Here is a 144,179-nt window from a genome sequence, read left to right as displayed (position 1 = left end):
TGTAACAATTTTGGTTTTGATAAGTTAGCATATTAGAAAAAAGTTGGAAAACCAAAATATATTAAAATGTTAAGTTAGGATATGGACAAAAAGAAAATAGAAAATAAAATGTTAGGAATATTTTATATAGTGTCCATATCAAATAAAATGATATGTTAGATTGCCGTAAAAAAGGAAGGCAAAATAAGTAAAATGCTAGGTAAGAAAACAAAAGAAAAAATATTGCTTTAGTTGAAAATTAAATAAATTTGAGTTAGCTAGTTTAAATGTGCCATTAAAGTTTGTTTACTTTGATAATAAAGGTTAAGTTCTTAATAAATTTTAATTTATTTTTATCGAAAGGTTTGTAATAGGAAAAAAACACTTAATTTGTCTAAGGTTGGAAAACGACAAAACATCAAATCAACGCATGATAAGCGTCGGGCATCTTTTGATGGACATGATGAACGTCACCCAAATCAATGGCAGAGGTAGCATTTCGGACCCCCTCCATCCATTTCTCATTAACGTGAGGGGGGGATCCGAAAAGCTATTTTAATGGCAGCCCATTTTTCCTATGTGTCAGTCCCATAGCATTTCGGACTCCCAAAGCCCAAATCCACAAACCTCCTTAGCGCCCCCCCCCCCCCCCCCCCTCCCGCGAAATCCCACCAGCAGTTTCCAACCTTCTAATGGTTGATCATACCCACGCGCCATATCACCCATCTGTCACCCCCTCATCATCATCCACTTAGAAGCCGCCACATCAGCCATCTGCACCCCCATGTCCACTCAGAAATCGCCACGTCATAAATTTGTTGCGCTATACGCTCTCGTCCCGTTGCAAATGTCATTTAACCATTTTTTGCTCCCATTGGACAATTAATCCCTGCTCCTCTGTCATAAATCCCCTATGGTTAAGTTTTAAAACTGTAAATTAACCATTCCACTTATAGATAACCTATGGCCTTACTGTTTATTACTTTTTCGCCTGAACCAATTCCTCAGAGAGCTCTGATTTCTTCTGTTCTTATTTATCCTATCATTCTTCCCTCAATTAAGTCACTTTTCCTATTCCCCCTGCAACAAAATGGCCCCGAAAGGTAAATCACAAAAAACGGTTGAAGAGGAAAACCCATCCGCAACCCCGATGATCTGGATCACCTTCCCCTTGTAGACTCCCTATTCGAACTCATTGACTGTGAATGCGAATTTGACTTTCACAAATTGCATCTCTGGCTAAAACAAAAGTACACAGATAAAGAAGACCCAATTTGTTTCTAAGAGACACTCTTGCCCCTCTTCTCCTTTCCAAAAACTCGCCATTTTCCTGATTTGATCAACTGGTTTCAAGCCAAATATGATCCTATGCATAGAACAGTAATGACTCAGGATGGAAATGTTCTGATTACCATTACTACTCAAAATATAAATCAAATTTTGTCGATACCTTCATCTGACTCCCTTAGCTATTTCTCACCAATAACTCTCATGGACCTATATAATAAACTCACCTTTCCACAGAGAGCTCTCATTTTTGAACTTTTTCTACCAGAAGATGCTGAATTACCCAAGAGAAATCCACCTTATTCATCTTCTTTGTTCCCTAAAGCCACTAGACATATCATCTCCCTATTTTCATACCTCTTAGGCTATGAAAATGACCAACTTGTTGATGAATCCATCCTTGGATTCTTTTCTATTTTCAGTAAGGAATATCAGCATGCCTTCATATACAATTATGTCTAGTTCTTGGCTGATAGTATACATGAGCAATTTATGAAACTTACCACACAAGGATTTTTTAGGTATAGCTCAGTCATCATTCATTTTCTTTTGTTTCAGCAAGGAGATTCATTACACATTCAGCTCAACAAACAAGATGAACAAGCAATGAATCAATCAATGATTCACTGGACAAAATTCGTTAGAGCAACTTCATCAAAGTTTACATTTTCTCAATTTATTGATTCTTTTGTTCATCTAGTTCTTCAGTGACTTAACAGCCTGGCAGAGCCCAGAATTGGAGAAAAATCAAGAAAACCTTACATCTATTTGAACAAACCAAGACTGGTGACTGGTATATGTACCAAAACTACACCAAGATTAGGATATGTGGTAGTGAATTGGCTCCATACAAACTGCCTAAATATGTGCCAACAAAGATATTCTCACTGGAATACATTAGGCAGATGATAAATATGGATGAAGTCCACTTCGTCTTAGGTAAGAAAAAGTTACAGTTTAAGCTCAAAGCCAAGGTAGGGTCATTCATCTGTAATACTAGGTCTGCAGCCATAGAGGCAGACAAATTATTGAAGAACATGAAACTTCAGCCAAGTTTCACCTGGTCCTATGATCCTTTTGGGATCATTTCAACATTAAGAGTTCGATTGAAGGAAACACCTTACAATCACACTCCTAGGACAAAATTAAAGAAGTTTATGAACTAGGAGCAGTGGTCTGAAGGGACACTCTTGGAAGCAGATGAACAGGTTATGACTACTCCACAAGTGGACACTCTAGTCACTCAGAATACTCAACACAAAAGAGCCAGAGAAGAAACTCTATCATCTACAAAATCGGTTAAAGAGTATTCTATACTGCAGAAGAAATTTAACATTGGATTATCAATGTCATTAGGGAGCAGGCAACCAGAATTAATTGATCTTGGGGATCTAGAGGATATTTCATCAATAGGGACCATTGATCCCAAAACTCCTTCTACTTCTTCAACTCATTTTTCAGCAGAACCTATGGAGATTATTCAGTCAACTGAGATCAGCTTTGCAGAAGATAGTAATATATTCTCTAGATTTCTAGAAATTAAACAAAAAAATGGAACTCTTAAGTAACAAGTGTACAGTCAATTTTGGAAACAAACATCTCACAAGAGACACTGACCCCCTTTGGTTAGCAAGCACCAACTTTCCAAGAGGCACCAACCTCTTCTGAATGTAGGCACCAACCTCCTCTTGCCATTGTTCTACTATTTCATACAGTTTTCAGACTGAAAACATAGGCATATACATTACAAGTAAAATACCAAAATGGTTGGCTGTAGAATCAACTTCTGCTCTCATTCCTCTATTGTTCCACTAACTCCCTTTGGTCTCATGCAGTTTTTCTTTACTCGCTTCTCATAGCAACTTATCCTTAGCACTTTGCCTTATCTCACACAGGCTCTGTGTTGCACACACTTCAGCTCTACCCTTGTTATTCTTCTCATAGCACACCCACTGCTCTCGTTGTTCCAGCTCTCTTCCTACTCTTGGTGCTTCAACCTCATTGTCTACACACACAACTCTCACTACTCATCTCTTAAATGATATGCTCAAATCCCCCAATTTTTTAATGGCAATCGATAGTTTTGATCCACAAATGCACACAGCACAAATTTGTCTCTCTTACCTATACCCATACTACCCAAGTGTACTTCGGCATGGTTCCTCCTACTACTATGGCATCTTCTGGTTGAACCCTGTCATATCATTAGAAACATAGATGGACCTTGAAGCTCTTGACTGAGTTATTCCGTAAATTTCCATGTTCAGAATTTAATTCTCAGGTGGCCAGCACACTCCTCTGAGACTCCCATTATTATTAATTGCTCCATAGAGCTTGACATTCCTCATGGAAGGCCACTCTAATCCTCATTTGACACAACTAGACATGTATGCAAAGCAGTCGATTGCTTCCTTCATTCCCTCAAATTCGTCTCTGTTAAATTTTTTCCTCGTTGCCTTATCTCAAAGCCTTCTGCAGATCTATCTAACTTCAACAACTAACTATGTTATTCCGGCATTTAATTCTTTAGTTGCTTACTCCTACATCAATTAAGTTCACTGTACTACTTCATCAGAACTCAACATATCATAACTTACACAGGTGGAGTTTTACAAGATTGCATTGCTCTGATATCCTTGGCCCCCTTTTCCTTTAGCTCCTTTGGCATTTTCTTTCTCATAGGACCGAGATCAAGATTAGATTCCTCGAGACAAAGTTATGTGCAATCTTCCATGATGACTTGGTTATGGAATTTTTCAGTAGAGCGAACTTGTATGGAATTTCACGTGACATCGTTTCAACCTTCGGCACTTAAATGATACACAACAAACTGTAGTCTATTCACTTTCAATCACTTTTTTAAAAACTCAAATATGATTCTCATAGGGAAAGTTATGATGATTTTCCCTAGGTCACCTATTTGAGACTGAATTTTGGAGCATGCAAATTATTCGGACCATAAATCAGAAAATATAACGAACCAAGATCTGAAATTTTTACACGAAGTTCACCAAGATTTCGGTTCCACGCTGTCAAAATTTCAGCTTTTATATCCTCGTAGAAAAGAGTTATATCAAAAATTCCAAGATGACATGTTTGAAGTAGCAAAACCCTAAAATCTAATCTTTTATACCAAATGTTAGCAACCATATCACAAAAACAGAAGAAAAGATAGATCAACAACTTGAAAATAATCCTTTTTCCAAGGGGAAACCTCCTTTTACCTCACTTTTGTAGCGGCTACAACCACCCTCCAAAATTTTTCCTTAACTTCATTTTGGAGTCTCCCTTCCAACCTTCACAGCAACTTGCCTTGCTTCGTCAAGTTCACAACCTTCAGTGTTTTTCTTTCACAAAGGAAGCATGTCGACCACAGCTTGATGCATTCCCCTCACAAGTTTTTCACCCAGAGTTGGTCCATCTGCAGGCTGAGCAGCTTCCCCAAGAAAATTGCGCATTTATGGAGGGAAACCAACCTTCCCTCCAAAAATTGCGCAATCCTGTATGGCAGCCTATTGAGCTCCAATATTGTCCAATTCTGTCAGTCAACACTCCCAGCAGGAATTGTACAATTTTCCCCAGCAGCGTTGTTCAGCCTAGAATTTGCGGAAATCTGGGTAGCAGTCAGGTTCTCTACCCAAAAATTGAGCAAATCTCCTGGGCATCCATCCCATATCCTAGCTAGAAATGCACATTTTCTCCCAGCAGTCAAGAAGTCTCTTGCATGTGCAGTTGAGTTTACCGGTTCTCTCCGGGAATGAGAAAAACTAACTTGCATGCATGGGCTGCTTCTCCCACGGCAGCATGCAAAGGCATCCCTTGTTTCGAGGATCTATTTCTAGCAGTTGGAGGTTACATGCAAGGATCATTTCAGAAGCCTCCCACCAAGTTTCGCTTTTCCTAGATTTGTGGCATGTGCGTCACAACCTCGATATTATCATAAATTATCAACCGGATGTTGCAAAGCTCATTCCTCACATCAACCTTGCAGCTCTGAAATCCCACACCACATCTAGGAGCAGTGGGCACATTCAACTCAACTATTTTTGGGTAAGCCCGCTTTCCATGCCTTGTGTTTCATTTTTGTTTCTTTTTTTGTTTTCGCTTGTTTGAGTATGGTTTGCTTGATTCCTTTGAACGCTTTCTGTCGTTTACATGTTTACTAGCTTGTCCTATCATTGTTTCAGTTTTCATTGTTATCTCATTATTGTCGCATGCATGAAACTGTTTTTCACGAATGGTCATTGATTCAGCGAATCGCCTCACCCACATGCACGTTGTTCCATTTTCTGAATCTGTCATTCACCGTTTGCATGCATGATCATTCATTTATGCTTGCACTTAGTATCACCATGAATTCGCACTCACATTCACTTTCAGTTTCACGTCGGCAAGTCTGGGTAGCCTTGGCCCAGACTCTACCTCACCAAGACAGCATTGCGCAATCCTAAGAGGTAAGGCTCTGTCTTCCTCTTTGGAAATGTGCATTTCTACCCAGTGACTATCCTCCAGGATTTTTTTGCGCATTTCTGAGGGACAGTGACTGTTGGCCCAGAAAATTGCGCAATACAATCACTGAGCCTGCAACCATTTCCAACTGAGATTGCGCATTACACAATTCCAGCAGTCAGAAGCCAGATAGGACTGTGCATTACGTGGTTCTAGCAGTCAGTGAGTCTCCCAGCAGCCTTGGCAGACTGTGTCCCAGCAGCCTTGGCAGACTGTCTCCAGAAAATTGCGCAATACAATCACTGAGCCTACAACCATTGCCAACTGAGATTGCACATTACACAATTCCAGCAGTCAGAAGCCAGATAGGACTGTGCATTTCGCAGTTCTAGCAGTCAGTGAGTCTCCCAGCAGCCTTGGCAGACTGTCTCCTGACCTCCCGGCCGAAATTGTGCAACCTTCATGATCAGTCACACAGGTATGTTGCGAGTCAGTTCTCAAGTTCATTTTGGTTTTTGACTGACAGATTTCTTGCCATGAGTGTTTCCATGTCTCCAGGTATTGTAGGTGTTCATCTGCCTCTTAGTAGTGCAGGTACAATGGTTTCCAAGAGGGCAGAGTCGAAGACATCATTCAAAGCACACCTGGAGATGCATTCGATCAAATGTCTATGAGCTTGCCTACTCACGAAGACATCAAGTTGTTCGTAGACAAGAACATCAAGATATCACAGCGAGCAGCATCATGAACAGCAGTTGAAGGCAGCATACCGAATCCATCAAATGCATCGAACATAGCAAATGTAGTGAACGCAATGAATGTAGTGAATGCATTGAACGCAGCGAATGCAATGAATGCAAGAGGAAGGTTGTTGACAACACAGAGGCGAAACAAAGTTGCAAGATCAAGCAGATCCACTGATGATGAAAGCAACTTTGGAGACTCAAGCTATGAGGTGACGGCGCGACATGAATATTGTGTGAAGACAGAGAATGGAACAAAGGAGTTGCATGTTCTGAAGTAGCAACTCAAGGAAGAACATGAAGCTTCATAGACAGACAAATGAGTTGCAGCAGGAACAGGAACAGTAGTGGGTGCAACATGCACTCATGGATGAAACTGTGCCCGTACAAGTTAAAGATCCATCCCAGCAGTTGGCACGGAGCAGACATGGTGAGCAATGTTGTTGATCGCATGTAAGGGATTCAGTAGCATGCGTGTCATTGTGCACACACATGCAATCCAACCCATTTAGCACACTCACTGAGTCCAACTAGAGCTGAACATGTACTTCAGCAAGTTGTTGTGCATGACACTAGAACACACTTGAATATCAACACAGACACTATGCATCAGTGTGTGTCGTTTCATGCGCACCCAAGAAGACCATGCACATGTTAGCAGACGAGTTGGATGAAGGAGCTGAACTAATGCACCAGATGCAACAGAGGCAAGAGTTCGCTTCAACAAATTGTCACCATGGGGTGCATGCACACCATCATGGATGACCAAGCTTGGCATCAACTCACCACCTTCATCAGCACAAGCATGTCAAAGAGTTGGTCTCTTCACAACAGATCAAGTGTCAGTGATGTCTTGCATGGCTTGTTCAAGCCATTTTGTCTCACACGAGTACATGTGCATTGTAATGTTGAGTCATGTCAAGTGTAAGTCAAGTGTCAATAGTTGCATGTAACATTCATAGAGTAGGTGAAGAGTTATGATGGTAGTTGAACTATCACAAAGGGGAATGTCAAGGGTCACCCCACCCTTTGCTATAAATAGTCCCTCATAACTCATTGTATAGGCTTTTGGTTAGCCAAGCTTCTGATAAGACTATCTTGGAAAGAGCTTGGACATTATTCTAACATACCTTGGCTTCTCCACTACACAGAGCTAGTTCATCTCTTTGGAGGAGAAAGAGGATGTGGTTGTAACGTTCCACTTTTGGGGATAGTAGGTTTACATGGATGTATTGTATGGTTGGAACTTACACTTCTTTATATAATAAGAGCCAGCATGTTTTCATGCATATGTTGTTATTGTAGTTGGATTGTTTCGGTTGCTATAGAAATATATGTTGTTTAACTTACGCAGTTGTGTATGAACACTTTTATATGTGATTATATGAATCTTGTTGCAGATGTGATGTTGGTTTAACCATCACTTTGGATTGTCGGACTGACCTGCTTTTCAGTTTGTGATGCATCTTCGCTCGTGAATTCCCTTCCCAATTGAGGACACTTACAGGTTGCTAAGGGGCGCACTCATCTTAACCCCCATGTGTTTCAACCTCTCATACAACTTGGTTGACTCACTGCAGTGGTCACACCCTTGCTACTAATAGAGTTATCTTGCTTGCCTCTATGTGAAATCGTGATCAAGGCATTGCTTTATGATCCACTGTTGGGACTCCTACACCAAACGGTCTGAGGTCTAATTGGGACTTCTTAGCAAGGAGATCCCCTTATATGTTGGTGGGTCCAGCACCGTCAACATTTTGGCGTTAGAATGAGGTCCAGATGACAAGTTGAGCCCTCACATCTGTTTTGAGTCACTACACATCTATTATGACTCACTACCGAGCTGCTCTTCTGGAATGTATGTCTTACGGAAATGATTTCATCATCCTGAAAAGGCTCTCGGATAACTTGTCTCATAAAATGTTTGATGGTGGAGGCTACGTAGCCTTGGTAAGGCACGTGGTTGGCATTGTAGGCTCATGCGAAAGACATGGATTCTTTGAAGAATACATGAGCTGCCCGTTGTTCATCTACACGCTTCGAGGGCACCCAATGCACTGGTGTGCCACCTTGCCCAAAAAATCTATTCATTCTATTGCTCATCTGGTCATAGAGATGGACTATGCTTTCAATCACTTTGACTATAAAGCACTCAACAAAGAAATTTTGGAATTACGAAAATCACCCGATGAATCCGTTGAACAGTTTCACACACGCTTTTGTAATCTTGCATGTTGATTCCCGAAAGATGATATTGATTAGGAATTTCTTGATGGAAGATTTGAGTATCTTCTTCACGTATTTGAGCCCCGCTCAGCACACTTCGGCGATGGAGCTACACCATCACAGGCAGGCATAGTTGTTGTCACAAGTGACTGTCCACCTTCACCTCATCAAACAGCTCCACCACCACGGAGTGATGTGGGAGATCATGCACACACCTTTGTTGAACTGTCACATCCTCCCACCCCACCTGCTCTTGAGATTTGCGCAGATTTGGCTTGCAAGCCTATTGGTTGTCACGTGGACTCGTTCCCTCAACCTCCGTCCTCGCGTTCTGTTGATCCTCCGGATTATACTGTCTTGTGTTCTCCCATTTCAGACTCCTCACCTGTTGTGAATGAGGATCAAGCTGTCGATGGAGTTGGTGTTATGCAGTCGACCTACGCCATCATTCATGATGAGTGTGTGCGAGAATCTAAAGAAGATCCCGCAATGAAGGATGACTCCCTTCCAGCCACGCCTCATCCGCTTCATCCTGACATCCCTTGTGATTCTGCCACTGTTGATTTCTCCTGTGAAAACTCATTTCCGGATGTTTCTACTTCCAAGCATTCACAAGACACCTCAGATGTCAATCTGTCATTAAAGTGCAAAGAGGACACATCTTCCTTAGAAAATCCGTTCAATCTGTCATTTATCTTTCTTGAAAACACAGAGGGTGAACATCCCCCTATGCCCGATTCATAAATCATGAGGATGCCGACAAGCATCTTCAATTTTTGATCTTGGTTGTCGCGACCTATTCACTTCCTCATCTGATCACGATGTTGATTCAATCATTGTTAATTTGTCCAAGACACTGGTCTACAATGATCTATCTGTCAACGAAGTCAAAACCCCCCAGACTGTCGAGGCACTTCAGCCCGAGCTGATGGTTATGTCAAGCCCTTGTTGTCCTAAGGTTGGTTTCACTTCCGGTCAGGAAATTGTTGAAACACTCAAGGCTCCACATCACTCTCTACTTTGCATAGAAGATCAGCCAAACACCCAGATTTCACTTCCTCCACTCAAACTAAACGATCCCATCTCTCATGTGTTGGAGGAATCTTACACAACAAGCACACATGCACAACACAAGTTGTCTACCTTTCTCATGTTTGCTTACATGTCACCATCAAGAGAATGCATGCACTCAACATATGCACACAGTCACTTGTAAGCCCAGAGTATGTTTGTCTTCACTATTACATCTTTCTTGTTTGTTGGTTCGCGCAACTGTCTTGTTCGTGAACCATGCCTTCACCAACATGGGTCAACCAATGCGCCAGTGGCTACATTGGAAGTATCACTTCACGTGAGATGGCCCATGCACCGTTAGCTTAGGAGTAGGAGTAGTGTTTGCTTTCAGTCAGTTTGCTTGCATGCTTGTTTGCTTACTTGTTTCATTTGTTTGTTTGTTTGTCTGCTTGCTTGTTTCGTTTGTTTGTTTGTTTGTCTGCTTGCTTGTTTTCTTACTTGCTTTGCTTTTTCTTTTGCTTCTGATTTTGTTTGGCTTTGTTGTTTGTCAGTTTGCTTGTTCCGTTCGTAGTTTAGTTTCACTTGAAACCATGTATAACTCTTTAAAGGAGCTGGGTGAAGTACAAGAGGGCTTGTACAACTATCACTACTTTGTTATCTATCATCTTGCCTCTGTATGAAGAACTTGTTACTTTTGGTCCATGATACGTCAAAGGAAAATATGTACTGTTCAAAGTGAACCTTGGTGAAAACACAGTGCTTGCGCGCTAACTAGTGTCACCTTCTCTATTCGATTGTTTTTGGGTTAACCCTTGTCAGATCAGTCAAGTAGAGTAAGGTGAGGGGGAAAACCTAAACGGGCATGTCAGAGATATAATAAACAACTTCTCTGCTGGAAAAACCTCTTATGCTCTCAATAAGTCAGGATCCCTCTTTCGCCTCCAAAATGAATAAGTGTTATGTACAGTTAAAAAAAATGAAAAAAAAAAGTGAAAAAGGTTTGAAAAAAAATGAAAAATGAATAAGGCGAAAGAATAGAAAGACTTCCTACGTAGAGAGGTGATGCAAGTAATTCTGCCGGGGTACTGACCAAGCTCACTGGCAGCGGAGCCATTCTTGTGTTCCTATGTGACTCCGTCGGGGTACTATCAAGGCCTGTTGGCAATAGAGCAACACCAGAGATGAAACTAAGGCTCTAACGACTATACTTCTTGTGCACCAATATACCCCTTAACCCCAAATGAAACAACTGTGTTGCCTTAGCTTGGAATGTGTGTCAATCGACCAAGGGCTTAGCAGATGCTACATCTTACAATCAAGCTAGCGCAAAGCCAGGATGAACTAAGAACTGAACAATTCTTCTAGAGGTGTCAGACTTGCTTTTCATGAACAAGGTCCATTCAGAGAGCTAGAGTTCTACCAGTGTGTCACAAAGTGTTGTAGCGACTACAACCACCCTCCAAAATTTTTCCTTAGCTTTGTTTTGGAGCCTCCCTTCCAACCTTCACAGCAGCTTGCCTTGCTTCGTCAAGTTCACAAGATTCAGTGTTTCTTCCACAAAGGCAGCCTGTTGATCACAACTTGATGCATTCCCCTCACAAGCTGTTCACCCGGACTTGGTCTAGCTATAGGCTGAGAAGCTTCCCCAAGAAAATTGCGCATTTTTGGAGGGAAACCAGCCTTCCCTCCAGAAATTGCGCAATCCTATCTAGCAGCCTGCAGGGCTCCAAGATTGCGCAATTCTGCAAGTCAACACTCCCAGCAGGAATTGTGCAATTTTCCCCAGCGGGGCTGCTCAACCCAGAATTTGCGCAAATTTGGGCAGCAATCAGTTGCTCTTCCCAGAAATTGCGCAAATCTCTTGGGCAGCCAGCCCAACGCCCGACTAGAAATGTGCATTTTCTCCCAGCAGTAGAGTAGTCTTTTGCATGTGTAGCTGAGTTGACCGGTTCCCTCCAGGATCGAGAACAATTGACTTACATGCATGGGATACTTCTCCCAAGGCAGCATGCAAAGGCATCTCTTGTTTCAGGGATCTATTTCTAAAAGTTGGAGGTTACATGCAAGGATCACTTCAAAAGCCTCCCACCAAGTGTCGCTTTCCCTAGATTTGTGACATGCGCGTCACAACCTCGATATTATCAAAACTTATCAACCAAACGTTGTAGAGCTCATTCCTCACATCAACCTTATAGCTCTGACATCATGCATCACATCTAGGAGCAGTTGATACATCCAACTCAGTTGTTTTTCGGTAAGCCCGCTTTCCATGCCTTGTGTTGCATTTTTGTCGCTTTTTTTTGTTTTCGTTTGTGTGACTATTGTATGCTTGATTTCTTTGAACCCTTGTTTTTGTGTACATGTTTACTAGCTTTTCCTAGCATGGTTTCAGTTTTCGTTGATATCTCACTTTTGTCGCATGCATGAAACTATTTTTCACGAACGATCGCTGATTCGGTGACTCGCCTCACCCACATGCATGTTGTTTCGTTTTCTAAATATGTCATTCATTGTTTGCATGAATGGTCATTCACTTATGCTTGCACTCAGTATCACCATGCATTCGCACTCACATTCACTTTCAGTTTCCCGTCGGCGAGTCTAGGCAGTCTTGTCCCAGACTCTACCTCACCAAGAGCCTCACCAAGACATCGTTGTGCAATCCTGAGAGGGAAGGCTCTGTCTTCCTCTCCGGAAATGCGCATTTTTGCCCAGTGACTGTCCTCCAAGACTATTTTGTGCATGTCTGAGGGACAGTGACTTCTGGCCCAAAAAATTGTGCAATACAGTCACTGACCCTACAGCCATTGCCAACTGAGATTGTGCATTGCACAATTCCAGCAGTCAGCAGCAAGACTGGATTGTGCATAGCATAGTTCTAGTAGTCAGTCAGTCTCCCAGCAACCCAAACTGTGCCTTGCGCAATCTTAGCAGTCAGTCTCCCTACCTCCCGGCCGAAATTACACAACCTTCATGATCAGTCACACAGGTATGTTGCAAGTCAGTTATCAAGTTCATTTTGGTTTTTTACTGACAGATTGCTTACCATTAGTGTTTCCATGTCTCCAGGTATTGCAGCTATTCATCTGCCTCTCAGCATTGCAAGTACAATGGTTTCCAAGAGGGCAAATTCAAAGACACCGTTCAGAGCACACCTGGAGATGCAGTCGATCAAATGTCTATGAGATTGCCTACTCACGAAGACATCAAGTTGTTCGTAGACAACAACATCAAGATATCACAGTGAGAAGCATTATGAACAGTAACTGAAGGTAGCATATTGAATGTGGCAAACGCAACGAATGAAGCGAATGCATCGAATGCAGTGAAGGCAATGAATGCAAGAGGAAGGTTGTTGACAACACAGAGGCGGAACAAAGTTGCAAGATCAAGTAGATCCACTGATGATGAAAGAAACTTTGGAGACTCAGGCTATGATGTGACGGTGCGACATGAAGATCGCATGAAGATAGAGAATGGAATAAAGAAGGAGTTGCATGTGTTGAAGCAGCAACTCAAGGAAGAACATGAAGCTGCACAGATAGATGAATGAGTTGCAACATGAAGAGGAACAGCAGTGGGTGCAACATGCACTCATGGATGAAACTGCGCCCGTACAAGTTAAAGATCCATCCCAACAGCTAGCATGGAGCAAACATGGTGAGCAGTGTTGTTTATCGCATGCAAGGGATTCAGCAACATGCATGTCATTGTGCGCACACATGAAATCCAACCCATTCGGCACACTCACCGAGTCCAACTGGAGTTGAACATGTAATTCGGAAAGTCGATGTGCATGACCACCAGCACACACTTGAAGATTAACACGGACACTATGCATCATTGTGTGTCGTTTCAACCGCACCCAAGAAGACCATGCACACGTTAGCAGATGAGTTGGATGAAAAAGCCGAACCAATGCACCAGATGCAACGGAGGCAAGATTTTGTTTCAGCAAGATGTCACCATGGGGTGCATGCACACCGTCACAGACAACCAAGCTTGGCATCAACTCACCACCTTCACCATCAGAAGCATGTCAAATAGTTGGTCTCATCACAACGGACCGAGTGTCATGATTTCTTGTATGGCTTGCTCAATCCATTTTGTCTCACATGAGTACATGTGCATTGTAATGTTGAGTCATGTCAAGTGTAAGTCAAGTGTCAACAATTGGATGCAACAGTCATAGAGTAGGTGAAGAGTCATGAGGGTAGTTGAACTGTCACAAAGGGGAATGTCAAGGGTCACCCCACCTTTTGTTATAAATAGTCCTTCATAACTCATTGTATAGGATTTTGGTCAGCCAAGCTTCTGATAAGACTATCTTGAAAGAGCTTGGACAGTGTAGTAATGCACCTTGGCTTCTCCACTGCACAGAGCTAGTTCATCTCTTTGCAGGAGCAGGTGGATGTGGCTGTAACGTTCCACTGTTGGGGCTAGCAGGTTTACATGGATGTATTGTATGATTGGAACTTACACCTCTTTATATAATAAGTGCTAGCACGTTTTCATGCATATGTTTTTATTGTATTTGGACTGTTCTGGTTGCTGTAGCAATGTATGTTGTTTAACTTACGTAGTTGTGTATGAACACTTTTGTATGCAATTATATGAATCTTTTTGTAGATGTGTTGTTGGTTTAACCATCACTTTCGATTTCCAGATTGACCTACTTTCCAGCTTGTGATGCATCTTCACTTGCGTGTTCCCTTCCTAGCTGAGTACATTTGCAGGTTGCCAAGGGGCGCACTCATCTCAACCCCCGTGTGTTCCAACCTCTCATACACCTTCCTTGACTCACTGCAGCGGTCACGCCCTTGCTACTGACAGAGTTATCTTTCTTGCCTCTATGCGACATCGCGGTCAAGGCATTGCTTGACGACCCACTGTTGGGAATCCTACACCAAACTGTCTGAGATCTAATTGGGAATTCTTACCGAAGAGATCCCCTTACATGTTGGCAGGTCCAGCACCATCAACACTCACATAAATGAAAAAATCTTGGGTGATACAAATGACAAGGCCTCCTTGGTGTATATAGGAGTCTAAAGGGTCACAATATATTCAGGGCCTACATAACAATAATAATATAAGGGGTCAACAATAACAATAGTGGGCTTCTATGGGGCACAACAATAAAAATATTTGGGCTACCTAGGGCACAACAATAGCAATATGGGGGCTACACTAGTATTATAAGGACCTAACAATGGAAGTGACAACGATACATGTGACAATGACCTTGTTATTATGATACTTGATTACCTATGACCTTGATGCTAGCAACCTTGATGAGAATGACCTTAATGAACAGAGTTGAAGACTATGATTCTCTTGTACTCCTTGATATTGCTGTAACCTAGTATGGCAATGACCCATGTATGGAGATAAATTAATGATAATGATAGTGACCTTGCTTATGATAAATGATGACAGTGACATGATGGATGATGCATAACAAAAATCTTGATATGACAGTGTTCATGACAGTGACTTTGATGATAACTTAATGGATGACAGAAGTGAAGATATCTCTACGACAAATTTGATTTTGTATAAGACGGTGATATGATAGCATCTCTCTTGGATTTGTTTCGTTCAATTCACAAACGAAGTTGTGAACTGACTTGGGTTGGCCATGATTGTTAATCTCATTCTTATTGTACTTTGTATCTTAACTGAACAATTGATGAATATCTAATAGAAGAATAATATGGTTAGGTTTTACCCCTTGTGGTATTTTTCCCTAATCTCTAACCTAAATTATGGTGTCTCCATTGTATATGTTTTTTTTATGTTGTTCCTTATCGTTTCGTTTCATTGTTGATGTTATTGTTCTCTCTACATAATCAATGATAATTTTAAGATGTCATGGGGTGATTGTCATATGTAAATTTTGAAAAAATTTGAATGTAATTATCTACAGCAAAGAACAATCTAGCCCTTAAAATTAACATAATGTTGTATACTTAGATGTTTGAACAAATAATTCATAATGATGTGTCTAATTTTATTTATGTATGTGATTATTAATATGGCATAATAAATATCTTTTCATTATGTTTGTTAGCAATTAGTTTCGCAACAATTAACATCTCATAATTATTTTATAAGGTTCCTTTATTGAGGGTGTTCATGAGTGTCACAAGTATTTTTCATGAAATTAAAGCTAATGAACATTATAGCAAGGACGAGACTAAAAGTGAGAAAGATGAAAATTAAAGTGATTCTAGTGAATATGGCTTTTTCTCTAACTTTTATGTTATTGATTATACTTAATCAATTTATCATGACATATTATTTATATATTTATTGATTATTTTCCATGTCAATACTAAGCTATTGATTATTTTTCATGCCAATTCTAAGTTATTTTTGTCCTCTAAAGCAACAAGATTCCAAGTGTAGAGATGCACAAAAAATTTCATGCACCAATGTTATCGCCCTTCTTTTAGTCGTTCTCCAACCTTCCATGGGGTCTTGCCAAGTTGCAACTTTGTTATCACTCCTTTCCTTTCTTTCATCAAATCAAAGAGGATAGTTAATCTTAGAAATTTCTAAGCAAAGCTAATTAGCTTCTATTTTATAAGCTACTAAATGGTGATGAGTTCTAATTACTCATTAGATTCTTGGGTACTTAACAGTTGGGGTGGGAAATGACCAATTCAATATTCAACTACAAAAATACCTTTCCAATCCAATTTATGACTATGCAAGGTACTCAAATCAGATATAATCATTAGATTATTCTTAGTCAATAAACCAATGAACCAAGCTAAATAGCCACTTTCTATTCCTAAGTGACTTCTCATTAACCAAACATGACAATGAACTTCTCTAAATCCACAATGAAATTTTGTTTACAATAGTGCTACTAAATATCATGGTCTTCCCTGAACATTCCACAAAAATCACATGTCACATGAATAGAACTCATAGCAATAGGCTTATTTATGAATGGTTGTAAAGGCACAACATGAAAAACACTCTTTCAATAAATTGAATAATCGATAGCAGTAGGGTGAATCACCACTAACCAATGGATGGGGTGGTGGTGTGAGTCAAGGATGCCAAATGGGCACAACCAACAAAATACCAATATTCCACATGCAAAACAAAAAACAAATGTGTCAACATTATTAGTCTAGCACTATTTTCACTTTAAGCTCAACATTCTCACAGAATTATATATTTTCACTTGAGGCTCAACCTTCTCACACAATGATAAAACACATATAGCTTATGGTCCTTGTAGTTTTGATCATTCAAATAGCCAACATCATGTGCTACCACAACTATCCTTAACCAAGTGCAACCTAATAAAGTGGTCATTCAACTCTTAGGGTTCATCTCACACAATGATTTACCTCAACCTCCAATATGTTGACAACTCAACATCCCATGAGCTAACATTTCTTTGGGACATAATAACAATTGATGAGCTCTTTATCACACTAGTATTTATAGAAATTTCTAGGGATTCAACAATGATAGGTCAACTCTTTTTTCATATATTACTATCTATACAAGATTATAGTACTTTACAAGTGATAAGTGGTCATTCAATCCCTAGGTCAAGTGTGGCTTATTGGGAAAATGTTTCCTTAACAAAATAAAACTTTATGGGATTGTTATGAATATAAATAATTAGTTAATAATTAATAATGATTAGTATACTAAAGAGGCATGCCTCTAAGGACATGATCGTTCATGAAGGAGCACTTGCCTAGCTATATAAATAGGCCTTCATTTGTAATCAATATATATATATATATATATATATATATATTTATAATCTTATGATGAATGCTTTTATATTTCAAATATTCTAAATATTTCGCTGCATATATGAAACTGGTTTGTTACACTAGTATCAGAGCCTCGTTCTCCAATCCCGAACTTTGGCAATTAATTCTTCATCAAGTTTATTGTCATCCAATTGAGACTTTCAGACAAACAGTGTTGTGGAGGTTCTCCATTCTGCTATCAAGTCTTTGGCCATTAAAATAAAAGAAAAAAATTAAAATATATTATAAATAATAATAATAACAATAATAAATAACCAAAAAAAAGGTTACATATGGGGAAAAAATTTAAAAAAAAAAAGATAGATAAACAAAGCAACTTGTGGTTGTTAGTTTCCATACCAACAACAGTGCATGGTGTTACTGACAAACGATTACCGCCACTGACAGACCAATTTCCACAACCACAACTGGACTGCACCACCGTTGTAGCAGGTCGTCACCTCCCTCGTTTCAAATTCCTTCCATCGTCTCCACCACTAAATTGCTCGACTACCAGTAATATGCCCATCAGTCGCATTGCGTTGTCGTCATCCAAGGAGAACGATCCACTAATTAGCCAATTATTTTCTCCATTATCGCATGCCGCCACAACCACTCTGCTACCGCCACTAACGTTGATCTATAACTAGGTCAACTTTGTCAGGTGTTATTCTGACTCTAAGTTGCCCTTGTTGCCTTTCGACTTCCTCACATCGCTGATGTCATTTGCATACAGATTCCATTTTCCCCCCGCCCGATTTGATACTTACCCATTGTTTCAATCACCCTACTAGAGTGACAAATATTAAGCAGCTTTCATAAAAACAATTACAAATATTATATCGGTACACTTAACCATCACCACGTTGTCTAATTAGTTTTTCTTTATGTGGTTCATTCCATCTCAAGTAGTGGCTATTAAACGTGAATACGTTGCCATTCTTTAAGGGTGTAACCTTTTGTAACTAATCCTAAAAGAAGGATTAGAATCCTTACATTGATTAATAGAAGAGTTATAAGGTTAGAAAATTTATTTAGGAAAAACAATAAGTGGAATACATTATTAATTGAAAAGCTACAAGATTATTATAGTTATTTAGAAAAACAATAAGCTAAATTATATGTGTGTGTGTGTGTGTGTGTGTGTGTGTGTGTGTGTCCTCTTTGTTCATATGGATATCCTAATTGTTGAGAATCATTTAGAAATCAAAATGTCGTATGCACAAAATACTACAAAACTATTTATTTGAATATCAAAATGACACATCAAAACAATCGTTAGAAGGTAATATGAAGTTTCGTGAAGAGATAAAAATTAATAGTGACAAATGCAAATTTCAATAAAGAACATGTGGCTCAAGAATTGAAGAAAATAGAATCCAACTTGCAAGTTGAACACCCAACATCACTCCTACAAGACAATGTAATCCAGTGTGCCAAGAAATTGTAGTTGAAAGATCAAGTGAATCCACACATTAAAAATTTTGAAAACAAAATAATGAAACTTCAACAAAACAAGAAGGCATCACAGCATAAATATGAAGATCTTGAAGATATGCATTATAAGGAAGTAATAAATAAAGACGAAGAAATTTCTCGCCTCAGGGACCACAGTGAAAAATTACTTGCACAAATCAAATACACTAAGGTCACAAAGAATGAACTCAAGAAGCAACTATCAGATCAATAAGAGGAAATTTTAAACTTAAAGAACCTTAATCAAATTTTATTAGAGCAATTCAAAATTTTAAAAGATGAGGAGAATGACACTAAGAATAAAGTCAACGATCCAAAAATGATGAAATTTCCCACATCAAGTATCACAATCAAAAGCTACTCATTCAAATCAAGAAACTTAAAATTGATAAGAAACCATTGGAGAACAAATTAAAAGAGCTTATGACAAAATCTAAGTCTTCAGACAAGACAACCCAAGTTGAAGAAAGGGAAACAAACACTACTCCAAATAAAATCACGATTTAGAATGATCCCAAAACAGTTAATGTAAAAACATATTCAAATATTACAGTTCAAACGATAGATTTCAAGTGAAAATCCAACAATTAACCAAGTGACTCTTGTACCAGAAGAAAATCAGATACCTCAAGTAAATCAAGAAATCGCACAAACGAGATAAGGAGAAATCAAATCACAAGAACTCCTTATTGGCATCAAAATCATAAAAGTAGATTTCTCAACTAGTGTGCAAATCCATATCACTCATCCCAGAGAAAAGTGACTTATGTTCCAAAGATAACGATGTCAGCACAATTCAGTCTTATGAACTCGAGAAGCATCTATCAAAGCAAGTATCGAGTAACTGCAATATTCCACGGAAGATTGATTTAGAATGTTCAAATCTCTTTTCAATTCGACAATTTTGTTTCTCACTCAGGTGATCCTATCATCTTGTACCATCGAAGAATTATGAAAGGTGTGAATAGATTACAAGACAAATAAGCAAATAACATGTATTTTCCACAATAAGCTTTGAGGACAAAGCTTTTCTAAAAGGAAAGGAAATGTTATGAATGTAAATAATTAATTAATATTTAATAATGATTAGTATATTGAAGAAGCATGTCTCTAAAAACATGACCATTCATGAAGGGGCACTTGCCTAGGTATATAAACAGTCCCTCATTTGTAATCAATATCATCTCATATATCTTGTATTCACACACACATATATACATCCATTCATGAAAGGGAACTTGCCTAGGTAGTTAAGTATTCCTTCATTTGTAATCAAACCTTGTTCATTACAAGCATTTGCCTTGACTCGTCACAACGCATACTCTTCTTTAATTTTTGCACCAAAAGTATAGAGGTGCTCTTCAACATAGCGTGGCATATATGTGGTCAAATACATACATGACATCTAAAAAAATTGATCCAACTTAGACCATGTCTTGTATTAATTCCTTCATCTTGAACTATTTAAAAAATCAACTCCAATGAATATCACATATTCTAGTTCAGTTTCAACTAATGACTATCTTGAATACTAAGAATTCAAATAAGTTATGATCATAAAACTACAAAAAGGGACTCGTGGGATGCTTTGCTAGCAGCTGACAGCGCAGCCTCCTGACGGATCGGATCCCCTAACGGGTCGGATCTGCTCTCTGAACCAGTTGTTGGCCACTGGTTCAACCAGATCGTATTGGTAGCTAAGAGGTGCGATCATGAATGGCCTCCCGCCTCAGGGTGAGAGGCCGCAGTCCTTCAAGGACACGGTGAATCATACCCTACTCGTGCAAGGACAGACGAACTCGACAAAGGCTACCACTTCAAAAAATGTTGAAGAAACCCCTGCCATGGGAGCACGGTGACAAGCAAAAGAAGGGAAAAACTGATGTTTGCCACGAGTAGTGACCAACCCTAAGTTTGTAATCCCCAACAACCGCATGGAGCAAGGCCGCCAATATATGAAAGATCATGCTATGATCTGCAAATTTCTAGGCATCTGGCCCAAGGAGCAAGACATCTTAATGTGGATCCAGCACAAATGGGCACTGCGAGGGAAAATTGAGCTCTGACTCCAAGCAAAAGGGTTCTTTACAATCATCTTTGCATATCTGGAAGATAGACAACGCATCTTCAAAAATGGGCCATATTTTATGGGTAGTGTGGGGTTGTTCATCAGGTACTAGGAGGAATGTTATAACCCTAACAAGGAAGAATTCAGAGCAACTCCAATTTGGGTGTGTTTTTACTCACTACTAGATGACTTTTGGGAGCAGGACATCCTTGAAGGCATCGCTAATTCCATTGGACAATTTGTCAAAATATCCAAGGTTACTAAAAGGTGTTGCCATGCAGCCTTTGCCCGGATCTGTGTGCATATGAACATCTCACAACCTCTACCAGAGTCAATAGAATTAATCTATCATGATACCACCTGGATCCAGCCTCTCAATTATGAACATGTCCCATTCAAGTGCCGAAGGAGCCATAACCATGGCCATTTATTCAGAGACTGCCCCCTGACTAAGGCGAAGGAAGCTAGATTTTCCACTCAACATCGAGATGCAGAAGGGTTCCAACAAGTCGAACGACGTCGTCCTTGCCTGAACCGTCCCCCCCAAGATCCATTGCAACTGCACCCCGTGTCCGATGAGACCCAACATGCTCAAACAACTTCGTCCACCATGGTCCTGAAACCCCTGAGAGCTCCCAATCCCAACAACCCTTTTTCCACACTAGAAAAATTGGATCCTGAGCAGACAGGGGAGGAGGTCCCCTCCTCCTCTAAGGAGATCTCCTAGTCCATGGAAGTCGACAAGCAACCCCTCTCCCTAGGGGAAAATATCACAGCCAAGTGAAAGATGCCAGAACATTCAGAGGATGCTCGAAGGGTTAAAGATGTCCTTACCCACACAAGCAAGATCCTGGAAGTAGAAGAGAAGAATAACAGATTAGGCGCAGAAGAGAAAAAAATGTTGGAGATATTCAAAGCCTGGATTAAAGCAGATGCCAAAGACATACCAGGAAGCCAGATGTTTCACTTTGGCCATCTCTACTCCCAATGGGCGGTTAGATCGGGTAAACCAGATCCAAATCTACGAGGTACAGGGAAACACATCAACCCTCTAGCCCTCACCATTGTTGAGTCAGGAGGCTCGAAGAAAGGCAAGAAAGGAAGGAAATTGACCAAAGATCTGATCCGTGAAGCTAGGGAATTGTTGTTGAATTCAGGGCAGATGGGACAATTGACGAATTACTTTCCCAAATCCGCCCCACCTTTTTCATGAAGATCATCTCTTGGAACATTAGGGGCCTCAACAGCCCAGGTAAGATCAAATCCCTAAAGGAAAAGATAGTTAAGCATAAGCCCATTATAGTCTTGTTACAAGAAACCAAAATGAATGATAAGAAACTCACAGAGAACAACTAGAGATGTTGGAAGAATAGTCAAGTCATGTCTATAGATGTGATCGGGACCATTGGTGGTCTCGCTATTCTTTGCTACCTTAACAAGGTAGTGTTCATTGATTGGGTTGGATCTTGATTCTCCCTTTCGGCAGCCTTCAGATTGGTAGGAACAAAAAATTATATTAGTCTTACAGCGGTTTATGACCCTTCCAACCCTCGAGAGAAAGGCCTATTTTTCTCTCAGTTGCACGGATTAAGAAGCTCCCAAGAAAAGGAAGATTGGATCTTAGGAGGGGACTTCAACCTGATCCACAATCTGGATGAAAGAGAGGAGGTGTTCGGAGGTTGGACCCTTCTTCCACGGAGTTTAATGATGCTATTAAAGAGCTACATTTATGCACATTCTCCCAAAGCATGGACTCCACACATGGAACAATCAGAGAGGAGGGCAGGATCAGGTGGATAGTCGTCTGGATCGCTTCCTCCTTTCTGAGCACTTCATCCTTCAAGATCCAAATGTAGAAACAGAGATTCTTCCGTCCCTCGGCTCGGATGACTGGCCAGTCAGTATGGATATTGCTTCTGCGGTTGCTCCTCAGCGGAAGCCATTCTGCTTTGAAATCCTCTGGCTACGGCATCCCAGCTTCCTGGAGAAACTAGAAACCTAGTGGACCTCTATGGACAATCCACCAGGCAACAAGATGCAATCCTTCCAAATAAACTCCAGGCGCTGAAGCTCAAAATTAAAACCTAGAAACGGGAAGAGTTTTTGAACATTTTTAGGAGAAGAACAAATTGGAAGCTCGCCTAGAAGACGTGGACAGGACAATCATAAGGGATGGCCTCTCCCCAGAATTGGTCGATGCAGAGGGGCTTCTAATCCGAGAAATAGAGGAAAGGAAAGCCCAAGAAGAGATCCTATGGCGCCAGAAATCACGAGTCTAATGGCTTCGCGAGGGAGAGCACAATACCAAGTTCTTCCACAGGTCCATGATCAACCATCACCAGCAAAATCGCATCACTTAGCCTCAAGGGTCCACGGGAAGATGCTATGAGCGGCAAGAAGACATAGAAAGGGAACTCAGAGCCTATTTTTCAGCCTTATTGCAAGATGAAGGCTATGACAGGTCTGAACCAATTCAGACGGTCATGCATCATATCCCAACCCTGGTCACCCCTACTCAAAATGAAGCCCTACTCAACCCCATCATGCTCGCCAAGGTGGAAGAAGTAGTTAAAGCCTTGCCGACCAATAAATCCCCAGGCCCGGACGGATTCACTACTGAATTTTTCAAAGCGGGCTAGCCTTTTTTGAGTCAAGAGATATGGGATCTGGTGGAGGAATCTCGTCACCTTCATTGTATTTGGTCAGGCCTGAACGCCACCTTCCTCACCCTCATCCCCAAAGCCCAAGACGCCCTAGCCCCCAGTGACTTCAGACCCATCGCCCTCTGCAATGTCATCTATAAAATCCTCTCTACGATCCTGGTCAGACGTTTGAAGCCCATTCTACACCACATAATCAGCCAGGAACAATCAGGTTTTGTAGAAGGTCGCCAAATCCTTGATGGCATTGTCTCAGCACATGAGACCATACACTCTATGAAATCCCACAAAATGAAAGGCATGTTGCTTAAACTGGATCTGTCAAAAGCCTATGATCGGCTGAATTGGGACTATCTATTGGCAATTCTCAAGGCCTTTGGATTTGCAGATGATTGGGTCCACTGGATTAGATCCCTGATTTCCACCCCATTCTTCTCCATCTTGATTAACGGCTCCCCTCGGAAACCTTCAGACCTTCTCGTGGTATTCATCAAGGGGACCCTATATCCCCCTTCCTCTTCATCATTGCAGTAGAAGGTCTGGGAAGGATGATCAAGGCAACAAAACAACGGAACCTATTGAGCGGCATCCACATTCATGGCACCAATGTCTATATGACTCACCAGTAGTTTGTGGATGAAAACCTCTTATTTGGGAAAGCGACTATCAGGGAAGCGGCCCAGCTGAACAATATTTTGGTGGACTTCTAAGATGCTTAAGGTATGCTTCTAAACAAGGATAAATCATGTATTTATTTCTTTCACACTCCATGGCCAGTCCAAGCTTGTCTAGCCCGTGCCCTGGGTTTTACAATCGGATCTCTCCCTTCAAAATATTTGGGAGCCCCCATATTCAACCCCCTTCACATTTCCCCTTAGAAATACATCTGCACTAAGCTCTCTAAGAAGCTATCGACCTGGACCTTTTGTGTGCTCAACCTGGCAGGAAGGGCCACCCTTGTGAAATCAGTATTGCAAGATATGTCATTATATCAACTATCCGCCCTCCCTACTCCTAAAAGCATCTATGCAGAGTTATCAGCCACGTTCAGGAGATTCCTTTGGAGTGGTGCATCCATGGACCAGAAATGGTCGTTAGTTGTCTGGCATAAACTTTGTCTCCCCAAGGCCATGGGAGGGCTCAGTTTGCAAGATCTAGTCATCTTAAGCGACACCCTCAGTGCAAAGCTCTGGTGGAGGTGGCTTCAAGGGGGGGACGAACTCTGGAAGGAAATCTAGTCTCATAAATATGGACAAGGAAAATTGCAGGAAGCCCTCCTTCGTGAACCTCTTCCGAGCACTGGATCTGCAATATGGAACTGAGCTAATAATAATAGCGATCTGATTCGAGACCACTTCTTTTGGGAAGTAAGAAATGGGCAATCCTCCCTCTTCTGGCAGGACTCCTGGTAGAAACTCCCTCAACTTGATCAAGAACAATCTCTCTCTGACCTGATGCCCCTCTTCCACTCAATCCTTTCCCTCTGTGTGGCAGATTACTAGCTTGAAGGAGTTGACGATCACGGATGGCGGAGATGGATGTCTGGTATGGACTGGTCGGGAGTGATCTCACAGGAGGACAATGCACGTCTTGGGATCCATCTCTCACAATGTCAGGTCCACATAACCCAGGAGGTGGACAAACTCAGATGGGGTCACTCTACATTGGGCACCTTTTCAATAAAAGAAGCCTTTCTCATTTGCGCTAATGGTCGGGCACAATCGGATCACCTCTTCTGGCGGCATATTTGATGAAGTAATTTGTGGCCCAAGGTCGCTCACTTCCTTTGTCTAGACTCTAGAATCGGGGATTTGTTGGCCCGTCGATGTGCCCATTATGCAGGCAAGCAGAAGAATCCCTTCCCCATATCTTTGGAGGTTGCCCCATAACATGCAAAGTATGGAAACAAGCTTCCGATCTCTTTGGCCCAATAGCTAGTCAACCTGAAGACATTTGAGAACTCCTTGAGAATTGGAAAATTAATCGGTTCTTCAACCTGAAGACATTCGAGAACTCCTTGAGAATTCCCAAATTAACCGTTCTCCAATCTGGTGGTGAACCGTGCATGGTGGCTCACACTAGGACTACTTTTGTGGAACACCTGGAAAGAGAGGAATCGAGCCCTATTCAATGGACAAACGCCTTCTAATGCACACATATGGAGCCTGACGACATCAAACATCTGAGAATCCATCATTTCTGACAAATGGTCACCTAATGACTAGGACCTAGACCCACCTGAAGCTCGGATCTTAGCCCATTTAAACCTCTCGTTTGCCATGATTTATCCCAGCACGCCTACCCTGCGATCTCCCCCTACCTATTCTCCCTCTTCATTTCTCCCTCCCCCTGATGGTTGCCTTCAGATTAACTTCGATGGGGCTTCCAAGGGTAATCCTAGCCTAGCAAGCTTCGGTGGCATCATTCAAGACTCTGTTGGCTCCCAAAGGCAGTGTATTCTAGCTTTTGTGGTCTCTCAACAAACAATGTGGTTGAACTGACACGATTGGAGGTGGGCATGAGCTTGGCCTCCCACATATGATACAAAAGAATCAATGGCACAAAGGATCATCAATGGCTCTCCCCCTTAGAAGGTGGTCAAGAGTTGGAGATTGGAATCTCAACTTTCTCGCATCCAGCACGCCTTGACACAATTCGAGTACATCAGCAGTAGCCATGTACTTCAGGAAGGTAATAAAGTAGCAGACTGGTTGGCCAACTGTGGTGCAAACCCTCCCCATAAAATTTCGAGGGTGGCCTTGTCATAACTTCGAACCAAAGCTGACCCAGACCCCGGGAAAATGCAAGCTCTCCAAGAATTGATACACAAAGACTTAGAAGTCCCTAATGGGGGTGTCCAATTTACGGGACAAGTGGTGGCACGTTAGAGCATGGAGCCAGTTGGGCCTCCACGTGCAGCACAAATGCCTTAAAGGCTCATTGGGACCTGGGTTGGACTCCCGCGAGCGTTACTTAATGTGCAGCATAGGTAGGAGGGTGGAAATTTGCAGTTGTTGGGTGATAAGGAGGGACTGTTGGGTGCGACAGAGTAGTGAGGTATTGGCATCCTGGCTCAAGATGTGGCTTGGGGTGATAGTGCAGGACAAGCTTGTTGTAGGTGGATGTGCAGGGTGCTGGAACTTGCAATCAATTTGGCCATGGGATCCGGAGGAGAATTGGAGTAGCTGGCACGACAAGGGATACAGTTCCGGGGTTAGAGAGTGTGGGTGGTGTGCATTCGTTTCCCCTTCCTCACTCTGGTTCTATCTCTAGAAAGGGGTTGCTCCTTTGGAGAGGCAGTGCGGCAGAGAATTTGGGTCTTGGTTCTTTCCCTAGAGCAGCTCATCCACTTCAGAGACTGGTAACTCGCCCCCCAGTTTGCCTGTAGACAGTGGAGAGGGATACGAGAATTGCACCAATTTTTCAGAGCTCCCTGACGTCGGGGTGGTAAGCAATGCATTTTTGTGTTTGGTTCATATCAGGCTTGTGAAGAAACTTCAACCCCCACTCTAGTTATCAGTTTTCCTTATCACTCCATGCATTTAATTTTAAATCCAAGCATAATAAAAATTCTAAAATTTCGAAATGACAATATTTTCTGAAAACACAAATTTCGAGATTTCACAATTGTGGAAATTGCATAAATAAAACACAGTAAAATTATGATAGCCACACACAAAAAACAACACAATGATTTTTGGTCAATGTGACCCTAGAAAAACCCCCTACAACACTTGGGAAAAACCAATTTGAGAGCTCTCCTTTATTTCTGAAAAATGCTTTTATAGAGAAACTGAAATACATAGTAAAAATTCAAGCAACCACAGATTACAACTTATCTCGATTTCCATGCTTAAACTCCACATCGAAAATTGTGCCAATCAACAAACAACCAAAACAGAAATTTTCCAGGAATAAAACAGCATCAAATGTTGTAAAACCTGCCTCGAAAAAGTTCCCAGAACTTGTTGTACAAACCATATGGATTTTAGCAGTGCGTCTGCCTCAAAATTCATGCCCTTGTTGTTTTCCCTCTTCCTCGATTTTTGTGCCTTTCTCTTGTTGTATGGTTTTGCCTTAGGATGCGTGCCAATAAATGTTGCTACCTAGATTTTCTGAAATGTCTTCCTGCTGCTCTCCTTCACTTCCTCAATACTCAGAAATTTTCTCCTTTGTTGTGCATGGGATCCCCCCCAAGGCAAGTTTTGGGGCTTAAAGCCCAAGTTTTGACTAAGTCTATTGTAAAGACTCCACGATTTATGAGGATGGAGCGCGAAGATGGTCAATGAGTCAGAGGGTTGTCCGCCCTCATTTTTGTAATGTAATGTCGGTTTGATAGATCTACCCATGGTCCGCGAACCATGGGATTGTATAAATAGAGCGAGACCTAAGTGTAAAGAAGAATGAAAAAAACATGATCTAGGAAATCAATGAAGCAGTGATTCAAAGTGTAGAGTTGTGTCTTTGGGTCGTAGAGTAAGAGAAGGCTCTGCCGCTGAGTGCGCAGAGGCCTAGTAGTCCACAGTTGAGTGCGCGGACCCCTGCAGCTGAGTGCGCAGGTCAGGTCGAGTCTATAACCATGGGAAGCATTAATAAAAAGAAGTTTTAACACATTGTTGTGTATCTTTTCCTGTTTTATGCATTGAATTATACTGGGTATAAATTACAATTTCACTGTTTATTTACTGCGTGAACTTACATAAATGTGTTGAATAAATATAATATAAGGTATCTGTTTATGCGAAGATAACTAATTGTTATAAGAAGATAAGTAATATTTGCGGTGTGATTTAGGCAAATAGTGCAGATCGCTGCTCCAGCAGCGCGAAAGCCCCACAAACCCGGGTTAGGGCTGCTCGAAGGCAAATATAACAGGGCGCGAAGGCCTCGTAGGACAAGGAAGGGCGCGAAGGCCTCGCAGGACAAGGAAGGGCACGAAGTAACCTGCACGACGGTATTCACAATTGGACCACATCAACCCCTCAGACATCTCAAGGATGTGGAAACCTGGTTCCAGCATCACCCCATACTGCTTCAGGTGAGACGCGGATTGTTGCCAAAAGGGCCAGTAGTACAGGGAATTGTTTGGCTAATTAACTCTGAACCTAGGTCAAGCCCCAACAAGCCAACAAATGGTTCTGTTGCCAGGACCGGAATCTGCATAGAGATGTTTGATGTCGTATCATTGGAATCCAACTAAGAAAGAAATTGAAGGTTGGTTGGATAGGAGAATTCACGAGTTCACGGCGTAGGAGAACAGGAATCCGCGACTATCAAAAGAGGAGTGGTTAGACTGCTACCTGTACACAGAAATCCATGAAATTTTCTTCGCATCTTTCCCTACTGAGCTGTACGAGTGGATCGCGAAGTTACCATATATCCAAGGAAGGTGCAAGCTCGACAGTCCTATTGTGTCGACCCCAAAGTTGGTGCGCAGATTGGAAGCATCGAAGGATAAAATCACGCGCGTTGTTGATCACTGGCTCGATCGAATTATAGGAGGATTCATTACTGAGTTCGTGGTAGATACTAGCAATGAGGCAAAGCGACACTTCCTCAAAGGACCCCAAGGTATGTATGTTAAGTCTCTGAACACTTGGATTAAAATGATACTGTGTGAAAAGCGGATTATGCGAATACATTGATGTTCGAGGCTACGCAAAGTGGGAAATTTTATACAAACGAAGGTAGCGCAGAACTAGAAACTAGCCCCTTGATTTCACCTTCGTGAGGGAACGAGGAAGAGCTCGCGAAGGTCTCACCAAGAAGTGCGATCAATTTGATAAGGCAGAGGATCCTGCGCATACCACCCCCACCCACACCACCTCCAGTTTCATTGCCTTCACCCCCATCTTTGCCCGTACCACCTTCGCCACCACCACGAGTCAACATGGCAAGCGCAATAAAGTTGTCGGTGTTCAAGGGAGTAGGAAATGAAGAGATGGACCAATTTTGGTTCGTGATAAAAGCTGTATGGGAAGCGCAAGGAGTTATGGATGACAATATAAAGAAAGTGATGTTGTTCAGTGCTCTGCAAGATCGTACGTTGCCTGGTATATTAAGCATTCTAATGACAATCCGAATGTGGGGATCACAGACATCCAAACTGCACTGAACAGAGAATTTAGTAGGCCAAAGTTAGAGGCGCAGTCGATCATTGGGTTCAAGGATATCATGATGCTACTAGGCGAGACCCCCTGGGAATTAGATCAGAGACTGAAGTGCACGATTCGCGAATCTAACATGACTTTGACAGATGGACAACACCGCGAATGGTTTGTAGCATCGCTAACGCCGCATTTGAGGAACGCGTTGTCACAACAAAGGTTAACAACTCAGGCAGAGGCCTTGGAAAATGCGATGAGGTTGCATGAGGCCCCGATACAAAATCCTAACTTAGGAGTTCAGCAGATCCATGCACAGTTGAAAAACTTGTGCCTTGAGATGCAGAGTTTGAAACAAGACAGGACAGCTCGCCCGGAAGTGTGTGACGAGGTATGGTGTGTTAAATGTAAAGGTCAGGGTCATGACAAGGACCATTACCCAGTGTTCGTGAATTACCTCGCGGGAGGAGGACCGATGCCGTTAAGACCAGAGGCCCAAGTACGACCTAGCGTGGTGCCTGCGTTATGGTGCGCAATTTGTCAAATAGGAGGAAAGCATGCTACGGACAACTGCAATTTGTTGCAGAAGTACACACAGAATTCATAGCAGTTGTTATGTAATTTATGTAGGTCAGTAGGACACGATGAGCGCACATGCAGAAGCTATGAGCTTATGATGGATAGGACTCCCACCTACAGAGTTTACGCCGAAACGCGGCCCCTTGACCAGAACACAGGGGTGGCGCGAACCAGATTTCAATGGCACGGACGAGGCCGAGGTGGAGGAGGACTTGGAAGAGGTCACGGACTGCTGATATGTTACAATTGCGGGGAGCCAGGACATTATGCCCATGATTGTATAAATCCAACGCGTCCATCATGCTTGTATTGCACATTTTTTAATCATGAGACGGAGGATTGTCCCACACTGATAGCAAGAATGCGCGACAAAGGAGCGCTCCAACCTCCCCCGACTCAGAACCTGCAAATGATGAGGTCTGAGCCGCGTGAGGAAGACCCTAACATAAACATTGTGCTCCGAAGTGGGATGACGACAGTCGATGATAAAGGCAAGCAGCCTGAAGATAGTACTTGGGTTCAAAAGGCTCCAACGAAAGAACCAGAGTTTGATTTGGAGCGCGCTAAGGAAACCTTCATGGAAGCTAGGAAGAGCTTCATTGATGCCTCCACTTCAGGAAGCAAAGACAGACTGGAGCTAGAAATGGACCCATCAATGCTCATGACGTTCCTAGAAACATGCATGAAGCTACTACGCGACAGCAAGGCTGTAAAGGGATTGCAGGAACTCATAAATAGATGTGTTGGGACTGCGCCAGGAGAACCCCGCATAGTCTGGAAGATTGGAAAGCATGCGACAAGGACGGGAAGAGAAATGAGATTGACCGTGCAGATTGGAGAATACGAGATGGACCAAGTGATTATGGATTTAGGATCGGATGCGAACGTTCAGCCAAAGCAGACATGGGAGCGCATGGGAAGCCCTACGCTACAATGGTGTCCTATCCAACTGCAAATGGTGAACCAACAAAAGATCCTACCTATGAGAAGATTGCAGGGAATCACGTGGATATTGAAGGAGCAAGCGCGCTGGCAGATTTTTAAGTGATAGAGATTGTTGATGACAGCGATCCCTACCCTGCGCTATTAGGAATAGATTGGGCCACTGATATGAACAAGGTGATAAATCTGAAGAAGCGCAAGATGATTTTTGAGAAAAAGTCACTGTGCATAGTCATACCTTTGGATCCTGCGGAAGGATCATGCTACACAGAGCTAGTGTGCGACTATGAAAGCAGCGACAATTTAGACTGCATCTACAAGATAACCGCGCGAGAGAAAGACTAGGTAAATCCCACTGCGGATGGACGAATCTCATGGGAGCGTGAAAGCTCTTGTACATCAGATTCGGATGAAGAGATAGAGTGATGGAAGAACCGATAACATGAGGTAACCACGCTGAACTGCAACATGATGACAAGATCGTTACGGTGCATATCAACGGAAGTAAGGGATCTGCATACGTATGATGGGTTAAGCGAGGTAGATGCCTTCCTGAACATATTTGAAAGAGAGGTGTCGGAATAGCAATGGTTTGAGGCTTTGAAATGGGTGCTACGCGCTACGCCCGTGAAGTTGTGGGGCACGCACCAAGGAAGCTTTGGACACTGACGCAAATGCAAGAGAATGATGTGCATGCGTTTTGGGAAGCCTCAGATGCGACTAACGAACAAGTATGACGGACGAGATGATCCGCGCGTGCACCTTGCCAAGTGGACAAAGGTCTATGGGGAAGAGCCACAACCTGAGTGGGTGCACATGTTCTGTCATACCCAAGATGTTATACCCATGAACTAATATATAGAGATGAAGCTCCACCATGGGACGAGTGAATGGGATATCTTGCGCGAAGGGTTCCTATTAACCTTCACGTTTGAGGATCATTGGTGGGACATTATTTATGACACGCTACAAACAATAAAAGCAGCTATCTTTAAGATACCCCGGGAGCCAATAGAATTGATTCAACCTAAATGGGCTACTCAGCTGAGCTGCGCGCTAGAGTGTTATAATGTAAATATTGAAGAAGACGACGAGGATCCGCGAAAAGTTAACATTCCAGAAACTGAAGGCCATCGCGAGGTTCAAGGACCACTGATTGAAGACCCTGACATAACCACGCCGGTAAAGACAAAGCAGGTAAACATTGGTACGGAAGCCGAACCTAAGTATGCAACGCTCAGCGACTACTGGGATGACGCGACGGTGGATAAGGTCGCTGAGTTACTCCGCAAGTACCAGGACCTATTCCCGACCAAGATCACGGACTTAAAAGGAATTATCGGAGATTTAGGAATGATGCGGATCACATTAAAGCCCGACATGAAGCCAGTTAAGCAGAGGCCTTACCGCTTGAATCTGAAGTACAAAGAGAAGGTTCGCGTAGAACTAGACAAGATGCTCGCAGCTGGAATCATTGAGCCAGTGGAAGAATCCGATTGGGTAAGCCCTATGGTAGTGCAGGAAAAGAAGCAGAAGGGCGAGATAAAAATATGTGTGGACCTCAAAAAATTGAATGACGCGTGTGTGCATGATCCATTCCCAACTCCGTTCACAGATGAGGTATTGGAAAATGTCGGTGGGCAGGAAGCATATTCTTTCGCTAACGGATTTTTAGGGTACCACCAAATCAAAATCCCGCCAGAAGATAGGAGTAAAACAACCTTCGCAACTAAGTGGGCCTACTTTCAATACATTGTTATGTTGTTTGGATTGAAGAACGCGTCGGCCATCTTTTCGCGCATAGTTGTTGTAGTGTTCAAGGAATATATCCACAAATTCTTGGAAGTTTATCTAGATGATTGCAATGTACTTGGAATGGTTAAGCACCATGTAGCGAGCTTACGCTTGATGCTAGATACCTGTCGAAGACACCAAATCGCGTTGAACCTCAAGAAGTGTACGTTCCTCGTTCTTTTTGGGAACCTGTTGGGACATGTGGTTTTCAAACAAGGACTGATTGTAGACCCTGCAAAAATTGCGGTGATTCTGAATTTGGAAGCACCGTGAAATGTCAAATAGCTGCACGCAACCCTGGAACATACAGGGTACTACAGGAAGTTCGTCAAAAGCTATTGCCCAGATCACCGCGCTGATGGAGAAGTTGTTGAAGAAAGATGTCACATTCTGCCGAAATGATGATTGCAAGAAAAGCATGGATGTACTAAAAGAAAAAATGGCCTCTGCGTCGATCCTGGTCTTCCTGAAATGGGACGAGGAGTTTCATGTCCATGTGGACGCGTCGTGTATAGCACTGGTGTTATAGACATATTTGGGAACTGCAACCCCAATCACATATGTCCATAAACCAAGGGATTCTAAACCCCTAAAAGTGTTGTTTCATACCCTAAAAGAACAAGGTCAGCTGATTACATCATCCCCCAGAAGTCCTCCATGAAATACTACTCAGAACTGGTCAAAACAAGACCATACAGACTGCTCCATGCATAGGATGCGATGCATCTCACTTATTACACACGGGGGGTGGGATGCATACTAGAAAGCCCTTCTGTAGGGTGCGATGAGCGAGAGCAGACAAATGGTAGAAGCAATGTGCTAAGTGGAAACCCAGAGAATCTTCTAGAAACTGCTCATATGACACTTGCCTCTCTGAATTCACCCAGGGATGAGTAAGAGATCTGAAATCTCCAAGTGGAACCAAGTACTATCAGTGAAATGACACTAATCAAAATTCCAGAAGCTGACTCACTCTCCTGTAAACATCTATATATGGATCCCTCATCCAAGAGTTCCAGAGGCTGGAATTTTGTAATTTGCAAGCAAGTGTTGTTAGTTTCTCTTTGCAAACATTGTCAGGGGATCTTGCTTTGTATGAAGTGAAGAGGGCTTTCACGCTGGGAGGATGATGTTGGATCAGACAGCCTGGTTGTAATCCTCTCTTCTACTACTTCTATCAATAAAGCTATTTGAGTTTTCCTCCATATGCTTGTATATCTTTGAATCTTGTTTGTGTATGCATTTATATGGTTAATGTACATCTGATCCTACATTATTTATGGTTATAGATCTCTATGCTTTGATGGTATTTTGCTGCCTTGGCTCTACAGGTGTTCTTTGAAGCGGGACAAGTGAGGAAGGAGTGGCGAAAGCTCTATCAAAGGAGAGAGGAAACAAGCAAGGAGACTAGCGAAAGACCGAGGTTGGTGCTCTCTGCTTCTCTCTCATCTATCTCTCATAAAGGAAAACACAAGTAACTTTAATCTGTTTGTTTCTAAGATAGCTACCCGTCTTAGTGGGACTAGCAGCTCTGAATAGACACTAGTTTTTCCAATAACAAAATGGCGACTCCGCTGGGGAGCGAATAGTTTGTTTGTTTCGTTACTGTTGTTTTCTTTATAAACCACAGACGGAGCCTGAAATTAAGCCAGCTAGCCTTCGAACTACTTTTGCTATGCAACTGCAAAGTAGATCAACGTTGCTTTAGTCAATCTCTGGGTTGGTTTATGGACTGAACATCTAACTTGCAAACATCCTAAGTGCCCTGGTGGTAGCTCAAATAACCTCATTAGATCAACCCCTATACTTTGTGTTTACTGACAATCATTAGCTCAGCCTAAATCCCTAAACTTAGCTGCAAACTGTGAGCAAAAACCAAGCTCAGTCTCGTCCCTGGACCATCACATTGTCTCTTCTTGGCAGTCTAGATGCATCGCACCTCTCGTGTGTTGTAAGTGAGATGCGTCCCTATTTCCCTGTGTTACAGGTGCAATGATCAGATGAGACTATTTCTGCCTCTAGATTTTGGTTTTTTTTTCTTCATTGTCTTAAGCTTTATTCAATAGTTTCGCTGTCTGTGATCAGTATATCTCTGTTTGAAACCATCTTCCTTTGCATTACTCAGCCTCCATCGATAAAGAATTGTGAATGTTTTTTATGTATTTTTCTTCATTTACAGTTCTTTTGTGCAAATAGTAGCTTAAACGAACTGTCGTCTTTTGATTTGAAAGTGTCGCAAGTGTCGTTTTCAGTCAAGAAAAAAAGTATTACAAAGCATTCCTATTTTAGACATTCGATTACACTTTGCCATTGTAGTTGATTTGAATCATTAGTATTTCAAGTGTCAAAAGCAATTTTGAATTCGAAATCGCAAACTGTCGTCTTGGCTTTACTTTTGTTTTTTGAAAAGAAAATTGTTAGTATTGTCGCTTTGAAAGAAGATAGTTCAGATCTATACTTTGTTTTCTTTTTGCCATTTTCACATTAAGGAAACTGAAAAACAATACATGCATGTGCATTTGCATTAAGACTGCACGCTAAAGTTGATTTAGGAAAAGTGCATCTAGTGTGTGCTCTCTGCTCTATGTTAAAAGAATTTCATTTCTATTTTCTTAGTAGCTAGGATTTTCATTGAAAAAAGAAAGTAAACTATTGTTTATCATCTTAGATTGCATATTTAGGAATTGTATATCTACATCACGCGGTGAACCTTAAAGACAAACTTCTTAAGAAAGATCAACTGTAAAATAAACCTCAATGAACATAAAAACTCTTTGGAACCTAATGGACAACATTTAAAAGTCTAGGCTAGAGATGTATTCCGGCGTTGTAAAGCCTGGTAGCTATCGCTTTCATCGTAGGTTGGGTGATTCCTCTTCTTTGAGACGAAAAGTGCCAGTATGGACTTGTGCTCCCACGTACTGTCGAGTATATATTGGGAGACCACAATAGGCTACATCCTTTATCCTTCGGAAGTCGTGTCTGCCGCCCTATCGATCGCAATGCACTGAACACAGCATTCAGGAAGATTCACTATCGTACCGTAAAAAGTATTCTGCAGTTTTGCGAATGGTTTCGTAATCCCTCTCTCTAGATTTCTAGAGTAGTCACTTTCGTTCATTTTCAGACTCCTCAAAAGAAAAGGTCCATCTGAGCACTTGTCACTTCAAGCTCATTAAAAATCGAAGGCGACTAGAGTCATATTTAGATTTTTCTCAACTCTTAGAAATTGAAAAAGAAAGTTGTGTTAAAGCATCATAAAATTTATTTTAATCGGAATAACACCATTATTCCCTTGTTGGTCTTTAGGTTGAGAAATGGAGTCTACCAATCAAGGATTTCCCCTTGGGGGAAATCCTAGTCCCTTCTCCTCTTGGGGGGATTTTGGTGCTCCACACATGGCCACATTGTCCCTTCCAAGACTCACAATTGGCCTGCCCATATGGCTTTTCTCAACCTCTGTGATTCAAAACACCGCAATTCCTCAGCAATTAAATCAGCAACCAGATGATACTGAAGTTGCTCCCCACCTTCTACTTCGTTTGTTTCTCCCTCTCCTTCTTCCTCTTCGCTTGGTGAAGCTAGTAACACTAAAAACCAAGTAACTGAGAAGAAGAAGAAAGGGAAGGAGAAGAAGAAGAAGAAGCCAATGGCAAAAGGGGGCAACCATGCATTGTCTGGCGAAAATCCACACACTGCACAATCCAAACCTAAATCTCCATGTGTCATTTTCAAGGGAGACCACTATCATCGAGATTTTCCCTGCTTCCCACGGATCTTGAGGGACTGGTCTCCCCGCTTGCACAATCCGGTGTCTTCAACCGCTGACGATCATGTTGAAAGCACACCGTCAACTAGTGAAAATGAGGTCAATGGACAAAAAAGAAGATCCAAATTTCCTTGTAGATTGTGTGAAGGCGATCATGCCCTCCACCGTTGTCCCTTCTTAGACAAAGCTAAAAGAGTCTTGGATAATCGTCTTGCATCACCGCAGCGACTTCCTCTTGGATACAAGAAACTCTTGCGGAGTCCATCGCTAGTAGAAGATCCAACTGACACACCATTGTTGTCGGTCAAAGCACCTATCAATGAAGATAGACCCTCTGAGTCCACACCGGACCAAAGTCAACAGGTCGAGACGGCAATCCACCCAATCTTGTCTTCAAAGGACCCACCTTCAGATGATACTGTCACTAAAGAGAATGAGAACGACACCGTTCAAATTCTTTTCGTAAACACGGACTCCGATGAACATGGGGGAAATCTACCCATTCCTTTACCGCAGGAAGGGAGTTCGTCAGAGATGTATCCACTCGTTTATTCGGTCCCACCTCCAAGAAATCTAGTCGTTTCCTTCGGTTGGAATCTTCTAGGCAGACCCCGCCTACCATATAATGTACCATTCTGAATCATAGTACAAGTTTACAGAATGATCATGGTCAATACTATTATAGATGAAGGGGCTTCTGTGAGTATCCTTTCCTCAACTGCTTGGAAAGCGTTTGGTTCGCCATCGCTTCTGCTTGAGATTCAAAATATGACAGGCTTCAATAAAGGAACCAGTCGACCGTTAGGGATCCTTCCAAATTTGCCTATAACTTTGAGAAGGAAAATTGTTTATCTGAACGTGATGGTAGTCCAAGGACCTCTAAATTACAATCTACTCCTTGGGCATGACTACATTTATAGTATGGGAGCTATCATTTCCTCACTCTTCCGAGTGATGTGTTTTCCACATGAAGGCAGAGTGGTCCACTTAGTTGACCAGCTTTCATTCCCTGGTTCAAACACAGCTATTAGTCAAATGCCATCCCTAACTGGTCTTTTTGAACAAAGAATTTCTAATCAATCTTCAGTCCGTCCACCTGATGATCGCGAGTGATTCGGTGATCATGATTGAAAACTAGGAGGCATGCGCCCTGGTCTACTTCAGCAGGAAAACCCCAGATATAAGATAGGTTTCCGCATAGGAATATGACTAGTCTGATACCCCTATCTGTTTAGGAAAATGGATTTGGACTGGAAAAAGATTCCCCCGTCAAAGGTTATGTGATTGGGACTGGCAACAGTCACCTTTGTCCATTTCGATGGACATCGCCAAGGAAGGTTTTGTTTGCAACGCGGATGGAACAATCTCGCTAATGCGAGAACTTCCATATGGTGACCTGGAAACTCTACTTTATACCTGGGGGCATGCAAACCTTTTTGTACGCAAGTGAAAAGCAGCCAACGTAACTCTAACCCCGTAGTTTTTACTAACTTCAACTGCTTAAGTTAGGTGATTGGTCTGATCCACCATTCACCTTTGCCAGGACCAACGGAAACGGCAAAGCAAAGGAGATTGTTTCTCGCCGAGAGACTATCCTACCTAACCTTAGTAGTTCTTTAACCCTTAGGACAGTAGTTGGTCGTTCCTAGCTTGCGTGCAAAAAGGCTCGGAGCAAAGTTGCGCATGGGGCAAGCTCCCTAAAAAATGAACCTACTGATGAGACATCCTTATTATACGACTGGCACGAGCAGTTTTATGCAAAGTTCAAGCTCATAAAAAATAAACCTTTCCATGAGCAGTTTTACGCAAAGTTCAAGCTCGTTAAAAAATAAACCTCGCCATGAGCAGTTTTACGCGAAGTTCAAGCTCATTAAAAAATAAACCTAGCAATGAGCAAATGCTTCCATAGAGTTCAAGCTCATTAAAAAATCAAACCCACCTCCAGTAAATAACCATTTTGATCACATAACTATCAGCTTTTGAACCTTGGTCGTGTTCTTACCATCACCTCCACTATTTTTTAGTTGATCATATGCCTCCATTTGATTGTTTACCCTTTTGAGGAATCGCTGCGACGAGTGATTCTATTAGCCACCCTCTTTCCACTTCCGTGATTGGAATGTTCCAAGATTTACCTGGAACCAGTTGTTATCCAAAAAATCACTCGTTCCTAAAAAAAAACGAGTCTCCTTTAAGCTCTTTTCATCTGACTTGTAAAATATGAAAAGATTGCCGAGAAATTGGCCTCTCCAGCGCGTTAAAGCGACCGAAAGTGCCATCCCTCCTCTAGATTTTAATATCTTTTTGGACCTGAGAGATTATTACACAAAAAGATCGAGCGCTTGTCTTGTTCGGCTTGTTAAAACTATCGAAAAGTCATCCCTTTCGTATTATTTTACACTTTTTTGGACTTAAGGGATTATATTACGAAAAAGGACCACTGGAGTTGCCTTTCCGTCCCTTTTTAGACTCTCTAAAATTGAAAAGGACTGAGTTATCTTTGTCGTTAAACTCGTTAAAACAATAGCGACAAACTTGTCCATGCAGACAAGAGCGAGTTTCACTGTCACTAGGCTCGTTAAAACATAGCGATGGATTTGCCCGAAGGGAAAATTATAGAACAAGCATATGTTATCCTCCTCAAGCTTAACAAAAATAAAGAGGTACTGGTCAACAATGATTGGGGAAAAAGGGAAGAAAACTTGAATAGCTTCATTGGTAGTAGGTCGCTCTTGAACATGTCACTTTCACTCCGTCACCATGATTGAGTCGGGTTGGATTATTCCGTTCACCGGTCATATCACCATTGGTCCACCGTACCATCCACCTTGGGCTTAACACTACCAATCCATTTCAGTGTCACTGGTATGTTCAAGAGAAGTCGCTCAGAGAATTCACCAACCTAGCCAACGTCTCATCCGTTGTAATACCTTCACTCTCCATTTTTCATGACCGTCACCCTGAACCTTGTATCATCAGATCGTTTTCACCTCCACAAAATCATTTGCTCCGTTCCATGTCATAGATGTGGGATTCATTAAGGCCCTCCTACGACGGGTCGCTTCTTGTCGACATCAACTCATTATCCAAGAAGTTGACTTAGGAACAACCCTTTCAGTACTTTGAAGCTTGCATGCCTCAATGGCAAATTTCTCACTTCTGGCGACAAGTTTACATCAATAGCCTTCAACCGAAAAATTTTACGTGGTGTTCGACATCAACTCATATATTCACACCACGTGAATTGTACTGCAGTGCCTTGAGGGTCATCATCATTATCGGTGATTCCTCTCGTGCCTGTTAACAGCTTACATCATTGGTTGGTAATCAGGCGATGTCTTTCCATGTTCGACATCAGAACATCTTCTCACATGGATCGACTTGTACTTCGGGTGAAGATTGAACGAGTTTGAAAACCCTGGATCTAGTTTCCTCCATATGGGCTGCGATATATTCAGGAAAATAAAGACATCAAATGTACATCAGTGCTGCACAGATAATCATCCAAACTAAAGAATGATGGCTCTACCAGAATCATCAGTCTGCCACACAGACGATTGTCTGTCTTATGTACATGAATATGAATTTATAAAGCTGAGCATGGGAATGTCCGCCTCAGCTAGACCATGAGAATATTGTGAAGATAATGTATTGTGTTGTATCTTATTACAAGTCACCTTCCAGTTCGAAAATCATCGGATCCTTATTATAAAGCATTTCACCCGACATCAAAAGATTTACAACCTCATGCTTTAGGTGGAAACTATTATAGACATATTTGGGCACTGCAACCCCAACCACATATGTCCATAAACCAAGGGCTTATAAACCCCTAAAAGTGTTGTTTCGTACCCTAAAGGAACAAGGTCAGCTGATTACATCATCTCCCAGAAGTTCTCCATGAAAAACTACTCAGAACTAGTCAAAACAGGACCATACAGACTGCTCCATGCATAGGGTGCGATGCATCTCACCTATTACACACGAGGGGTGTGATGCATTCTAGAAAGCCCTTCTGTAGGGTGCGATGAGCGAGAGCAGACAAATGGCAAAAGCAGTGGGCTAGGTGGAAACCCAGAGAATCTTCTAGAAATTGTTCATATGACACTTACCTCTCTGAATTCGCCCAGGGATGAGTAAGAGATCTGAAATCTCCAAGAGGAACCAAATACTATCAGTGAAATGACACTAATCAAAATCCCAGAAGCTAACTCACTCTCCTATAAACATCTATATATGGATCCCTCATCCAAGAGATCCAGAGGCTAGAATTTTGTAATTTGCAAGCAAGTGTTGTTGGTTTCTCTTTGAAGACATTGTCAAGTGATCTTGCTTTGTATGAGGTGAAGAGGGCTTTTATGCTGGGAGGATGATGCTAGATCAGACAACCTAGTTGTAATCCTCTCTTCTACTACTTCTATCAATAAAGCTATTTGAGTTTTCCTCTATATGCTTGTATATCTCTGAATCTTGTTTGTGTATGCATTTATATGGTTAATGTACATATGATCCTACATTATTTGTGGTTATAGACCTCTATGCTTTGATGGTATTTTGTTGCCTTGGCTCTACAGGTGTTCTTTGAAGTGGGACAAGTGAGGAAGGAGTGGCGAAAGCTCTATCAAAGGAGAGAGGAAACAAGCAAGGAGACTAGTGAAAGACCGAGGTTGATTCTCTCTGCTTCTCTCTATCTATCTCTCATAAAGGAAAAAACAAGTAACTTTAATCTGTTTGTTTCTAAGATAGCTACCGTCTTAGTGGGACTAGCAGCTCTGAATAGACACTAGTTTTCTCGATAACAGTTGGAAGCAATACTAACACAGGAGGGTGGAGAGGGCTTGGATCACCCTATCACGTTCACGAGTCGCAAGTTGTCTAAAGCAGAAAATAACTATTCCACAACTAAACGCGAGGGATTGGCTATGGTGTACGCGCTCCAAAAATATCGGCACTATTTGCTAGGGGGACACTTCAAGATGTATACAGATCATTCTGCGCTGAAATACTTGGTCAACAAGCCTGTGTTGGGGGGGCGCATATGCAGGTGGCTTTTATTGTTCCAAGAATATGATTTTGAGGTAGTTGTGAAGCCTGGATGCCTGAACGTGGGACCGGATCACCTGTCGCGCATTGAGACAGGAGAGGAACCTACTAGTCTGGAGGAAGGATTACCTGATGCATAGCTCTTTGTTGTGCGCGTAGCGGATGGACATTTTGAAGACATAATCCACTTTCTCACAACTGGAATTGCACCGAAAGAGTACTCCATCCAGCAGAAGAAGGAACTGGTGGTGCGTGCGGCAAATTTTTCTGTCATCGCGGGGCACCTATATAAGATGGGCAATGATGAGATACTGCGAAGGTATGTACCTGAATTTGAACGAAGTCATATCCTCGCGAACGCGCATGGGGGCGCTGCAGGAGGACACTATGCAGGGCGAGCGACCGCGCAAAAGATTCTTCGCGCAGGGTTGTGGTGGCCAACCCTTCATCAAGATTCAAAAGCACATTGCAAGGCATGTGATGTATGTCAAAGAACAGGTAAACCATCGCGGAGGGACGAGATGCCTTTGAATCCGCAAATGACGTTGCAGCCCTTTGAAAAGTGGGTGATCGACTTTGTCGGACCCATCAAACCTCAAGGAAAAACAAGCGTGCGAGATACATCATCACTGCGACAGAGTACCTAACTCGTTGGGTAGAAGCGCCAACGGTAAAAGATTGCACGGCTGCCACGGCTGCGAAGTTTCTGTTTGAACACGTATTGGCACGATTTGGATGTCTGAAGATCTTGATGAGCGATCGCGGTACACATTTCCTGAATGAAACAATCAGCGTGTTAACAGAAGAGTTTCAGGTGTATCATGAGAAGAGCACACCGTATCACCCACAAGCCAATGGGACAGTAGAAGCATTTAACAAAACACTGGAGACTGCGCTGACTAAAGTATGCAACGCATAGTGAAGTGATTGGGACCTACGCGTACATGTCATATTATGGCCTTATAAGACAACCTGCAAGAAACTGACAGGCCAGACACCTTTCTGGTTGGTCTATGGAGTGGAAGCCATAATTCCAATGGAGTATATTGTGCCTACTCTGTGCATAACAGCGCTCACAAGTATGACGGACCGTGGAGCCCTAGAGGAGAGGCTCGCGCAATTGGAGGAACTCGAAGAGGGACAGTTTTTCACTGGATTCCATCAGCAGGGACAAAAGCAGCGAGAAAAGGCATGGCACTATCAACATATTATGTTGTGCGCCTTCAAGGTAAACGATCTAGTGTTATTATATGACAATAAGTTTGATAAATTCCCAGGAAAGTTCAGAATGCATTGGCTAGGACCGTATGTTGTTAAGGAGGTCACCGACGGAGGCGCGGTGGAACTGGTAAAGCTAAATGGAGAACCTTTCCCAGGCAAAGTGAATGGCAGTCAAGTAAAGCCATACATGGGTGGACCAGCTATCTGACTACCTAATAGAAGCACAGTCTTCGCGCTCCAAGCAGCTGAAAGAAAGCGCGGAACTATAAGCCGATGTAGGGGATGCGAGAACAGATGCAGGGGAACAATTCTGACACCGCAGTCTCGAAACAACGCGTACAAGAGATACAACAGGCAGCCATTCAGTGCGCTGCCGACCTTGCAGCAATCCGAGCAGAGTTGGGAGGTCTCCGCGCGAAGATCTCCGCACCAACAGAGTGACTCAAGGGCAAGTCACGATGTTTGTGTTGTGGGCCTGTTGAGCATGGGATCCCCCCAAGGCAAGTTTTGGGGATTAAAGCCCAAGTTTTGACTAAGTCTATTGTAAAGACTCCGCGATTTATGGTCGTGGAGTGCGAAGATGGTCAATCAGTTAGACGGTTGTCTGCCCTCATTTTTGTAATGTAATGTCGGTTTGAGAGATCTACCCATGGTCTGCGGACCATGGGATTGTATAAATAGAGCGAGGCTCTAAGTGTAAAGAAGAATGAAAAAAACATGATCTAGAAAAGCAATGAAGCAATGAGTCGAAGTGTATAGTTGTGTCTTTGGGTCGTAGAATAGAAGAAGGCTCTGTAGTTAAGTGCGAAGAAGCCTAATAGTGTGCAGCTAAATGCGCGGACCCCTGCATCTGAGTGTGTAGGCCAGGTCAAGTCTGTAACCGTGGAAAGCATTAATAAAGAGAAGTTTTATCATATTTCTGTGTCTCTTTTCATGTTTTATGCATTGAAGTATATTGGGTACGAATTACAAGTTCACTATTTATTTACTACACGAACTTACATAAGTGTGTTGAATAAATATAATATAAGGTATATGTTTACGCAAAGATAACTAATTTTTATAAGAAGATAAATAAGATCCATGGTGTGACTTAGGGAAATAGCGCAGATCGCTGCTCCAACAGCGCGAAAGCACCACAGCCCTGAGTTAAGGCTGCGTGAAGGCGAATATAACAAGGCTTGAAGGCCTCGCAGGACAGGAAAGGGCGCGAATTAACTTGCACAAAGGTATTCACAGCTGGACTAAATAAACCCCTCAGACATCTCAAGGGTGCGGAAACCTGGTTCCACCATCCCCACATACTGCTTCGAGTGAGACCCCAGTCCGCACTCCACGGACTGTTGCCGAAAGGGCCAGTAGTACAGGGATTTGTTTGGCTAATTAACTCCAAACCTGGGTTAGGCCCCAACAAGCCAACGTCCTTGCTCTCTCTTCTCTTTCTCTCAAATGTTCACGAAAGAATGAATTGATATTTTTCTCCTCCTTTTACTCTCTAAATGACCTTTTGGGTTACCCTAAAATCTAATGGCTGAGATTCATTTAGATCTAATGATTGAGATAGATTTAGATCTTGTCTCTGAAGTAGACATGCTTTCCCCGTGGTAAGGCTTTGGTGAAAATGTCCGCTACCTGCTCATTTGTGGAAATGTACTCAAGCTTGACAACTCCCTTTTGGACATAGTCTCTAATGAAGTGATACTTGATCTCAATATGCTTTGACCTGTCATGAAAAACTGGATTCTCCATGAGTTTTATGCAACTCTGATTATCACAATTATTTACTGAAAGTCTCAATGCCTGACCAAATAGACCAAACAACATCTTGCGAAGCCATATGGCTTCACAACCAGCCAAACTAGAATCCATATACTCTGCCTCAACTGATTTCAATGCAACTAACTGTTGTTTTCAGCTGAGCCGTGACACAACTGCCGAACCAAACCCAAAATTGCACCCGGATGTACTCTTCCTATCTAAAGCACAACCTACCCAATCTGAATCTGTGTACCCTGCCAGTCTCACTCCATCACCCTGTCTATAATCCAAACCAAAATCCACAGTCCCCTGCAAGTAACGAAGAATGTTTTGCAGCCACCCAGTGCACTCTCGTGGGCTCACACATGAACTAACTCATAGTGTTAACTGCAAAACATATCTCTAGTCGAGTGTTGACCAAATACATCAATTTACCAATCAATTGTTTGTATAGAGTAGGATCCACCAACTCGAAATCAGAGGCGTGAAGCTTCTTCCAGTTAGTGATCATAGGTGTAGACATGGGTTCGCAGTCCTCCATGTGAAATCTGCTAAGAATATCCACAATGTACTTCCCTTGTCCCAAGAAGAAATGCCCCTCCTCTTGCCACATCTCCAATCCCAGAAAATAAAGCATCAAGTCGATATCCTTCATCTCAAACTCTGAAGCAAGATCTCTCTTACAGCCCTCAATGAGTCTCTTTGCACCATTGATGATCAAGTCATCAACATACAACACCAAAATCAGAGGCTCCTCACCCACCACAATGAAGTATAGGTTCGGATCAGCCTCACTCTTTGTCAAACCCAACTGCTGTATGTATCAATCCTAGAGTACCAAGCTCTAGGAGCTTGCTTCAAGCCATAGAGTGCATTTTTCAATCTGCATACATAGGACTCCTTCCCATGCTCCTCAAAGCCCTACGGGTGCTCAATATAAACCTCCTCTTGAATTAAGCCATTGAGAAATGCAATTTTCACATCTATCTGGTGGATCTTCCAACCCATCTATGTTGCAATCGATATAATGGAGCGAATAGATGTATACAAAGCTACGGGAGCAAAGGTCTCCTCATAGTCAACTCGCTCTACCTGTGAGAACCCTCTCGCCACAAATTGATCCTTGAACTTCTCGATGCTACCATCTGCAACATGCTTTATCTTGTAGAGCCATCTGGATGGAAGTAACAATTGATTTACCTTTAGGCCTCGACACTACCTCGCAAACATTGTTCTTCATAATAGAAGAATACTCCTCCATCATGGCCTCTCTCCAAACCTGCTAGTTCGCTGCCTCATAACTAGGAAGGCTCGGAGTCAACAATGCTTGTTAACAATGCCATGTAACTACAGAACTGCTCAGGTGGTTTACTCTCTCTAACCTGTCTCTTTGGCCTAGCAATTGATGTGGCCTCACGCAAGGTATCTTGAAGCCACTTAGGCTTCCTCTTTCCTGCGCATACTTCTCCCATCAAAGTGAAAGAATCTTCATCATCATCAGAAGCCTGAACTCCTTAAGGCCTGCCAACTGACCTCATGCTTGAATTTGTGCCTGTAGATGTTGAAGTACCATGTGAACTGTCCATTGGTGGACAACCCTGTGAACTGCTCTATGGACTGCCATGCATGCTGCCCGAAGAACCACCCACCTGACTCTAAAAGCCACTACTCACTGATGGACCTGACACTGTAATCGATGTACCTCCTCATCCCTGACCATTGGATCCATGTGACTGACTCAGCTGCTCCTGAGGGTCTGGTGACTTTGGATACTCTAACTCCCATGACCTCCTGAAAGCTCTCTCCTCCTCGAACTTCACATCCCGCCTAGCAACCACTTTTCTTTGCGCAGGAATATAAATCCGATAAGCTTTCGAGGTCTCGCTATAACCCACAAAGATGCCCTTGTGTGCAATGGGCTCTAGCTTGGTCCTATTCTCCTTAGGGACATAGGAATATGTAAGGCACCCAAAGATACGAAAGTGCCCAACATCAAGCTTCTTACCAGAAAAAGCCTCCTCCAGAGACATTCCCCAAGGCACGATGTAGACTCCTATTCTGAAAGTACACAGCAGTGTTGCAGGCCTCTACCCACAAAAATAAAGGTAACCACTGATCATGAAGCATGGCTTTGGCAGCCCCTACAATGGATCTGTTCTTCTTCTCCGCAACCCCATTCTGTTGGGGGTTGTAAGGAACTATGAACTCCCTCATACTCCCTGCCTCAGCATTAAAAATCAACAAACTCACCAAGGGTATACTCCCCTCCATTGTCCGAACTGAAGAACTTGATCTTCCTACCTGTCTGGGTCTCCACAAGAGCTTTGAACTCTTGAAACCACTTGAAGACCTCACTCTTGGTCTTCAAGAAATAAATCCAGGTCTTCCTGGAGTGGTCATCAATGAATAAAACATAGTACTCATAGCCGCTCAAGGATACATGAGACATCCGACCACTCACATCGGTATGAATCAAGTCAAGGATATTGGTCGCTCTGTTGTCACTGCTGGGAAAAGGGGATCTGGTAAACTTTCCCATAGCACATCCTCTGCATAATCAAGGTGGTCAGAACTGAAATCTAGCACACCAATGGTGATCTCCCGCAATGCACTCAAGGCCCCATGATACATGTGCCCCATCCTGCGGTGCCAAATCTCACACAACTCTGAACTGCTAGATCTGATGTTGGTCCTATTTGGGGTGCTGCTACTCAATGCCATCAGGGGCTGGAATGAGAACTTGTACACCTTGGCATGGTGCACACCAATCACTCTAGTTGAAGAAGCTAGAGTTCCCTTAGGATATATAAGCACCTTCCCTTTGTTGAACAACACATCATACCCTTTGTCCTCAAGTGTTGAGACGAATATCAAGTTCTTCTTCATTCCAAGCACATATAGAACATCCGACACTTTCAAGGGAGATTTGGTAAACCTATCAAATGTCAATGTCCCCACATCGACTGCTCTAACCATGCTGTCATCACCAAGTACTACCTCCATATCAATATCATCCTCTGAAAGCTCTGAGAAGTACTCACTGACTCATGTCATGTCGCGAAAAGTGCCACTGTCTACATACCAAATGCTAGAAGATTCTCTGCTAGTAGCGGGGAATGCACACTCCCTATGACCATGTATGGCAGGTGATCCTACACTAGAGGCTTCACAAGCTATGAACCCAAACTCTCGATCAAAGCTCTCTGAGAAGCTCTCTATCTCTGCAGAAGTTTCCATGGGTCTGTCTCTCCTTTTCTTGTTCTTCTTCTTCAGACACACAACAGCATAGTGTCCCAACTTTTGACAATTCCAACATTTGACTTTGGAATAGTCATTCTCCTGGTTTTGTTGCTTGCCTTTACCTTTTCCTTTGCCTCCACTGTTGGAAGCTTGCTTCTTTGTTCTACCCTTCTTGCCTCTTGCTAACAATGCCACATTGTCATCCTCCTCCCCCTATTTCACTGCCTCAAGATGGTTCTTTCTGATCTCATTCTGAATGCAATCATCCCACAACCTCTCCCAATTGGGAAGGTTTTCCCGTGCAACAATGACATCCACAAAATTCTCCCAAGTCTTGGGAAGACCATTCAAAGCATCCTCACCAACTCAGTGGGTGCAATGATCTCACCTACGGTTGCCAGCTCATCTCTCACTGAAGTGATCTTTGTGAGGTATGTTGTAGCATTGTCAGTGTTAGCTATTTTAATGGCCTTCAGTTTCTCCTTTAAAACCATTTTTCTGTTTTCATTTGAGCTCTGGTAAAGATTGGTCAAGGTTGTCCACATCTCATGTGCATAAGTCTTTCCTCTCACATGAGGAATGAAATGATCTTTGATTCCTTCCAGAATCAATCTTTTTGCCTTAGTATTTTTTTTGTTAAACTCTTGCTAACTGTACAGGGTCAGCATGTACTACAACTAGGTTTTGTGTGGTATTTACCATAATGCCACAGATTTCTGCTTCCTCAAAGATGCTATGGATTCTCTCCTTCCATGCAATGTAGTTGTTCTGTCCATCCAACATGTCTAACACATTCAAACCCAAAGACATGTTTCATTGTCCTACCAAACTAAAATTTTCAAATTTGTGGTAAAGGTTTATGTTTTCTATGTAAAAATCAATTTGCTGTAATTTTCAATTTGTTGTCCCAAACTGCACTTTTCAGCCAACCAAGCTCTAATGCCATGAATAAATTTCAACCCCCACTCCGGTTATCAATTTTCCTTATCACTCCATGCATTTAGTTTTAAATCCAAGCATGATAAAAATTCTAAAATCTGGAAATGACAATATTTTCTGAAAACACAAATTCAGAGATTTCACAACTGCTGAAATTGCATAAATAAACACAGCAAAATTATGACAGTCACACAAAAAATAACACTGATTTTTTGTCAATGTGACCCTGGAAAAAACCCCCACAACTCTTGGGGAAAACCAGTTTGAGAGCTCTTCTTTATTTCTGAAAAATGCTTTTACAGACACTAAAATACACAATAAAAATTCCAGCAACCACAAACTACAACTTATCTCGATTTCTGTGCTTGAAATCCACTTCGAAAATCATGCCAATCAACAAACAACCAAAACAAAAATTTTCCTGCAATAAAACAACATTAAATGTTGTACGACCTGCCTCAAAAAACGTGCCCAAAACTTCTTGTACAAACTATACAGATTTCAGCAGTACGATTGCTTCAAAAATCATGCCCAAATCTGCCTCGAAATTCATGCCCTTGTTGCTGTCCATCTTCCTCAATTTTTGTGCCTTTCTCCTGCTGTATGATTTTGCCTTGGGATGCGTGCCAATAAACGCTGCTACCCAGATTTGTTGAAATGTCTTCTTGCAACTTTCTTTCACTACCTCACTACTCGGAAATTTTCTCCTTGCTCTCTCTTCTCTTTTTCTCAAACGTTCATTAAAGAATGAATTGATATTTTTCTCTTCTCCTTTTACTCTCTAAATGACCTTTTGGGTTACCCTACGATCTAATGGCTGAAATTCATTTAGATCTAAGGATGAGAATAAATTTGCATTTAATTTTCACTTTCTATTTTAAGTCACCCACTTAAATAAAGTCCCACTTAACCTTCTATTTCTATAGTCACTTTTTCACTTTCTAATTCTTCATTGACTTTAATAAAGTCTCATTTAAATTAGAATGTAACTTCACTTATAAAGTCACTTTTAAATTAGAATGTAGCTTTACCACTTATAAAGTCACTTTTAAATTAAATTGACTTTACCACTTATAAAGTCAATTTAGTAGAAAAGTACAAATAAATTTGGACACTTTTCCCTAGGCCAAAGATCAAACCCTTAGGGAACCACTTGTCCTCTGGTACCCAAATTTTAACAGCGTGTGTGGTGGGTTGCACAGGGCAGCGAAATTCGTCCCTGCGGTGCTGCAACTGGTGGGGGAGGTGTCGGTTGTATGTCGAGAGAGAGAGGTCGCTCTCGCAAAGGGGGAGTTGGTCACCGCATGGAAAATCATCCTAGGGTGTGCCCAGTTCAGGCTCGAAGTCAACTGAGAGCCGCCATTCTGATGTTGAGGCAACCATGTCCCCAAGTTGCTCCCCGGGCCACGTAGAGGCTTTGGCCACCTTGGACTCCAATGCAGCGCAATTGAATAATCTCCATCTGAGCAAGGAGACTCTAAGGGAACAACGTTATGATGATCAGAATGAACTAGTAGCCTACATCAACGACCTCCAACACACGCAGAACGATCTCTTGGATTCCATAGAGAGCGTTCGACGATAGCTCCAGCGAAAAACGACCAACTCCGGGCTTTGGAGACTCGGGTGGAATATATTGACTACCACACGCATGAGCGGGATGCATTCTTTGTTGCCCTGCCACTGTTTCCCCCCAACCCACCCCCGTAATGTGTATTTCTGGAAAAATCTCTTTTTGTGCTACTTTTGTATCGGAAATAACCAACGACACAAATTGTCTTGGCCTCTTCACACTCTTAATCTTGTTCAGAGCATGACTCATGTTAGCTCTCAAGCTTGATACTTTGCCTGGTGTGGCAACAATGATGTATTCAGATAATCTGGCGATGATGTATTTTGTTTTTGAAGTTATGATAATATAATGCAATTTTTTTTACCGACAAAAAAAATCACCTCAAGAAATTCAATCCCAATCCCTCTCGATACTTGGTAAATCTATAGTGGTAGAGATGTCATTCCAAACATCACAAATAATTAACATATTAAAAAAAATCAAAATAGATCTATATCCTCTCTTAATTCCTTCACGTTAAATGATTTAAGTTTAAATTTCAAATTAAAAAAAAAAAAAAAATGATCCCCTTCGGTGTTCGTTAGACCAAAGCTTAAAATAGATATATAGTGATATAGACATCATTCCAAATCCTCAACTTCACCAAATGTGGAATTTACATTACAATTCCCTATTCTAATTTGCCTCCACATTACAATTCCCTATTCTAATTTGCACTAATTTATGATGAAATTGGCTTTAAACTTTCGTCAAAATGCATTATTACATGATCCATTAATATTTTCTTGATATTTACAGAAAACAAAATTGAGAAATCTAAAAGGCAAAACTCAAGGACTCAAGGATATTTCAAATGTAAATATGATATATTCATAACTGCTAGATGTGAGATCTCATTATTTTTTAGAATGCATTGCAAGTCATATAAGAGAGATTGCCAAAAATGAAACGGTATTTTCCTGAGTTAATAGCAATGCAATTGCCAACAAGGCAATACTTTGTACCCATGTATATTTATTAACATTTTGACCAACTGTATTTCAGAGCGCACAAATTGAATTTTACAAGGACGTTAGTTCTATTACATGTTATCAAATTGTTGACTCATGCTATTTCCAAGGGCCCAGAGTTCCTTGAGCACAATAAACTTTATGGGATATCATATCTGCAAGACCAACAATTAAATGTATGCCATTTGCCTTGACTCGTTACAATACATGCCCTCGTACTCTTCTTTAATTTTTTGCGCCAAAAGTAGAGATGTGCTCTACACCCTTGTACTCTCCTTTAATTTTTGTGCCAAAAGTAGACATGTGCTTACACTTGTCACATTTTAAAAAATCCCAGCTTAGATCCATGTCATATATTAATTCCTTCATTTTAAATGATTAAAAAATCATCCCAAGAAATTTGTTCCTTTATGCTTGTTAGAACCAGGTTTGAAATGGATCTTAAATGGTACACTTCACCAAACTGAGTTCTACATCAAATTCCATATAATATTATATATTTATAACTGTCAAACATAAGATCTCATTATTTTTGTGAGTGCATTGCAAGGAATGAAAATAGATTGCCAAAAAGGCAATAGTATTTTCCCAACGGCAATACTCTATAGCTGTCTATTCATTAACATTTTGACCAGTTGCTACTTGTAAGGGCCAAGAATTCCGTATGAGCACTGTATTGTGCAACACTTTCATCTGTGAAATGAAACCAATGGTTATCCTTTTTGATGAACCAATTAAAAGTTTGTCTCTGGATTCTGGTAAGCTTCAGTGGTAATAATAATAATACTAATCTAATTTGAAGATCACGTCCAAGCCAAAAACCAACTTGGTGTTTGAAGATCACATCCAAGCCAAAAACCAACTTGGTGTATGAGACATTTTTGTTTCTGAGACAGCAGACCCCTCCATGCGTGATTCAATTGCTAAAGTCTATGAAGAAAGATATGTTCTTAACCACAAAGTCAAACTTTATGCACTCCAATTTTGTTGTAAAGAAAAGCAAAGCAAAGCCCAAAAAGCATATTGTAGTAAATTCTCATAATTTTCTCTTTATATGCTTTGTTGTAAAGATGATACAGATGCCTAAAACACCACCAAATGACAAATAAAATTTAACGTTTCTTCCTAAGTTCTGATCAGTGGCTGCCGGCAAAGGAAAATCCCCATCATTTTCCAGATAGCGAATACTACAAGAAACAGAAGTGTATTAAGACGCCCTACCATATATTCCATTACAACATAACATTAAGTTTCAGTGTTTTATTCATTTAAAAACAATTCTACTGGTAGGTTTTCTAACCTTAACCCAATTTGCTTTACAATCGAACACTAAATTCCTGGATCTTTAATTCTACGTCATTTAAACACGTCTAGTAAGATACTTTAAGTTGCATTACAACGTGATATTAGATATCAGGATGTTTCATATGTGCTCTCTGATTTCGACTTACTGTAGAGGATATAAATAAGAGACATGCATGTCAATCCCTCTGCGAAAGAAAGGCCTCAAGGTTACTTAGTTTTGTCGCACAATTAATGCAATAGAAACAAATGTAAAAACTGCAAAGGTGGGGTTTTAACACACATAACAAGGCTTTTGTATGATTGCATGAGGCAAATGTAGATGTTTGTGAATAGGATCAGAAACGGACAGATTTTTGGAGGAAACCACTTGAGCAATATTGCATATGCAAGGGTAATTCGATGAAATTAAGACTAGATCTCAGAAACGGACAGATTTCTGGAGGAAGCCACTAAAGCAATATTGCATATGCAAGGGTAATTCCATGAAATTAAGACTAGATCTAGAGCATGCGCTTAAGCAAAGTATCAAAAGGTCATTTCTGCATTTTCTGTGTGTTCTGACGAAAATACAATCGAATTCTTATTAAGTTGATGTCCATCTCATGATAAAAAAAAAAAAATTCAACAAACGGGGAGTACCTATTCTCTACATACTTTTTCAACTAAATACTATGTTCCTAATTATTTGGCAAGACATTTGACACAGTATTATAGAATACTTTTCTAGGTAACCAACATATATACCCTACTTGATGATTATATACTTTATTTATTATTTTACCAAATTGTCATCACAAATGTGAAGGAACACTACTGTCTATATTGGTAACCCTTCACATGGCAGCTCAACAACAACAATGATGCATCGCAAGCACACCGAACCAGTTCAACCAAGTAGATTATGCAAGTTGCCTGGTCTCGGTGCTCTCCTTAGGGTGGTGGCGGCCCAGCAAGGGCCTGGTAAACGATTGCCCTGTTCACCTCACCATACCTTCAAGAAAGGGATAACCCTACCCATGTGGGTGTTATGATTAATCGCTACTTCTGAGCTTTTCCTTCATCGCTATATGCAATCAAAAAACATCCTCTAGGATGCAAGGTAGTAACAAGTATAGCTTAAGAAAGTTAGTCTGACGGTGATGAAATTACATGAGCAATAATTGTATATCTAAATGTTTAGTTCGTGATAGGAAGGAATATCATGATTGGGTCTTGTGCAGGTGTTTAAGAATAAAAGTTATCCTCTCAATCCATGTTGTGACATGTTCATTCTTGATGAGTCAATTGTTGATTGGGCTCTTTATAAGAAAATTACTGATGGAGGTTGGCAAGGTACCCGTAATCTAAGCCTCAATTATGGACTTGAGGGTGGGATGATTTGTATTCCAGAGGTAAAAGGAATAGGCAGGAATATCTACTGGATTTCCCTAGAACTTTAGTAATGCCGCTAATGGCGTTCAGGGGTTTTACTTGGTGTCATTTGCGTTTACCAAGAAAAATAATTTTGTCTTTATCAGTTGCTATATTTTAAGAAACCAACTGTAAAAAAAAAAAAAAAAAAAAATTTAGGCACAGGGTGAATCGGTAACTGCCAGACCTAATCTAAGGAAGATTGCACAAATACATCAGGTAAATTTGGAGATTGTCTTTTGGGCACTGATGAACCACAACTAATATATAAACCAATACAGTGCTCTCTATTTCAAATTTTTTATTCCTTTTGGCCTGTCATATCGAAATATTGCAAAAGATACACTCGACAAAACCTCATAATGATTGTCCCAATTATGTACCAAACATTATGCCTGTTGTGATTGAACAACCTATCTTATTCAGGTTCCCTGAGACTCACCCAAATCCACCACTAAGATTGATAAATTATAGGTTAGAAGCATCAAAAAACAGAATCCAATCTTTCCTCAAAAGTTGAATAGAAGGAAAGATCATTCAAAAGAAAATCTTCTCAGCCCAATCGCTGTTCTAAGAAATCACATTGGGGTATCCAAAATACACCCTTCAGAACATTTAAAGAAAGTTGCGCATATCCAGAGACTTCACATCAACTTCTATATCCTCAGCTTTATCCCCTTGCCTGCAGAATCCAATGCGATATTTACACATGTTGCTAAGACACAATAGTCAATAAGATTCTACAACATGCTTAAGTACTAACAGTTGAATCATCTTTCTGTAAGTCTTTATACAAAAACAGAAAACAAAAAGGGATAGATATGCAGAGATCATCTGCATCACAATAACAAGAAGTTGGATTGCATAGAGCATATATTAATGAAGAAGTACAAATCCATACCTTCTTGTAATGTGCCAATTTCATTTTTGAAACAGAAAATGTCATTCAGCCATTTGGTTCCGTTGACAAGATAAAATCCCTTAAAAAGGAAACATACATTCATGAAAGCATCTATTACCTTTTCTTGTGTGTTTCAATCGCCTCCTCTGCATCTTGCTTAATCTCCTCCAACTGTACCTTTGCAATATCAAATTCCACCTTTTCCTCGAGTTTAGTTAGGTCCTCTTTACGAACGCCAAGTCTGTGTAGTGCAGATTATTAAAGACATCAGATCTAGTGTATTTTCCAACCAATTAAAATAAATAATGCAGTTCTTATGATATGTCCATCATATTGTGGTTATGAAACATTTTATTTCATGTAATCACTGTACTAATAGTTATACAAAGATTTCACAAAAAATTGAGACTTCACTGTCAAACAGCCATGCCATTCACCTCTCTTAACTGTGTTGATTCAGAAATGGATATTACCCTTCAATACAATAGAGAAGCTAAATGAGCTGCTGCAAGAATACCATACTAGGAAGGCAAGTAAACCTTTACTCTTAAGAAATTATTTTAAGGCAATGGAACTCAGTATAATATGTTGGAGTAATAGCACTAGTATACATAAATGTTAGTAATAACAGCCGCATTTAGAAGTTAGTGATCGAACTTTAGACCAGCGACTGGTGTTAATAGTTGGTCACTTATGTGGAGTCCAAAGGAGTTGAACTACCATATGCACCAATAAAAGTGTATCCAAGACATTATCTAAATTACTCCAGCAATAACCTCATGAAATACATGATAAAATAGACACAGGAGAATGATATCTTAGAATAATAATGATTGTCACATGCCAAAAAATTATATAAAAACATAAAAAACCCCTCAAATGTTGGCACCACGGGAGAAGTCTTCACAAAAGAAAAGGTGGTAAAACGCATCAAAAGGTTAGTGTCTAGTAAAGCGTCGAAATCTTCAAACGTAGAAATTCAAGTTGAAGAGAAAGGAACAAACACCATGTTATGAATAAATATATAGGAAATAATATAAAATAATGTAAATGATAATAATCATAAATAATGATTAGTTAATTAGTAATTAGGTTGAAGAGTCATGTCTAAATGAGACATCACTTTCCATGAAGAGACACTTGCTTAGTACATAACCAAGCCTCTCACTCTTATTGTAACATCATTCTTCACACATTTAACATATAATATTTGTATCCTCATGGATATTTTTATATTCCAAGTCTTCTGGAGTAATTAATTTGAAGAAGCGAAAAAGGAACTTTGCTCACTTCACACCGATCGAGTGATTATCTCAACTCAAGAAGAAGACATGCCAGTTGAAGAAAAAACACACTCAGATGTTGCAGTTCAAATGATGAAAATTCCAAGTAAAAATTATGTAATCAACTCAACAACATTAGAACTTGAAATAAATCAGAAAATTGCCACACACATGATAAGGGAAAAACAAACCAAATGAACTCCTTATCTACATCCGAATCACAAGAACAAACATCTCAATCAATCTACGAATATGTATCACTCATAACATAAACAACAAACTTATGTTCCAAAGAACACTGAAGTTTATATAACCTGTCTTGTTATAACAATTCATCACAAGTCTCCAGCAACCACAAGATTCCACAGAAGATTAATTTAAGATGGTCAGATCCCTTCTCAGTGCGACAATTTTGTTTATCACTCAGAGCATCCTATCATCATGTATCAATGAAGATGGCAATTCAAAGAACTCCAAAAGATACGAAAAGATTAAAAGACAAAGAAACAGATGGCACGCCTTGTCAAGCAATAAGCTTTGAGGACAACGCCTTTTGAAGAAAAAGGCAATGTTATGAATATAATTTATATAAAATTAATAAAAACAAAAATAATCATACTTAATGATTAATTAACAAGTAATTAATTAATGAAGAGAGGTCTTTTAAGAACATGACCATTCAATGAAGCGTGTGGGCCCATAACCCATAGGTCCCAAGATCGAAACCTGGCTTTGATACCAATGCTACGAACGAAGTTCGTATACACATCGAAGAGATTGAAAATATCATAAATATAGAAGTATCCATCAGAGGATAAAAATATTTATATAAAAATTGTATAAAAGATATGAGATATGTTTGTTACAAATGAGGGTTTCGCTTATATACCAAGGCAGGTGCCCTTTCATTGAATGGTCATGTTCTTAAAACATGTCTCTTCATTAATTAATTATTGGTTAATTAGTCATTAATTATGATTATTATTGTTTACATTACTTTTATTATTTTTATATAAATTATATTCATAACATATACTACAGGTGACACATTTCAAATCGGCATTCGAATGCCTTAGTTATCACATAACACCACTGCTGAACCAATTGATATCTGAGGGCTTTCCACAAGAACTTGTTGCACTGGTGGTTTTGTGATTTCAGCAAGGAAACTCAGATGAATCTTGAATTCAGATACAATATTTTTCTTTCACTGATGTACCATCATCTGGTTTCTGTTGTTGGCAATAAGTAATTGTAGAAAATTTGAGTCATGTATCCCCACCCGGTTTCAATTTGTTTTACATGTCATGTTTAATGCCCACATCCCATGGTTAATTGTTGATTTAAACATGAATATTAAATTCAATTCAAACACCAGAGACTACCACTACTCTTTCACGTTCAGCTGATACAAAATTTCACATGAATACACACAATAAATTTGGACATTGATATTTTTGGTCAATCACAGACCCTGGAAAAACCCCGAAGGGAAAACCAGTTTAGAAGAGGATTTACTTGCTTTTTATCTCAGAGAAATTTACAGCATTAAAGACACGGGTACTTATCTCTCCCCTTGAAGTTTGTGCCACTGACAGACTTTGACTGCCTGGAAAATCATGCCACACACAACACTTCAAATATGGAAATTTGTGCCAGTCTGCCCGTTTTTCTTACTTGAAATTTGAGCCACGGATCTAGAATTTCAGCCTGGAAATTAGCTGAGTCTAAACTATTGACAGTTCTATGTAGCAATTTGGGGTTCGTTGCTTATCTTATGCAGTCCTTCGCGTTAAATTCTGAACCAAGACTTTTACATACATCTGAGCTTATATATTTGCACTTTACTGAACAATGAAGATATCTGAAGATAGGGTTTGGGTTTTTAATTTTTATTTACATTCAGAAGTTTGGGATTCATTGGTTACTACAGTTGATTTGGTCCTGTTTCTTGACATCAAAATACAATGAAATTTTGTCATAAATGACATACCTCACAAGACTTTTAATTCTCTGCGGATTGGACAATGGAAAAAAAGGGCATCATTGATTCATTACATTGTGGTCTGGAGTCAGTAGGCCAAGAAAGAAGCTCAGAATCTGTAGCTGTTAGCACTGAGCAGGAATTAAGGCAGTGAATCTGGTTCATTTTACATAATTTTTAACAGCGTTTAACTGTTTAACATTTACAGGAAATCTGAAACATTAATGATTAACATTAACCTTGGTCCTTGACTGAAACATTAACTGTTTAACTGTCATACCTTGCCGGCTCCTCTCCACGCAATGGCAAAGTTGCAAACGGAAGTTGGAACGTAACCCTCGATTCTCCACAGCAGCCAAAACAGTGAAAACGCACAGCGAAAATGAACCAATCACCCTTTGCGGCATTTTATCCATGCATAAAAAATGGAAGCCGATTTTTTCCATTGACTCCCGATTAAATCGGGATTATTTCGATAAAATCACGATTTTTTCGTTTCCAAAAAGTCGCGCGATTTAATCCTTTTGCCCAAAAAATCGTGATTTTAGGAATAAATCGCACTTTTTTCAGGACTTTTTCCACACTGATGTAAAGCTCTCACCATGTAACATGTCTCATAATTACATAAGTATACCACCCCCAATTGGTGTAGTTTAGCCTTGTAACCCTTGACCACATCATCAAACATTACACTGGTGACAAGTCACTAACATATAACATGGCATCAAAATTAATGACTCCAAGTATTATTGGAGTACTTATACTCCAACAAGGGTAGCGGGCCATCAATTACTTTTTTTCCAATACCAAAGTAAAATCACACAAAGTATAGGTTCAATTACTGTATAATCATTTCAAATTTCAATCTGAGAATGATTGGACAAGCATGGTTACTGTTCCTATGCCACTGGACACACTTGTGCAGCAGTTTTGGGCAATGACACCTCACCTCTGTTGGCCTCACACATCTCATCGATCAATTGTGACCATTTGGAAATTGCCAAGCTGCGGCAGAGAGAGTTGATTCAGAGAGAGCTTGGAGCTGATTTGGTGCTGTTTGTGGGTTGTGTTCAGAAGATTTATCATCTCTACATCAGCTGTCTACATATCATCTACAAGCTTGGAGGAAGTTTTGAAATGGATTATTGTGCCCATTAAAAGATATGACAAAAAAAATTCCAATCCTCGTTGTTTTCCTCATAAAAAGTGCTGATTTTTGTTTTAACAAATAAATATAGATAGATTTTGCATTTTCAAACTTGTTTTCACTTTTTGAGACATTATCATGGCCCCTAAGAAAGTAAAAACAAAGTTACAAATCTCATATCAGGGAATATGTTGCTGAGGGTCAAGTGAGAAACTTACCAAAAATAATTGGGAAAATATCTACAAACACAAACTTGGGCCTGAAAATCTTAAAAAATCGGCAAATGAAAAATCTTGTTACGAGTCAGAAATATCAAAAGAAATCAGAAATATTTGCAAGAGTGAATGAAAGATTGTGCATGGAGCGACTGTCAAGAAAGTTATGGACAAAAATATTGATCATATTGTAAGAAAGAATGAGAGAGATTCTTAAGTGAAAAGAACACCAAAGCTCACGTACGAGAACAAGCTACAGGTGATTGACCCAGATATTAAATAGGAAATGCTAGCTTCTGTTGAGGAATATAAAGCAGTAAAAGCCAAGAAAGAAGATATTGGAGCTGAGTTAGGGAGAAGGAAAAGATTGCAACCACAGGCAGCTCCAATCGATGACAACCCTATACCAAAGAGGAAGAAAATTAATGATTCTTTGCACCCAGTATCACCCTTACCACTAGAATTTTGTCCACCATTGATAGCATTTGTATAAGCCATACAAGGAATCCGGTTTGAAAAATACATGGTTAAGTTGCGGTAAATCGTAGGATGCAGATATCCATTCCAATGCTTTTCGCTCACCTTATTACCATCCTAAGTTAGATGCCTCGGCTGGCTGTGCCAAGGGCTTTAAAGGCCTTGGTTTTCATGATGTTGAACCTGTCAAATGGAAGTACAATTGAAGTACAATTGATGGAATGTGTCTCATACCATAATCAATTACATTTCTGAAATCTGCAGATGCATCTCATCAAGTGTAGGATGCACGGTTATTATTTCAGCTTATGGATAACGTGGTTGTGAAGGTGGGGTAGAGAAGTTCATGCAGGTCACCATTGGTAATGCCTCATTAATAAAGTCATCATTCCTAACACCTTTAAGGAGAGGACCGGATCAATAGAGAACAGCAAGGCCAATGAAAAGGACATCTACAAGATTAATCACACCAGAAATTTTCGGGCCGACGTTTTGAAACCAACCAATGTGGTTCATTATCAAGACATAGATGGAGAATCCGATCTAACCAGGGGATTCAATATTGTAGATGTGCACCAAACCAGAATGTTAGAGATGGGCAAAATCTTCTTCAAACCCTAAAATAATTCTAACATATAGATATTTAATAAATATTAATTATTATTGAAGAGTATCGTTATTAATAAATGACCTTTAGGGTAGGTAATAAAATATAATATAAAATAGAATTTGATCAACTTTAGTAAATAAATATATTATATTAATACCTTCTCAATTAAATAATAATAAAATATTAAGCAAGGGATCTGGATTGAAATTGGATTAAAAATTCAAAAACTTCATAATCTTCTTTTAATATATATATATATATAAAGCTTCATATTTTTATTAAAAAGAATGATAAAAAATATATCATAAAATAAAATAAAGGGCCCATTAATAGAAAAAGTTGGAAAAAATAAATGAACGAGGTTAAATAGAAAAACGGTTAAACAGAAAGTAAATAAATATATATACTAATAATAGATTAAGCTAGGAACCTAAAGGGAAATAGGACCAAAATAAATAAATAAGTATATATTAACTTCTATTAAAATATTTTATGTATTTTTTGGTCCCCAGTATTTTTGGTCCAGTTTTTTTACCAGGTCCAGTGCGATCCTGACCAGAAACCGATTTGGTGGTCTACCAGTTTGATCTATGGTTTGGTTCTAATAACATTGATCGCACTTGGTGCAATTTTGTCATATTGACCTATACATGCTATATACATGAGCAAACTTGCATATTTGGTGCCTAATGGTTTGGATTTACATTGATGCACATTGCAATAGATTTTTTAATAAAAATTGCATGTTTTATCTATTATTTAGTCAACCATTTCTTGAACCTTGTTTTCTCCTCAGTTCAGATCTGGTCCCACTCTAACCTCTCAGTTGGTTCCAATGCTGATTACAATAATGAAAACCAATACCAAGATTTTTCTAGAGGCCTCTAAACCACTGACAATTTTCCACAGGCACTGTCTAACTGTTCTACATTTTGGTTTTTTTCGCCAAAATACAGCAAGTAAAACAATTCTTGGCCAAATTATAATTTTTCATTGTTTAAATTGTGTTTCTGGATCCATAAATGGATTCAGTGCCCTGAAAAACCCTGGCACACTCAAATTGTGTAGGTTACACACAGCTCAACCCCGGAAAATCCCTGCCAGATTTCAGGCAAAATTGAAAACTAGAAGAGTTAGACTACACATTTTCCAAAAAGGTTTTTACCTGGTCTAATAACACTGTAACAGGTTGAGCCATTTACAAAAACTACCAAGACACTTCAACAAATTTTCTCGTACTTTCCAGCCCCATTTTTTAGGAATAACACAAGCCTATGTTAAAGTAACGCCTAAACAAGGATTAACCTAAATTAAATTGAATTGCTGTGTGCCTTCAAAATATTTACCCTGGGGTGGCAGGAGGGGGAGGGATTCTCATTAATCCCGAAGGAATCATTGAATATAGATATGCTTGGGGGCTTGGATGGAAGACCAACAACCATCCATCAAGTCACTGTCATCATTTATCAAATTTCTTAGGGTGGCTATTTGGCCCCTCTACCCTCCCCTTAGCCCTCCCACTTTCCTTCCCATCCCCTATTTACCCCCTCCCCCATCCCTTCCCTCCACCATTCTCCTCTCATTTTCACCGTCGCTCCCCTCTCCCATCTTGTCGCCTCCCCACCTTCCTGCCATGTTCTCCAACGCTGCCCACCTCATCCCCCTATCCCTTGGGCCCTGTCGCATCATTACATGTGAACTTTGGCTTGTCATGGAGCCTCGTGGCAGGAGTGTCCTCTGCTTACATCTGTTATGTGTTAGTGTTCGTCACCCTGGTACTACACTTGTTCATGAAATAGACCTCTAAGTGTGTATTCAGTTCCCACTCCCTGGTTCAAGGTGCAAAGGATGGCGCACCTCCTCAAGAGATTGCAGGATTATGGGGATTTTCGAGCAACATTTAATTCTAGTGCACATAACAACCTTGTTCGCTCGTGGGAGGATGGGAAGGATGGACTAGGAGTAGTGTTGGGATTTTATGGCGGATGATTGGGAAATAATGGAAGTTCATCGGGATCTCAGCTGCATCAGCTTCTTCACACGGTACAACATCATCGCATATTCCTGCAGCTGCTATAAAATGAATAACAGTATGTTCAATTTTTAAGGTTTAAGGTCATATTTTGCTCAGGTGGCCTCTGCAAAGGCTTAGCAGCAGAAGCTGAGGTCACTGCGAGTCAGTTATTGGGTTTGGGTTGATTGGCAGAAACTCAAGGAGTCGGATGTTCTTGAGATTTTGAGTGGGAAGCTTCGGGGGGCCGCCGGTCTGAGTGCAATTGAGGGTCTGGGTGGTGTTGTTACTGGGTTGGGTGTCGTTACTTTGCTTATTTGGGAGGAGGTTTGGATCTAGAACCATGGTGAAAAATTGAGCGTCGACCCGTAGAGGGAAGTCTGTTTGAACACGGCTGATTTTAAGAGTGCGGTTGGAGAGAAGGTTTATAAACCTCGGGTCTGTGAGGGTGTCCTGGGTCAGATACCTGGGGCTTGGTTGGAGGCCAGTGAGGTGGACAGGGTGGTGGAAGGTAGGCTCCTGGACCGGCGAGTCAAGCGCATCCTGGAATTGAGCAAATGAGACAAAAGGTTATGGGACATTCTGGGTAGTCTGAAGATGGATTCGAGTGTGCAGAGTGCAGAGGATAGTTCCTGGTCGGGCTCTTGGGGCAGTCGCAGGCCGAGGTCAGGGGGGCCGCGGGTGGGAATTTCTCTGGCAGGTAGGAGAAATCAGCCAACCTGCATCAACTGTGTGCAGGACCACTTGGATTTAAGGGAAGGCCTGGCTGAATTGCAACGCAACATACATCATCAACAGCAAGAGAACATGATGATGCAGGAGAGACAGCTGGAAAAGAGAGAGCGTATTCGACAGCTAGAAGATGAAGTAGATGCACTGTGGCAACAAATTGAGAAGAATCTCAAAGTGGAGGAGAGCAGCAAGAAAAACGAGGACTCTACCGAGTTGGACCTGAACAAAGGCACCAAAGAATCTATACTGGCCTAGACCTTAACAGTCCAGCGCCAATGGATATTTAGTTTTTATATGTTTTTCTCACAGTTTCTAAATGACACAATGTAAATGTAAATATTTAATGCTTCACTTTTGTCGAATTTATAGTTGTAAAAGCTCTGGAATGAGGAATTTTTGTGAGCAGAACAGAGAACACCTATACAGCAGATTTGCAGACCAACTGATATGTCATCGGCCCTTTGATAGCTTGAAAAAACTATGTAAAATCCGAGTTTTGTTTGCAAACAGGCGCACTATATTTCTATAAAAAACCTACTCATTCTGGTTAAATATATATATATATATATATATATATATATATATCCACATCCAGGAAGAAAACAGTCGACAACAAACATTTGTTATCCTCCTCTTGATATGGACCAGTGGTGGAACAACTTCAGTTTAGTGTCTTTTCACTTGCCTAGAAAATATGTTTGGATTTTCCAAAAACATTCTAGCAGCATGAGCCATTTCAAAAAAACTGCCAGGACACTTCAACAGATTTTCTCACAGTTCCAAAACAGAGATTTCTTTTCCATTGCTTTTTTAGAAAAACACAAGGCTACAATAAACTAACCCCTAAACAACAATTAATCATAGTCAATAAAAAAATTCAATGAACAATATTCTTCTGGGGGTGTAGACAACAGTCATCATATGTTAAGAAAGTTTTTACATTTATAATGCCATTCATCATTTGTTGTCATCCCTTGATATGGACCAGTGGTGGAGCAACCGAAGAAGATCTGAACAACAAACCTTCTAGGCAAATTTGGAGAAACCAAACTTGCATGGAGAATTGAAAGAATGTATTGCAGTAAGGGAAAGTTTGCATGAATGCAAACACGGAATGTATTGCAGTAAGGGAAAGTTTGCATGAATGCAAACACAGCCTCTTTTATTATAACATGCAATGAATAGTAGTTTGGAATTTGCAACCTACTTTGCTATGCTAATAATGCAGGTAATGGGTGATTGTGCACATATTTACAAATGATAAGAAATATAAATAAATATACACTAAAATTTTATGCCTAGCATTTATTAGTATGTGCCCATAACTATGTAGATTTTGATGTTTATACAATATCAATATGTGCCATCACCTTATAAATTTGATACTAGTAGAGTTTTGAACTTTACTGTTTAATTTTACAACATTAAATGTAATATTTCAAACTCAAAATGGGATTTTGCAATGAAAAATCAGTCATTTAGAAATCAAGATTCCTCGTGGACTGATTTATGTAGGAATCACTATTTGGTATATTTATTTAACATTTAATGTGTACAACAAGCCAGTTTATTTCCTTGGTTCTCTTTTTTGTTGATTCCTAAAGATTTCTACCTCCCCTTAAGTCAATCTCAACTCATCCCATTCCCAGAAATACATTTCCTAATGTTCCCTATTACTCGTCACCAATATTTAGGGATAGTTTGCAAGAAAGAAATTTACAAAAACAAATAAATAAATAAACATGTTAAAAAATTCTCATTACTTATTGCACCCAAGGCAACATTGTACATTATCAACAGACAATATTTACAGCTGAAAGGAGTTAAGTAGAAATAAGGCAATACTCACTTTTTATTTATCACATCAAATTCAGCTTGGAGAAGTGCCATGCTCTTTTTGTCGGACCTCATCAACGGCTTCTTCAATTGCTTCTCTACCTTTTCTAAAGCCTCCATCATCATCTTTTCAGCACCTATCTCATCCTTGATGCCACTCCTATTAAGACAATTAACAAAGCTTTATCAAAGCAAATATCATAAGCTCTACATAAGCTCTATCAAGATTCAACATCACAAATAAATAATCAAACCAAATTCTAAGAATAAAATATAAGCTCATAAAATAGATGCATTAATAAGGGAGGATATTTGTGATTAACATGTTTGGGGGTTGAGGCATAGAATGTAAAAAACTTACTAGTCATTGCACCCAAAGTCCCTGAATCTCAACACTATAATTATATTTCTTTACACAAATAGATGAAGGGGCTCCCCTCTGGCTCCTACAATCTGTTCACCCAATGCAAACTTCAACAGTGTATACAAGGCATCTCTTACACATACTTGACAGGGGCCACATAATAGTACTAGATTTATGACAACATTCTTCTTTCAGGTCTTATCTTGCTTTGAACTAAACCTTATACAAGATTCAACAGTCTCTTGAAGCTGCCCTAACAGGCCTAAATGTGAGCTCTCGTTTGAGTTTAAACTCGGTCTTGCAACATAATTTTCTAGACTTTTGTTTATGTTATCAGTCAATTAAGGAATGCTTCATCTTGGTTAAGTTACCAGTATCAGTCCAAACAAAAAATGTATCAAGAGTCAAGACCAATATAGCCTTTGTAAGGCTTGCACTTTGCCTCAGAAACTGACCTTGAAGCCTCTTCAGATTCTGCCATAATTATAATATTCATTATCCACCAATAGAACGAGATTATGTCTCGGTTATGCTCTCAAAAATGGCATCAGATACTCGGATTCTGACAAAGTAAATGGTCTGAAGGATGGATCAGGTAGGCCGAATAGGAACCTGAGAATACTTCCAAAACAAAAGGCCTCAGACAAATGCAAAAACTGGCATCGGGAAACCTTGGAACAGAGACTTAAGAAGCGTGTGAATTTTACCCATAGTAAGTGTGAAATTTTTATTGACAAACAGCCTCAGAATATTAAACAAGAATGCCACATATTGTTCTGAATTAACCCACAGACATGGCGTCATAAATCAGAGTACTTAATCATCCATATAAGGCTGAAATCATAAATCATTCATACTTAATCAGAAGAGTACTTCATTATTGAAATCAGAGTACAAGGCTGAGGCTCTCAGCCTCCTCTAGAGCTTCGATCCTCCACAGAAAACAATGTCACATTCTCTACAGAAACAAGGTATGCCCAGAAATCATCCTTAAACTTAAGCCTGTTATTGGATAAAAACAAAACCATCCTGGACTTTGACCTTACTTGTTGATCTGAGGTTTTCTGTGCTACACTTTTAATGGTTGCTCTTTAACCTCGCTCTAAAATCATGTTGATTTTTCGTGATTTTCTAATCTGATAATTACTTCCATTGATTTCTTCATCAATTCATCTTATGTCACATACATCATTAAGCAACTATACATAGAAAATCTCAACAGTAAAACAATAATGACAGTAGGATCATGAAGAGACAGCCAAGCACACACAGACAAATTTTCACCTGGCAAACCCAAACTGGAGAGAAAACCCAGCAATCTTTTCTAGGAGAAATTCTTCAGTTCAGAAGCAAATTTACAATCTGATATTCATAAGTCAAATTAGGTCAAATAGACCACAAGATTCCATAAGTCAAACCTTGGTCAGCAACTTGGTCAAACTGCACACAATAGATTCAGTCAAAGCCTCAGAGAACTCAGTCAACAGCCTCTAAAATTCGGTGGACTGGCCTCAGAATTTCGGTCAACTGTGCATCAGAAATTCAGTCAACTGGCCTCAGGACTCAGGATTTCAATCAATTGTGCCTCTAAAATTCAGTCAGCTCAGGTCCAACCAGACTCCGACAAACTGCCTCAGAATCTCCTCCTTAACTCATACGTGTGAACAGAAAATCAGAAGATGAAATAATGGTTGAATTGTTCTCCAAGTGATGAGATCGAGTGCCTCTCTATAGTGATTGAAGGTGCCCGAATAGGTGTGTCTTTATTGCTGAGCCGACCTAATCTTTTGGGGCTGACTTGAGCATTCTGGAGGTAAATTAAATTCAAATTTAAATCAATTTCTTTCTTCTAATTACTTTCGAGGGCTGACCTGAATATCGACCGTAGCCACCAAAAATCAACACATCCCCCATGCTTCTCACATTTCCAAGACACAAACTCAGTGAAGGACACTTCCTCACATCCCCCTTTTTAAGGAATTCATGGACATGCAAAGGAACACATTTTTGAAGAAATGGGGAATATTTACCTTTCTTGGAGGACTCGTATTCATCTTCCCTCTAAAAGGGAGGCCCGTGATCATTCACCCATGATATTTTCCTGTTAGCCTTGGAAAAAGTAATTTACGGAAAAAAAACAAACAAATGAAAATTAAAACCCTAAAGAAAAAGAGCATTTACTTTCATGTTTTCATGACTTGTCATTGTTTCTCATACATTTAAATATTTTGGATATTATCATATTTCAAATGGAGTCCACTATGACAGGGAGATCAATGTTTCCTAAAATTCAAGGGGTATCTCCACATGTCCCTTGACTGTGTTTCCCCATTCCCACATCACCGCTTGTAAACTCGGTGGAACAATAAAAATTCCCATAGATGGTCCTTCCTTTCAAACCCTAAGTATGTCATTTCTGCTGACAATTCATGCTCATGGTCCAAACAAATTGCCATATTTTGCATTAGGATTGAAACATAAACATATCTCATGTAGAAATTTGTGATTGTGCAACCAAGGTTCATCCATGCACCCCACACCAAGTTTCATGATCAGGAGCTTCTATCCAACACCCAGCTGTGACATGACACACCCCAATCTCTCACCCTACATCCACCACACAAAATTTTGGCATTTGTGCATTTGTCCCCTGTGAGGGGAACATCCTCAATTTGTCACATCCTTAATTTAGGCAAATTTTCCAATTACTTTGTGCAACAACCCCCATAACAGTAGTTATGAGAGTTGAGTCTCGTAGTAATAGACATGCATGCCATAAAATGCAACCACAAGGATAGATGGCCATTTTGAAAGGTCAACTAACATGGCTACAAGTGAAGATGCATGTATCTATAGGGTATGGCCTCTATAACTGTTGTTGCAACCCCGGACTCAAAAATGATTGAACAAACAAAGAAGAGGCCTCCATCAAGTGAGAGAGAGGTTGTGAATGGATTCATGACAACAATAAAGAAGATATATGATCTAGATTTTGAAGGAGCATTCCTCCTCGAAACTAAATTTGCCCAATTATCACATGAGGGTTGAGTTTAACATAATTGAGGTTGTGTGATAATAGCATGACAAAGATTCAATAGACTAGTCACAAATTCAAGGTGTGCGCCCAACAACTACAAGTAGTCAATTACTTGCTCTATGAGAGGAATGAGAGTACTTATGGTTTTATTCATTTAATGAAGTGAAGTAGATTGGGAACTAAAAAGGCACAAATCATGAAATCGAACCAATTCACAAAACATGTTGTATGTCTGGGCAATGAGATCCACCCAAATGTCCTTGTGGAGCTAGATGTAGTTACAAAAGCATCTTGACTACCAATCTAAAGGATGTAGAACATGAGAGAAAATTATTGGCATTACTATTGATTTATGTCTAATGAGTAAATGTTATTGAGCAAGTTTGGAAATTATGATGTCTAATGAGTAAATTGTTTTCAGCAAGTTTGGAAATTATTATGTCTAATGAGTAAATGTTATTCAGCAAGTTTGGAAATTATCTATAAAAATATAATTAGGATTAAAGTATTGAAGTTTGAATCATTGACCCTGAAATTTTAAAATTAAATTATGAAAGTCAAATTGTGATTGTGATAATGACATTGCCGATATCATACAAAATTAGAGAAATGAAGATCCACATTCCATATTCGTAGTGTTCTTCTTTTAAATTGGCAGTAGTTTTTGCTTATTTTTAATGGATGATGTTTCATCACATTCCAATATCTTTATAACTTGGACCTTATCATGCTCATTCTTTTCCCCTTCAATTAACATTATCTAATTTCCCTCTATTCCTTAAATATATATCTCGAAATTCAACCTTCGTGTTGTTTGTGTGAGTCTTTGCCATCTATAGCACTTACTACCATTTAGCCCTTAGGTGTTGAAATATGTAACTAGGTTCAGTCTTCATAATGACATATGTAATCATGTTTTTATGTATTTGATGTAAAGAGAAAAATAAATTTATTATTGTTATTCTTGAGGCATGGGTTTCATGCTCAAGGGAAATTTATTTTTATGTCAAACACCCACTAAGTTCTTATAGGGCTTTTCATTGAGTCTACAAGTCAAATGAGTCATTGTCATGTATGAAAGATCCATTTGGGCATATTACATATTTTAGAGAGAAATTTATTTGAGTCAAAAGACCCTCCAAGACATAGACATGATGCAAAGATCAAGTCCGCCTAAAAGGAGCAATTCGACCTAGTGGGAAACCTATATATAAGGGAGACTTCGACCTCACTTAGGACACTCACTCACTTCTCACAAGTTCGATCAAGAAAGAGAAAGAAGTGTGAAGAAAGGAAGGACAAAGAGAAGGAAAGAAAAGCAAGATTTCTGGAATTGTTTTGGGTTATTACTCTCCACACGTGCGAAAGAATTAGGGCACCTATTGCAGTAGAAAAGGTCGAGTTGCAGAAGTCAAGTTAGGGCATCAAGAAGGACACTTTGCAAATTGAGTTCTCTAGGAGAGAGAATCAACTCAAGTGAAGAGAAAAGGAGTGAGAGTATATCATAATTTTCCATAGGTGCAAAGGCTAGGGTTTCTACAGAAGAAACTATTGGGGGTCAAATTGCAGAAGAATCTGTTAGGAGGTCAAAGTTGCAGAAGAATTTGTTGGAGGTCAAAGTTGCAGAAGTTGTTGAGGAATTGCTGGAAGGAAAGCTCATCAAGAAGGAAAGTTTTGACTTGGTCTTGGAGGGTCTTGGTCAAGGGTCATAGATCTTGGAATTCATCAATTGAAGTTCTATAAGAAGAGAAGAATTCTAGTGGGTTTTTCTCTCAATTGGAGAGTTTTGGCACTGGTTGGTCGCCTACACCCTGTGTCCTCTTGTCTTATTGTTCTTAATGGTTTGGTAGTTGTTTGATCAAAAGAACACTAAATATAATCAAGAAAAAGAAGCTAATAAAGTTAAGTAAAAATACATCACAAGCAGTTATCAAAGAAGAGAAATCATCTAATCTAGTTGCCCTATATTTCTCAACATGGTATCAAAGCTAAGGTGACTACATCAAGGAAAGGCAACTTAAAGGAGGACACTCAAGGACCCAAGCACAAGAAGAACATCAGTCATCAAGAAGGACTAACCCTCTTATCATCTTGAAAAAAGAAATTAAGGGGCATCAAAGAAGACCTCGAAACCCTAGCTCATTCAAAGAAGGGTTTTTCAATTGAAGCATTCTTGGGAAGCTTACACATTGAACAATATTCATCACAAAGAAAAGAAGACCTCAAGGAGCCGACATCCACTCAATCAAAGAACAACCCTACATTTGAAGCACCTTGGGAAAGCCACCACATTCTACATTATCATCCGAGAAAGAAAGAAGCTAATTAAGTTCATTTCTATACACCTCACCCATCCATTTCCTATACACCATTATAAGTCAACAAACAAATGAAATCTAAATTCAAACCTTTTTGCAATCACTTCTCATCGTAATATGACCCACAACCTTTACCATTTTCTGGGTTGATGTAAACAAAGAAGTATATTTTATACAAGTTTTGAAGATCAATTGCCCTCAACCTTCCAAGTAAGTTGTATTCTTCTAGAGAAAGGATATTGACGTCTACCAACCAAAAATCCACAAGAATCATCATTTCTTGCTAATTTCCACCAAATACCTAAAGAACACATTGCTTGCAGCAATATCATATTATCATGTCATTAATACACCCTCAATATTGAAACTAGTGACAATATAGCATCCCCATACAAACCCTACCCTCTAAACAAGGTTTAATCCTTGACTTTTGATTTGAGATTTTTGAAGTTGCTTCAAAAAACACATATTAAAACAACGTGAATTGTGTTGCATAACCCCAACACCATGTCCAACTTTGAGTGCCACTCAGCTAGAGTCTTGAATACCCCCTGTGACCCTGTCATATGTTTCGACACACCACTGTCCACTTACCATGCAGCCTCATCGATTGTACCCTGCGATAAATAAGAGGTCAAGGCAAAGTCCTCGAATCTCCTAGTGGAGCATCTATCTCAGCAGAAGTGGCCCATCTCGCCGCAGTTTAAACACTTGATTTTACTCAAGTCCTTATGCTTGCCTTTCATCCATGCTGCAAGTGACATGTCATCATCTTAATCCTCCTTCTTCAGATGAAGATCCTCATCTTGCAACTCCTCCTAAATGAAGTCGTCCCACAAACTATTCCAGTAAATGAAGTCGTCCCAAAAACTATTCTAGTCTGGCAACAATCCCTTGATAAAGGGCTTCCATTCCTCAATGAACCCTTTTAAAGCAATCCTCACCATATCAGAATCTAAAATAGTCACATTGACAACAATGAGCTCATCGTTGACCTACGACAACCTTGTCAGATACGAAGTCACTCCTTCACCTTGTATCATCTTGGTGGACTTCAACTTATCCACCAATACCAGTACCTGGTTCTCATTCTTATTCTGGAACAAATTCTGAAGAGCCATCCACATCTCATTTGCAGTGTTCTTCCCAGCCAAATGAGGTATTAGGGAGTCCTTCACACCATCTAGGGTGATCAATCTCGCCTTCGTATCCAATTCCTCGTACACTTACAGCTCCTTCAAGTCAGTTGGCTTCTTGATTTCTTTCTTGGCAAACTCCCGTATCTTGTCGACCTGCAAGCCCAACTTGATCCTTTCCTTCCATGGACTATAGTTGGACAACCCTTCCAACCTGTCCTCATACCGAAGACCAACCTACAACTTTCACATTGTAGTGAGCCCTTCACCTACAATGTGACCAACTCCCTCTTAAGTTGTACTTCATTGTGCACCCTTTGACTCACTGTCTCCCAAAGTAGCTCAGACACACTCTAATACCATGTTGTTTTTCCACGATCGTGGGGACTAGGATAGAATCTTAAATCTGTGACGCTACCAAACAAAGAATCACAACAAAGCTACTTTGCACAGCATAACAATATAATGCAGTAAATCAATCGTGTGCACAAAAAGAACAACAACAACAATATATGTAACCCAACTACGTTATATTATCAACAAATAATACAACTATATAGGGCTCTCATACAAGGGATAATGGCCCTCATACATCCGCTAGTACAAGAATACAAGATACAATGACAATCTCGTTGATTTAGTGCACCATCACAAACTCTATGTTGCATCTCGTCTTGTCCGTCTGTCGTTCTCGATCTTCTCACGAGTTGCTCCTTAGTCCATCAAGGAACAACACATAGAGACTCTAGGAGGGTTGCCTGCTATCACTGTTGCAAATCACTTCTGCTACAATGAACGTTAGCTCATCCAATATGCTCCTCTAGGCTGGCCAATCCTTGATCTACAAACTGCCTTTGCTAGTGGTCACTTTAGTCCATCAAAGTGCCACATAGGTCATCAAAGCGCCACATAGGCCATCAAAGCTTCACCCAAGACACAATTGTCCAATGTCCTTCTTGTCCACATGTTCTAGGGCTACTTTGGACACTCTCTTGCTTCCCTCCACCAACCACCAACTGCCCAATGCTTATGTCCAAGCTTGGACCTCTTCCCTAGCAACAATTCAACACAAAAACACCAACATACCTGTACTCATGAGGTGGTGCAACTGTTGTAGGTTGTCAATCTGGTTAAGGCATTAGCACAGTCCACGGCAGCCCTTCTAACCTCTTCAATAGTCATCTCTTCTAACTCAGCTTGCCTCCTTTTCCTTGTTGCCTCCCACGTTGCTCGTTCCTTTGCTTTTGCACTAAGGAATAGACCTTACAGCCCCTCCAACAAGCCCAGAATAGGCCTGTGGTGCCTCTGTAATGACTGCAGGCCCTGCGGCCTACTAAAACAAGGAGGATCCACCCTTAAACTTGAACTAAACATCCCAAACTTACTCGGCTTGCCTCTGCTACACCTCAGCCCTGTCAAACCCACATAATAGACCTCAAATCAACCCTAATGGCATTAGGGAGCTAAGGAATAGTGTGACTCAACAACAATGCATTTACTAGGTATTTACTTTTTTATTGGTTTTATTTTTTCTTGACACATGACACATGAAACTTCTTGTAACAAAATCTCCTTCAAAAGATAATAGCTTAGTGTTTGAACATTTACCAGTGTTTATGCAAAGGCACTTCTTATTATTGTGATTAGCATTATTATGATTCATTTCCACTAAAACACTCCCCTTTTATAATATATTTTTAATACAATATTTGATCATGGATATTAAATGAGGCAATAGATCAAATTTTGGTTTTATCGGTTTGAAATTTTTAAAAATCTCCACAACATGATAACCATAAATCTTGTTAGAAACCTTTTGTGACAAAATCATATGAAATGAATTTGCTCAATTGTAATCATTGTTATAGATCCATTAAAACAATATGGAAGAACTTAAATTTCAGCATGTAACCACAAGCAATACCATTCATAATGAGGAGGCATATAACAATTAGGATAAATAATCACTTCATTTAAGTATCCTTCACAAATGGAATATTGGTTCGAATATAATGACCAATGTTAAATTTATGAAAGGGGTGGCAGGCACGGGGGGGATTCTTCTTGGACTCATAAGACAAGTTGAATTAACCTATGTGTGGAGTCTAGGCCATGCCTCAAATAACCAAGTTGAATCCTATGGGTTATTTCAAGGTCTATCCATGGCAAGGGCTCCTCAATTATTAGGATTAATATAACAGGGGACTCAAAAATTGTAGCGGGATACATTTGGTAAGGAACAAACGAATCTGACATGAAATTGAATGTTATTTTCAACATAATCAAATCTCTTGTTGAGAAGTTCATCGAACAAAACTACCATGTCCTACATCAAACTAACTCCAAGGCAGCTCAATTAGCAAATATGGTTGTTGGTTTCGAGCCTATTTTGTTGTTAATTAATGAAGATTTAGTTTTTAATCTAATATCATGAAGGTCTACATGGTAGACAAGTGATGGAATGTTAACTTTGTATTGTTGAAGCACAAAGGGGACAAGTGGCAAAGGTTTGTAACCTCATGCGGAGGTTTGAGGCTTGAAAGCATTTCATGCTCTATGCATGGGAGATGACTTGCTAGGACATCAAGCGTTGGGAAGTGGTGTCATCTTAGGTGGCTTAAGTCATGTAATTACATAGCAATTTGAACATAGATACCCTTTGGGAGTTGAATTTGTTATGCTTAATGGTATATTTATTACATCTTTCATAATGAATCTATAACATATCATGCAATGTTATTTATTATACCCACTCATTGTTATTGTTGTTATAAATTAGTTACAGCGTCAAGCATTTCTAACAATGGGCACTAAAGACGGGATGTTGTCGCATGTTGGAGACCAAGCACTAAAGACGGGATGTTGTCACATGTTAGAGACCAAAAAGATAGGATAAACTAGTTTGATGAGAAGATAGAAGAGGTGTGCCAAGACAAAGACTGGAAAACAAAGAAGTTTCATAAGAACATGTTGGTATATGTGCAAACATGAAGAAACATTTACACAAAAGAAGATCACATAAGAACAACAATATACTCTCAAGGATCACATTGTATTAATTACAATAATAATACATCACACTCTCACCTGCATCAACACAATACATGAGAGTTGGTAATATAGCATTGAGGTGCCCATAACAAGATTTTCAATATGGCTAATTGGTTCAACTATCTCCATAACTATCTCCACAATATCTCCATAAATCTCTCAAATAATTCTATGTGATTTCCATCCCTAACTTCTCTCATTGTCCTCATCTTTAATCATATGTAGACATATAGAATAAGTCTAATTCCATTAGTTTATTATAATGATTTCATCATATCATAAGTATGAACTATTCCTTCAAAAAGCACAAATTTAAAAGCCATTTTATACAATTGTAAAACATGCATCACCTATCAAGAGGATGACATCATGATAGGATAAAAAGGCATAGCAAATAAATGAATAATATAGAGAAGCTATTGAACAGGAGAAGGTTGTAAGCCTATGAAAGAAGACACTTATCAGGGTCATAAGTCATCCTCACAATTTTGTGAGAAGATGTTCCTCCAATGTTGCAATACATGACAATTTTGGAAGGAATCTCAAACCCACAAGAAGTAATCCATCTAATCTAAAAACGTGAGAGAAAAATCTCATCTAGTCTAAGAATGAGAGCATCACCATGGAGGAAGGGAAACTTCTAGAGCAGGTACTTTTCTATTGGTAACACTTTCATATATAGTCCATCTTGAGCAATGAGAAGCTAGCCCTCAAGAGTGAAAAGTATGCTTTTGTGCCCACTGGAGAATAAGTCACTTGTGTACATTACACAAGGTGCAATGAAAGGAAACAAATCTAAACTATTGAGAAGGATTTAGGAAATGTTTTTGTGAAGAAACAAGAGATGGCTTTGCAAATTCACCCAACTTTGGGTTGTGTTGGAAGAGAGTAGACTTGTTATCAAATGTTTGGACAAGAGTCTAAAATTCGTCCTCATCTGAACAAAATCTATTTGTAGGTGTTGGCAAATATAAGATTCAAACATAGGTAATTTCCCATTATGTTCAAACAACAATCTAGTTCGTGGGCTTTCTTTCATAGTAGTTTGAAGAATAGACATTTACGAGTAAGTGTTCTTTATCAACCCCAGAACATAATAGTCTGGTTCAAGGCTATATGTGTGTGTGCATTTGGAGAATGGCTAAAATATTAAATGTCCATATTGATTTGAATATGATGGAATGCCTTGAAATGTATTTTGACATGAGGTAGTTGACAAGAAATTCATTGGTCCAAAAAAGAAATTATTTTCCAAGGAAAAACGATTTTTTAATGAGATGGTCCAAGTTGGTTAAGTTGAATGAGAACTTTTCGAGGAGAAAATTTGGAAAAAAAAATTGACCAAGATCAAATTTTTGGGTCAATCTATGCTCCATTTTCAAGGGAATCAAATTCTATCCTCAAGATCAAGGTTGTCAATCAAGGGACAAGATTAATTGGACATGGATCAAGCCTTCAACTAGTCGTTTTCTTTTGGGATCAAGTCAAATTTGTGCAATTTGTTGGACCTAGCTGTTTTCGCTTGGAGAGGGATCTAGATCGCTTGTTTTTTTCAATAAATTGAGCTCAAAGCTCCTCATTGTAATCAAGCTCTTGGTTAAGGAATCTCTATATTTTCTTTGAGTAATATAACGAAGTCTTTGAGGTTAATTCATGGTGGTGTTCCTCCTCTATCTTCTATTGTAAACTTCTTATGAATTTTGTTTTTAATGCTCTACTAGTTTTAATTTAAATTATTGTTATTTCACTAGCCAGTTTGTGGATTTACTATTTGCACAGGTATCTTGCATTAGTATTTGAGTTTAGAATAGAATTTTGAATTAATCAATCTAGTAGGATATTCTAGATCATTTGGTTTCATTGTGTTATCTAACTCCTCGTGATCTAACAATTTTATCTTGACTGTATGTGTTCTACTCGTGCTATTAATTGTTATTTCCATTTGCTATTGTAGATTTATTGTTGTATAGTTATCTTGCACTGATATTTGGATATGAGAAGTACTCTAGACTTGGATGTTCTAGTGGGTTTTTGCTGAACCCCTAGAACTTCCTTTCATTGTATTATCCTATTCCATCTGAATCTAACAATCATTTTTTGAAAGTGTATAAAAATTGTCTTGTGATTCAGATCTTGGGCGTTAAGAGACGTTTTTGGTTGAACCAACCAACTCCCAAGACATAGAAGTGGAAGAGCCTACTTTTATTGCTATCAAAGACTTATCTAACAAAATTTTGCAGGGGTTTTCTTGGCTATTGCTCGTAAAATCTTTATTTATTTCATCTATTCTATCTATATTGTGCTTTAATTTAATAATTTGCTATTTCAAAGAGCTTATTGTTTGCTAATCAAGGAGCGGAGGTGCACTCATACTCCTTTGATTTAGCATTTGTAAATTTGTAAATAAATATTTTGTATACATCTCTAGCCTTCGTTGCATATAATTATTTCTCTTGTATATACATTGTTTTCCCTTTTTGGCTTGCGCCAATCCAACTTGAACGAGGGTTTTATCTTGAAAAATAATTTAGGTTTTTCTTGCAGGTGGGATAGTTCAGATATTAAAGGAAATTCAAAAAAAAAACTTCAATCTCCCCTCCTTGTGGCTTGATGCCCATTATTTTCGTCTTCATCTGAGCAGACCCTAAATGGTTAGGGTTTTGAGGCATTTCTTCAAGACATTTGGCAAGAAATCTATCATTTAACCCTTGGAGAATCTCAGATTTATTTTTGAGGAACTCGCTTATATTTTTTGAGCTATTTTTACTTGGCCACAAGCCTTAAGAAGCTCTACTCTTTTTTGTACGAATTTCCCTTAGACGTTTGGTAGCTTGAGCAAATTTTGAAGGGTTATTTGAAGTCAACTTTGAGGGCGCAGTCATTGAAGGCTTGGAAAGCCATAAATCGAAATTTTGAAGGGAAGTCGTCTTCAAATCTGGGCATTTGAGAATTGGGGTTTTAAAATTTAATTTTTAAAGCTCCCATCTCCCAGCCATTGATCTCATCAAACACAATTAGATGGACATTCTAATCTATGTACTAAACTATTGTAGTTAACAAAGTAATTAACAAGAATTGATCTTTGTTAACTTTTAATACTAGGTCTAACTTATATTTTGCTCAACAATTATTTTATACTCATCAAAATATTTGCTCAATAAAATTCTGAAAATCGTTGAAAATAAATACACTTGTATTTTTAACTTTCAGAAATTAAGTGCAATAGAAATAAAACAAGAAAATCAACCACAGAAGCAACATCCTTACAAGCTTGGCTTAATAGTCAACATTAATTTACTAAATAATTAATGTACTTTCCTAAGTTTAACTTAGGAATGAATTGGGGTTTTAAAATTTAATTTTTAAAGCTCCCATCTCCCAGCCATTCATCTCATCAAACACAATTAGATGGACACTCTAATCTATGTAGTTAACAAAGCAATTAACAAGAATTGATCTTTGTTAACTTTTAATACCAGGTCTAATTTATATTTTGCCTTGACAATTATTTTATACTCATCAAAATATTTGCTCAATAAAATTCTGAAAATCGTTGAAAACTAAGTTGCACGAAACGAGGAAACGGGTACGAGTTTCCAAAACAGGGACGGATATGAAACACGACCTCCCCAAATTTTGGAAACGGGGAAACGCAAATATATATATATGTGTGTGTGTGTGTGTGTGTGTGCGTGCAATCATAAAGCATACATGATACGTTAGAATTTATTACATTTAAACATTATGAATAAATTTACATCACATTTACTCATGAATGATCACATAATGAAAATAAAAATATCGGAATATCCAAAAGCAACCTTTATTATATATCCAAATCTCAAAATCAGCCTTTATTATATATTAATATACGAGGCTACAAGTACAATAAAGACTATAAGGCTACAAGAACTATAGAGACAACAGACTAATCCTCATCAAAAATAGAAGCAGAACAATGCTCAACAGTGGATGGTGGTGCTGAAGAAGATGATGGGCCAATTCCACTTCCAGTCTGGACCTCAATATTCACAGCAGCAAGAGAGAGATCCAAATCAAGACTTTTGCATCCACATCCCATTCTTTAGAAGGACCACTGTTGTATTCCGGACCCCTACGAGATGCAAGGCGAAGGTTGGAGTGCACATAAACATGATCCTCTGCCTTCTGTGAGCCCAACCTATTGCGCTTCACAGAATGAATAAAACCATAAGTGCTCCAATTCCTTTCTGCTGACGAAGAGCTTGCCACTTGTGAAAAAATACGAATGGCAAGGTTTTGCAAATGTACACCATTTTCTCCATGACAAATCCACCACCTAACTCGGTTCATGGTGCTTCTCTCCTCCAAAGCTGATATATCTTCATAATCATCTATTCCTGCAGAAAAACTGGCAAATTCTTCCTTTACCTCCCGGTGTAGATGAGAAGGAAACATTCTCATAAGGGCTTTTTTCACCCTATTAACCACCTCTCTATCCTTATGGGGTGCCTTCCTCTTCCCATTGCTTTGAGCAATAAGCTCCTCATCATAAAATTTGGGGTTCAAGGCATGTGCTAAAGTGTGCAATGGAGTGTTGAAATTGTTCCACCTATCAACAATGATTTTATTGACTAAACCAGCGAAATGATCATCAACAAACAAAAGTTGTGGAGACTCTTGCGAAATGATTTCCATAGTTTTCTCAACCATGGAATCCATGCCATCATATACCTCTCCTAAGAAAGGTTGGTCAGTGTTAGCACTCCGAAGAAGCTCAAATGCAGGGGTTGTGAACTTTAGCAAGAAATCTACCTTGCTCCACCAATCCTCATCAAGGCACAATCTACGCACCATATATCCCCGCTCTGAATCTGCTTGTCTCCACTCAATCCAAAGTTGACTCACCACCATAGAAACTAATGCATGCTTAACCTCAACAAGGCAGCGCAACATCAGGAAGTTTGAGGCATATCTTGTCTCAGCAACTTTTAACAACTCCAATTTGGAGTACTCTCGAAATATGGCCTGAGATTGGTGGTGGTTGGTGATGAATTTGACAATCTCCCTTGCTTCCCCTATGATTTCCTTTATCCAGGAAACTTTGTTGTCGATCTCCTCTAAGATCAGATTCAGAATATGGACAATGCATGGTGTCCAAAAGATGTGGTCATACCTCCCCTCAATAATTAAACCTGCAACTTTGCAAACTGGTGCATTATCCGTGATAACTTGCACCACCTTGTTAGGCCCTATTTGTTCAATAGCTTTTATAATAACATCAACAATGAACTGTGCATCTTTTACCTCTCCTGAGCAGTCTTCCGCCTTGATAAACATTGCTCCTTTGGGGGAAGTGGCAATGATATTTATCAATGGTCTACGCCTTGTATCTGTCCATCCATCTGAGACTATGGTAACCCTAGAGCTACACCAAGAAGAATGAATTGGTGATAAAATATCCTCCACAAATTCCTCATTTTTGAGAAGCTGAGTTCTGACTTTCTCATAGTTGGGCCCCTTGTACCCTTGAGGAGCTTTGTTAATTGCCCTTATCATATCTTGCCAGTAAGGAGAGCGAACAACATTGAATGGGATACCACATGCATAAATGCACCTAGCCACTCTGGAATCAATTTCTTCTCTCGCTTGCACATTCACCAATTTAGCAATTTTGCTATCCTAAACTGAAGGGGATGCCCCTCTGGTATTTTTAGGTGCTGGTTATTCATGTTGTTGAGTGGCACCGGCTCTCCTCTTTCTTGCTTCAACTACAATCCTTGGATGGAGCTTGAGTAGCTTGACTAAGCTCATCATGCCTTCTCTTAATAACAGCTGCCTCATCTTGCTCTCTTTGATATGCCCTCCTTGCCAATGGATCTGTTGTTTTTGTGCATCCCACAACCCCCTGTCCTCCTCCATGCAAAAGTTGTGCCTTCACTCTTGGGTAGGAGCCCTTGTACGAATTATTGCAAAGATTACATCACCATTCCCATGAGCCACCACCTCCACATTTTTGAAGCTTCTGAACATGCCTCCAAAGAGGATAATATTCAGCCCTTGGGTTGGCCCAAGAGAAACGATTTGCTCAACTGTGTTATGAGAGAAAGAGGCGAAGGTCACTTTTATAACTTGAGAGAGGCATCTAGAAGCAACTAGAAGCCACTTTAGTCACCCAATTAAATAATAGGAAACAAAACAAAAACAAAAAAATAAGAAAAAGTCAAACTGTGTGGGGAAACTCCGCAGTACAGCCCGGAAACTCGTTTCTGGCCATACTGGCCACGTTTCTGCCTCAAGAAACAAGCCAATACGGCCGGAAACGAGTTTTCGGGCCGTATCATATGGGTTTCCCCATTTCCATTTCGTTTCCGTACAGAAATGGACCCTCTGCCCACGTTTCCTACAACTTAGGTTGAAAGTAAATACACTTGTATTTTTAACTTTCAGAAATTAAGTGCAATAGAAATAAAATAAGAAAATCAACCACAGAGGCAACAGAAAATTTTGCCCAAACAAATTTTCCTTCACTTCATTAAATCTGGAAAATTAGGGTCTTGATCGACAGAGATATACACAAAAAATATAGCACACTTTGAACATGGCTTTTGGCCCACTGGATTTTTGACTCTAGAGAAATTCGGCCTTTGGAAATTTAACCCTCTTGGAAAATGGTGAGCATTGGCAAATCTTGATTTCCACCTCTTAAACTTGACCTCCCTTCCTCCATGTAGACCTAGCTAGAAACTCAACCTCTCCTCACAATTTTGGCCTAGGTCCTGCACGGAAAACTTGATCTCTCTCTCCAAAGTCTCAACCTCCACAAATTTCTCTTCCAAAAAGCCCCCAGTACACACTTTTCAATCGTTTGCATCTCACTCCTTGAGAAAATCAATCTCTCAATCACAATGTGTCTTTCAATTCTCCCTTAGGCTTACTTCATAATTTCATTAAACCAAATCAATAACCCTGATCTCCTCAGTCCTAAGTGATCAATGGTTATGATTAGATCCTAAGCCTCACTTGAGATCAACGGTATAGATTAAATCTAAGTCACTTAAATAATTGAATCACTTATCCTTACAAGCTTGGCTTAATAGTCAACTTTAATTTACTAAATAATTAATGTACTTTCCTAAGTTAAACTTAGGAATGAAATCATAATAATCACTTACTCCTCTCAAGTAAGCTCCTAAAGAGGCAATCTGACATCTTTTGCATGTTAGACACTAAGCATATGCAAAAGCACCTACCCCAACCATTATTACACAACAAACCAACACACAATGAATACGATATTAAACTTGGAAACCCAAACAAAAAAACAACATTTGGATGGCTTTGATCATTGTTCATTTCTTAGTGCTTTTTTTTCATTGTATTAGCATACAACTTAATATGGCTCTCTTGAGCATTTAAATTCATTTCTCAGGGATTTGTTACAACATTCCCTTCACAAACACAACCAAAGTACCCTTTCTACATTGCTTTGCCTCACTTTATAGGAAAATATGCTATGTTGGGCATTGAAAATAGTAGCAAGTAAGGTCTTCTTTGACTTGTGCCTTAGTCAAAGAGACCACAAGCAATCTTTCTTTAGCATGCACAAGTTCCTAAAAGTTAGGACGAGTTCATGAAGCAATTTAACTCATGCATATAGTTGGAAGCTCAGTTATTTGTCTCCTACTAGGAGTTAGAGTTGGAAAAGGACAAGTGACAGTGTCAAAAGTTATTTCTGTCTAGGACGATTTGCAAGAGTCAGTTAAACTCAATTAAATAGTCAATCACAAGTCCAATTTCTAAAGATAAATTTGCCAAATATAGATAGGTCAAATTGCTTATAAGCAGCACAAAGGCACATCTTTGATCGTTGTTGTTTGCACAAGGTAGTGTGAGTAGAAACTTCTAGCAAGAAGAGCGTGTCAGGTCTCGGGAGAAGCCCATACGCAAAAATTAAGGGAGGAATTCTTGCCAGATTTGTGCTAGGAATTAGGAGGAATTCCCTATAAGATAGGACCCACTATTGCGCTAGGAAATAGGGCTCAAGCTACGCAAGGATTCAGGGAGCAGATCAAGGCTACAAGCAAGGTGTTTCAAGCTTGGGTAAAGCAGGGAGAATAAGTGTGTTGTCTATTGAAACAAGATTGTTTTGTAAGATATCTATTGCTCAAACTCCTTCAATAATATTCTCAAGAAAAGAAGTGGGTTTCCCAGTTGGGTTCCCAGAAAAAAAATTATATTGTGTTCTTGTGTGATTGTGTTCTTTATCTTTGCATATTCTTTTATTTCCGCTGCTTATCTATGGTAGCGAAATTTTGTATCTTAATGAAAAGAAACTAGTGTTCAGATTGTTCATTATAGCAGCTGCAGAATCTCAAGGAATTTCTACATTGGGTTCAACTAGAAGGCCAAGCATCCCCAATTTTGCAACTTCCCCAACTACAAAGTTTCTCTCTTTTTTGTCTCTTCTGGCAACACTTTAATATTTGATTCTCTTATGTTTTATTTATCTTTCCATTTATTTTCTTTTTTCTTATCATGCTTCCATCGACATCATCACAACATTAATTAGCAAAGTGGATGCCAATTTATCTAGCATAGGGCCTTTCACACTACTAACCACCTCTCCTACCTCATCATCTACATTTGTAGCCAGAATCCTCTATCATTTCATCACATAACTTAATTTATTGAGCATCTCCCGAACTCATTGGGCAGATTCAATTCAGATCATATGTACACCTACATATACTAAGCACTGAAATCATTGAGTGGAGTGGGTACTTTGTCACACAAACAAGGGGGGTCTCATACATCAATCTAATGTATGGCTACATCATAACCTTAAAAATTACTCATTATTATTAATATTATCATTAGAGTTGGTAAATATTACATTAAGAGCCTTATCATCTTCCTATAAAACCTTTAAAAACTCATGGAAATTGACCATGAAAGTTTCACAATTTACACTTCAAAGAGTTGTTTGGATTATTAATGCAAGATGAGTTGGACTTGTGAAAAAGGAAAGCACATATGACAGAGCCCTTATGGTAAAACAGAGCAAGGAGGAAACCATCCTCAAAGTTCATATTATATGGGTAAAAAGAAAGGTGGTCCAATAATATACCCCATAAGCTAAACTTTGTGAGTGAGCATTCAAACATTTCAGAAGAAAAAGACTACTTTTTGTTGCTAAATAAGTACATGTCACATCAACAATACTTGGTCACTGCATTCAAGCACAACCAAACATATCAGTGTAAAAAGTTGGTAACCATTGAGGATGATTCCAATGATAGAGATATGGTATCAATTACATCTCAAGCTAGTTACGAAGTAAAAAGCAAGGGTAGAATTCTGTTGAGAATGCTAGATATCCAGATTTGGAGTATTAAAAAAGTCTTATATGTCTATGGAGTTCAAATTAATTTGATTTGAGTTTGGGAAATTACTAAACAATTTGACTTATGTTTGGGAAATTACTCAACAATTTTGATATAAGTTCGGGAAATTTATAAACAAATTTTTAGTTACCTTTGATGATAAAAGGTATGAAATTTGAAACAAGACTAACAATGAAATTGTGACAAAAGGAGTGGCAATAGGTGGTTTGCATAGGTTGGATGTCATTCCCATCATTATAGCAGCTGCAGAATCTCAAGGAATTTCTACATTGGGTTCAACTAGAACGCCAAGCATCCCCAATTTTTCAACTTCCCCAACTACAAAGTTTCTCTTCCTCTTTTTTGTCTCTTCTGGCAATACTTTAATATTTGATTCTCTTATGTTTTATTTATCTTTCCTTTCATTTTCTCTTTTTCTTATCATGCTTCCATCAACATCACCGCAACATTAATTAGCAAAGTGGATGCCAATTTATCTATCATATGGCCTTTCACACTACCAACCACCTCTCCTACTTCATCATCTACATTTGTAGCCAGAATCCTCTATCATTTCATCACATAACTTAATTTATTGAGCATCCCCGAACTCATTGAGCAGATTCAATCCAGATCATATGTACACCTCCATAGACTAAGCACTGAAATCATTGAGTGGAGTGGGTACTTTGTCACACAAACAAGGAGAGTCTCATACAAGGAGAGTCTCATACATCAATCTAATGTATGGCTACATCATAAACCTAAAAATTAGACTCATTATTATTAATATTATCATTAGAGTTGGTAAATATTACATTAGGAGCCTTTTCATCTTCCTATAAAACCTTTAAAAACCCATGGAAAATGACCATGAAAGTTTCACAATTTACACTTAAAAGAGTTGTTTGGATTATTAATGCAAGATGAGTCGGACTTGTGAAAAAGGAAAGCACATATGACAGAGCCTTTATGGTAAAACAGAGCAAGGAGAAAACCATCCTCAAAGTTCATACTATATGGGTAAAAAGAAAGGTGGTCCAAGAATACACCCCATAAGCTAAACTTTGTGAGTACATTTCAGAAGAAAAAGACTACTTTTTGTTGCTAAATAAGTACATGTCACATCAACAATACTTGGGTCATTGGATTCAAGCACAACCAGACATATCAGAGGGTGTAAAAAGTTGGTAACCATTGAAGATGATTCCAATGATAGAGATATGGTATCAATTACATCTCAAGCTACTTACGAAGTAAAAAGCGAGGGTAGCATTCTGTTGAGAATGCCAGATATCCAGATTTGGAGTATTAAAAAAGTGTGGTGTCTCTGGAGTTCAAAATAATTTGATTTGAGTTTGGGAAATTACTAAACAATTTGACTTATGTTTGGGAAATTACTAAACAATTTGACTTATGTTTGGAAAATTACTCAACAATTTTGATTTAAGTTTGGGAAATTTATAAATAAATTTTTAGTTACCTTTAATGACAAAAGATATGAAATTTGAAACAAGACTAACAATGAAATTGTGACAAAAGGAGTGGCAATAGGTGGTTTGTATAGGTTGGATGTCATTCCCATCATCCAAGAAGCACTGGCAGCAATAGACCAAAACTTATCTAGCATGCTTTGGCATGAAAGGTATGAGCATCTTAATTTGCATGTCTTCTGCCATTACATCAAGAGAAAATTGTTAAAGCACACCCACAAAGTCAATCAAACAGATTTGTGAAGGTTGCATTACAAACAAGCAGCACCAAGATCAGTTTTGAAGCGAAACATAGTGGGGAACACAGTGTATTAGAAATAGAAAGAAGAGAAAAATTACACACAACACAAATCACTCTCATATTTCTATTGATCACAAAAGTTACATATATATAGGATACAAATTACTGACCTCAACAAATCTAGATCCTAAGAAAGTGGATCTATGACTGAGACATGACACAGCAACAACACATACACACCACATCTAGAATAACACCTTGGAATACTCATTGACAACTTGTAATACACATGGAACACATGACGTGGAAGCATTACTTCCAACACCCTCCCTTAATGCTTACATGGAAAACATTGAAAACACATATTACAACAAGAAGGATAGTCTATGTTTGGTCTTCATCAGCACTCACATCCACTATGGAATCTTGCAAACACCACTCTTTCACTACCACATCTTCGAGTTGTCACTTGAGATCCATTTAAAACGTAATTGCCTCTAACCATCGTTGATGAACTTTGCAAGATCAACAATATCGACACCTCGGCTCGTCGAGGCTTCCACGATAAGAGTCGTCGAGTAATGAACCATCCTATGGACCAACCATCATCTGTTGGATATTTTGCTCTCAGCTATCTGTCAGTTGCTAGGATGGGGGTCTGGATACTAAATGTGTTCAAAATTTGTTCAAACAACTTGACCTTACTACACACAAGAATTGATGTTTCGGACAAAGGGCTTCCAGTTTAAGAACCACCAACCCTTTTTATAACCAAAATTGAAGCATTTCAACTACAGACTCAATAACCATCAAACTATCAGTTGTCATTCAGGCATAGACAAGTCACCACGTCCCTCCTTAGCATAAGTCAAAAGTTGTTCATCTAGTTCAATCTTTGTCTTGGAGCTTTCTCGTCTTCACAAAGCAACATTTGTTAGAGTGGTCAATTCCAACAAACTTACACTCACATATTGAGTTGACCAAACTCAATATGTTTAAAATGAAAACTCCAAAATTTGAGATCAAAACAAGATTGCAACATAAACATCTGATGCAGAGATCTCTTCCCCGCAGAAGTGAAAAATTGAGATTTGCCTCCAATTTTAACACTTTTGACATATATCATTTGCCACTTGAAACTCCTACACCCCAGATCTCAGATCCAATCCAGATCTGTGCAGCGGCATGTACCTTTCGTGGGCATGATTTTGCAAATTTATAACATGATAGTGCACATAAATTTGACAAAATCATCGAAGCATAAATTTAACTCCTTTGCAGGTTCTGAGCAAATAAGCACAAATAAAACTTTACAAATAGCAAGATGACGGAAGGATCCAACAATGGTTAAAGAAGCTGAAAACAAACAAACAGATTTATACACAAGATCACAAAAAAAAATCACACTAAAAATAAACTCTCACACATCTATGCTAATATGTACAAAAACAATAACACTCAGGATCCCTCACATATTCTGAGCAAATAAGCACAAATAAAACTTTACAAATAGCAAGATGACGGAAGGATCCAACAATGGTTAAAGAAGCTGAAAACAAACAAACAGATTTATACACAAGATCACAAAAAAAATTCACACTAAAAATAAACTCTCACACATCTATACTAATATGTACAAAAACAATAACACTCAGGATCCCTCACATATTCTTAGCCCTCCCTTGAGGGAGTCAAGCCAGTACTAGCTCTGATACCATATTAGAAATAGAAAGAAGAGAAAAATTACACACAACACAAATCACTCTCATATTTTTATTGATCACAAAGGTTACATATATATAGGATACAAATTACTGACTTCGACAAATCTAGATCCTAAGAAAGTGGATCTATGATTGGGACATGACACAACAACAACTCATACACATGGGAAACAACCACATCTAGAATAACACCTCGGAATACTCACTGACAACTTGTAATACACATGGAACACATGACATGGAAGCATTACTTCCAACACAGTGATTGTTGGATCTCATTTAAAATGATCAGTATGAACCGATGCCAACTCAAGAACTTAGTGGCACAAATGCGGAAAAAGAAAAAGATGGCATTAAAGATGAAGACAACATTGGAAATTCCACTTGCAACTTCGATATGTTGCAATGAGGAAGCCAATTATACACTACATGAGAAGGGAATGACTAGATTTGCAGCTAAAAGAACAGAAGAACCAAAAGGACCAAAGATCAAAACTGTAGCTAGAAGAGCAGCAAGAACTTGTAAAATAGATGAAATCTTCACATTAACATTGACAAGCAAACACAAAACTATAAATTAGTGTAAAATAAGAGATATACTTTCACAAATGTACAAATCAGTGTTGCACGAAATGCCCCTCGGATCAAAAGCTAGATTCACGGCCCACACGGATCCGTGGGTGATCCGACCCTGGAACCGCAGATCGGGCCAGAAAACAAGGTTCTTAGACTGTCGGAACCATGTTAGCCCGATCTGCGGTTCCAAACGTCCAATTTGCGGCTCTAGCATTGGATCCGCCGCAGATCGACGCCGACTCCCGGCAGATCTCGAGCAGTTCCGATGCCTGCCAGCCAATTCTGCTGGCCCGACCCACCCATTTGTTTTTTTCTTAATTTTTTTTTGCTTAATTATGGTTAGGGTGTGTTTAGCTTGGGTTAGGGAAAAGAACGAGGGGAATAAAACTCATTTTCTCATCTCATTTCTCACTCTTGTATTTTTGGAGAGCTTGGAGAGGAGAAACTTGAGGAGAGCTTGGAGAAGAGAGACTTGAGGAGAGCTTGGAGGAGTGAAGTAGGAGGAGCTAGGAACAGTGAAGGAGCAGCTTGGCGTAAAGAAGGGCTTCCATCTACAAGAGCTAAAGAGGTAAAGTGCAAATCCAAAACTCCCTCATTTTTCTGTCATTGTTGTTCGTACTTTTTCTCCTCCCTCTCCTACTCTTTCCCATTCTTTCTTCTTGCTCATTTAATTGCAGGTTGTCCACCATCTATATTAATATTCCAAGATGGTGTTCTTTTGGCTTCTATCAATCATTCCACTTTTGGTTTTCATGATAGCAAGGGGGAGTAGGAATAGAAAGGAAGAAGAACAAGAGGATAGTGGTCCCCATATGAGTGACCTGATGTATGATGAGGAGGAAGGGCATGAACCTGAAGAGAACTCTGAAACACTAGAGGGGAAAGTTGCATTGACATCCTTGTGGAACTATGTGACCAAACTTGAAGGGGGAAAAGTTGGTGGAAGCTACAAATTTTTGTGCCCTCATGGTTGTCATGGAGGAAAACCATATAGTGGTTCATATACCTGTGTGAGGAGGCATCTTTGTGGGGTGTTGGACAATGATGAGAAAAAGGGCGTCGTGAGGATACCAATTTGCCCAAACATTTCAACTGCACAAAGACGAAAATATATCCAAATAAAAGAGGTTGCACAACAACAACAAAACAAGAAACAAAAAACTCAGTCTGAATCAAGTGCAACCTCTAGATTTGGTAGCTCATCTCCTCATGGTACTTCTGCAACCTCTGGAAATAGAAGAACAATAGGGGATTTTCTTAATGTTGTTAGGAGGGATGATGTGGATGGAAAGATAGTCTACTTTCTTTGTGCTTGTGGTGTACCATTCAATGTGTGTCGCTCTCGCCATTGGCATGATATGGTTAAGGTCACCAATGAAGCCCCAAAAGGATACAAGAGCCCCAACTATGAGAAAGCTAGAACAATGTTATTAGAAAGACAAAAAATAAAGGTTCAAATAGCTTTGACACATTTTACAAATGACTGGGTGGATAGTGGGGTATCCATTGTATCATATGGGTGGAAAAATATTAGAAACCAGCATTTGATAAATGTTCTTCGTGTTTCTGTTAGTGGTGCTGTATTTATTACATGTCATGACTCCTCCATTAGTGCAACTTCCCAAAACATTGCAGATCTCCTATTGCAATCAATCAAAGATGTTGGTCCTAATAATGTGTTTCAAGTGATCACTGATAATGCAGTAAATTGTAAGGCAACAGGAAAAATTATTGAGTGTACTCGTCCACACATCTTTTGGTTTGGGTGCTTGGTTCACATATTGAAGCTGTTGATGCATGATATTGTGAAGCATAAAGAATGTGGATGCATTAATCAACTTTACAAGAGAGGGAAGCAACTCATTATATTTAGCACAGGGCATACAAGGGTAAACTACTTTTATGGCACTTACTCCAAGTTGCAGTTGCTTAAAATTGCAAATAAAAGACTTGCAAGTTATTGCCTCACTTTTAGGCGGCTAGTGAAGGTGAGACAAGCTTTAACAAATATGGTGACGTCTGAATCATGGGAGGAAATTAACACTGATAGAGATGGTGCTAATGTAGCCAAGGACACCATTCTTGACATGTTCATTTGGCCACAGATTAAATATGTTTTGCAATTCACCAAACCAATTTATTACATGATCAAGTTTGCAGATTCAGATTGGCCAATAATTGGGGAGGTGTATGAGCAAATGGATAGCATGTTGGGGCAAATTAAAGACATTGTTGAGCCTAGAGATATCACCTTGTACAATTATATTTGTGCAGAGGTGGAAAAACGATGGGATATGCTAAATGTTCCATTGCATGCCTTAGCATATGTTCTGACACCTAAATACTATCATCCATCATGGCTTTCAACACCAGCACCTAGAGGGAGCAGGAGAAAACCACACCTAGATCTAGAGGTTCTATCTGGTTATATGAAAGCATTGGATAAATTAGTCCCTGATGAAGAGGCTGCCATGGTACGAAAACAATTGAGCGACTATACGCTTAGCACTGGTCCATTTGGAAGCATGCAAGAAATTAGAGATTGGGAGAATTTTTCTTCTCTTGAGTGGTGGAAAATGCATGGAGGTGCTACTCCACTTTTACAGATTTTGACATTGTGGGTGCTATCACAGGTGGTAAACACTTCTTCTGCAGAGAGGTGTTGGAGCTCTTATTCTTTCATCCACAGTGTTCAAAGGAATAGGTTAAATTTAGACCAGGCAGAGAGCTTGGTTTATGCTCACTACAAACTTGCAATTGTTGTCCCATTACTATGATGATGCAAAGACTAATAAAGACCTTAAGGTTTGGGACAGAAATCCAGAGGAGCCCAATTTGGAGGATGGAGTTTGCAATTAGTGTAGGATGCTCTTCTCCAGGATGATGATGATCGAGTTGACATGCCACCCCCATCCAGTCCCTTGGTTTCCAGGTTCCATGCTCCAACACCAACAACAGGGGCTTCATCTTCATCAGTTCCACAACGACTGTCACAACTTCCAAAGCCACCATCTTCTTCATGGCCACCACGTGGAGGCTCACGTCTTGTTCGTGGTGGAAGGAGGAGAGATTAGTAGATATATTCACAGTTTACTACTTTTGTCATAGATTAGACTTGTAGGCTTGTTGTGAATTTGAACTTTTTTGTATTACTCTTCCTAGCTTAGTGTGTACTTGAGTCTTTGTGGTGACCAAGTGGACTATTTTGTAAACATTATTATTTGAATTTTTGACATGACTAATGTTAACAGTGGCTCACTTGCTAGATAAGTTACTTGAATGTTTTATGTTTTAAAATATGCTTAAAAATTTGATGTATGTTTGTAATTGCTAAAATCTAGATGGTTGATGCTCGAATAATTAATCATTGATGTACAATGGAATCATGGATGCCATATCTATCTTGATTTATGTAAAAATATGCATGTTTTCATGTCTTCTACAACTAATTTGGTATTTGGGGTGTTTTTTTAATATAAATGCAAAAAAATATTTTATATATATATATAGTGGATGCTTCACTTCCTATATTTTTGCAAAATGACGCTTTTGCTTCCCCGCTTCGTGCAACGTTGGTGCAAATAGTGCAATATCATAGAAACCAATATCAAGTGTCAACAATTCCTTTACACTTTTTTGCTTTGATCATGTCTTAATTTAAGAGTGTGCAAATGTTCATGCAGATCTTGAATTAAGACATGTTATACTGAATTTAGTGGACCAAGTGCCCTGCTTAAGAAATCAGATCAGGTATCAAAATTTCAAGGGCATAACCCCAAAGTTTAATCTGCATCTTTTCAGCCCAGGAATTCTATTACTGCAGATCTTGAAAACACTGGAACCCAGGTTGATGCCTCGTCATTAAAAAATTTAAGAGGACTCATCCAGTGGAGGTGGTTGCTGAGTTGATTGAAAAAAATTCCAGGGAATTTAAAGGTGAACCAAAGAGGAAGAAAGTAAGGGTGACTGTTATGCCAGCTTTGGATTATGATATCCCTTTTTCAATGGCCAGCCAAGGCCATCCTAGATGTGGAGCTGATGTTGTCATGTATGTTAAGCCACAATCATTGTCACATCAGATATGCTCCAGGCTATGGATCTGACACCAGGGCACAATTCACTGCTCTATATATGATGCTCCACTTAGCAAAATCTTGTGGATTCAACTGCCTTCAGGTATTAGGGGATTCCCAAATCATCATAGACTGTGCTGTCCACTCGCTGTTATCCTAATTCACAATCTCATTCAAGAGCTGGTATGGTCATCCTTCTCTCATATTATCCATGAATTAAACCAGCCAGCAGTCAAACTCTCAAAAGAAACTTTGGAATGTCCCTCAGGTTCTTTTGCTGTTATCAGTTCTATGATGAGCAAGAGACCAAGAGCATGGGTCTCTTTTCTCAGATGGTGGGGTAAAAGTTTTATCTGTGTTCCTCTGTGGATGGTATGTTTTGAATGGGAGGTGTCTCCCGAGTCTGTATAAACTGACTGGCTTAGGATAATATATTTCAGTGGTTTGTAGGTAGGTTCTGTTTGGAGTGGTAAAATGAACCAGTCTGAAGCTGCATGGCACTAGTTTTTGAGGAGTCCTTTCGACAGTCTATATGTATAGTCTTTTTTGGAATATAAAGATTTTTTCGAAGGGAGAAAAAAAAAACATGATTTTATATGGAGAAAGTCTGAAGAAAAATATGAACTGGAAGTAGAAACAGGAAGTCAGGTGAAAGAGCTACTAAACTAGCAAATAACAATGAACAGATTTTCTATGTGGAAATTATGATTGAATTTAAAATATTGTGAAGGGTGAAAGATTTACATACTTTACTCGTATTTCCGACAATTTCTCTAAGTACGACCGAGCATCTGGAATTCCTTCTGTAAAATCACGAATTGTATTGCTGATGCGTTGTGATTCTGAATATAAACCAGCCCTGAAGACAAAAACTGGTCATTTTTATTAAATATTTCTAACAAAATATCGCAATCACATATACCACTAATATAAACAATACAAACTCATAACTTGAAAGAAAAAGAAATCTCAAGCTTTAGGCACACCAAATTTATAATGGTCTAAACATAATGGACTTTTCATGAGTTTCCTGTTCTGTAAAACCAAAACAGTAGCTGAAGTAGAATAATCTTACTGAACAACATGATCTTATAGAATCTAGTAGCACCGACAGTGCAACTGTGCACTGTCAAATACATTTTCAATTCTGTTTAGCTTAGAATCTGTTAACACATTAAGCCCTTCAAAATGTAGCAAAAAGCCTCATCGGAAGAGATTAACTACAGACAATTTACGATTACAAATGAGATTTCTGAAAGCATCGGAATCAAACCATAGCCATTTTTAAAACTAAAAGGTTTAAATTAATCAACTTAGCATATTTTAACAAATTAACTTTGTTAAAGGATGAAATATCTCAAAAAGTTACCCAGTGAATATGACTTTCCTGAATTTTATTCTTCCCAAGGAAGAGACCATCAATGAATCGCTATAATTTTCCACAAAATCATCGTGGTTTTACTCAAATTTGTGAAGATTATGTATTGTTCCAACTACAATCTATATTACAGTATGTGTATGTTATCATAAAATGGCTATACTCTAATTTGAAGGTCATGTCTGATGCCAACTACAATCAATATTACACAAAGTTTGTCTGTTATCAACTAAGCATAGAATGGGCAACTATCAGGAGGAAGGTGCAGTATAAATCCATCATGTTATCTTGGGAAAAGGCTAGCCTTCCCCTTGTGACACCTGTTCTATGTTGCAGGAACTACCTGACCCCCAGGCGTTTCAACTTTGGATACTTTAAAACACTAAAGAAACATGGAAACTCATACCACACATGGTGAAAGGTTTCACCTGCCAGTTCATGATTTGGAAACACTGGGGAAACACTATTTGGTTTTTCAAGTGCGATTTGCCTCCTAAGCCTCCTAAAGCCCATGTTTCAGCTCACAAAAAGCATGTTTCATCTAGGGAAATGAATATATGAACCCACCAAAGCAACTAAACTTCCTATTAAACCTTTGATAATGATGCGATGCTTAGGCACTAATTTGAATTTTAATGAAAACTTCATAATTAAAAGAAACTTCAAGAAATTTTATTCTTTCATTCAAGATAGTGTTCAGTATGTATTTATTTGTGAAACTTGAACCTGTTTCCTCATGACATGCAACTCAACGTTTGTTACACAATGAAAAGCAAAGGTATGATCTACAATGCATTCTCGGATAGCATGAAGGCATGATCTATGGCGTGTTCTGGAATAGCCTGGCCTTCCACAGTCAGCAAAAGAGAGAAACTAAATTGTGGTTGACCCATTTCTATAATAGCACAGAGTTATCCCTCTCTAAAGCAGAGGGTTGTCCCTCCTATATCAAGGAAATATACCCAGTATAACAAAGGGAGGGTATTTTTAACGAGGAAAAGATTAACTATTCCCCTTTTCTCGAAAAACATACCAAGGAGGTGTTTCCTAGTGTTATTTTCCTAAGCCTAGGAACACAAAGTAAACCCACCTTTTTAGTGTCACTTTATGTGGTTAAAAGTCATGTGACTTTTTAGACACTTTATGAGGTACAAAAAGTACATTGCATTTTATAACATTAAAGTGACTTTATGTTTTGAAAGTGACTTTATGAGAAAAAGGTACATGGTACAAAAAGTAATTAAAGTGACTAGGGAGGCACATTATTGAAAGGGGAGACATAAGAAGCGGTGAATGGAAGATTAGATCTCCGCCCTTGATCAAGGAGAGCTGAGATTTAATCTCAGCCCTTGACACAGGGATAGGACTTCTCATCATTATGATGACTAAAAAGGAGAAAAAGCAAAGAGGCAATTCATTCTTCATGTGCAAGTGTTGGAGAAGTGAAGAGGAGAAGAGAAGAAAGCTGAGATAGAGCCATTCAAGGCTGAAAAGTGGCACGCAGACTGAGGAGGCTCAGCTAGTTACACATCCCGCAAAACAAGGAGAAATCAGTCTCTTCAGCATGCAAATCAATGAAGATTCAGAGCAGATTTTGACATGGTGCAGACTGCATTTAATGCTGGTCTGACAGCACAATTTTTAAGGAGAAAATCAGTCAGACAGGCATGAAAATCAAGGTAAAGCAGAGGCAGAATAGCCAGTCTGCAAGCACGAAATTCAAGGTTTGAATTCTAGGCAGTGGCACAAAATTCTAGGTGCTGAAAGTCTGGACAGTGAGACATTCCGAGAGCAGATATTGCTGGACTGTGCACAAATTTCCAGAGAGTGACATGTTTCTATTAGCTGGGCAGAATTCCAAAAAGGGAGATAAATACCCGTGTATTTAATGCTGTAGAATTCTCTCTGAGATAAAAGCAAATAAAAATCCTCTTCAAGCCGGTTTTTCCTTCAGGGTTTTTTCGAAAGTCATGTTGACCAAAAATAAGTGTCCAAATTTATTGTGTGTATGCATGTGAAATTTTCTATCAGCTGAAAGTGAAAATGTGTATTGGTAGCCTTTTAGTGTTTTAATTGCAATTTGTATTCAATTTTAAATACCAGCAATTATCCATGGGATGTGGACACTAAACTTGTTATGCAAAACAAACTGAAACCCGGTTGGGCTACAGGACACAAATATTCTACATGGTATCAGAGCACCAAAGAACCTATAGACGATAAAGTGCAACCAGCAAGTATAAACCAGCCTATATACCCAGAGATTTGTGGTTCGGAGGGACGTTGTTTGCTCAGTTTCAGTGTTGAAAAGTTGTGTTGGTTGAGAGGGTTAGATAGCTGCTAGTTTGCGAGTGGAGGATAAGTTGAGTTGGGCTGAAAATTTTGGTCCCTGGAAGGAGAGGATAATCTTGCTGCTTGAGTTGTTTGAGTTGTGGGATATTGTAGAAAGTGCAGTAGTTCCACCCACTAATCCTATTCAGTTGGCAGAATTCAACAAGTGAAACGGGGAGGCTAAGAGGATACTTCTAGATGCAATTAAAGACCACCTTATACCTCATGTGTCAGGGAAGAAGCTTGCCTATGAGAAGTGGGAGTCCCTGAGACATTCCGAGAGCAGATATTGCTGGACTGTGCACAAATTTCCAGAGAGTGACATGTTTCTATTAGCTGGGCAGAATTCCAAAAAGGGAGATAAATACCCGTGTATTTAATGCTGTAGAATTCTCTCTGAGATAAAAGCAAATAAAAATCCTCTTCAAGCCGGTTTTTCCTTCAGGGTTTTTTCGAAAGTCATGTTGACCAAAAATAAGTGTCCAAATTTATTGTGTGTATGCATGTGAAATTTTCTATCAGCTGAAAGTGAAAATGTGTATTGGTAGCCTTTTAGTGTTTTAATTGCAATTTGTATTCAATTTTAAATACCAGCAATTATCCATGGGATGTGGACACTAAACTTGTTATGCAAAACAAACTGAAACCCGGTTGGGCTACAGGACACAAATATTCTACATGGTATCAGAGCACCAAAGAACCTATAGACGATAAAGTGCAACCAGCAAGTATAAACCAGCCTATATACCCAGAGATTTGTGGGTCGGAGGGACGTTGTTTGCTCAGTTTCAGTGTTGAAAAGTTGTGTTGGTTGAGAGGGTTAGATAGCTGCTAGTTTGCGAGTGGAGGATAAGTTGAGTTGGGCTGAAAATTTTGGTCCCTGGAAGGAGAGGATAATCTTGCTGCTTGAGTTGTTTGAGTTGTGGGATATTGTAGAAAGTGCAGTAGTTCCACCCACTAATCCTATTCAGTTGGCAGAATTCAACAAGTGAAACGGGGAGGCTAAGAGGATACTTCTAGATGCAATTAAAGACCACCTTATACCTCATGTGTCAGGGAAGAAGCTTGCCTATGAGAAGTGGGAGTCCCTGATTACACTTTACCAGTGCACCAATGAGAATAGGAAGATGGTGTTACATGGAGCGAACTCACTTAAATATAGTAGTTGACAGTTATGTATATCTATATATATATATATATATATATATATATTGTTGAAATTATGCAACTGCAGTCAAATTCCACTTTAGACAGCTCATATGATGAAGATAACAATTGTGAATACATATAATCAGTAAATGCAGTAGCTCAAACATAACTTTAGAGAAAACAAATAGATTAAATCATCTTAGTTTACTCCAAACAGTGGAAAAAAGGCACCCACATATTTTATGCAATTGCCTTCGTTCAAATTACTACACCAAACCAAAACAAAGAAATTTATGGAAACTTACTTTTCTCTCACAGTCTTCATGACCTGTGCATAGTGAGACACTGCTTTTGGATCATCAGGATCAATGGTGATCTTTTCCTTCCGTAAAATCCCTAAAGCTGTTTCAAATTTTTTCTTCACCTCGAAAAATGCATTCTTCAAGAACTCTTCATGCAACAAACAGAACAATAAATATACACCATTATATTGAAAACATTTTGGGATCAAATCCTATAAAGAGAGGATATCAATTAACAAAAGGCTGTTGATTATGTATGAAATCAACTGGAAAATTGGACATGAAAAGCATTTAAATGTCAAAAATCTTTCAACATTTCACTTTCAAAACACTAAAACTAGAGATTTTAACTGAAGAATCCAAAGGGGTTGTGAAAGTTAAATATTTATATTGAAGTTATGAACATGTAAATAAGATCACTAAAACAAGCAAATTGGGTTAGTTCAACTGGTTGTCAGTAGTGTTACTGGACATTTAGCTAGTTACATCACCATGTGAGCACATGCCTGGCTCGAATCCACTGGGTGAGGCACAATGGTCTATGCTGACAAGTCACTACTAGGGATGCCATCTACAAATGTGGAGAAGCATCCCTTGGTTTTCCCCAAAAAGGTTTCCTTGAAAAAAAGAAAAAAAAACAGATCACATCAACACTGAAAAGTGGAAATACAGCCATTTGAAACTTTATCTAACAAATTCACAATCATCCCTTGAACTACCATATCAAAACTGGCATTCATGGATTGAATTCAAAATTAATGGCAAGCGCAATTTAGGAATCTTTAGCAACTTTACAACATTCTGTGTTAGAAGACTTTAAAAGAAAAACAAAACCTCAATGGAAGAAGTTTCTACATGACAGAGAATTGGTCATTTGAATTCTGTTTTCCAAAAAAATTGAAACTAATTTCATGTTGATGCACTATATTTCCATCTCCACACAATAGAACTTAGTGAATAAAAATACAAAACTATCACCCTCCTCTCATTCACCGATGCATATCGCATTTTCCCATTTTACTTAATGAGATCAAAAATGCATCAATATAAGGTTCATCATATCTTTATAGCCTTGCCAATGTACAAATATGTAAACATTGAGTTTGAAAAACTAAAATACGTAGGCGTTGAGTTTGAAAAACTATCTTTTGCACTCACCTGAATCCCGAAGCAACTAAATGGTACCTCTGTGGTTATAGTGAAACTCCCTGAAAAAATATTTATACCTACCTAAAATATCTTCCAAAAACAGGCAAGGATAAATGATTTGTTAATTTTTGGTTAATATGTTCTTTGCTTAGATCAATTACTTCAATGATCCACATGAGCCCAAGTTCAATTTCATTTCTTTCATTAGCAATCACATAAACCATTATCACATTGACAGTAATTGAAGAAGAACATAAATAACATATGCAGAAGACAAGCCAAGACAAGAGAACACAGGAATTGGGTCAAGCCAGGGAAAAACCCCAAGATGGGGAAAACCCTTGATCAATTCTTCTTATTATCAAATATCAAATGTTCAGCACAGAGAGAGAGTACAATCAAAGTCAAAATTTACTTGCCAATATGATGATCAATACCATTTGTCCAAATGACAAAGAAACTGCCCAGACAAATCTTCCATTCTGCCTCCAGACAACAGAGAGACAAATTCTGCCCTAACCAGTGATCAATGCTAGTCAAAGCAGCTACAAAATATTCTCCAAAAGGAGCTCACTAGAGGGACAATTAGTGCGGCCTCCTTTGCTGATTGTAATGAACCCAAAACAGTCCAATACTGGGCAGTCAAGCCTGGTCAATGTGATGAGGAACTCTGCGGTCAAAGGTCTGCAATTAGAGCTTCTAGACAAAGTGCCCAGATTGCCCAGATCCTGTGCTAAAAGCTGTGACCTTCCTTCCTAGTCAAGCTGCTCCAACTAGCTGTTGTCCAGGCTACTTCTAGACCTCTAATACTGCCCCAAGTCCTCTGTAAGCACCTCAGACCTGCAGCTCCCTTGCTGCATGATCTTGGCCATCAAATAAGAGAGTAAAACCTGCAGCCTAGCTAAATTAGCCTCCAAGTGCTTCAGCCCACACGAGGAAAAGAGATCCCAAACAAGAGACAAGTAGAATCACCCAAAACTGACCCAAGCTCCGCGTCTTGCCTCCTCTATTTGGATGCCTCAAAGATGCATTTTCTATGGAATAATGCATATTGGATGTGTCTAATGAGGTTGGAGGTCACCTCTATTTATATAAAATGGAGAGAGGTTCAACTTGACTAATCAACCCCAAGCCAACCTTGATAAATTACACGTGTGGACTTGCTTTCAAAAATTTATATTTCCTTATCAAAATTTAGTGATCTTTAGATCGAGTTTGGTCCTCTCGAAAAGAGGAATTCAATGCAACAATTATCTCCTTCAAAAGAGTTGCCCAGAGTGGAATTTGGCCCTAGTTGTCAATTTTAACACTCCCTCTCAACTAAGGAGAATTCCAACTGCCAATCTATCCATTATCATGTCATCCTGTCATCATGAAGCATCTATGCATCCCATCTCAACTCTGTTGAACACTGACATAGATAATGAAAAAGAATTGATTCAAAGTCAGTCACAAGACCTTGCCACTCTCCACTGACAAAAATCAATACATAACCAGGGGTAGAACCCCATTCGGACTTGATCCCAAATCAAGTTGTTGAACACCATGCATCCTAGACATAGGGAGTATGGCAATACACAATGCGTCCATCTGTACTGCTATGGCCCATATCCTCTTTTTCCAACTCATTAGCCAGATGAGATGTACTTCCCATGAGTCCTGAACTACATGGGTAGGATGTATGTTGGGGCATCCGCGGGAGAAGGTGAACCACTCATCTTGCCCATATGCCACAGGAGAAGGTGAACCACTCATCCTATGCATATCTCATCAATCGTAGGGGAAGGTGAACCAGTCACCCTACACACATGTCAACTATGATAGGGGAAGGTGAACCACTCACCCTGTACACAGCGTACCTATAAGAGAAGGTGAACCACTCACCCTATGGTCGCATATAGCTTCAAGAAATACCCCAGGCCCCCAGGAGCTCCAAGAGCTCAATGTTCAATCGAGACCCTCACAGTAGGGACTTTCCACGACTCCCAACCTCTCTCTAAAGGAAGTTAAACTTGACCTTACCAAGAGACTTTGAGAGGAAACCTGCACATCCATCTTGAAATGATGGAGCTTGATTGCTCCCCGTTGTACTGTATCTCAAATAAATTGGTACCTGATTCTAGTATGCTTGGAACAGTCGTGGAACACGGGATTCTCTAAAAAGGTGAATCCTATCATGCAATATACAACAGTGGTTTCTAGCACGTGCACAAATGGCTCACTGAAAAGCATCTTCAACCGAATGGCTTCATAGTAAGCCATACTTGCTACTTTATACATTCAGCATCAATGGTGCTCCCAAAGCAACAGACTTCAGTCTTTGATTCATCCATAAAATAAACGTAGATCCCAGGAGATACATCACCTAGATGTGCTCTTTCTATTCTTCACACTGCTAGCTCAGTCAATCATTGAAAAATCCATGGAATCTTAGATTCCTAGTAGAGTACAACAGATCATATAGATAAATAAGCAGCTATCTAATATTCGAGGTTTAACCATAAATTGAATTAGCAGCTCCTCCATTTTATCAGGCCTGTCTTTCATTTTCACTTTAAAAGGTCAACTCCCTCTCATATTAATAAATGAGAGGATTATCATCTAATGGACAGATATCATCCATGGTTGCATCTTTGACCATGGCTCCCTCTAAATATCGGGAAAGAGACCTGGCCCATCAGATTGTCTGCAACCTGATACGTTTCTTGTCATTATTCCTTTGATCCATGTGCCAAAGTCATCCATTAAATTAATTGAATCTTAATCATATAGTTCCCATGCAGCTTTGGAGATATAACTAATCATTAGAGTTAAACATTGGAGTCATCAAGATATTTTGCTAGGGATTCTATAGCTCCCTCTGAACTTTGAAGTCTTACTTTAGATGGACATCAAGCCTTCATCAATTTGCCCCTCATCTTTAATATGAAGCTTTATCATACTGTAATTGCATAAGTAAACTTCTTTAATCCAAATCAAACAGAAAATTATCATCATGGTCCTTCTTCAACCAGGGTGAAGAAATCCTCCCATGAGATCATCCAATGACAACTACCAATCCATCATACAGAGGTCCTTCTCATCCAGGCATCTGTATCCATGCAACCATTCTTCATAAAATCTAGGCTTTCCAATGATCTGATCACTATCCTTCATGATTATAGGAGTTGTTGCAAAGGTCTGGTCCATGTTCTTTAAAAGAGGAAGCTTCTAAGGTTGCTCATATTGCAACCTTCATCACCATATTCTTTCTTGGCTTCTAAACTTTTGACTGCTTCAAGACTTCCTTTTGATTAGCCTCCAAATTGGGATATCATAGATCTATCCAACTTCTTTATAGGACCTACTGATGTAGTCGGCTTCAAATGATTATGTCGGCAACCCTGATTTAGAGTCCTGGCCCTTATTAGCATTGTTCCTAACATCTTCTACCACACTCTAGAATCTGGATAGTCCAGAGAGAACCCAAGCAATGCATACCATGGATCAAATACTGTAGAAAGATTCAATGTTGATACCATTGTTTTAAAAGCCAGCCGGCTCGGAACCGACTCGGCGGAGTTGGTCCGAGCCAGTAAAAAAATTTGCAACCCGGCCTTTGAACCGATTCGGCCAACCGGGTTAAGACCGAGCCAACCGAGTCATGTAATGACTTGGCCGGCTCGATCTTAAGTCGACCGGCTCGGCCGAGTCTGTATCAACCCGGCCGGGTCACTTCCAACGACCAGTGAACCCCCAAAAATGCAATTTTTTTTATGTTTTTTCTAAGTGTGGGGGACTCCAAATGGTTTTATGAATTGGTTTGTTGGTCTTTGGGGTCCATTCCCCTCTCCCAAACCCTATTTAATACTATTGATATGCTATTCATGGTAATGTTAAATTCTTAAAGTAAAATTGACATTCTCCTTAATCTTCATTTTCATCCTTCTACTTAAATTTTTAACATTACCATGAAATGGCTCGGGATGTTTGAGAGTGGTTCTAGCCTCATTGGATTTCATATGGAGAAAGTAGAATTTTAGATTTCATCCAAAACCCAGCAGACTTATCAATTTTTCAATGTTTCCATTGAATTTTGTCATGTATTAGGGTATGGAACTCGTATTTAATCAAGAGCACCAATCTCTCTATGTACCTTGATGTTAGTGACATTGGTTGTCGAACTCCTCCGGGATTCGCTCCCAAACCGAGAGCTTCTGAAAATGTCGCTCCCGCTCCCCGCTCCCAAGTAACACTGAGCTAGATGATGTTGGCAACTCTAGCAATAGCCAGTAGTATTGGTCACAGACTTTTGTTGTAGAGGCCATTTCTAGCCTCCTTGGTTATGTGTTTTTGTTTTGATCTCTATATCATCATCATGTATGTATTGGACAGTGCACTGGGTGCCATTTTGATATACTGGATATATTCATGAGCCTACTGTGATCATATGATGTCTTCTATCTATATTCTAACGCTGTGTGTTTGGAAACATGAATGAAAATCTTTAAAATTATGTGTTTTTATAAAAAATAAATATTTAATGTATTTTTTACAACGACCGAGTCATTGAAATCGAGCCGACCGAGTCGATACCTAGTCGGAGTAGGAGTCGGAGTCGACCCTCGGCCGAGTCGGAGTCGGAGTCGGAGTTAGAGTTTTAAAACATTGGTTGATACAGAAAGAATATGGCAATGGAACTCTTGTTGAAAAACTAATTTCTGCCCTCAAGGTTCTGATACTTCTAATTGGTTGATGAAGATGAAAAGCCTATGAATACTTGTTGTAAGCCTAGAATCAGTGACATGGTGATCATTACACAACATTGACTTATTTCTCAAGCCAATGGAGGATCCAAATGTTATCTGCTATATAATCAAGAGAAGTGATCTTTGACATGAAGGTCTCATCATAAAACAATCTTTAGATGTCCACAGATTTGAACACTTTCAGGACTGCTTCTTTCAATGATGCTTCATTACAAAATATCAAATGTTTCCACTACTTGATGCCTGTTGTTTTCCTTGTGACCAGATATTCACTGATGTGAATACCCTTGGTTTATAGTATAGATTCTTATTCAAAAACAATATTGCCACAGTAAATAAAAAAAATCTCCACAGGTCGGCTGAATTGATATAAGTAGATTAGACCGTGTATATATATATGGGATGAAGTCATGTTTCATATATCACAAAGACTCATACTATCCCCACAAGTCAGTGAATATTCTTATCACTGTACGATAATCCTTTTATGCTATTGTCCAAGACTGAGAGCAAGGTTATGGGCTTTTATTTATGGGATGATAAGCCTAATGATCCATCATCCTAGGTCTCGTTTATGCATAGGAGTCTCGGCTCCTGTTTCTTTATGATAGAGGCTAAAATTAAATTCTTTTGAAATGTAATTGAGCTGGCCTTTTTCTTTTCTAGCTTTTATTTGAATGTTTAGAATTTTGAACAGTAGCTCGGACCTCATACCCAGGTGTGTAGAAGATCATGAACAGATGAAGGGTATGGGTTTCGCTTGATCTCATGCTCAAAATGGATTTAGGATTAATTATTAACACAAATGTAGATTCAACATTTTGATTCTTTTGGAGACTGTCCTTTACAGGCTATCCATGTGATACTTATTTATAGAACAATGCCACAAAATTTTGGACCATGAACAGAATATTTGCTTCCCTTCTAGATATGGTTGCAATAGGAAGGCCTTGAATTCCTTCCAACACTAGAACAGTCCCTTCAAAACTTTGATAGTCACTGATAAAAAATGTACATAACAGAGTTGAATTCGATGAAATATGCAGATCTGGAGGTTTCTCTTTTAAGCTTCACTTATGCCTTTGATTAGCTACACTTAGACTGTTGCCTTTGATACAGAGATTAGTGCTAAATAATGATGCCCAAAACCTTTGGTCTGCTCGGTGAGAAGAGGATTGTTAAATTTGTCTTTCAATGCTTGCAAATTTACTTAAGTGACCTCCTTTTTCTCTGAAACTTAAAGAAACCACAGGTCTGAATCCCCTACAACGGCTACTGCAATGTGATCAACAAACCTCGTTTCTTGCCAAGCCTTGCTTTGCTCCTTCCATTGCTGAACTTGGCCGTGCTAACCCGCATATTCTCTAAGAGAAGGAGCCCTGAAACAGTCAAGGTTACCTACAGGTCTCGACTTCTGTTACATAGACAGATAGAAATCTCAGCCTTTCTCTACCTTAGATCAGAGGTCTTAAACTCAGCATCCTTATAGCTGAAGACAACACAAAATTTTAGCAACCCTTCATCTAAACCTGTGCCAAATTCAATACTCAAAACAAAGATATAAATCCATCCTTTCTTCTGCTTCTAATCAATTCGGCAATCTGAGGTGTGCGAAGTCTTTCTTGAGGAAGATTTTGCACTTATTGAATATGCCAAATGTGCACTCATAGACCACTTCATGTTGCCTTACTTTCAGACTTTCAGAGAAAGGGGATCATGGAGACTTGTCAACAAAATTTCTTAGTGATTGCTTTTTTTACTCTTGGTTGGGTTTGTCCTCACCTGAGCTCTGATCCCAGGTTAATTTTTGGTTAACATGTTCTTTGCTTAGGTCAATTACTTCAATGATCCACATGAGCCCAAATTCAATTTCATTTCTTTCATTAGCAATCATATAAATCATTATCACATTGACAGTAATTGAAGAAAGAACATAAATAACACATGCAGAAGACAAACCAAGACAAGAGAACACAAGAATTGGCTCAAGCCATGGAAAAACCCTAGATAGGGAAAATCCTTCAAATTATCAAATATCAAATATCAAATGTTAAACAGAGAGAGTACAACACCAGCCTAGATCCATCTTAACTCCGGATCTATTAAGCGCCGAGAGGGATCAAATCTATCGAGGTGTAAACCTCTTTTTTGAGTGCAAAACTTGAGAAAAGGTTTGCACCTCATGCGATTTGATCCATCTCGGCGCTTGATAGATCCAGAGTTAAGACGGATCTAGGCTGGTTTCAGTCGTGTGGGGCCAAAGAAAATCTAACGAACATATGATTAATTTTATCAATAATATGTAAATTCATCTAATATTAATATAATCATTTTAAATATGCTAAATCTGTCTTAGATTACTCTAGTCATTTTAATTTTAAATTTGCTTAGTTACCTTAGTGTGTTGAGATGATAAATATTGTTAATAACTTTAATGATGAAATGAAAATTTTGAATGTAAAGTGACAATGTAATAATGTTGAATGATAGAAAATGTCAATAATAAGAATATAGTCAATTACAAATAATTTTCATTGTGATTAATATCAAACTATTTTCTTCTACTATTCTTATTGTCACACTTGTTACTTTTGTCAACTTTTCATATCGATTATATGAAAAGGACAAGTTAAATTGTAAACCATTTAAATCTTTAGCTCGAGCTATTGTAGTAAACATCATACCTTGTCTCTCTTTCTCTCCAATATTAATAGGTTGAATTACTATAACACAAAAATCAATGTATATTGTCAATATTTTTGTATGCTTACACTGAAATCAATGCACGATGTTACTCCAACCACTTTAAAATTACCGTATTATCATACATCCAAGTACATCAAATCAAAAATCAACATCTACACTAAATCAATGCATCTAATGCAAGTAATCAAATAAGATTAGAAAACATCATTTACACTAAAATAAATGCATCTAATGCAAGCAATCAAATAGGATTAGAAATCACCATTTACAATAAAATCAATGCATCTAGTGCAAGAAATCTTCTTCCCTCTCTCCCCCCTCCATCTATATCTATATCTCCCTCCATCTCTCCTTCTTTGTCTCTCTATCTCACCCCCCCAAACACACACGCTCTCTCACTCCATATCTATCAATCTCTCTGTCCCTCCCTCCCTCTCTCAATCTCTCTCTTCTTCACTCTCTTCACTTTCCATCTATATATCTATCTCCCTTTGTCTCTCTATATCACCCCCAATCTATCTATCTATCCCTCCTTCCTCCTCTCTCTCTCTCTCTCTCTCTCTCTCTCTCTCTCTTTTCCTCTCCCCCTCTTCTATCTCAACATCTACATTGAAATCAATGCAACTAGTGCTAGCAATCAAATAAGATTAGAAGTCACCATATACACTGAAATCAATGCATCTAGTGCAAGCAATCAAATAAAATTAGAAATCACCATCTACACTAAAATCAATGCATCTAGTGCAAGAAATCAAATATCATTATAAATCAACATCTACACTAAAATCAATGCATCTAGTGCAAGCAATCAAATAAGATTAGAAATCACCATCTACACTGAAATCAATGCATCTAGTGCAAGAAATCTTCTTCCCTCTCCCCCCTCCATATATATCTATATCTCCCTCCATCTCTCCTTTGTCTCTCTATATCACCCCCCAAACACACATGCTCTCTCACTCCATATCTATCAATCTCTTTGTCCCTCCCTCCCTCTCTCCATCTCTCTCTTCTTCCCTCTCTTCACTTTCCATCTATATCTCTATCTCCCTTTGTCTCTCTATATCACCCCCAAAACATACACTCTCTTTCTCCAATCTATCTATTTATCCCTCTCTCTCTCTCTCTCTCTCTCTCTCTCTTCTCTGTCTCTCTTCCCTCTAATTGCCCTCTCTCCCTTTCTATCCATCTTCCTTATCACTCCTCTCTCTCCACCTTTCTCTCTCTATTTATTTCTTCTTACCTCCTTGTATTCCCCTTACAACTCCATCTCTCTTTCTCTCCCTCCCTCTCTCTCTCTCCCCCATTCTCTCTATATCACCCCCCAAACATACACTCTTTCTCCAATCTATCTATTTATCCCTCCCCCTCTCTCTCCCCCCTTCTTTGTCTATTTATCTCACCCCCAAACATACACACTCTCTCTCCATCTCTCCCTTGTCACTCCCTCTCTCTCTCCACTTCTCACTCTTTATGTATTTCTTCTTCCCTCCCTCTCTCTCCATCCAACTCCATCTCCCTATCCCTTCCTCTCTCCTCCTCTCTCCCTCACTCTCTCCTCTCTCTCAAGTCTGCTCTCTCGTACTTCCTCTCCCTCCCATTCTCTCCTACCTCCCTCTCTCTTCCCCCATCACACACTCTATCTCTCTCTTTGCCCTCCAATCCTCTCTCTTCCCCCATCACTCTTCTCCTCTCTCAAGTTTTGTCTCTCATTCTTCCTCTCTCTCCCTTTCTCTCCTACCTCCCCCTATCTTCCCCCATTACTATCTCTCTCTATTTTCCCTCAAATCCTCTCTCTCTCTAGGTTACTATATCCCTCCCTCTCTCCTTCTCTCTCCTTCCCTCCCCCTTATCTCTATCTCTCCTTTGTCTCTTTATCTCACCCCTAAACATACACTCTCTCTCTCTCCATCTCTCCCTTGTCACTCCCTCTCTCTCTCCACTTCTCACACTATGTCTTTCTTCTTCCCTCCCTCTATCCCCCTCCAACTCCATCTCTCTATCCCTCCCTCTCTCCTCCTATCTCTCAAGTCCTCTCTCTCATCCTTCCTCTCTCTCCCTTTCTCTCCTACCTCCCTCTCTCTTCCCCCATCTCTATCTCTCTCTCTATATGCTCTCAAACCCTCTCACTATATCCCTCCCTCTCTCCTCCTCTCTCTCCCCCCTCCATCTTTGTGTCTCCTTATCCATCTATTACCCTTCTCTACCTCTCTCACTCCTCTCCCTCTCTCTCTTCATTCCTCCTCTCCCCTCTCCTTCAATTTATCTCCATCTCTCCCTTTTGACTCCCCATATCTCTCCACCTCTATCACTCTGTCTTTGTTCTTCCCTCCCATATATATTTAGAGTTAATATATATCATGATATATTAATATATATTATAATATAACAAATTTAGTATTGTATTAATCCAAAGTTATTAAATTTAATAATATTAATATTATATTATATTAATATGAATATTAGATTTAATAATAATATTAATATTAGTATTAGGGTTAATAATGTTTTTTGCATGGTATTAATAATAATTTGGCCCATGGTATTTGGCGCTTCAACTAAATAAAACCTCTTTTCGAGTGTTGCTAAGTATAAAGAGGTTTATGGAGTAAATATAAAAAAGAGGTTTCATTTGTTTACCATACCTCTCATTTATTTATATTTTTATTTATTTATCATATCTCTTTTATTTACCATGGTATTTGGCCCATAGGCTTGGTAAATAATTATATGTTGATTACTAATCCTATTTGATATATTTTTATTTATTTACCATACCTTTTTATACCTCTTTGATATTTATTTATTTACCATATCTCTTTTATAAATATGGTATTTGGCCCATGGTACTAAAAATTATTTTCCCATGGTTTTTGGCCCGTGGACTTCACCTAAATAAAACATCTGTTTCGAGTTTTCATAAATATAAAAAGGTTTATGGATTAAATATAAGAAAAAAAGATTTATTTATTTAACATACCTATAGTTTATTTATATTTTTATTTATTTACCATACCTCCAGAGTAAATACTAAAAGATTGTTTTATTTATTTACCATACCTCTCATTTATTTATATTTTTATTTATTTACCATGCCTCTTTTTTGAGTGTTCGTAAACATATTTATATTTTAAATTTATAAGTGTTTATACATGATAATAATTAGATTGATTTTTAAATAGAAATGTTAAATGTTAAACATTACATTTACATTTACGTTTTTACGTGAGATCTACCCCACACTGGATTATAGAGCACCTCTTGGCACAATCAAAGTCAAAATTGACTTGCCAATATGATGATCAATACCACTGTCCAAACAACAAAGAAGTTGCCCAGACAAATCTTCCATTCTGCCTCCAAACAACATCAAACAAATTCTAACCTAACCAGTGATCAATGGTAGTCAAAGAAGCTACAAAATAGTCTCCAAAAGGAGCTCAGTCCAGGGACAATTAGTGCAGCCTCCTTTGCTGATTGTAATGAACCCAAAACAGTCCAATACTAGGTAGTCAAGCCTGGTCAATGTGATAAAGAACTCTGCGTTCAAAGGTCTGCAATTAGGGCTTGTGGACAAAGAGCCCAGATTGCCCAGATCATGTGCTAAAAGTTGCCTTCCTTCCTAGACAAGTTGCTCCAACTAGTTTTTGTCTAGCCTTCTTCTAGACCTCTAATACTGCCTCAAGTCCTTCTCTGTAAGCACCTCAGAGTTGCGGCTCCCTGCTGCATGATCTTGGCCATCAAATAGGAGAGTGAAGGTCTGCGGCCTAGATGAATTAGCCTCCAAGTGTTGTGGCCCAACCGAGGAAAAGAGATCCCACACAAAACAGTGCCAACACAACTTGTGAATTGCCCTGAAGCCTGCTGTTGCCTATCTGAAGCTTCTTGGCCCTGCAAGAGACAAGTAGAATCACCCAAAACAGACTCAAGCTCCACATCTTGCCTCCTTCTCTATTTGGCTGCCTCAAAGATGCATTTTCTATGGAATAATGCATATTGGATGTGTTTAATGAGGTTGGTCACCTCTATTTATATAAAATGTAGAGGGGTTCAACTTGACTAATTAACCCCAAGCTGACCTTGATAAACTACACGTGTGGGCTTGCTTTCAAAAATATATTTTTCCTTTTCCAAATTTAGTGATCTTTAGGTCAATTTTGGTCCTCTCAAAAAGAGGAATTCAATGCCACAATTATCTTCTTAAAAAGAGAAGCCCAAAGTGGAATGTGGCCCTAGTTGCCAATTTTAACATGATATAAGAAAATAGAATAAACAATAAGACGACCAAAGAATTCAAAGAAAGTAATTGGACCTCTGTTTACTACAACAGAAAAAACTTGGGGACCCAAAATACAGAAACTTACAACAGTATTTCTCTCCATCTTGTATGGTTATTGCAAACGAAAACTTGGAGTCATTAAGCATGTTTATTGTTCTCTCTAAAAACAAAGTTGGAAGTTTGATGAAAAAATTGGTAGATGGCACAAAACTCATTTTGGATGTCAATAAAAAATTGAGTTTAAAAATAAAAATGGAATTAAATAGTGTTATTTGAGAAACCTAAAAAGTATGGAATGCGTAAAAAGGCATAATCATGGGAGAAAAGGCAGACTTTCAAAGGTTTCCCTACCTTCACTAAATAAATCATGCTTTGGGGAAATAAAATTGAGGAAGAATAGGAATGCAACAAGCCTTTTCATGCATTCTCAACTTGTATCTAAAGAAAATAGCAATACAAAGGGTTGCACCAATTATTCTCAAGTTCAAATTCGTTAATCCTAGTTGCAACAGTTGATCAAAGTCAATTAACTAAATATGATGACCAAATAGAGGCATATAATATGGTTTGATTCATATTTTTCAACACCATCCCAGTCCAAAACCGAAACCAATCAAACCAACCAGTTAAACTGGGCACTGTATTGAACTGGCCAGGTGATTGGACCAATGGGCCCATTTGTATCAATTTGCCACCTTACTAGTACAAACCAACCTTAACTGACCAATTTTGACCCTAACCAATCAGTCAGATCTCACACACCTAGGGGGAGTCCAAGACTCCTGAAGGCAATTTTGGGGTGGTTTTGGAGGAAACCAGGGGCTATTTCCCTCCTAAAATAGCCTCCCTTGGCTATAAAACCAACCCTCCCCCTCATAAACTTAACTCAACCCTAGAAATGTTGGTAATTAACGGTAATGTTAAATTTTAAAAGTAAAAGCATAAAAAGAAAAGATAAAGGAAATGTCAACTTAAATTTTTAACATTACCATTAATTGTTTTAATGTGTTTGAGAATGCTCAAAGGGGTTGGATCCAATGGTGGAAAGCAAAGATTTTTTCACCGTTGGGCAAGGTTCACTTCCCGTGAGGGCCTTCACCTGAAGCCATGGGGTCACACTTGCAGTAGTGGTCGAACGTGTGATAGCTCCGATACCATTGTAATGTCCCAAGCAATATTTTGCATTAATCATACCACTATAATAACCTTTTTGGGAAATTTCCCCTTAGGGCACAAATCTTAGCTAGGGTTTCAATGAATACATGAAAGAACAGTATTCCATTGCAGCATGACAATAATCATTTATTCTATGAAATAGCGGTGTTCTTGAATATACAGTAGTACAGATAAAGGGTTCAGCAGCCAGTTGGTATCCTAAAAACTATTTGTTAATCTCATGCTGATTCAACAGACTTACAATGTTGCAACAAAGTTTACTTACCTATAGAGATCTATCTCAATCTTGTTGCCCTAACCACACTAACCGCTTTTGGTGGATGTTCCCACTGTTGACAACACTGACTTCCTCAGCATCCAATCTGCAGGTATCCCCTCAATTTTACAACTCTCCCATTGTGCCTTTTTATGCCACTGCAGCTTCAAAAATCAGTTGCTGCAAGGCGTGATATTTCCTATCCCAAGCAGACTTGTAGGGTCACCCACGGCCTTATATGCTCCCTCTGCTGACCCAAAATAAACTTGCTACTATACAGGGTGTGGTTCCAACCTCCTAGAGCAAAAGTACTTGCTGTCACAGAAGAATTTTGTAGAGAGCTTGCTGCCCCGCCCTCACAGGTAGTTCGTTGTCACAGGTATGGAGCTAGAGATAGCTGTTGCTTCAGATAACATCCCAGACTTGGTTCTTCCATCAAGATAATGCCTCTACCTCTGATAATGCCCTAGGGCTTGGCCACTACCTCAGATATTGTCTCAGAATAGGATCATTGCCCAGATAATGCTTCTGCCTGCGAGAATTGCCTAGGGGGTTGGCCATTGCCTCAGAAACTGCCTCAGAACTGACTCGCTTCCATAGTGCCACCTTAGAAATGAATCTGTTGTTCAGTGAATGCCTCAAAACCTTGCTGCCACAGAATTAAGCCTTAGAAATGATGTCAACAGATTAAAGAGAGGTGGATTGACTAGAGTGGAATGTTTCAACGCATAAACCAATCAAAGAAAAGGGGTCTTAAGGCTACTTTTTCCTCTTGGGCCATTTAATTAGAAGAGAACAGCACATATATGCAGTAATTTTGATGTTTTCTTTACACTAAAGGCCATGTGGAGCCTCTTTGCTGATGTATTTTTGGTTCAAAGATGGATTGAACTCGGTGCTATTTTGTTTATATGACCCTTGCTATATATATGAGAAACTTTGCACTTTTGTGTACAATGGTTGGGATTCATATGAATATATATGTTTTTATTTCAAAATTTGAATATTTATGTATTTTTTGGTCAACTAAGTTTTTTTATCCAACTTTTTTCCGATTCCAATCCAATTCCCAGCTTTGGGGTCAACCAGTTCGATGAACAGTTAGGTTCTGAGAACACTGTCTGAAACCCGATTTGATAGGTGGCCGGTTCGAAGACCAGTTCCAATATTTAAAACTGTAGTTTGACTTCAGTGTAAAAAGGCCTTTAAGACACTCTAGAGATGCTAACATTCAATTCTTTTATTCACTTTTGCCATTAGTGTTGTGAAGCTCTTCCTTCACTCAAAAAACAATAATTAACAACTACCATGCATAACTTGTATCCATGTCCTTTTGGCATTGCAGACTGAGACAGCTTAAACTTATTGACTAAATTAAATATGCAAGTTACTTCTATCATTCAAAAAGTACAACTTTGTAATAGGATTCTCATTTCACAGACATAATGATAATATAAGATTGTCACTTAACAGCCATACTTCTGAACAATGATAATAAATGCCCATATTAGTTATGTTGTCTGAATGAACAACATTCCAACAGTGACTCTGCAATGATTCTATACAAACTAATTAGTTATGCATGTAACAGAAATATCAGTGCAGTCGATATAGAACAGCACTTTCATCAAAGCAGTTCAAATCTCAAGTATAGTGTACCAAAACTGTAGCTGCTTATGGATTTCAATAATATAGCAAACAATCAAAATGTAGAAGTGTATCTGTAGAGTACAACCATAACATACACAACAAATATTCTTTCTGCAGATCCAACCTTTGCTTCAAATTTCTATTATATTATTATGTCTGCTATTTCACAGTTTTATAATTGATCCCTATAGCTGTTCCAGGTGAGACAACTAGACTGAGGCACATGTCCTATTGAGTAATAGACATATGCATCTGCATTTCCTAACTTACCAGGTGCTTTCTGCATTCGACTCTAGCGAGGATTTGGCATCACTGCCTGTTAATAGCCACCCATGAAGAAGTAAAACAAATAAAAGAACACGACATCCAATATGAAGAAAGACAACATGGATTGAATCCACTATCTAGTGATAATCCCATGTCTACTATCAACCTTGTCAGGCTCAGTAAGGTATAATTCAGAAGGAAGACATTTTAGATGCCTACTGCCATGAATCATGGTTAGATTCCAAAGAAAAATGTGCGGAAGCACATGCACAGCGTCAAGCTCACTAGGCCACATCCTAACTCTACTATGGACAGACTAAACTGTATATATAGCTTGCCTAGTCTAAGGTTACTAGATGCCAATCCAATTTACGTTGTGAATTTCGAAACCCTTCTGTTTGAGCCAAAAAGTCTCACACACCAAAGATACTTTATATTTTACAAGGAAAGGGACTTCAAGCTCCTTTAATTAAATTGTCCTTAGCCCTTTTGTTTGTGCCAAAAGGTCTCACACATCAAAGATATTTTAAATTTTACACGGAAAGGGACTTCAAGCTCCTTCAATTAATTTGCACTTATATCCCCAGCAAAGAAACCCTGACCTGCATATTTTTGTTATTGAGCAAAAAGTAATGAGCATAGTTACATTGTTGTTCTTATTGACTTGTAGATTTTGAGAATTTGCCTCTGGATCACTTATTGTAACAATATAATGCAAAATGTTTCATAATAATCTAGTGCCTTACCATCGCCTTTCAGTGGTGGCAATGGAGCTTTTGATGAAAAATGCACCACTCCCATTGATCTGCCTTCAAACAGTGCCTGCCCACTTATTGCCTGCATAGCTCCAAAGAATAAAAAAATATAAAATGAACAGATTCCCCATAAACATGATTTTTGTAAAATTGTGGATTAAAAATAAATTTCAGGGTTGCAGAAGAGTACAATAAGTGTTGCAATACCAATGCAAGTTTATGAACTAAATAGTAAATACTTTACGTGGGGCATAAGAAAAATAAAATAGCATCATAACTGGACTATAGTTTCCCTCCCGTATTCAACAGGTGACCACTAACATAGACCATGCAGGTCATTAAAACTCAGAAATAGATCCCTTAATCAACATTTTAATTTTACCTTATAAATATGTGTATAAATCTTTACGGCTTGACTCCGTATCCCAACCCTGTAACTATATTTCCATTCAGGGCAAATAAAAGCAACAAATAGCGTGGATGAAAACCCTACCCTCCTTAACATAATTTGTGAATATGGAAGGAATTTTTTCTCTTCTATCAATGTTGAACTTCGCAATTGTCGAGCAGGTTGTAATAACATGTTTAAATCAAAGGACTTTCAGCGCTCAGATCTGGATTGAAACCCCCAAAGGCATGTTGCCACATTCATGCAACCAACAGAGTAATCATCGTATCTAAGACCGGGAGGAGGTGCCAGTGACCTTGACAGCCCAACTGAGAAGGCTGGGTGCTGTTCTGGGTGAATATGACTTAAACAGAAACACCCTTCAGTTAGGGCATCTGAGATCATAATTAAAAGAAAACATGGTATCTGCTTTCACTGACCCGACCCGCCTCTTGTAGCATGGCCTGAAATCTTCATTTGATTAAACACCTATTATTTCCCTTGTCAATCGGATTTCTTTGATCCGTTTTCTTGAAGTATTTTCTGGGTAACTATTCTACAAAAGTCGCAAGCAGCCTCACCCAGTTTTAGGGCATACCGTTCGGCTTGGGTAGATTAATACTCCGTTGACCAAGGCAGTGAGAGAATGCCATGTTTGTAACTTCGATCTGTTTTCTTAATCAAAAATACATTATAAATTGCAATGGCAAGCAACAACCATACCCTGCAGCACTACTCGCAACATGCATTTGACTAGAGAATCCATTAACAGAAACCCCGGATCGTCAAGCACCCCTTTTGTGACAAGCATTTTATGGTCAGATGGATCAATATTGTCTGAAACGACAATAAAACTTTTGGGAAATATTGCAACAACGGTAATGATCATCCTAAAATATTAAATCTTGGAGCCCTTTTTACACAGAGTGTTTCTGACAGTTTCTATCGGCGAAAGATTATTTTTTAGCAACATGGTCCTAATATGTCATATCATGATCTACCGATGACAAATGCCTGCAGGCTTTGATTAACAGAAAACAAAGAAAAACAGAGGAGATTTGAAAAGTAAATTACCGATATCGGCCGACGCATAGCACGAGTAAAAGAGGCCATCTTCTGGTTATTCCTCTGTTTCGTCCTCCTGTCTTCTCCTCTCTTCTTCTCAGAAGTTTGGTGGCTCTTATTAGTTTTGTGATTTTGGCCGCTAGAACGCTATTATGCATTAAAGAATGGACGCGGACTTAAAAGCCTCCTAAAACCTCGTTCATGCTCCTGGGTTGTTAACCCGTGATTTTTATGTAGATATATCTTTTTTTTCGAAGGTGGTAAAACTTATCAAACTCAGGTGTCAAACCAACAATGAGGACAACCATCTCTGGCTTTTTATATAAATATATCTTATATATATAGAGATATATGTTTTGTATATGGAAATATATATTAGATATTTTTTATATATCTAAAATTACCAATAAAAGCAAAAACCTAAACGAATACGAATATGGTGTACTTATTCTCTACTTGGGTTTTTTTTTATGATTTTCTAATTTTAAGTTTATAAAATTTTATTATTTCAATTTTAGATCAAAGTTTTTCTAAAATATTGTTATTTTCAATCAAGTGATTTTGTAGATTTGTAACTGGTTGAAAATAGTGCTATATATATGGATATGTTTTATATATGGAAATATATATCAGATATTTTTTATATATCTAAAAATTCAAATAAAAGCAAAAACATAAACGAATACGAATATGGTGTACTTATTCTCTAGTGGTTTTTTTTTATGATTTTCTAATTTTAAGTTTATAAAATTTTATTATTTTAATTTTAGATCAAAGCTTTTCTAAAATTTTGTTATTTTCAATTCGGTGATTTTGTAGATTTGTAACTAGTTGAAAATAGTGATAAGAAATGTTAAAATAGCATTAAGAAAAATTCATAATTTAATTTATCTTTGAATTAAATTGTAATTCTAATTCTCATAACAATGTGTAGCGGTTAACTAAATTAATTTGACTTAGTGGGCTCAGTTAATTCGAGTTGGGAGTCTATCTAGAGTCATATAGAGTGGTTCTTAAATTTTAAAGGCTAGGTTGAGTTCTTTTGAGTTGTAATTATTTAATTGGAAGTCTATCTAGAGTCATGTAGAGTGGTTCTTAAATTTTAAGGGTCAGGTTGAGTTCTTTTGAGTTGTAATTATTTAATTCAGTTTAATTGAGTTAAATTCAGTTAAACTAATTCCAAGAGGAATTAGTGGAAGATCTAGTAGTGGGGTGTAACCAGCACTGCTCAACCAATAAACTGAAGATTCACTCATAATTAACTCATGCATGTGAGATCAGAGAAAGACCTAGTTGAGATTGGAGTTCAGGGACAGTGTACTATCAGTTGTAAAATCATCTAAATTTAACGAATGGTGCATGCAGTCAGAAAAAAGGCATAAAATAAATCATTTTTTAATTAGAAAACTCATTGATTTTGACCATTCGAATTGTCTTTAAAAAGAGGAATGATGGCACAAGTTTAATATTTATTTTGGTGAGCACAAGTTGGTGAGACCAAGCAATAGGAAGCACAAGTTTGTGTGTGAAGCTTGTGAGAGAAAGGTGTGTCAAGAGAAGCTTGTGCACGGGTTGGTAGTGAGATAGATAGAGATAGTGCAGAGGTTGCTCGGGCTTGAGCAAAGCATTGTAATCTTCTCATATTTTCTTATTAATGCAATATATAGATAGCATGGGTTTTTAGTTGTGGCTTTCCCCATAAAATTATTATGTTATGTGTGATTGAATTCTTCTTTTTTCTGCTTCGTGATTTCATCAATCAATTATTGTTTCAGCTGATGGGTAGAGTAGATTCAAGTTAATTGTTTTAACATATTACAATCTACAGTTTGAGTTTACAAGGAATTTCTACATGGTACCAAACCTAGATTTGTAGAAATCTCTACATGGTATTGGAGCTAGATTTGGAGAAATTTCGACATGATATTAGAGCTAGATTTGTAGAAATTTCTATTGTTATTTCAACTCTAATACCATGTAGAAATTCCTTGTAGATTCAAACTGCAAATTGTAGTATGCTAAAACAATTAACTTGAATCTACTCTACTCGTTAGCGAAAACAATAATTGATCGATGAAATCGCAAAGCATATAAGAGAAAGAATTCGAAGTTGTCCTTCCAGATTGATGGATCTCTAGTTCAGGGCAGATCCAGAAGACCCTATGTGCAGACTTCTTAATGGAGCTAGAAGGTTACTAGTAGGCAGATCAATGAGCCAATGTTTAGTGACACAAAAGGGTATTGTGATCATTGATATTAGTAGATTGAGGACAAGTGAGATTTTCCATAGAGAGATCGAAACTCAGCAGGAGTCTAGTTTCAGAGGGAACAACCCTATGGAAGCTAGTACTTCGAGATCTGGGGAGATCAAACTCATTATTGCAGTAGTTGCAGCAGCAGTGTGGAAGCAGCAACAGAGCAGTAGCAGCAATAGTATGAGTAGATCAAATTTAGCTCATGCATGCAAAGCCTTAAGGAGAAAGGCAGAGACTAGAGATTTGGTGGTTGAGAGGGAGCATGAATTACCTCTCAACATGTAGCCTCAGAAGCAGCCTCAGCAAGTTGTGGAGCAGCCACAATTGGAGAAGCAAAGAGGAGACCGAATGGAGACATCCACTCAAGCAGAGACCTCTAGTAGGGGGAAATTTCGAGCCAAGTGGGCAGAGGGAGCACATGCAGACATACCTCCTGGTGTGAGGTCGGGCGATGTGAAGCAATAGTCCCAATAGTTGCAGAAATTTGGGTAGAGTCCATTGTGTGTTTGTCTCATCGATTATTACCTTACTACAGGGACCCATAGTATTCAGTAGCAGGAGGATCAGTGTCAGTCAGATACTAAGGAAGTGCAAAGCAGAGTTGACAATAGAGCAGGAGGCTCAGTAGTAGAGCCGGCAGCAGCATAGTTTTCCTAGTAGATAGTTGCAGACACAGTTGATTTAGTTTATTTTGTTTGGATGTTTCTTGGTTGCAGTAGCAACAACAATAGTGACAAGAGTTACATGCAGAACATTCCAAAGGTATCGAATCATGATAGAGTTTAATTCCTTTCTTATTGAGAGGTCATGTTGAAAATAGCAACAAGAAATGTTAAAAATAGCATCAAGAAAAAATCATAATTTAATTTGTCCTTGAATTAAATTGGGAATTAAATTGTAATTCTAATTATCATAGCAACTTGTAGTAGTTAACTAAGTTAATTTGACCTAGTTGGCTCAGTTAATTCGAGTTGCGAGTCTATCTAGAGTCATGTAGAGTGGTTCCTAAATTTTAGGAGCCCAGATTGAGTTCTTTTGAGTTGTAATTATTTAATTCAGTTAAACTAGTTTGTTATGAATGAGCTCACAAAAAGATAGAAAATATAGATCAATAACTTCAAAATCAGCCTCTTCGAGGGGGCAACCTCCTTTACATTACACAAATGAACAATTCTTGGATGATACAAATGACTAAACCTCATTTTCTATATATAAGAGTATAAGGGGTCTCAATATAATCAAAGTCGACATAACAATAATAATATAAGGGCACAACAATAACAATAGCGGGCTTCTATGGCGCACACTAATAACAATATGGGGACAATAGGGGCATAATAATAATAATAAGGGCTACGATGACAATAGTAATGGGGGAATCACTAGTATTATAGGGACCTGACATGCCCCTCTCCTTCAAAAAAGTGTTGTCCTCAATGCTTGAGTAGTTCTAGATGCTTTTGTATAAAATTCTCATCCTCCCATGTGGAATCTTCAGCGGTTAAGTTCTTCCACTTGATGAGATACTCCGAAATTGATCGATTTCGTAGCTGTCGAGTTCATGTTTCTATGACTACTTCAGGTTCCAATATGATTTTTTCTTCCTCGTCAACCTCTGGCAATATTGTTTAAACTGGGAGCTTGTCACCTATAACCTTCTTTAAACTAAAACATGGAAAACTGAGTGCACTCGAGAAGCTGTAGGAAGTTCCAATTTGTATGCCATAGTGCCAATCTTTTGCAACACCTTGTATGGACCATAATACTCTGGTGATAACTTATTATCCTTCTTAACTTGCTTGAGGGACATTTGTTTATATGGTTGTAGTTGTAGGAATACCCAGCCACCTACATCAAAACTTCTTTCGCTGCGATGTTGATCTCCCTGTTGTTTCATTATATTTTGTGCCAAAGTGAGATTATCCTTTAAGAGTTGGAGAACTTGTTGTTGATGCTCGATGTGATCTTCCACTGCTTGAACCTTAGAATTTTCTCTTAAATATGATGTGATGGATGATAGATGATATCCATAAAGTGCCATAAATGGGGTCATTTTTGCTGCAGTATGGAAGGAAGTGTTATACCACCATTCAACCAGAGGCAACCATTTGACCCATTATGTTAGTTTATCAAAGACAAATCAACAAAGATATCCTTCCAAACATTTGTTTATTGTCTCAGTTTGCCCATCAAATTGAGGATGACAAGATGAGCTATGAGTTAACTAAGTATCGAAACAAGAAAGTAATTCTGTCCAAAAATTTCCAGTGGAAATGGGATCTCTATCACTTACAATAATCTTTGGGTTTCCATGTAGCTTTTGAATTGTTTCCATAAATGTAGTAGAAACTGTATTGGCTTTAAATGGATGAGATAATGCACAAAAGTGTGCATACTTGGTAAGTCTATCAATTACCACCATGATGACACTCTTTCCTTCGAACTTGGGTAAACCTGTGATAAAATCCATTGAATCCTCCTCCCAACGTTGTTTTGGAATGGATAAAGGTTGTAATAGACCTGGGGTCTTAATTGTTTCAACTTTATTTTGTTGGCAAACCAAACATTCCGCCACAAACTTTTGAATATCCGGTTTAAGGCCATCCCAAAAAAGTCCCTTCTTAACCCTATGGCAAGTTTTTAAAAATCTTGAGTGCCCTCCTAAGGGATAAGTGTGCAATTCCATAAGAATCTTTTGTTTGAGTTGGGAATTCTTACATAGGTATAAGTGATCTTTGTACCATAATGAATCATTTTTCCAGCTAAATGTATTAGATGTATTGGGATCTTGTTGTAACTTTTGAATGAGTGCCCACACTTCTTTGTCATTCTTCCATTCATCCCTTGCTTCGTTTATCCAATCTGGTTGGATAATAGAAATGGCGCAAAGCAATGCTTCCACATCCTCATCCTTTCTTGAGAGTGCATCTGCCATAACATTTTGCTTCCCTTTTTTGTAGATGATTTCAAAGTCATAACCCAACATCTTTGTGACCCATTTTTGCTTCTCTTTTGAAGATAATCTTTGTTCTAAAAAATATTTAAGACTATCATGATCCGTTTTTACCTTGAAGTGTCTTCCCATTAGGTAGGGTCGTCATTTTTTAAGTGCATGTAGTATTGCCAACATTTCCTTCTCATAAATAGCTTTGTGTAAATACTTTCCTTTGATTGGACGACTTTCGAAAGCAATGGGTTTTTCTTCTTGCATTAAAACAACACCAATTCCATTTCCTGAGGCATCACATTCCACAATAAACGTTTTTGTGAAGTCCGGCATAGCTAAGACCGGTGCTTGGCACATTGCCTCTTTAAGATGTTCAAAGGCCTTTGTTGCTTTTGAGTCCATGAAAATGCATCTTTCTTCAATAATGTTGTTAGAGGTGCTATTATTCTCCCATAATTCTTAAAAAACTTGCGATAATACCCTGTCAACCTAATAAATCCTTGCAGATGCTTTATGGATGTGGGGATTTTCCATTCCTTAATGGCTTTAATTTTGCTAGGGTCTACCTTAACACCTTCATGAGATACAATATGACCCAGATATTCCACCTCTTGTACTCCAAAGAAACATTTGGAGCCTTTTGCATATAATTGTTTCTCCTCCAATAGTTTGAGCACCCAGTCAACATGTTGAACATGATCCTTCCAAGACTTGTTGTAGATTAGTATATCATCAAAAAATACTAACACAATTTTTTTAAGGAAGGGATTGAAATTGGAATTCATCAAACCTTGAAATGTAGAAGGTGCATTGGTAAGGTCAAAAGGCATGACCAAAAATTCATAATGACCCTCATGAGTTCTAAATGTTGTTTTCAAAATGTCTTCAGTTTTCATTCTGATTTGATGATATCCTCAACGAAGATCCAACTTGGTGAAGTAAATTGATCCATGCAATTCATCCAATAATTCATCAATGACAAGAATGGGAAATTTATCTTTAATGGTGAGCTTGTTGAGCTTCATCAAACCTTGAAATGTAGAAGGTGCATTGGTAAGGTCAAAAGGCATGACCAAAAACTCATAATGACTCTCATGAGTTCTAAATGTTGTTTTTAGAATGTCTTCAGTATTCATTCTGATTTGATGATATCCTCAACAAAGATCCAACTTGGTGAAGTAAATTGATCCATGCAATTCATCCAATAATTCATCAAAGACATGAATGGGAAATTCATCTTTAATGGTGAGCTTGTTGAGCTCCCTATAATCCGAACACATGCGCCATGATCCATCCTTGTTGTGCACCAATACTACTGGAGTATAGAAAGAACTTTGACTAGATTGAATTATACCAGCCTCTAGCATTTCTGCAACCATATGTTCAATTTCACTCTTTTGGGCATAGGGATATTTGTAAGGCCTAATGTTTGGAGGAATGCTTCCTGGAATCAAATGAATAGCATGATCATGATCATGAATAGGTGGGAGGCCTTTGGGAGTCTCAAATACCTTGGAATGATTGTCCAAGACTTTTTGGAGATCTGGATAAATAGATGATTTCGATGTGGGAACCTCTAGCGAACATAATTGTGCAATTATGCCTCGTTGTTCTTTCTTTAGAAGCTTTATCATTCTGTTAGAGTTGATTATCTTTCCCGGTTTCCCTGCAATACCCCTTAATTCAACTTCCTTTCCTTCCGAACAAAATTTCATGAAAAGTCCTTGAAAATTAAAAACTATTGTACCCAAGGATTGTAGCCATTGGACTCCTAGTACAACATCAGTACCACCCATTAGAATGGAAAGCATTGGGCTATTAAATAAATATTCTCCCATATATAGCTTAATATTATGGCACTTTCCAGAGCAATTCATGGTTCCTCTACTTGCAACCATCACTTGATGCTTTGGTGCTGGATATAGGAAGCAATTCAATTCCTTGGCTATCTTACAATGAATAAAATTATGGGTACTACCCGAATCAATCAACACTATTACTTTTTTCTTCTTGATTTGTCCTTCTATCTTGATAGTTCGAGGAGTGGTAATTCTAGCCAATGCATTACAAGATATGGTCGGATTCATTTCTTCTTTCTCTGGGGTTTGTTCCTGGTTTATGTCCTCTTCTTTTGACGTTTCTTGTGCCTTTTCTTCCTCCTCTTCACAATCTATGTAAAATAATTTCTTCTCAACACACTTATGACCTTTAGTGTATTTGCTATCACAACTGTAACAAAGCCCTTCTGCTCTTTTTTCTTCCAATTGTTGTGGTGTCAACCTTGTAGGTTGTGGAAGGCTAGGGGCAATGAAACTTCCATCTTTATAGTTGTGAGTGGTAGGCTTCCTGTTTGCCATAATTTTTATTTCCATTTTTCTTGCCAACCTGAATGCCTTCTCCAATGAATCAGGGTCCCAAAGGCGAACCTCACGTTGGATGTTATCCTTTAAAGTCTCTATGAACACATTAATCTTATCCTCCTCTGGAATATCTTTTACCCTTATATTCAATTTTTGGAAGTCCTCAATGTGCTCCATCATTGAACCCTTTTGTTTGAGATTTATCAACTGGCTAAAAACGGTGTTGCTTTTTGTATCCTCATAATGTGCTATCATTTCTTCCGTAAAAATTGTCCAAGTGACAATTTGTTTACGAGAGTAAAGCCATTGATACCATACAAACTGATTTGGTTCCAAATATAAAGTTGCAATGCGTACCTTTTGTGTGTTTTCACATTATGGAGATCGAAATATTGCTCCATCTGTAGTATCCATGTTACGGGATCCTTGCCATCAAACTTCCTCATATCGATCTTTGGAACATGGTGGTTCTTCAATCCAACGCTAGAGTCTATGAAATCATTATTAACATTTCTTTTGTTCTCATCATGCGTTTCCTTTACTACCCTTTCACCATTAGTAAACATTTCTTGTAGCAAATTTGTCAAATCTGTCTTCTAATCTTCCATTTTGCCTTCCATCTTAGTTTCCACGTCATTCATCTTAACTTCCACGCCTTTCTTTAAACCATCCATCTTAACTTCCACGTCATTCATCTTAGCTTCCATGCCTTTCTTTAAAGCAACCATCTTATCTTCCATGCCATCCATCTTAATGTCTTTCATTAAACCATCCATCTTAACTTCTATTACTTTTTGTGAGAGTGAATTTTGTTGCATTTGGTCTCGTAATTTTGATATATCATGTTGCATTTCTTCCTCTTCTTCACGAGTCATGTTAGAGATTTCAGGTTGCTTACTAAGTGTTTCCATTTTCTTTCTCCGGGGCATCAATTAATGATAATTATGCTTCACTATGCCCTTTGAATTCCTTCAAACTATTTTTTCAAACCAAACTTATGCAAAAAATTTAAAAAACTACACACCTTTTTTCACTTTGTAGGAGCTCGATATTGAATCTGATGTATCTCTGAAATTTTGGATCTCCAAGGTCTGAAATTGTGAACTGTGGTAGCCCTTTGAGTCCTCTTTCCAACACCACCAGTATGATCGAAATTGGATTCTCCAAGAAAGAGTTATGCCCAATCTCCCAAGATGACCTAATTATACACTTTTTCAGTAGAGCAAACTTGTACGAAGTTCCACGTGTCACTGTTTCAACCTTCAGACCTGAAAATGATGCACAAAAAACTGCAGTTCGTCCTCTTTTTGTAACTTCTTACGAAATTTCAATCTGATACTCAGAGAGAAAGTTATGATGATTTTCCCAAGGTCACCTGTTTGGGATGTAATTCGGGAGCCTGCAAAAACCCTAACTTCCTTAGATCATATCTCCGAAAATATAGCAAGACAAGATCTGAATTTCTGACCCAAGGATCATCAAGATTGTGGCTCAAATGGGTTTGTTTTTTAGCTTCTGAAACATCGAAGAAAAAAGTTATAGCAAAAATTCCACACTGACCTCTTTGGAGCAGCGAAACCCTAGAATCCAAAGCTCTGATACCAAATGTTATGAACCAACACACAAAAAGATAGAAAAGATAGATAAACGACTTCAAAATCAGCCTCTTCGAAGGGGAAACCTCCTTTACATTACACAAACGAACGATTCTTGGATGATACAAATGACTAAACCTCTTTTCTATATATAAGAGTCTAAGGGGTCACAATATAATCAAAGCCGACATAACAATAATACTAGCATTTGCACCAGAGGCTGCAAAGAAACGCCGTAAGTCGGTAGTGCATATGGAAGAAGAGCATAGATGAAAAAATGTGATATGTTATGTGATCTAACTATTGCCAAATTTGAATGAGAAAAGAAATGAAAAAAGAAATCTTAATGTTAAATGTAATACACACCAATTTACCAATTTTTGTTATTGCAAGGAGGTTGATCTCGTTCTTCTTACATAAGAAATCCTCTTCTTACATAAGAAATCTACTACTTTCAGTGCAGTTATGTTCTCTACCAACACCACCACGAAGCTGTAAACATCAATCTTATCAGTGAAGTGGTAATTCTCATGATAAAGGGCATCTAGATAACCGAAAGTGCCCTGAGGTGCACTGGAAATGTGTGAGGCTTCTGTTTGAACAATCCTGCACAACCCAAAATCTGCAACCTTCGCATTGAAGCCATAATCAAGCATAATGTTGCTTGATTTCACGTCCTTGTGATAAATTGGAGGATTTAGGCTTGAATGAAGGTAAGTAAGAGCACGAGCAATTTCTGCGGCCACTCATACTCTTACTCTCCATGAAAGATCTCTTCCTATTACCTTATGTAAACACTGATAGCGTGTGCTATTGGGTATAAATTTATAGACAAGAATGGGTTCATTGTTTTGAAGGCAACAGCTTAAGAGTCTAACCAAATATGGGTGATGTACAGTTGACAGAAGCCTGACTTCGTTGAGAACCTATTCCATTCATTGAGTATCTTTATACCTTATCTTCTTCACTGCAACAGTATGTGTTCCCTCAAGCTTTCTTGCATAGACTGTGCCAAAGCCTCCTGTACCCAATCTCAATTCACCGGAGAAGATTTTTGTGGCTATTTACATTTGTCTGTAGGTGTAGATTAGAATATTTTGTGGACCTCCCTGGATAGACATCAACCGTTTGAGGCTTCTCCTTGTCTTCAATGGACCACGATACCTATGGTAACAACAGTAGAGAAGGATAACACGCTCAGGTGCTACACAACCTCTATCTACATCTGCATCATGATCATATTCTAATATTAAATTTCTCATATCCAAGCAAGTGACCTCTGTATCCACTTTATTTTATGATTTTACCACTTTTGTGGTCAACTATGTAAGATTGGAGAGCTTTGAAAGATCCTACACACTCATTGCACAAATAGACTTCATTAATGGCAAGATGAGAGTGTTTAATGAAGTGACTTGAGAAATGTTTTTTGGAATCTCATTTATACTGTAGCATGCATCCAATTTTAGTTGATTTAGATTCTTGAGCTTTCCCATTTGACTGGGAAATGAACGCTATGCCAAACAAGAACTAAGATTCAAAACTTTAAGGCTAGATAGAGTGCAAAGAATCTCTGGCAAATCAACAAGTTTGGTGCACCTAGCCGACTTAAGAAACTTAAGTTTCTAAAGTTGTTGCACTCTAATTGGCTATGTTCCTATGGATGTGCTAAATCCAAAACCTTCAGAGACTTGATGTTTGAGAAAAATCCTTTCGAAATCTCTTCCAAATTAGTATTAGATACCAATACCAAGCTCTCAAATTTCGAAAATTTAAAATAAGTTATAAGATCCTTAATAGCTTTATGGACAACTAATATCCAAGTGTAATTCGTTGTATCTCTTTCACCGAGAAAGTTTTGCAACTTTTGACCTACTGAAAAAAGCATTTCTCCTAGCTTCCTATGTAAATCGCCATGCCACAGAGAGCTTCATGAATTTTTAAATACTCCACAGTATGATAGTCATCATCAACAATATATTCCACACACTCCAGTAGGCACCTACTTACCAGTTCTTTTATGTGATGTCGCCAGGCATCCACTAAATAAGGCATCCCTGCCCCGTTGAGCAACTCTTTAGTGTCCCACATTTGCACCAACGTCAGCACAAGAACTTATTTATCTCTAAGAAATTCTTCACAATTTAGAAAACATTTCTTTGGGTGGGGATTAGACAAATTATTAAAACTCCATCTTAAAGGCTGATAAAGCTCTGTGTCAATGTTTGTCTCGCTCCTTTGGAAGGAAGTAGCAAATAAGGCAACCCTACCTCGTTGAGAAACACTTAAGTGTCCCACATTTGCACCAACATCTCCATAATAATTTATTTATCTCCAAGAAATTCTGCACAATTTAGAAAACATATTTTTGGGTGGGGATCAGACAGATTATTAAAACTCCATCTTAACACCAACCTGAAGCTCTAAACATCACTCTTATAAGTTAGGTGGTATTTCTCATGATACAAGGGATCTAGATAACCGAAAGTGCCCTGAGGTGCACTAGAAATGTGTGAGGCTTCTGTTTGAACAATCCTGCATAACCCAAAATCTGCAACCTTGGCATTGAAACCATAATCAAGCATAATGTTGCTTGATTTCATGTCCATGTGATAAATTGGAGGATTTAGGCCTTAATGAAGGTAAGAAAGAGCGCGAGTAGTTTATGCGGCCACTGATACTCTTGCCCTCCATGAAAGGCCTTTTCCTATTTCCTTATGTAAATGCTGATAGAGTGTGCCATTGGGCATAAATTTATAGACAAGAATGGGTTCATTGTTTTCAAGGAAACAACCTAATATTCTAACCAGATTTGGGTGATATACAGTTGACAAAAACCTAATTTCATTGAGGACGTATTCCATTCAGCTTTATCTTCTTCACTGTAAAATTACATTTTCCCTAAAGATTTCCTGCATAGACTGTGCCGAAACCTCCTATACCCAATCTCAATTCACTGGAGAAGATTTTTGTGGCTATTTCCATTTATGTGTAGGTGTAGACTGGAATATTTGGTGGAACTCCCTGGATAGACATCAACCATTTGTGGCTTCTCCTTGTCTTCAATGCACCACAATACCTTTCGTAACAACAATAGAGAAGGATAACATGCTCATGTGCTACACAACCTCTATCTGCATCTGCATCGTGATCATATTCTAATATTGAATTTCTCATCTCCAACCTAGTTGACTCTGTATCCTCTTTATTTTCTGATTTTACCACTTTTGTGGTCAACTACGTAAGATTGGAGATCTTTGAAAGATCCTCCACAGTCATTGCACAAATAGACTCCATTAATGGCAAGATGAGAGTGTTTAATGAAGTGACTTGAGAAATATTTTTTGGGTTCTCATTTAGACTACAGCATGCATCCAATTTAAGTTGCTTTAGATTCTTGAGCTTTCCCATTTGACTAGGAAATGAACGATATGCCAAACAAGAACTAACATTCAAAACTTGAAGGCTAGATAGAGCGCAAAGAATCTTTGGCAAATCAACAAGTTTTGTGCACCTGGCCAAGTTAAGAAACTCAAGCTGCTGAAGTTATTGAACTGTGACTGCCTATGTTCCTATGGATGTGCATGATAAATCCAAAACCTTCAGAGACTTGATGTATGAGAAAAATCCTTTTGAAATCTCTTCCAAATTAGCATTAGAGTCCAATACCAAGCTTTCAAACTTTGAACATTTCAAATAAGGTATAAGATCCTTAATAACATTATGGGCAACTCATATCAAGTTGCAATCTCTTGTATCTCTTTCACGGGGAAAGTTATGAAACTTTTGACCTGCTAAAAAAGCATTTCTCCTGGATGCCTATGTAGATCACCATGTCGCAAAGAGCTTCATGAATCTTTAAATACTCCACAGTATGATCGTCATCATCTACAATATATTCCACACACTCCAGTAGGCACCTACTTACCAGTTCTTTTATGCGATGTCGCCCAATATCCACTAAATAAGGCATCCATGCCCCGTTGAGAAACTCTTCACTATCCCACATTTCCATCAATGTCTCCACAAGAATTTATTTATCTCCAAGAAATTCTGCACAATTTAGAAAACATTTCTCTCGGTGGGGATCAGAGAGATTATTAAAACTCCATCTTAAAGGTTGATAAAGTTTTGTGTCAATGTTCATTTGGCTCCTTTGGAAGGAAGTATCAAACAAGGCATCCCTGCCTCGTTGAGTAACTCTTTAGTGTCCCACATTTGCACTAGCGTCTCCATAAGAATTTATTTATCTCCAAGAAATTCTGCACAATTTAGAAAACATTTCTCTCAGTAGGGATCAGACAGATTATTAAAATTCCATCTTAAAGGTTGATAAAGCTCTGTGTCAATGTTCGTCTCACTCCTTTGGAAGGAAGTATCAGTGCTTTCCATAAACTTTAAAGAAATGAAAAAAAGAAATCTTAATGTTGAATGTAATACACACAAATTTACCAATTTTTGTTATTGCAAGGAGGTTGATCTCATTCTTCTTACGAGATAAATCCACTAATTTCAGTGCATTTATGATCTCTACCAACACCACCCCGCAGCTGTAAACATCACTCTTATCAGTGAGGTGGTAATTCTCATGATACAGGGGATCTAGATAACCGAAATTGATGTGACATGCACTAGAAATGTGTGAGGCTTCTGTTTGAACAATCCTGCACAACCCAAAATTTGCAACCTTGGCACTGAAGCCATAATCAAGCATAATATTGCTTGATTTCACGTCCTTGTGATAAATTGGAGGAATTAGGCCTGAATGAATGTAAGCAAGAGCGCAAGCAGTTTCTGTGGCCACCGATACTATTTCCCTCCATGAAAGGCCTTTTCCTATTTCCTTATGTAAACACTGATAGAGTGTGCCATTGGGCATAAATTTATAGACAACAATGGGTTCATTGCTTTGAAGGCAGCAACCTAATAGTCTAACCAGATTTGGGTGATGTACAATTGATAGAAGCCTGATTTTGTTGAGGACCTATTCCATTCACTGAGTATCTTTATGTCTTATCTTCTTCACTGCAACAATATGTTTTCCTGAAGCTTTCCTACATAGAATGTGACGAAACCTCCTGTACCCAATCTCAATTCACTGAAGAAGATTTTTGTGGCTATTTCCATTTGTCTGTAAGTGTACACTGGAATACTTAGTGGACCTCCTTGGACAAACATCAATCGTTTGAGGCTTCTCCTTGTCTTCAATGCACCACGATACCTTTGGTAACAACAATAGATAAGGATAACATGCTCAAGTGCTACACAACCTCTATCTTCATATGCATCATGATCATATTCTAATATTGAATTTCTCGTCTCTAACCAAGTGACCTATGCATCGACTTTATTTTCTGATTTTACCACTTTTGTGGTCAACTATGTAAGATTGGAGAGCTTTGAAAGATACTCCACAGTCATTGCACAAATAGACTCCATTAAGGGCAAGATGAGAGTCTTTAATGAAGTGACTTGAGAAATTTATTTTGAAAGCTCATCTAGACTATGGCATGCATCCAATTTGAGTTGCTTTAGATTCTTGAGCTTTCCCATTTGACTCGGAAATGAACGTGATGCCAAACAAGAACTAAGATTCAAAACTTGTAGGCTAGATAGAGTGCAAAGAAACTACTTACCAGTTCTTTTATACGATGTTGCCGAGCATCCACAATTTTAATTTACAATATTAACTAAATTCTATAACTCATTTTAACATTAAAAAATTAAAACTATAATTGAATTTTATACTTGATTTTAACTCAAAAAAATATGAGAGTTATAATATATTACAATGAATTAAAATTTATATTTATATTTGAATTAATTAATAAATGTTATTTTATTTTATTTAATTAATTAATTTGATTATTTTCTAACTCAAACATAGATTGAATAAAAAATCAAGTAGAAATGGGAAGAGAGTCACAAAAAGCTCCATGGTAGTGTGTTGTAATCTAAGATTCACAAAATGTCCTTTATACATTAATTTTACAAACATATACGTAGTAATTAAACAAATTCACTTAGGATGTTGTGCTTGATATTCTAGAGGTAAGGGGTGGGCTGCCAAATTAGACAAAGGGTGCTTGAGATGTCCTTCATATAGACATTTCCAATTTGCATCATGTGGATTCTCATAGTTGAAAATAAGACAATTGCATTATCTCATTAGTATACTTGAGATAAGTTTTGTAGTTTTTTTAGGTATAAATTTTGGTTGAATTTTTGGAAAATAGGGCAAGCAAATGCCCTCAAATATTTTAGAGTGATAAATCCATATAGGTAGTGAAAAAGGTATTTTAAAGAACAAAAAAAATTGTTTGAATAAAATTTGTTTTTATTGAATTCTTAAAATGGACGTCTCATATCTCTAGAAATTATAGATAAACATCATTATAACTATTTTTAATAAGCAACACTATGACTGTGAAGAGATGCCCAATATGGTAGAGATGTTGTAATGTAATATTTAACATTTTGACTAAATCAAATTACATAAAAATAAAAATTAAATTAAATTAAAAAAACAAAAATAACTAAAAAGATTAATGTAATGTAAGTATTTTAACTTGGTCAAAATAAAGTAAAAATAAAAATAACCCTATAAAAATAAAAATAAAAATAAAAATGGCCCATGGTATTAAAAACCCCTGGTATTGACCCATGGTATTCATGTGGAATTTAGCCTATTTAAACGGAGAAATTTATCCATTTTAAAGGGAGAAATTGATGAGGTGTGTTTTACACTGTTCTCTTTTGAAAATAAGCTATACTAGCAATTGCACCAAATGTTGCAAAGGGAGTAAGGCTTCTAATACTAAAATCCCTTAAAAAGCTTCTCACTAAAATAAAAATACCCTTTAGGCTTCTAATATTAAAACCCCTTAAAAAGCTTCTCACTAAAATATTAAAACCCAAGTGGTCTAACAAGTTGCCCGGAAAATTATGGAAATTCCGGTTATATTTAGAGAAAATCCGGCAAGGATTTTTGTAAATCCAAGTTATAGTTGGTAAACTTCAAAATTTTAGGTGTCCTAGACGTTTTTGATGGTGTTGAATCCATTTCCACTATCAAAAACAGAATTCAAACACTGTCTCTACAAGATCTTTTAAAAAAAATTTGGCCGGATTCCGACCACTTTTGGCCGTCTGGGCAATTCCTCCGCCTCATTAGACAACTCCATTAAAACCCCTTAAAATCCTGTGGGTGTGCCAGAGCAACATGGTTTTGATGTGCGGGAGTTTTGGGTGTGCCAGAGCAACATGGTTTTGATGTGCACACTTAGATGCATTAGATGATAATTATCATTTCATGGAGGACTCTATTATCTAGGAAATATATAATGCATAGGGTGCCTTGGAATTAAGTAGGGCTTTAATATTAGGTGAGGTTTCAAAGAATAAGTCTTTAACGTTTAGTTGGAGTGAGGTTTCAAAGAATATTGGGTGTCTTGGAATTAAGTAGGGCTTTAAGGTTTAGTTGGAGTGAGTTTTCAATGAATATTTTATGTTTCTCCTTTAAAATTATTAAGCATTTTTTTCTTCTCCATTGCTAATTGTTTTTTAATAAAGCACCTTTTTCTAAAGCATAATGAATCTCACTATTTCACTGGTAATTTTAATTTCATAATATATATATATATATATAGTAATGTTAGTTTAATGTTAGTAATGTTAATTTAAATTATTTTAAAATCGGATTTAATGTTAGTAATGTTAGTTTAAATTATTGATTTTAAGAGACGATTTAATGTTAATTTAAATTTAACATTTAAAAATAAAGAAAAATGCAATTAGATTTGAGAGCATAATGAATCTGAATATTTAGAACATAATGAATCTGGGCATCCCTGCCTCGTTGAGTAACTCTTTAGTGTCGCACATTTGCACCAGCGTCTCCACAAGAATTTATTTATCTCCAAGAAATTATGCACAATTCAAAAAACATTTCTCTCGATAGGGATCAGATAGATTATTAAAACTCCATCTTAAAGGTTGATAAAGCTCTATGTCAATGTTCGTCTCGCTCCTTTGGAAGGAAGTATCAGTGCTTTCCATAAACTTTAAAGAAATGAAAAAAAGAAATCTTAATGTTGAATGTAATACACACCAATTTACCAATTTTTGTTATTGCAAGGAGGTTGATCTCATTCTTCTTACGGGAGAAATCCACTAATTTCAGTGCAGCTATGATCTCTACCAACACCACCCCGCAGTTGTAAACATCACTCTTATCAGTGAGGTGGTAATTCTCATGATACAGGGGATCTAGATAAACGAAATTGCTGTGACGTGCACTAGAAATGTGTGAGGCTTTTGTTTGAACAATCCTGCACAACCCAAAATCTGCAACCTTGGCATTGAAGCCATAATCAAGCATAATATTGCTTGATTTCACGTCCCTGTGATAAATTGGAGGAATTAGGCCTGAATGAATGTAAGCAAGAGAGCAAGCAGTTTTTGCGGCCACCGATACTGTTTCCCTCCATGAAAGGCCTTTTCCTATTTCCTTATGTAAACACTGATAGAGTGTGCCATTGGGCATAAATTTATAGACAAGAATGGGTTCATTGCTTTGAAGGCAGCAACCTAATAGTCTAACCATATTTGGGTGATGTACAATTGATAGAAGCCTGATTTTGTTGAGGACCTATTCCATTCACTGAGTATCTTTATGTCTTATCTTCTTCACTGCAACAATATGTTTTCCTGAAGCTTTCCTACATAGAATGTGACGAAACCTCATGTACCCAATCTCAATTCATTGAAGAAGATTTTTGTGGCTATTTCCATTTGTCTGTAAGTGTATACTGGAATACTTAGTGGACCTCCCTGGACAAACATCAACCATTTGAGGCTTCTCCTTGTCTTCAATGCACCACGATACCTTTGGTAACAACAATAGATAAGGATAACAAGTTCAAGTGCTACACAACCTCTATCTTCATATGCATCATGATCATATTCTAATATTGAATTTCTCATCTCCAACCAAGTGACCTATCTCCAACCAAGTGACCTATGTATCCACTTTATTTTTTGATTTTACCACTTTTGTGGTCAACTATGTAAGATTGGAGAGCTTTGAAAGATACTCCACAGTCATTGCACAAATAGACTCCATTAAGGGCAAGATGAGAGTGTTTAATGAAGTGACTTGAGAGATTTATTTTGGAAGCTCATCTAGACTGTGGCATGCATCCAATTTGAGTTGCTTTAGATTCTTGAGTTTTCCCATTTGACTCGGAAATGAACGTTATGCCAAACAAGAACTAAGATTCAAAACTTGTAGGCTAGATAGAGTGCAAAGAAACTACTTACCAGTTCTTTTATGTGATGTTGCCGAGCATCCACAATTTTAATTTACAATATTAACTAAATTCTATAACTCATTTTAACATTAAAAAATTACAACTATAATTGAATTTTATACTTGATTTTAACTCAAAAAAAGATGAGAGTTATAATATATTGAAATGAATTAAAATTTATATTTATATTTGAATTAATTAATAAATGTTATTTTATTTTATTTAATTAATTAATTTGATTATTTTCTAACTCAAACATAGATTGAATAAAAAATCAAGTAGAAATGGGAAGAGGGTCACAAAAAGCTCCATGGTAGTGTGTTGTAATCTAAGATTCACAAAATGTCCTTTATACATTAATTTTACAAACATATACATAGTAATTAAACAAATTCACTTAGGATGTTGTGCTTGATATTCTAGTCGTAAGGGGTGGGCTGCCAAATTAGACAAAGGGTGCTTGAGATGTCCTTCATATAGACATTTCCAATTTGCATCATGTGGATTCTCATAGTTGAAAATAAGACAATTGCATTATCTCATTAGTATACTTGAGATAAGTTTTGTAGTTTTTTTAGGTATAAATTTTGGTTGAATTTTTGGAAAATAGGGCAAGCAAATGCCCTCAAATATTTTAGAGTGATAAATCCATATAGGTAGTGAAAAAGGTATTTTAAAGAACAAGAAAGATTGTTTGAATAAAATTTGTTTTTATTGAATTCCTAAAATGGACGTCTCATATCTCTAGAAATTATAGATAAACATCATTATAACTATTTTTAATAAGTAGTCAAAATCGCGCGCGCGCTCTGTTATGCGTTCTGCTAGGTCTGCGTTCAGTTGCCGCCGCCATGGCTGCTCCAGGGGGTGCGGAGCCCTCTCCCACCCCTCCGCTTTCACCAGCAGAAGCCTTCAGGAACATACTATCGCAGAGAGGAAAAAAACGAATGCAGCCTGAAGTCCCGAAGTTTATCAAAAAACTAGAAGAAATCCCAGAAATTGCTCTGCCAGAAGACCAAACAATCAAAATCGCCCTTGTATTGGCTGACAGAGGTTTAGTAGGGCAGTTTATGGGTCGGTGGCCAACATCAAAATCGACTGATGAATGGGTGCAACGAAACTGGAGACCCCTGCTTCCAAACAATGTGATCAGCTACGCGGTTGGAAGGGGCTTTTTCATCTTCAAATTCACTACCAAGGAAGACCGAGATCTGGTGTTCAGAAATGGCCCATATTTCGTGGGAAACCAAGGTCTCTTTCTGAATAAATGGACACCCGACTTTGACCCCTCAGTCGATGTCCCAAAGGAGGTCCCTGTTTGGGTTCGGCTTCCCAATCTGCCAATACACTGCTGGAGCTATCAAGCACTGCAAAAGATAGGAAATGGACTGGGCAGATTCATCGACAAAGCTAATAACAAGGGCCAATACACCTGCGCCAGAATATGCGTGGAAGTTGATCTAGAAGTTGGACTACCGGAAGCCATCAAGCTGTCAGTGGGAGACTGGCACCACTTCCAGAAGCTGGACTACGAGCAACTTCCATTTAAATGCAGAATCTGCCATGAACACGGCCATTTTCAACGAAACTGCCCCAAAGCACCATCAGGGGACAAAGAGGAAGAAGAAGGATGGAAGGAAATAAAAAAGGGAAAGGTAGTCTCAAAGCCAAACGAGAAGAAGCAGACAGGACCAAAGGGGAATCCCCAGCCCAATGACAAGACCAAACCAGTCTCGAATGAAGGCCCATCCACAGTTGAAAAGGGGGAGGCCTCAGAGAAACATGAAGAAACTGAAGGTCAGCCGAAGAAAAGGAAAGAGTCCGAAGAAGAAGCAAATGCCCAACTAGCCAAGGCATATCAAGGGGAAAAAGTAGGCAACGACGAGCACATTAGTCTTGCCTCTGACTCAGGAGAAGAATTAGAAGAAAGAGAATCCGAATCAGACAGCTCACAAATCTCCCGTATCAAATCGACCAGGGGCCGAAAATCCAAGAAGAAACAGAGAGAGGAGAAAACCTACATGGATGTTCTCCAAGGTTCCCAGAAAACTCTCAAGGGAATGATGAATACCAGATCCGGGCGCAAGAATAACAAGGCTCCAAAAGGAGCCACTCCCCCCCACTCCAGTAAATAATGAAATACGTCTCCTGGAATTGCAGAGGATTAGGTAGCAGGCTGAAAGAAGAGGCCCTGAAAGACATTGTAAGGTTGCATATGCCTGAAATCTTTCTCATCCAGGAGACAAAGATGGAGGACTCTCTTCTCCTCCAAACCAGTAAAACATTCTGGCGCAAAGGCCCTGGTAGAGCTGTCAGTGCTAGAGGTGCCTCTGGTGGGATCGCCTCCTTCTGGGACAGCTCCAAATACGACTTGATTCAAGAAGAAAGTTGCCAGCACTGGATCTTCACTCAGCTCCTTCACAAAGACTCTGGTCAACAAGTAAGTATATTTAACCTTTATGCACCGGTCTCACCATCGGAGAAAAAAATTTGCTGGGACTCGCTCCAATCCTTTCGTGTTTTGCACAATCCAGAAAATATCATTATTGCAGGGGATCTGAACGTAACTCTAGCTGCTGAAGAGAAAAAAGGTGGATCACCTGTAAGGGACCCTGCCAGAGAATGGGTAGAAGACATCATGATCGGATGGGATTTGGAGGACATCAAACCTTCAGCTGGGAAATTCACTTGGTCTAATAAAAGATTAGGCCCCAGCCATATAGCTGCTCGCTTGGACAGATTCCTTGTCCAAACCTCCTTCCTTACTAGCGGGCTAATGGCATCATCCAAAATTCTGCCCAACTGCACCTTCGATCATAAACCCATAAGTCTCGAGCTCTCCATGGATGGTTTTCTTGGACCCATTCCATTTAGATTTAGTCCATTATGGATTCAGCAAGAGGGGTTCAATGAGGTGGTTGCTGAAGTCTGGAACCGGAAAATTCAGGGATCCCCTTTCTTCGTTTGGGAAGAAAAGTTGCGGGCTCTTAAGAGAAGGCTCAAGGAGTGGGCTAAAGCTTTGAAAACACCTGCTGCCAAGAGAAAAGAGTCTATAGAAAACCTTGCTGCCCTCCAATCTTCAATGGAGAATTCAGTTATTACCCAAAGTCTGCTCCAAAAAGAAGTTGAGTTGCAAAAAGCCCTTCATAAAGCTAGTAGGGACGAAGAGGAGTATTGGAGACAAAAATCTAGAAATTTATGGTTACAGGCCGGCGACAAAAATACTAGTTTTTTCCACAAGCATGCCGAAGCTCGAAAGCAATTCAAAAATGTTTCAGAAATCCGATTCCAAGATACAGTGGTTAATGATTTTGTAGGCATCAAGAGAGCAGCATTCTCCTTTTTTAAAGATCTCTATTCAGCACCTGATGACCAGCCTATAGATCCTCAAGCATATCCGTATAATCTAATCCCCTCATGTGTGCATGACCCTGTCAATAATATGCTGACTGCCCCGATCAGCATGGACGAGCTCAAGAAAGCCTTGGATTGCATGGAACCGGATAAAGCGCCAGGGCCTGATGGGTTCACTGCTAGGTTCTTTCAGTCTTGCTGGTCAATTATCAACAAAGACCTTCTGAGAATGGTAAGGAAGTCCCAATTATGCGCAAAGATAGGAGGCAGCACCAATTCAGCCTTCCTGGCATTGCTTCCAAAAGAAAAAGGAGCTTCAGATTTCAGTAGATTTCGTCCCATTTCGTTGTGCAATACTAGCTATAAACTGATTACCAAAATAATATCCATTCGCCTCAAGAATATTTTGCCGGACATCATACCGGAGAACCAAGGAGGCTTCATCAAAGGGAGAAAGATACTGGATAATATTGTGCTGGTTCAAGAGGCAGTTCATTCAAGTGGCCAGAGAAAAGAGAAAGGAATGGTAATAAAACTCGATTTGGCTAATGCCTTTGATAGGGTGAGGCATGACTTCCTGTTTGCTGTTATGACAAAAATGGGCTTCTCAACAAACTTCACAAATTGGGTGAAAGCCTGCATTGCCTCTCCTTGGATTGCACCGTTGGTAAATGGAAGATCGACTGAATTTTTTACAGCCTCCAGGGGATTAAGACAAGGCTGTCCGCTGTCCCCGCTTCTCTATGCTATACAAGCCTCAGTGCTCAGTTTCCAGCTCGACTTCTGTCAGCAAATCCAAATTCTGCCAGGCCTCAGAATGGTGCAAAATGTCAAAGATATAAACCACGCCCAATTTGCCGACGATACACTGCTTCTAGGTGGAGCGAGCATTAATTCGGCCAGTTCTTTTAAAAAGGAACTGGACATCTATAAGGAAGCATCCGGCAGCAAGATTAACTACTCAAAAAGTACAATCTATGGCTGGAATTGCTCAGCTAAAAATCTTGCTGACATAGCTAGGTTACTTGAAATGAAAATCTGTCAGGACTGGGAATCATTCAAATATCTTGGGATACCAATTTTCAGATCCATCCCTAAAGTTTCCCATTGGATGCCCCTTTTGGACAAGCTCAAGCTCAGAATACATGCCTGGGGAGCCTCCTGGCTGAACACTGCTGGGAAAATTATCCTTATAAAATCTGTCTTAACAAGCATGCCTCTTTTTCAGCACTCCATTCTCCTTGCCCCCAAAACCTTTCTCAGTAAAATGGATGGTATGCTGAGGAGATTCCTGTGGGAAGGGGGGAAAAACAATGAAAGAAGGCTTCATTTAGTAAATTGGGATACCATTAAGAGACCATTCATAGAAGGAGGTCTGCAAATGAGAGACTTGGCTGCCCAAAATCTCGCTCTAGGCTCAAAAATTTTGTGGAATATTGTGGCAGGGAAAATAAGCTGGAGCAAGAAAGTACTGTGGAAGAAATACTTTCAAGGTCAACGTTTGAGATGTCTGGACCTTCCTCCAAAAAACTCCAAAGGTTCCCCAATATCCAAGCTTTGTATCGCGGCTCTGGACAACTTCAGCCCCAACCTCTACTGGATCCCAGGCAATGGGAAAAAAATAAGAATTTGGAAAGATCAGATTCTTGGAGACCAGCCACTACATCATATAAAAGGCCTGGCAAATATTAAACTATGGCTGCATTCCAACAATAAGGAAACACTTTGGGACATATCCAACTGGACGGAGGATGCCGAAAGAAGATGGGACAGCTGGAATCTTGGAGAGGTACCACACCATTTGCAATCTGAAGCTTCTTTACTTTTAGACAAACTGCAAGGAAAATCCCCTATGTCAGCAATAACCAAGGACAAAAGAGGGTGGGGCTCCCATTCTGGTTCCTTCTCGGTTGTTGAAGGATACAAAAGTTTAATTGCTGTCCCGAATGTTCCTCCAGACCCAATGCAATGGAAATTCATATGGAGCTTTCCTTCTCTCCCAAAAATAGACTTCTTCTGCTGGACGCTCGCTCATAACAGTATTCTCACAGGAGACAACCTGAGAAAACGGGGAATGGAAGGGCCTTCCAGATGCCCATTATGTATATCAGAGGAAGAAACAGCTGATCACCTGTTGTTGCTGTGCCCCTTTGCCAAGGCAGTCTGGAAGGGGGTTCTGAGTTCAAGGGCGGACAAGATTGAGCTACCAAGAAATGTGCCAACCCTGCTTCACGAGTGGGCCAAGCTATCATCATTCTGCCTCAATAAAAAAAACCTTCTTAAGACTGCTTGGATGTGGATCCCTAAATACATCTGCTGGAAGTTATGGCTGGAAAGGAATAACAGAATATTCAGAGGAGAAATCTGCACTCCAAACAACGTTATATCCAAAATTAAAGCTATCTTGGGTGAGACTTTGGAAGCTAAGCCAGCCTTAAGGAATGAAGCAAAGCTGGACAATGAGGAGGAGCTGTGGCTGAAAGATATTGTTCCGAATAATCAATCCATCCCTACTACGCCAGCCACTTTCCATGCTATGTGGGAAATTCACCTGGAAGAACAGGAATTTCTAAAGTGGAGATCGGCTCTAGATGACCATTGTCTATTCTTCGACGGGGCCTCTAAAGGCAATCCAGGAGCTGCGGGTGGAGGTGGAGTTCTGCTGAATCCCAATGGTTCTACTTTACTCAGGTATCATTGGGGTCTGGGAATCAAATCAAACAATAGAGTTGAGGCTCTTGCTTTGTGGCAGGGGCTGACTCTGGCTCTTAATCAGAATATTCAATCGCTGTCGATCTTCGGAGACTCTCGGCTCATCATTCAAGCAATGAACTCTTCCTCGAATCCGTTGCAGATCCACTTAGGCCGAATTCTCAAGAAAATTAGACCCATGCTGGCTAAGTTTCGGAAAATCTCCTTCTTCCACATAATGAGGCAGCTAAATACTCAAGCTGATTCGGAAGCCAATCTTGGCTCAGCTAGAAGCCAAAGAACCCTCTCAGTCAACTTTGAGGAATCTCTCTGCACCATCCCTTAATAGGCTTAACCAGGAAATCTGTTAATTTTGATGTATTGGGGATCAGCTACTGAACCAGCTATCTCGGATACCCTTCAGGCTTTTGCTGTTCTAGTTCCAGGATTCAGTTACACCAAGCTCCAAGGGCAGGCAACCAAGAAAAGTTAGGCATTGGATTCTCTGTTTCTGGTTGGCCCTATACTCTCTGTTCCAAAAAGGCTCCGACTTGAGCGTTGTGTGGTTGATAGGATGATTGCACTGGACAGGTGTGCTCCAGGTAGAAATGAAAGAGTTTTCACTGGTTCCCCAATCACTTTTCTGAAGAAAACCAAGAATGGTAGCATTAAGTCTGGACCCTTTTTCCGTCCTTTAACTCTTAAGCTTGTTGACACTGGTAGCAACATAACCCTTTCTAGGCGCTAGATTAACTTCAGAAAGATGATCTTGTGTCAAGCTATCTAGCGGTACCATCGACTCGCCTCCTACAAAGGGAAATATGAAACTAGCATTAGCGCAAAACAGGGTATCAATTTACAGACTTACAGTCCATCAGCCTCGAAGACAAGCAAGACAGTTGCTTGTAGTAATACTCTGTGTCAATTAAAAAATGAATGCTCCAAACTTTGTGATCAATGCTCATACAGCGTTCAATATCTCTCGGCAATTACATCCACTGCAGGAACATTAGTGGAGGATAGGTTGAGATTGAAGATCAGAGATGGAAGACGGCATTTCAAATCACCAAGTTGAAGCAGCTCAGATCCGGAATGTCCAACTGGCAGCAGAGATAGAGGACGGCATTTCATTTTCCAGGTTGAAGCAAGTCAAACTCAGAATTCTTCCAGAGGCAACAGGTAACAACCAAGGATTGTGTGGACAAAAGATCCGTTAATGATGTTCAGATCCTTTAGGCAGAGGCTCTGCGAATCTTCTCCACAAAAGGCGACTCTGTGACAAAGAATGCCCATGGACTCACTGTGTAACAAGATTTCAGAGAGAAAAGAAAAATGAGGAATTTATTCCATTGTAAAAAGCACGCGGTAGCTGTTTTGCCGCCCTTCAAAAAACTAACCGTTAAAGTAAAAAAAAAAAACTATTTTTAATAAGCAACACACGAAGAGATGCCCAATATGGTAGAGATGTTGTAATGTAATATTTAACATTTTGACTAAGTCAAATTACATAAAAATAAAAATTAAATTAAATTAAAAAAACAAAAATAACTAAAAGGATTAATGTAATGTAAGTATTTTAACGCGGCCTGGAGTATGCCGTAAAACTGCTTCTGCTTGGCTAAGAGCTCGTCTTCCTCGGACGTAAGGAAACAGGTTAACGGCCCAAGACCCAGAGGCATCTGGCAGGAGTGAAAGCCTGCTCCCTTACGGACCACCAGCGGGTTATTACAGGTGGCGTGGTTTTCCTTGATAACAGTGATGAGTCAAACCGACATTCGCGGATAGCAGCCAGAGATGGCTGTCCTCACTGTTGGTTTGACACCTGAGTTTGATAGGTTTTGCCACCTTCGGAAAAAAAAAAAAAAAAAAATGTAAGTATTTTAACTTGGTCAAAATAAAGTAAAAATAAAAATAAAAATAACCCTATAAAAATAAAAATAAAAATGGCCCATGGTATTAAAACCCACCCATGGTATTCATGTGGAATTTAGCCTATTTAAACGGAGAAATTTATCCATTTTAAAGGGAGAAATTGATGAGGTGTGTTTTACACTGTTCTCTTTTGAAAATAAGCTATACTAACAATTGCACCAAATGTTGCAAAGGAAGTAAGGCTTCTAATACTAAAATCCCTTAAAAAGCTTCTCACTAAAATATTAAAACCGCTTGGGCTTCTAATATTAAAACCCCTTAAAAAGTAGTCTAACAAGTTGCCCGGAAAATTATGGAAATTCCGGTTATAAATTCAGGGTATATTTAGAGAAAATCCGCCAAGGATTTTTGTAAATCCAAGTTATAGTTGGTAAACTTCAAAATTTTAGGTGTCCTAGACGTTTTTGATGGTGTTGAATCCATTTCCACTATCAAAAACAGAATTCAAACACTGTCTCTACAAGATCTTTTGAAATTTTTTTGCCCACCACTTTTGGCCGTCTGGGCAATTCCTCTGCCTCATTAGACAACTCCATTAAAACCCCCTTTTTTGAAATTTTTTTGCCAGGATTCCAACCACTTTTGGCCGTCCGAGCAATTCCTCCGCCTCATTAGACAACTCCATTAAAATCCCTTAAAATCCTGTGGGTGTGCCAGAGCAACATGGTTTTGATGTGCACACTTATATGCATTAGATGATAATTATCATTTCATGGAGGACTCTATTATCTAGGAAATATATAATACATAGGGTGCCTTGGAATTAAGTAGGGCTTTAATATTAGGTGAGGTTTCAAAGAATAGGTCTTTAAAGTTTAGTTGGAGTGAGGTTTCAAAGAATATTGGGTGTCTTGGAATTAAGTAGGGATTTAAGGTTTAGTTGGAGTGAGTTTTCAAAGAATATTTTATGTTTCTCCATTAAAATTATTAAGCATTTTTTTATTCTCCAATGCTAATTGTTTTTTTTAATAAAGCACTTTTTTCTAAAGCATAATGAATCTCACTATTTCACTAGTAATTTTAATTTCATTATATATATATATATATATAGTAATGTTAGTTTAATGTTAGTTTAAATTATTTTAAAATCGGATTTAATGTTAGTAATGTTAGTTTAAATTATTGATTTTAAGAGACGATTTAATGTTAATTTAAATTTAACATTTAAATAATGAGTCTGAA

General features: G+C 38.9%; 1 protein-coding gene across 1 annotated transcript; it reads right to left on the bottom strand.

The window, feature by feature from the left end:
• Window positions 1-54,647: 54,647 nt before the first annotated feature.
• Window positions 54,648-116,766, bottom strand: MGP1 (MALE GAMETOPHYTE DEFECTIVE 1). The gene is made up of 7 exons (XM_089419686.1): window positions 116,562-116,766; window positions 115,091-115,181; window positions 98,117-98,261; window positions 93,702-93,812; window positions 65,589-65,735; window positions 55,399-55,521; window positions 54,648-55,061 (listed from the first exon to the last, which is right to left on the bottom strand). Exons 1-7 carry the CDS (start codon window positions 116,598-116,600, stop codon window positions 54,995-54,997), a joined length of 723 nt encoding a protein of 240 aa, XP_089275812.1. The 5' UTR covers window positions 116,601-116,766; the 3' UTR covers window positions 54,648-54,994.
• Window positions 116,767-144,179: the final 27,413 nt, after the last annotated feature.

Source organism: Pinus tabuliformis, chromosome 4_1 (genome assembly GCF_031772625.1).
Source record: "Pinus tabuliformis cultivar Carrire ecotype Pingquan chromosome 4_1, CPIR1, whole genome shotgun sequence".
Classification (NCBI taxonomy): domain Eukaryota; kingdom Viridiplantae; phylum Streptophyta; class Pinopsida; order Pinales; family Pinaceae; genus Pinus; species Pinus tabuliformis.
Note: the sequence above shows the minus strand (reverse complement) of the source record. Positions and strands in the feature narration are given on the sequence as shown.

Bases quoted from the DNA above. Each gene is read 5' to 3' on its own strand.
- MGP1 (XM_089419686.1), bottom strand. From the start codon at position 116,600: ATGGCCTCTTTTACTCGTGCTATGCGTCGGCCGATATCG. The intron at 115,182-116,561 runs GTAATTTACTTT...GGAGCTATGCAG, and splicing joins CTATGCGTCGGCCGATATCG to GCAATAAGTGGGCAGGCACT. The intron at 93,813-98,116 runs GTAAGTTTCCAT...TTTTGTCTTCAG, and splicing joins ATGAAGACTGTGAGAGAAAA to GGCTGGTTTATATTCAGAAT.